At 50.3% G+C, this 142,429-nt stretch overlaps 1 protein-coding gene and 1 non-coding gene across 7 annotated transcripts; both read left to right on the top strand.

The window, feature by feature from the left end:
* The first annotated feature begins 29,821 nt into the window (after positions 1-29,821).
* RCOR1 (REST corepressor 1) lies at positions 29,822-140,924 on the top strand. Of its 6 annotated transcripts, XM_036306343.1 has the most exons (12): positions 29,827-30,303; positions 30,394-30,453; positions 90,216-90,299; positions 116,653-116,705; positions 118,124-118,285; positions 119,082-119,200; positions 123,792-123,870; positions 127,377-127,571; positions 132,860-132,937; positions 133,125-133,182; positions 133,647-133,876; positions 135,903-136,087. In XM_036306343.1, the coding sequence occupies exons 1-12, from the start codon at positions 30,027-30,029 to the stop codon at positions 135,942-135,944; spliced, it is 1,437 nt and encodes a 478-aa protein (XP_036162236.1). In that variant the 5' UTR covers positions 29,827-30,026; the 3' UTR covers positions 135,945-136,087. The 6 variants fall into 6 exon arrangements, 4 of the variants coding, with proteins under 4 accessions (XP_036162236.1, XP_036162237.1, XP_036162238.1 ...); XM_036306344.1 differs by lacking the exon at positions 30,394-30,453; XM_036306345.1 differs by lacking the exon at positions 90,216-90,299.
* LOC118655080 lies at positions 40,751-40,856 on the top strand. Its single transcript, XR_004967199.1, has one exon. It is a non-coding gene; the product is annotated as a U6 spliceosomal RNA (small nuclear RNA).
* Positions 140,925-142,429: the final 1,505 nt, after the last annotated feature.

The following is a 142,429-nucleotide window of genomic DNA, read 5'->3' as shown; positions in this document are numbered from 1 at the left end:
AGTAACTGTGACATTCCAACGATATGTTATCTACGTGCAAAAAGACAATGGGCTCAGTTAAGGTGAAAATTGAGCTTGTCAGGGAAGATATCTGCCGAGGACGTGACTGCCCACCATCACTGCTTTTAGTTAGTTTTAACTTCAGACCATCCTTGTGGTGACTTTAAGTCTTGGGGTTTGCAAGGCCGCCATGCAGGCCTTCCCCGAGCTGGTCAGGGCAGCCTGTGGCCCCTCTCTCCACACAGGGAACAGAAGTCACATGTCACACTTTCTGAAACTCGAAGTCATCCTGGAGTCCGCCCTGGCTCTCTCGCCTCTGCCACAGGGAGACCCTGGGCAGCTCCCTCAGCCTGGGTCCCAGAATGAAGCAGGCGCAGAGCAGAGCCGCAGGGACCTGCAGGCCTCACCTCCTGTGACTGAGACAGAGCCTGTGTGCCCCGGGGCGTGGGGCTGTGTGTGCCCCGGGGCGTGGGGCTGTGTGTGCCTGCGGCATATCCTAGGGCGTACCCTAGCAGAGCCCAGGGATGCGCCCACGGGAAGCTGGGTGGAGGGGGGAAGGTGTGGGTCAGCGGGGGACAGGCTCTGTGCTGGGTGGGAAATAGCGCTGAGAGGTCCTGGAGCCCTGGGAGAAGGAAGACAGCTGGGAGTTCCCTCTCGCTGCGAGCCACACAGATGTCCTACGGTCTCCCAGGTCAGCAGCCTGGACTGGGTCCTCTCTCAGGAGCTCACAGGCTGCACGCAAGGTGCCTGCGGGGACCCGCAGTCCCATTGGAGGGCGATGGGGCAGGTCCACTCCCAAGCGCACCGATGAGGCTGCTGAGGCTCGGCTCCTCGCTGTGCGGAACGGAGGACTTCCGTGTCTTGCTGACTGTTGACCAGAGGCTGCTCCCGGCTCCTGGGCACCAGGGGCGCCTCCTTGCCGCAGGGGCGTCCACACAGGCGCCCATCGGGGCAGCTTGCTTCTTCCCGCCAAGGAGGGAGCGGGACACGCCGCCGGCAAGATGGGCGCTGTGATCGCCATCTGCTGGCATGTTCCCTGCAGCGAGATCTGCTGGCGAGGGTGAGCCACAGGTCATGCCCGCTCCCGGGAGGGGCTACAGGAGGCTGCAGGGAGCACACCAGCTGGGGGATCTTTGGGAGCCATTCTTTATGGAGACATAGTTGACATCTAACATATTCGCTTCCGGTGTACAGCATCACGATTCGGTAGTTGTGTAATGTGTGAAATAACCACCACGGGCCTGGTTAATAGTAAACATCTCATAGTTACAATTTTCTTTTCCTTGTGATGATAGGAGCCATTCTATTATTATTATGAATTTGATAGAGAGATGAACTAAATGATGTTCTAACCCCATGTTGTTTCTTTATTGACTTTTTTTAGAGAGAGAAGAGAGCGAGAGACCATTTGTTGTTCCGCCCACCCTTGCATTCATGGGTTGATTCTTGCACGTGCCCTGACCGGGATGGAAACTTCAACCTGGGCACACCTGCAGGCTGCTCCAGCCGACTGCACACCGCCAGGAGGGAGCATTCCTGAAGCAGCCTAATCAAAGGTATTTACTAAAAGTGCCCGACCCGTGTGGCTCAGCAGTTGAGAGTCGACCCAGGAACCAATTGGTCGCTGGTTCGATTCCAGGGCAGGCCGCATGCATGGGTTTCGGGCTCCATCCCCGGTGGGGGCTGTGAAGGAGGCAGCCAATTGATGATGTTCCTCTTCATTGATGTTTCTCTCTCTATCCCTCTCCCTTCCTCTCTCTCTAAAGAAATCAATTAAAAATATATTTTAAAAAAGAAAAACTAAAAGTCAGACCATACGTCCATGGTTATAGCCCCTGGCTCAGCGGTAAACAATGTTCATGGAATCATGCTGATGAAACAGCGGAACATTGGCTTAACCAAACGTGTTGCACGCGGGTGAGGGCACGACGCGGTGACCGGATGGGGTGTGTTGCAGGGAAGGGTGAGCAGGCTAAACCCTCATGTTCCCTCAGCAGGAGTTTGGTAAATCAGCAGCTGCAGCCGCCAGCTCGCTGTCTGTAAACACGGAGATGAAACCCCACAGAGCTGAACAAGGTCCTCTCTCGGGAGGGCGAAGGCCTAATCATCATTTCAAGTCTGCGCGTCATGTGGGACCCTTTAAACCATTGCATTAATGGGTAAAAACACACATTAATTAATAGAGAAAAATAAGGGGATGAGAAAGGTCCTCAGGAGTGACAGGAAGCCCCCTGGGAGCCTGACTGTCAGGAGCTCCTCCCTGGGGGCGGGGCTGGAAGGGTGGGAATAGGTAACCGGAGCCTCCGCTGGGAGAAGACTGTAACCGCATGGGGACTGGGAAGCCATGGCTGCAGGATTGGGGAGCTCGAGGTGTGAGGGGAAGGGGACACCCCCTAGGCCCCCGCAGGATGGGCAGGGGCCGCAGGCCCAGCAGGAGGTGCCCCCAGCTCCGCCTGGGAAGGCCCTCTCCGTAGACATTTCCTGGGAGGACCCTGAAGGCTCCCCTCAGGTGTTTTCGTTTTTAACTCATTAGCCCGTGTACTTTGTATCTAAGCCCTGAAGGCTGCTGGCAACATCGGGAAGGCACCGGTGCCCTGGAAAAGCACCGCCCAGCAGTGACAACCAAGTGTGCTCCCAGTTCCTGTGTCAGGTCACCCAGGGATCCAGCCCCCCACCCCACCCCCGGCCACCTCACCCCTCTTCCAGGCCTCCGGGCCTCTGTGCGGGAGACCCTCATTTGTGCACGAGGCCCCGGGGTGGGGTGCAGGCGGGGTGCAGGATGTTGCTGTGCTAACCCAGCGGCAGATGGCACGCCTCCGCACACCCTGCCCAGCCTGCTTGGTGCCCCCCCCCCCCCCCCGCCCCTGCCCCGGGGGAGAAGCCTGCCCTGGGAGGCTGGGTCTGGCTGGGAACACTCCCCAGGCTGGAGTCCGGCCCAGCAGCGTGTGGCCTGCCTATGGAGGAGGGTTTGGTGAAAAGGACTGAGGGGAGAGGCATGGTGGGGAGGCGGGGGGAGGAAGGGATTTCTGGGGGTGCTTCAGCGCTGGCAACCACTGAGGGCACAGGGCCAGGTCTGCGGCTGCCCACGGCCACTGCTGGGCACTGGCTGCCACACGCCCAGCCCGAGAATAGCGGCTGGAGGGTGGTGCTCGCTTTACTTGCTCCCTGCGCATACGTTATTTTTTTAAATATGTTTTTATTGATATCAGAGAGGAAGGGAGAGGGAGAGAGAGAAACATCAATGATGAGAGAGAATCACTGATCGGCTGCCCCTGCACACCCCACACTGGGGATCCAGCCCCCAACCCAGGCCTGTGCCCTGAGCGGGAATTGAACCCTGACCTCCTGGTTCATGGGCCGACCCTCAACCCTGAGCCCCTGAGGCTGGGCTCCCTGCGCTTACTTTAAAGCGACCCTGGCAACTTGCTGACCTCTCTGGGCCTCCGTTTCCTCACCAGTGAAGTGGGATGACAACACGCCCCTGGCAGGAGGCCTCGCAGGGCTGGGAACTGACCCGGGAGGGCGTGTGGCTGAGCTTCGGTCTGAGCTGCCCGCTCCTGTGGCTCCATCCGCTCCTGTGGCTCCATCCCCTCCTGTGGCTCCATCCGCTCCTGTGGCTCCATCCCCTCCTGTGGCTCCATCCGCTCCTGTGGCTCCATCCCCTCCTGTGGCTCCATCCGCTCCTGTGGCTCCATCCGCTCCTGTGGCTCCATCCCCTCCTGTGGCTCCATCCGCTCCTGTGGCTCCATCCCCTCCTGTGGCTCCATCCGCTCCTGTGGCAGGACTGGCACACCGGCCTCCAAGCCTCACTTTCCTTCACCAGACAATGGGCGTGGCGGCCCCTCCTCGAAGGGTCCTGATTGTCAACGAATGTCCTGCCGATTCCACCCCGGAGCCCGAGCCCCCAGCCCCGAGCCCGTGTAGCCCCGGGAAGGGCCAGACCAAGTTGCCCCTCTCTTCTTCCTAAGGATGCTTCGGCCACCCCCCACTTGCTGTTCTATCGGGGACCCCAATGTTGGCACAGGTGTATTTCCAGAAACAAAGAGCGTCCCGGCCGGGGCCCTGGGGGTGTCTGGCTTCTGCCTGGAGCGCCTCCCCCTGCTCCCCCAGGGGCCCCAGAAGGAGAGGAGTTTGACCATGGGGACAGGGTCCTGGGGGAAGGGCTGTTGAGTAATGCGGGTCCCTGGCCCGAGAGAGAGGGTGAGAATCAGAGAGATCGTGGGGCCTGGGAGCAGTGACAGCAGTCACCCACCCGGGGACCTTTAGGGGGTCCCACCACCCCGTCCCAGGTCCCAGGGGAAAGGCGGCGTTTGTTTCTAGGCACCCCCCCCCCCCCCCCTGGCTCCTACCCTTGCCCAGAGCAAGGCCTGATGTTCTAATCCGGAGCCCACGTGCCCTGGAGCGGACACGGGTGCCGGCCCGGAGGCGCCCTGAGCTGTCCTTGCGGCAGCAGGACGGGTCTAGGCTGTGGGCGTGGTGCACACAGATCCAGTTACGGAAACGCAACGCGGAGCGCGGCTTCCCCTTACAGGGCGCGAGGCTTCCTCTCCCCTCACTGCTCCCCAGTGCTGGGGGCTTCGTCCACCGGGCCCCAGATGGAAACCACGCAGTGAGCCACCCACTGGAGGAGGATAAACAGATGTGATATTCCGTGAAAAGGAAAATGAGCGAATTACTGACTACCCCCTCCCCCAGGGCGGCTTCACGGGCACCACCCTGAGCGAGTCCCCCTCCTGCAGGAACATGCCGAGCGGTGGCATGCCTCTGAAATCCTGGAACAGGCAGAGTTGTTCTGTGGTGGCAGGAAGCGGGTGGGTGGGTGCCTGGGCCCGGGTGGGTGGGGGAGGGCGCCCCGAACATGGGGGGACGGGTTGGTCTCCATGTGACTGAGGCCTACATTGGCCTGAACTAGAGAACTAGACACTTTATTTATTTATTTTTTTATATATTTTATTGATTTTTTACAGAGAGGAAGGGAGAGGGATAGAGAGTTAGAAACATCGATGAGAGACAAACATCGATCAGCTGCCTCCTGCACATCCCCCACCGGGGATGTGCCCACAACCCAGGTACATGCCCTTGACCGGAATCGAACCTGGGACCCCTCAGTCCGCAGGCCGACGCTCTATCCACTGAGCCACACCGGCTTCGCGAGAACTAGACACTTTAAACGGGTGCACTGCCCTATGTGACAATGTTGCATAAAGGAAACTAAATACTGTTTTTTCTATAGATTCACGTCATGACCCATAAGGCATCTGTGCAGAGGGGCAGGGAACATGGATGTGACTGAGGGCCCCCCCTAAGGCATCTGTGCAGAGGGGCAGGGAACATGGATGTGACTGAGGGCCCCCCCTAAGGCATCTGTGCAGAGGGGCAGGGAACATGGATGTGACTGAGGGCCCCCCCTAAGGCATCTGTGCAGAGGGGCAGGGAACATGGATGTGACTGAGGGCCCCCCCTAAGGCATCTGTGCAGAGGGGCAGGGAACATGGATGTGACTGAGGGCCCCCCCCTTAGGCATCTGTGCAGAGGGGCAGGGAGCATGGATGTGACTGAGGGCCCCCCCTAAGGCATCTGTGCAGAGGGGCAGGGAACATGGATGTGACTGAGGGCCCCCCCCCTAAGGCATCTGTGCAGAGGGGCAGGGAGCATGGATGTGACTGAGGGCCCCCCCTAAGGCATCTGTGCAGAGGGGCAGGGAGCATGGATGTGACTGAGGGCCCCCCCCTAAGGCATCTGTGCAGAGGGGCAGGGAACATGGATGTGACTGAGGGCCCCCCCTAAGGCATCTGTGCAGAGGGGCAGGGAGCATGGATGTGACTGAGGCCCCCCCCGCCGGCTGGAGTGGTGGAGAAAGAGCAGAGACGTTGACCCAGAGAGGGAGGAGAGGCCCGTGTGGGCGGGGCCTGGCGCCCGCAGTCGCGTGTAGCGTCACCCCTCCGTGCCGGGCCTGCCTCTGCAGTGGGCCTCTGTTCCTTTTCTGTGATTAGCCCCTAGTTCTGACACATGGATTTTTTTTTAAGTTAGAGTACATTTTATTTATTTGTTTGTTTGTTTGTTTATTTTTAATATTTTTTTATTGATTTCACAGAAAAGGGAGAGACATAGAAACATGAATGATGAGAGAGACTCATGGCTACCTCCTGAACGCCCTACACAAGGGACGGAGCCCACGACCCAGGCATGTGCCCTGACCAGGAATCGAACCGTGACCTGGTTCATAGGTCGATGCTCAACCACTGAGCCACACCAGCTGGGCTAAACGACATTTCACTTATTTGTTCTTATAGTCAGTATTTTTTATTAGTTTCAGGTGAGCCAGCATGGTGGTTAGACAAGCATTTACTTTACCAAGTGTCCCCCTGATTGTTCTAGGACCCACCTGGCCATGCATAGTTTTTACAATACTAGAGGCCCGGTACATGAATTTGTGCACAGGTGGGGTTCCTCAGCCTGGCCGGCGATCGGGGCCGATCAGGGGGCCAGCTTGCTGGGGGAGGGGCCATGGGGGGGTGGCCCCAGCATCAAGCTAATTAACGGCCGATTCCATGAGGAATCGGGCTCCCTCCTCCCTCCTGTCTGGGTCCGGGGTGCGGGTGAACCGGATTTGGGCCTCTCCGGGCCCCAGCAGCAGTGTCTGGGTCAGTGCGTGTCACAGGTACCGGCCAGGACACGGGGAGAGCCCCCTGCTGACGGAGAGCCTGCTGGTCGCCCCTGCTGTCCTGGCTCCCCAGGTCCGGCCGGGCTTCTCTCCCCCAGAGGCCCCTCTCCAGAATAATAACAGCAATGGTTGCAACCGCGCTCTGCACTGCCCTAAGTTTCGGCACCTAGTAACTCATTCAGTTCCCAACAGAAGGTTCCATACAGTCAGCCCACCGACACGAGGACACCCAGGACAGAGTGAGGACTTCCCAGCAGAGAGCCCACACATGGCAACCCCGAATTCACACCTAGACTCTGACCCTACGCCATGCTCCACCCACAGGACTATCCACCTCCTACCGTCAACTTGCCACCCAGCCAATGAGCATCTTTTTATGTATTTATTTTTATTGACTTCAGAGAGGAAGGAAGAGGGAGAGAGAATCATTGATTGGCTGCCTCCTGCATGTTTCCTACTGGGGATTGAGCCCACAACCCAGGCATGTGCCCTGACCAGAATCAAACCTGGGACCTTTCAGTTCGCAGGCTGACGCTCTATCCACTGAGCCACACTGGCTAGAGCCCAATGAACATCTTGATGTTCACCGCACTCTGCCACCGCACTCTGCCTGGAACCCTCCCTTGGTTAGACATACCACGTGACCCATCAAGCCCACTTCTAGAATGCACCCAGAGAACTGAAAGCAGTGACGGAACAGTTGTTTGCATGCCTGTGTGGATTGTAGCATTATTAACAACTAGAGGCCCAGTGCACGAAATCCGTCCACAGGTGTGGTCCCTAGGCCTGGCAGGCGATTAATGAGTGAGCGTCTGGCGTGGAAGGGCAGGTCCCAGCTGACCTCTGACATGAGCCCCCTCCACCTGAGTCATGGCACCTGAGTCCCCACAAGGAGATGTGGTGAGCATGGCCGGACACTGCGGGCCGGGGCGCAGTGTGGGCCTCTGGGCCGCCCAGCGGTGCTGCACAGAAGCCGGGCAGGCAGCACACTCTCTCCCAGCTGGCCTTGCAGACCGGCTCCTGTTTCAACCCCTGGGGAGTCTGACTGGCCCCTGTGGTCCTGGCAGCTGCAGCCCAGCACACCCAGAAGATGCTTTGTGGGTGCGGGCCAGGCACCTGAGCGTGGGGTTCCCCAGCACACGAGCCCTGGCACCCTGAGGAAGGGTAGCAGGGGGAGTGAGAGCGAGCTCAGGGGACAGCCCGCCTTCTCACTGCACCTCTGTCCCCGTCACCCCCGCCCCCAGGTAGCCAGTGAGAGGTGGCAGTGTCTCCCCGATGCCCGCCATGTTCCGCACTCCCCCCTGGTGGTCAGCACACGTCATAGCGAGCGGTCGAACTCCTGGTGGAACCACCCAAGGGGACAATTTGCATATTAGGCTTTTATTAGATAGGATACCCAAAAGGCGGAAACACCCGTGTCCACTGACAGCTCAGTGAATAAGCATCAGGTCCACACAGGGGAGTATGTTCAGCCTTACAAAGGAAGGAGGTCCTGACAGATGTGCCCACTTGGATGAGGCTTGCGGACAGCATGCTCAGTGAAGTAAGCTGGTCACAAAAGGGCAAACACTGTAGGATCCTTCTGGCATGAGGGACCCGGGAGAGTCAAACTCTTAGAGGCAGAAAGCAGAACATGGCTGCCAGGGGCTGGGGCCCGAGGCGAGCGGAGGCAGTGAGGCAGCGTCAATGGGACAGAGCTACAGTTTTGCAACATGAAGGGAGTTCGCTGGATGGATGGTGGTGAGGGTTACACAACAGTGTGTGTTACTTAATGCCACCGAACTACACTTGAAGTGGCAAATTTTATGTACATTGTTGCTACACAACAAACCCTGCCTTGGCCGCATTGCCCCCACCGCAGGCCCAGCTACATAATTTCTGAGGCCCCTTGTTCAAAAATTAACAACTTTAGCCCGGCCGGCCGTGCGGCTCAGTGGATGAGCACCGACCTATGAGCCAGGAGGTCGCGGTTCCATCCCCCGTCAGGGCACAGGCCCGGGTGGTGGGCTCGATCCCCAGGGTGGGGTGTGCAGGAGGCACCCGATCCATGGCACTGTCGTCATTGACGTTTCTCTCTCTCCCTCTTCCTTCCTCTCTGAAATCAATTTAAAAAAATATATATGACATTTCAAAAAACTAAAACTAAAAACTTCAAGATGCAACAGCACGGCAGGAAGCCCAAGGGTCTGCCGGGCAGCCAAGCAGCAGCGCGTCGGTCCGGCCCGGCCCGGGGCTCTCTGGGCTCCCGGGAAGGTCGCGCCTCGGGCAGGGCCAGGCTTCCGGCCTCGGGCTCGTCCTGTCCTCCGCTCGGTCCCGCAGCTTCCTGTCTTCCAGGTCCCAGGGCTCCCCTTCCATCCGATGGGGTCGGCGCCGCCGCTCAGCTGGGCGGGAGCTGGGTGACTCCTCGGACCCCAAGGCACCACGTTTGATTCGGAACAAGGAGAGTCGCTGCCAAGTCCTGGCCCTTCGCGCACCACGTGGACTCGCAGCGTGTGACACGCAGGACAGCAAGGCCAGGGCACGGGGACCCGCGGGCCGCCCTCACCTCCCGGGAAAGTCAGGGTCTGCGCCTCCGGCGCTCGCAGGCTGTCCCGGCACCGCGCGCCCATTTGCCTGCGGAGCAGACAGGCCCGGCCTGCGGGGCGGGCGTCCTCGGGGACAGCAGCCAGGCCGGGCCGGTCCCGCTCCCAGGCCCCGCGCCGTGTGGCTGGACCCGCGTGGCCTCCCGCAGGCACGTCCCTCCCGCGCGCTGGGGCGGCGCCGAGGCCGCTTCCCACCGCCCCCGCCCCGCCCGCCCCGCCCGCCCCGCCCCGGGCTCCCTCTACCCGCGCGGAGGAGAAATCCCGCCGGCGGCCGGAGGAGGCGGCGCGGCCGGGAGCCGCCGGGAGCCGTAGTCATGGCGACGGCGGGAGACAAAGAACAGGCGGCGCCGCGCAGGGGCGGGAGGCGGCGCGGGCGGGAGGAGCCTGGCCTTCGGGTGGCCCTGGCCTCGTCTCGCGCTCTCTGGGCCTCAGGGTCCCTATCTGGACAACGTGGGCAGGGGCCCAGCTGCCCCTCTGGGTTCTCGCTGGACCTCCTCGTAGGGGTCTGGGGCGTGCGCTGACTTCTGGGGGCCCAGGCTCTCCCCTCCATCACAGAGGCGGAGACTCGGGCCTGGGTGTGGGGTGGGGAGTCCCCTGGCACCTGCTGAGGCCCAGGGCAGCTCCTCCCAGCTGAGGGCCAGACTGCGGGGCAGGGGAATGGCGCGGTGATCCCCGCTCCTGGCCTGGCGCTCCCAGCACCTGCCACAGCCCAAGGGCCCGCAGGACCAGGCCGAGCCCAAGCCACTCCACCGCCCCGACACTGTGCCCTCCTGTGGGGTGGCAAGGCCCTGCCCCTTGGCGGCTAAGGCTGCTCCCCCTCCTCCTCCTTCCTTTTCTCCTTCCTTTTCTCCTCCTCCTCCTCCTCCTCCTCTTCTTTTTTTTTATTTTTGCTGCAAACAGCTTTATTGTTTCCATTTGGTCCAATGCATGGGAGTGGGCTCCAGGGTGGTGAAAAGAAAGGCTAGGGGTTTCGGGGAGAGGCTCAGGCAAAGCGAGACACCAGGGGACGCAGAGGGGCCCCTGGAAGCCGCTGGGCTCCAGAGGCTCCTAGTGGTGCTGGCGTGGGGGCGGGGGAGCCTCCCACACCCCGCCCAGCCCTGCCGCCAGCCTGCGGAGGTGAGTCAGGCGCCGCCCATCTTCGTGATGAGCCTCACCTGCTCATCTGGGAAATGGCTCTCCAGGAAGTCGGAGCTGAGGGTCTGCAGGTCCACAAGGGCCTGGCCCAGGTTCCTCCCCAGGACCCTGGCGGCTTCCATGGCGCCTTGAGTTTTACCCACTCGTGTTGGGAGGTTCAGCAGGTCCTGGGAGGATGCCCCCCCCCCCCCCCCCGCGCTGGTTTTGCATCTTTAAGAGATGCTGGGCCTCTCCTGCTTCTCCGCCAACTCGCAGAGAGGCCAGCGCCCTCCAGAGCCTCATGGTTGTGGTCGAAACAGAAGCCCAGAGAGAGGCAGGTGTGGCGGCCGCAGAGGCAGGGGGGGTAACTCTGAGGAATTGGGGAGCTCATGGCTGCTCACAGGAGTTAAGGTAGGAAACCGGTGTTGGCTGGTCTCGGAGGCTGAGGATGGCTGAGGTGGCTCCGAGGGTGGCGACTGGAAAGAGGCTGGAGGGACATCGGGCTGGAAGAAGGGGCATCCCGGGTCTGTTCCGTCGTCAGACACGGTTGAAGCAGGAAATAGATCCAGGGGACTGCAAAGGCCATTCCCCCCGTTGGTCTGCAGTCACAGGCTGGGCCTCAGTTTCCCCACCTGTAAAAGGGGATGAGTGGAGGTTCAGACTCCAGCCTCCCTGGCCCTGGGCTCTCCCAGGCCTGTTCCATACTGTCAGCTGGTCTGGCCCCCTGGCCCCTGAGGAGTGTCTGCTGTAGCGGGTGGGCTCTCAGGCCCAGCCCCGTGGGCGAGACACTAAGCCAGGGGCCATGAGGGTTGGGCCTGGTCCCCCTCCCTGCCCACAGAACCCTCAGACCCAGGATCAAGCAGGGCAGGTCCGGTCAGCAGGTGCCCCAGTACCTGTGGGACCTGGGCTCCCTGCCCTCACCTGACCTCTGGGTTGATCTCAGATCCTCCTGGTGGCCAGCTGTGGGGTTCTGACCAGTGAGGATGGAGGTTCCTCACGGTCAGGGCAGAATGAAGAGTCACTCCAGGTGGGGGGTCGGGGGGAGGCTCCAAGAGGCCCAGCCCTCAGGAGTCATTCCTCCAGGTCTCACCTGGAAGCCGGGCCTGGCCGGCGCAGCACGTGGTGCAGATAACGCCAGTCAGACAGCCAGTCGTCCTGCCCTGCGCCCATGCCCCCTCCCCGCTGTCCTTGGGCCCCCTGGCTCCTGGCCCCTGGGCCTCCGCCCCTTTTTCTTCCCCACCCCGGCCCTGAGCCCTGCTTTGAGTGTCTGAGGAGCTATTCGGGATGCCAGGGGACCCATGGACCCCGGGGCAGGAGGCTTGGGGGGGCGTTGGTGGCAGCACTGGCAGGGGTCAGCCAGCCAATCAACAAGCTGTGGGGTGAGTGTGGGGAGGCGAGGAAGCCACATGGACGGGGGTAGGCAGGGCCTGCCGTGTCCTCCAGCCACCTCCTTCCTGGTTCAGAGGCCTCGGCCCATGCTCTTGGAGACAGGAATTCCCTTCCCCTCGGGGGCAGCCCCGGGCCCCACACCTGCCCCGAAGGCCGACCTCCCTGCACTGCTCAGGCTAAATCCCTGGTGCTTTGGTCCCAGCTGCCAAGCGGACAGGCTCACACTGTGGGCCTGCCCGCCCGCCCCACTCCCACCGTGATGGAGGCAGCAGCCAGGCCGCCTGGGCCCTGCTGGTCGGGTGGGCTCTGTGGTGCAGCAGGCCCTCCAGCTGAGCCTGGACACTCGGCCACGATAAATAAGAAGGAGCAGGAGCGTCCTTCAGGCAGGGCACGGCCTGGCAAAGTGCCTGGACCTGCTGGCAGCAGAGGGAGATGGGCCTGCTTGAAACAGACTTCCACTGGGGACAGGCAGGGCTGAGCTGCAGGACTGGGCCACCAGGGGGCAGTGGCAGGAGTGGCAGAGGGTCTCCGGCAGCCCCTCCCCCCTGCTGGGCCAGGCAGCCCCGGGATTGGTTCCTAGGGGTCAAATGAATACGCTGGGTTTCCTTAGGTATAATCTGTGATTCTCGTACCCCTCCGTATTCCACAAGGAATAAGCAGTGACCTACAGGAGGTGAGAAACTACCAGCTCATAACAGCAGTAATAGATAGCATTGAACAGTCAAGAACGGGCAAGACATGCATTTGGGGCGATGGATCGTGGGGCTCCAGGGCATTGGTGGTTGGTAATTGGGCATCAAATACACCTATGAGTTTCCTGGCAGGCAAGGCAAAAAGGAGATGAGAATGGGCCATTGGAACCTCACTATCTGGTCAAAGTGAGCCTGTCAGGCAGTTAGGACGGCAATTCTATTTGGGGATTCAGCTGTCCCCTGCACAGTAGCTGTCAGGCAGTCTCTGTAGGAAGCCACAGCTGTGCCCCAGGGTGGGGCAGGTGGGGTAGAGGGGGCAGCCTGTGCATGCACTCAGAGCTCTCCAGACCTCAGGATCCAGGGTCCAGGGCCCGGGATCCCACAGTCAGAGTCCCCATTCCACATTCCAGGGTGGGCTCTGCAGCTGCTGACTCTGAGGTCTGGGCAAGCCACTTCTTCTTCCTGAGTTACGTCATCAGGATGGGCCACGGAACGTGACAGTACCATACAACCCAGCAACCCGGAATCTTCTCTTCTCTTAAAGATTTTTTAAAATTGATTTTTAGAGAGAGAGGAAGGGAGAGGGAGAGAGAAAAACATCGATGTGAGAGTGTAACATCACAACCCCTTACTGGGGAATTGAACCCGCAACCCAGTAATGTGCCCTTGACCGGGAATCAAACCAGCAACCCCCCGCCCCCCATGCATGGGATGATATCCAAACCACTGAGCAACACTGGCCAGGGCCAGAATCTTTTTTTTTTTTAAATATATTTTATTGATTTTTACAGAGAGGAAGGGAGAGGGATAGAGAGTTATAAACATCGATGAGAGAGAAACATCGATCAGCTGCCTCCTGCACACCCCCCACTGGGGATGTGCCCGCAACCAAGGTACATGCCCTTGACCGGAATCGAACCTGGGACCCTTCAGTCCGCAGGCCGACACTCTATCCGCTGAGCCAAACTGGTTAGGGCCAGAATCTTTTTTTTTTTTTAATATATTTTTATTGATGTCAGAGAGGAAGGGAAAGGGAGAGAGAGAAACATCAGTGATGAGAGAGAATCACTGATTGGCTGTCTCCTGCACGCCCCCTACTGGGGGGTTGAACCCGCAACCCAGTTATGTGCCCTTGACCGGAATCGAACCCGGGACCCTTCAGCCTGCAGGTTGATACTCTATCCACTGAGCCAAACCGGCTAAGGGCTAGAATCTTTTTTTAATTGCCTACAGATACTTAAAATTTTTTTAATTGATTTTAGATAGAGGAAGGGAGAGAGAAACATTGATTTGTTGTTCCACATATTAATGCATTCATTGGTAGACCCTTGTATGTGCCCTGACCAGGGGTCAAAATCAAACCTGCAATTTTGGCATATCAGGTCAACACTCTAACCAAATGAGGTAATCAACCAGGGCTTTGTATTCTGATTTTTTATAAACAGACTAGAGGCCTGGTGCACCAAATTCATGTGCTGGAGGGGGGGGGTCCCTCAGGCCGGCCAGTGCCCTCTCACAGTTCAGGAGACCCGTGATCCATCACCCCAAAGAGGTAGGCCCTGCCCACCCAACCAGGGCTCTGTGATGGATCGCTCACAGGGGGAGGCTCCGCCCACCCGCCGGTTGGTGGCCTGGGTCTCCCACTGTGGGGCGATCGTGGGGTGATGGCAGCCCTCCTGACCAATCGCATTGCAGCCTGGCTGGCCTGGCGCCAGTGCGTGTCATAGTGTGGTCCGGAAGGTTGTCCAGACAGACGTTCTGTTGTTCAGTTGTTCAGTCGATTTGCATATTATGCTTTTATTATCATAGATTTATTTCCCCAGCTAGAGTATGAACTTCTGGAGGGTGGGGACCTTGACCACCCAAAATCTGACCTTCAGGTCCAGGGAAGAGCGACCTGGCATCGAGTAAGGAAGGAAATGGGACAAGGTAGGAGGCGCTCTGCTGGGGTCCAGCCCCAGCGGGTCCAGGGGTCCCCAAAGGTATGGACGGAGTCGGCGAAGAAGTAATTAAACAGAGACAGCGTTCAGTTGATCAGTAGCCTAGCCAGGATCTCTAGCCAAGTTCTGGTCAGGATCTCCAGCGAAGTTCTGGTTAGGATCTCCAGCCAGGTTCTGTGTCCATGTTCTCTTGCTAGGTTCTCCAGCCAGGTTCTGTAGCCATGTTCCCTCACTAGGTTCTCCAGCCAGGTTCTGTCCAGGTTCTCCAGCCAGGTTCAGTCACCAGGTTCTAGTCAGGTTCTCTTGCCATGTTCTATCCAGGTTCTGTAGCCAGGTTCTGTCTCTAGGTTCTTCAGCCAGGTTCTCTCGCTAGGTTCTGTCTCTAGGTTCTGTTGCCAGTTTCTGTCCAGGATCTTTTGCCATGTTCTCTCCAGCGAAGTTCTTCTGTCTCTAGGTTCTGTGTAGGTTCTGTCTTCTAAGTTCTGTCTTGTTACATCTGTATTTATACCAGTTGATTCCAATCCTATCAATCTCTATTCCAAAGGTTAGGGCGTTTCTTACCTCCATTCCAGGGAGTAAAGATTATGTAGCTTAAGCATGATTGTTCATAGTTAAAGTGATTAATTACCCACCTGGCACTTAGTTAAGAGGTTTTATTCCCTCCCTAACTTCAGGGGAAAATCCCTACCTGGGGAAACAACCTTTCTCAGAGAGGTGACCTTGGTTAAAACACATAGTGCCAAGAAGGTGAGCAAACATATTAAGAACAGTATGCCATATATGCCAGGTCCCTTGAAACAGCAAGCATGGACCAGCTCCCGGCAGCGCTCCACTGGGGATCCCGGCCTGTGCCAGGTGGGGAGGGTGAGTCTGGAATGCTGGAAAGACCTGCAGACCAGGGTGAGAAGACACATGCAGCTGTTTGAGAGTGATGCTAGGGAAGGTGGGCCTGCTGCAGTTCAGTAATAGGGAACCATGGCAGGTTCTTGAGTAGAGGAGTGGCTTCATGGAATTGATGTTTGGAGCGTGGTCCCTTGGGGTGACCTTGCTCTGTCCTGGTCAGGTCCAGCACCCCGGGCTGCTCTCTGCTACCTGAGCCTGGCGGAGGCTGTGAATGGGCTTGTGTCCACCAGCTTCTGACTGAGAGTAGAGAACCTTCCTGGCTTTCGAGCCCCACCTCGGTGCCCCTCAGACACTCGGAGGTGTCCGGGTGAGAGTCCTGACCCAGAAGTCAGAGGCCCGGGTTCGAGTTCTGGTTCTGCTCATCTAACTTCCTGTGGGGTCTTGAACATGTCACTTCCCTTCACAGGACCTCAATTTCCACATCTATCAAATGGGAACTATAAAACTGAAACCAATATAATATTGAATGTCAACTGTAACTGAAAAAATTAAAAGTTTTTAAATAAAAATTAGATACATAAAAGTTTTAAAATGGGATCAATGACCCCTGTGTTGGCGGCCTCTGGGGGTTGCTCTGAGGGTCAAATAAAGCTGGTCTCAAAGCCACTGTGACCAACAGAGGGCTGCCCTGGAGGGGTGGTGGCCGAGCCACCCACCGCCTCGCGGGCTGATCACCAAGGGAGTGCGGGGCCGGGAGGGGAGGGTGCAGGCCCTTGGAGGGCTCACCGAGGTACGGAATCCTGTCGCCCTATCCCCGCACCTAGCACCACGTGGGCACTCGGGTGTCTGGAGCGGAGGTGGAGAATGGAGGCCTGGAAGTGGTCTGAATTGAGGTGGCTCAGGCTCTGAGATTGTTCTGGAAAACCACATGAACCCACAGCAGCCCCAGCACATCCTGTGTCCCTGCCCCCACCTCCCCACCCAGGGACTGTGCCGGATGGGTGACCTCGGGACCCGAATCTGAGCCCAAAGACCCTCGTTTTACAAATGGGGAAACTGAGGCCAGAGAGGTCAGGGACGGCTCGGGGCTCTCGGGCGGCCAGAGGCGAAGCCGGGCCTGGTGCCCGCCCTCTCCCCCGGGTCCACCCAGACACTCCCGGGCAGTGGCTGGAGGGTCTGGGCCACTGTGGCGCTCCCCCCCACCCCCCACAAGAGACACAGATGCCAGGACATGTGGGGAGCTGGTGCCGCTAATGATCACTTCATCTTTGGCGGCTCACCCAGCCTGGGGCCCTGGAGAGTGTCTTTGTCAAAGTATTTTTGAATATTTGCCCTCTCAGCAAGAAGATGCTGTGAGAACACTCTGTCCCCCTAGGATGGGTACTAATAACAAGAAGGCCGGAGCTGGGAGGGCGGTGCTTTGGGGAGAGGCCCGCAAGACAGCCTGGTCCACTGGCCACAGCCGCACCCCCTGCCCTTCTGGGACACCACCCCACAACGGCCGATTTATTTCTCAGCTGCTCAGGGAAGGCCGCTGTGAGCCACATTCCGCTCTGGGCCTGGAGAAAGAGCAGTGAGCAGAACAGACAGGAGGCCCGGCCGGTGTGGCTCAGTGGTTGAGCATCGACCTATGAACTAGGAGGTCATGGCTCGATTCCCGGTCAGGGCACAGGCCCGGGTTGTGGGCTTGGTCCCCAGTGTGGAGCATGCAGGAGGCAGCTGGTCAATGATTCTCTCATCATTGATGTTTCTATCTATCCCTCCCTCTCTGAAATCAATAAAAGTATAAAAAAAAAGCAGACATGAGGGCCTGCCCTTGGGGGGCTGTGGTCTAGGTGGAGCCAATGGCACACAGCAGTGAGATGGCACACAGCAGTGAGGGGCACACAGCAGTGAGATGGCACACAGCAGTGAGGGGCACACAGCAGTGAGATGGCACACAGCAGTGAGGGGCACACAGCAGTGAGATGGCACACAGCAGTGAGGGGCACACAGCAGTGAGATGGCACACAGCAGTGAGATGGCACACAGCAGTGAGGGGCACACAGCAGTGAGATGGCACACAGCAGTGAGGGGCACACAGCAGTGAGATGGCACACAGCAGTGAGGGGCACACAGCAGTGAGATGGCACACAGCAGTGAGGGGCACACAGCAGTGAGATGGCACACAGCAGTGAGGGGCACACAGCAGTGAGATGGCACACAGCAGTGAGGGCACACAGCAGTGAGATGGCACACAGCAGTGAGGGGCACACAGCAGTGAGATGGCACACAGCAGTGAGGGGCACACAGCAGTGAGATGGCACACAGCAGTGAGGGCACACAGCAGTGAGATGGCACACAGCAGTGAGGGGCACACAGCAGTGAGATGGCACACAGCAGTGGGGCACACAGCAGTGAGATGGCACACAGCAGTGAGGGGCACACAGCAGTGAGGGGCACACAGCAGTGAGAGGGCACACAGCAGTGAGGGGCACACAGCAGTGAGATGGCACACAGCAGTGAGGGGCACACAGCAGTGAGGGGCACACAGCAGTGAGGAGGGGCACACAGCAGTGAGGGGCACACAGCAGTGAGATGGCACACAGCAGTGAGGGCACACAGCAGTGAGGGGCACACAGCAGTGAGATGGCACACAGCAGTGAGGGGCACACAGCAGTGAGATGGCACACAGCAGTGAGGGGCACACAGCAGTGAGATGGCACACAGCAGTGAGGGGCACACAGCAGTGAGGGGCACACAGCAGTGAGTGAGGGGCACACAGAGTGAGGGGCACACAGCAGTGGGGCACGCAGCAGTGAGGGGCACACAGCAGTGAGGCGCACGCAGCAGTGAGATGCTGGCTAGTGGTGAGCAAGGACAGTGGGCAGGGAGGCTCCTGGGTGGTGAGAGCTGAGTCAGGACCTGAAGGCGGTGAGTGGTGAGACCGGGGATTCCTGGGGAAGCGCATTCTTGGCACTCAGAGCAGCAGGTGCCAGGCCCTGAGGTCTGGGCTGGGTCTGTTCCAGGACCAGCAGGAGGGCCACGGGGTAGAGCTGGTGGTGACATGGAGAAGGCAAGATGACGGAGCAGGGTCTGAGGTCCTGCCTGCTGTGTGGCCTTGCAGGCCACAGGAAGGACGAGTGCGGGGGGTGGGGCTGTGTCTAGACACAGGATCACCCTGCAGCTCCTTCGCTGGCCCCTCTGGTCCTGCAGGTGGGCCCTGGTGTTGGATCTGAGGGCTGGCTCCAGCTTCGGTCCCTCAGCTCCGTGCGTGTGTGTGTGTGTGTGTGTGTGTGTGTAAACACATATAACTTACAATTGATCGTTTTACCCTTTGAGATGCCCAGGTCAGTGGCAGCACAGACGTGCACGCAGCTGGCCACCGTCTGGACTATCTAGTTCAGTGATGGCGAACCTATGACACGCGTGTCAGAGGTGACACGCAAACTCATTTTTTTGGTTGACTTTTCTGTGTTAAATGGCATTTAAATATATAAAATAAATATCAAAAATATAAGTCTTTGTTTTACTATGGTTGCAAATATCAAAAAATTTCTATATGTGACACGGCACCAGAGTTAAGTTAGGGTTTTTCAAAATGCTGACACGCCGAGCTCAGAAGGTTCGCCATCCCTGCTCTAGTTGCTGCTGTCCCTCCCACCCCGGGCTGTCAGCGCCCATGGGCCTCTCGCTGTGGAGGCCGGCCTGCACGTGCCTTCCAGGTCCCCTGCTTACAGCTCACTCCTCTCGGGGCGGCCCCCCTGCAGCTCTGTGCCCGGAGAGGCAGAGCCCCCTGAGGTTGTTGTGAGGAGGAAATGCACCCAAAGTAGGGAGTTTCCTTGTCCCAGGCTGAGGGGCAGGGGCGGTGAGTGTGGGGCAGGGCGAGTCAGCGTCCGATTCTCGGCTCCTGGGACTGTGGCTGTCCGTCCGTCTGTCCTTCTGGCGTCTCTGTCCCTGTGTTTTCACTTGCGGGGCTCCGGGCAGGACCGAAGGTCAATGAGTGGGCTCCCCCATCTTTCCTGTCCTTCTGAGAGTTTCTGTGACTTGGAAGTGGCCCGGGGGACGAGCCCAGCCTCCTTGGAGGGCAGGCAGCGGCAGCCCCGGCCCAGCCCTGCGATCCCTCCCCGGCTGCTAGTGTTGGGCACTGAAAGGCCCCACACACACCTAGAAGGATGCCGCCCTGCCCTCGCGGTCCACCCAGCCAGAACCCCAAGCCCTCCTGAGGCCGGCGGTGTGCTAGGCCAGGGGGGCGATGCAGCAAGTCAGATGCCTGCGAAGGGTGGAGGGAGGGAGGCCGCTGGGCCAGTGGAGGCCACTGGGATGGTGGAGGCTGAAGAGGCCTGGGCCGTGGTGGTTCCGCATGGGCCGTGGTGCCTTCCCCAGACCCACCTTCTCCCTCCCCACATCCCCCTCCCTAGTCACTGCAAGGAGGATGCAGACTTCTCCCCTCCAGGACAGGCTCCCTTGGGGGAGGGGGGCGGGGGGGGGGCGGCACAGGATTGACCAAGACAGGCCCTGCGCCAGGCCAGGGTGGAGCCTGTGAGGGCAGAGATGAGAACAAAGGGAGCCCTAACTGTCACTGAGATAAGGGGGGTGCGGCCTGGAGGCCTGGCACCGGAGGGGGGAGGCCCCTGAGGCGGTGCCCAGGAGGTGAGGGAGGTGAGGCAGAGGCAGAGTGGAGACCAAGGAGGGAGGTGGGCCTGGGGGGAGGGGCTGTGCATTTTCTCCTCTGAGCCCACCGTCTAAGGAGCTGTCTGTGAGGAGGGGATGGAGCTTGGCCGGGGACAGGGACAGGGACACCCAGGGCGTGCTGTGCTGTGCTGTCCTCCCTGGTGAGGCGGGCACCTCTGGTGGCCGGTCCCCGGACTGAATGTTGACAGGCCAGCGGGACCCCAGTACCAAGTCCGCAGCGGTGAGCAAGGCCCCTGCTGGCCGGGGACTCCAAACACACCTGGCCACACACGGGGCCTCGTGGAGCCCATTTCCCAGTGGGAGGACAAGGCAGCCCCACCAGGTCTTTCCAGCTGTGACTGATGCCAGAAGGAGGTCATGGGGACCTGGGCTGGGAAGTCAGAGGGGCTCCTGGAGGAGGAGAACTGTGAGCTGAGACATGCAGACGGACGAGTGGGCACAATTCCAGCCGATGGCCTGGTGGGAGCAGCATGCCCTGAGTAACCCCAGCAAGGAAAAAAGTCCCCCAAACAAGGGGGTCTTGAGCCAGACCCGGAGCTGGAGGACCGCTGACCTTCAACCCGGAGGCCTCCCTCCGCCACCTCTCAGGGCTGGGGCCGCTCAGTCCGCCCACTGCCTGTGGCCCCCCGAGGGAGTCGCCCTGGGAAGCCTAGTTACCCAGGCCTGCGGCCAGCTCCCCAGTCCTGCTGGGGAAGCTTCTCAGATAAAAAGTAAAACATTCCTGAAGGTATTTAGATAAAAATGGGGGAACTGCCCGGCCAGAGTGGCTCAGGGGCTGAGCGTCAACTTATGAACCAGGAGGCCACGGTTCGATTTCCGGTCAGGGCACGTGCCCGGGTTGTGGGCTCGATCCCCAGTGTGGGGCGTGCAGGAGGCAGCCGGTCAATGATTTTCTTACCACTGATGCTTCTGTCTCTCTCCCCCTCTCCCTTCCTCTCTGAAATCAATAAAAATATAGTTTAAGAACAAAACAAACAAACAAAAAAAAGAGGGCAGAAAAGGACCTGGGCCAGATGCTCCCCCCAAGTCCTACCTTGATGACAGCCCCCAGCGGGGCCTCCATCTCTCATCTGTGAAGTGAACCTGTTTAAACTGTGCAAGTCAATGGATTTGGTGCATCCATCCCCACAATCAATTCAGGCGACGTTTCGCTTCAGAAAGAAGCCCTCCGCGCATTAGCAGCCATTGCCCAGTTCCCTCCTCTCCTGGCCCCCGGCCACCAGCAATCTACTTCCTGTCTCAGCACATGTGTCCATTCCAGACGTTTCATATACATGAGATAATGGAACATGAAGTCTTTTGTGAGTGGCTTCTTTCATTTAACATAACTTTTTCAAGATTCATTCATGTTACTCCAATAAATTAAATTAAAAAAATAAAATAGGGTCTTGAAATATAATAGGTGAGCTAATTATAGGGTCAACCCCATACACCAGATTTCAGGTTCAATCGCCAGTCAGGGCACGTACCAATGAATGGAACAACAAATCAATGTTTCTCTTGCTCTCTCTCTAAAAATAAATCAGTAAGTAAAATATTGTTAAAACATATTTTAAAAATCAACCAATGAATGAATAAATAAGTGGAACAACAAATCAATGTTCTCTCTCTCTTGTATTTATTTATAACTAAATAAAAAAATTGCCTAAGTTAAAACAAAAAAAGACTCACCCATTATTGTAGCATGTGACAGTATTTCATTCCTTTTTATGGCTGAATAATATTCCATTGGAGACTACATTTTATGTTTAATTTTTTTTTTTTGCTTTTAGTATTTCTTTATTTTTTAATATATATTTTTATTGATTTGAGAGAGGGAGAGGGAAAGAGATAGATAGAAACACCAATGATGAGAGAGAATCACTGATCAGCTGCCTCCTGCAGGCCCCACACTGGCATGAATCCTGAATGGAATCGTGATCTCCTGGCTCATAGGTGGACACTCAACCACTGAGCCACACTGGCCGGGCTTTGTTTTATTTTCATATTTGTTTTTCAGAGAGTCCATTTTGTTCATCCACTCATCAGTTAAAGGATATTAAGTTGTTTCTACTTTTTGGTTATTGTGAATAACACTGCTGTGAACATATATACAAGTTTTTGTGTGGACATATGTTTTCAATTCTTTTGGTTATGTACCTAAGGGTGGAATGGTTGGGTCATATGAGAGCTCCATGCTGTATTTATTTTTTAGTTAATCCTCACCCGAGGGTATTTTTTCCATTTATTTTTAGAGGGAGTGGAAGGGAAGGAGGAGGAGGGAGAAACATTGATGTGGGAGAGACACATTGATTGGTTGCCCCCCACACGCACCCAGACCAGGGCCAGGGATTGACCCTACAACACAGGTACCTCCCTTGACTGGGAATTGAACCCAAGACCCTCAGTGGGCAGGACAAGGGACGCTCTAACCACTGAGAACACTGGCCAGGGCTTGTTTATTTTTAAATTGATTTTAGGGAAAGAGAGAAACATCAATTTTTTGTTCAGCTTACTTATGTGCCCGTTGTTTTTTTTTTGTATGTGCCCTGACCAGGGACGGAACTGCAACCTTGAAGAATCAGGATGATGCTCTAACCCATTGACTACCCGGCCAGGGCGGTAGCTCCATGTTGAACTCTCGGAGGAGCGGGAGACCGTCCCACAGCAGCCGCGCCCTTTCCAGTCCCACCAGCAGGCGTGAGGGCCCAGCTCCGCCACGTCCTCTCCGACGATCGGCCTCTGCAGTGGAGCTCATTGTACTTTTGGTTCTTTTCCCCGAGGAGCATCTTTTCACGGGCTTATTGGCCATTTGTATGTCTTTTTTGGAAAAATGTCTTTTCAGATACTTTATCCATTTTAAAACTGGGTTATTCATCTTTTTATTACTGAGTAGTGAGTTCTTTATATACTCTGGATAAAGTCCCTTACCAGGCATGAGTCGCCAATATTGTTGCCCATTGTATGGACTGTTTTTACTTACTTTTTTTCTTTTTTTTTTTTTTTCCAGGAAAAACCCTTTATTTGCAGATGTACTAGTACAGTAACTCAGGGGAGTGAGTTTCCCAAAGCCCGAGTGATGAATATGGAGCAAGAGTTCCTTTTATCGCCCTAGTTTCTTTGTTTCCTAACTTCTGGGCTTTTTACTTACTTTCTTTTTTTTTTTTTTTTTTTTAAATATAGTTTATTGATCTCCCACAGAAAGGGAGAGAGACAGAGAGCTAGAAACATCAGTGAGAGAGAAACATCGATCAGCCGCCTCCTGCACATCCCCCACTGGGGATGCGCCCGCAACCCAGGTACATGCCCCCGACCGGAACCGAACCCGGGACCCTCCAGTCCGCAGGCCGACGCTCCATCCACTGAGCCAAACCGGTCTCGGCTTTTTTTTTTTTTTTTAATATATTTTATTGATTTTTTACAGAGAGGAAGGGAGAGAGATAGAGAGTTAGAAACATCGATGAGAGAGAAACATCGATCAGCTGCCTCCTGCACATCTCCTACTGGGGATATGCCCGCAACCCAGGTACATGCCCTTGACCGGAATCGAACCTGGGACCCTTCAGTCCGCAGGCCGATGCTCTATCCACTGAGCCAAACCGGTTTCGGCTACTTTCTTTTTTTGTTGTTAATCCTCACCCAAGGATATTTTTTCTGTTGATTTTTAGAGAGTGGAAGGGAGGGAGGGAGGGAGAGAGAGAGAGAGAGAGAGAGAGATGTGAGAGAGACACATCCTTTGGTTGCCTCCTACATGGGGACTGGGGATCAAACCTGTAACCCAGGTACATGCCCTTGACTGGGAATGAAAACTTTGAGGGTGTGGGGTGACGCTCTAACCACTAAGCAACCCTGACCAGGGCTGTTTTTACTTTCTGGATGGTATCATTTGAAACACAAAAGATTTTAATTTTGATGAAGTCCAATCTACCGTGTATAGCTTTTGTTCCTTATGCCTTGGAACTGTGTTTAAGAAGCCTTTGCCTAACTCAAGGTCATGAAGATTTCCCCGTGTTTTCTCCTAAGAGTTTTATACTTTTAGCTCTTATGGTTGGGTTAGGGTCTATTTTGAGTTATTTGTTAACACCTTAAGTAACAAGATCTGGCCGTGGGTCTAATGCCTCCTGTGATTTTGGAGATGCGTGTACACTGCTCTGTGATCCCTCCAACAACTGTGATGTGCTGAGACAGTATCATGGCTTGTGTGGGCGGCCGTGTTGCAGCCATTGTTGATACCGTGTCCATTTACAATGGAAGAAGATGCTGGGTTCCGGTTACAGGTTCATTTAAATGAAACTGTAATTAACCTCCCAGGTCCATGGTCCCTCCAAATTCGGTCCACAGACTTCAGGTTAAGAACTCCTGGGGATGCCTGGCTGGTGTGGCTCAGCGGTTGAGTGTCAACCTATGAACCAGGAGGGCATGGTTCGATTCCCGGTCAGGACACATGCCTGGGTTATGGGCTCGATCCCCAGTGTGGGGCTGCGCCGATCCATGATTCTCTCTCATCATTGTGTTTCTATCTCTCTCCCTCTCCCTTCCTCTCTGAAATCAATGAAAACATATTTTTTAAAAAAACAAAACAAAAAAAGGAACTCCTGGGGTGGCAAAAATTCCTGCCCAAAGTCTCTATTTCTGATTTGTGTTTTGGGGGTTTGAAACTTCCGAGACTGGCTTCAGGGATGGGTTCCTGGTACCCCCAGCCCAGCCCACCACGCTTGTCTGGCTCCAGCTGGCGGGAAGTTGTTCCTTACTTAGAAGAATTTTCTAAGCCATCCAACAATACTAACACTAAAACGAAAACATCGGCCCCGACCAGTGTTTCTAAGTGGTTAGAGCACCAGCCCTCACACCAAAGGGTCAAGGGTTTGATTCCTGGTCAAGGACACACACCTGGGTTTCAGGTTTGATCCCTGGCTCCAGTTGGGGCATGTGCGGGAGACAACCAGTCGATGTCTCTCTCTCCCACCGATGCTTTTTTCTCTCTCTCTCCTTCCCCCCTTCTCCCACAGCTTCCACCCTCCCACTCTTTAAAAAGCAATGGAAAAATGTCCTCTGGTGAGGATTAACAACAAGAATTCCCTGGCCAGGTAGCTCAGTTGGTTAGAGCATCGTCCCGATACGCCAAGGTTGTGGGCACATACCAAAACCAACCAATGATGCCTACGTAAGTAGAGCAACAAATTGATGTTTCCCTCTCTGTCCCCAAAAAGAAAAATATCAATAAAATAAAAAATAACACTAAAGATATCTGAACAAGCTGCATAATGAACCACTCTGAACGCTACGTGTACAATCAGGCATTGGGGCAGCTTCTCCCCCGGCCTCCCAGCCCCGAGGGGTGCAGGGAGCCGGGCTGCACCCTCTGTGGCTGAGGCCTGCCCTCTCCACTCGCCCGCTGCTGGGTGAGGCAGCCTGTTTCCTGACGCAGGGCGTGGGGGCCGGGCACAGCTGTTCATCTGCTGGGATGCTCGGGCGGATTCACGAGCTGAGAGCAGACCCGGGCAGCTTCACCCGGAAGACAGCTGTGGCCGCCAAGCCTTCCTCGGGGAGGGAAGATGCTGTAGCCTCTGCGTGGGTCCCGGTTCTGCACCGGGCGGATGTCTGATCGCTTGTATCGTTCTGGGCTCTCTGAGGGTAACAGAAACTCAAGTTGCTCACTTCAAAGGCCAGGCTTTCAGGCCTGGTTACAGGGTGGGGGCACTGGGGAGCGTTCAGAGATCCTATCAGGACTCGGCCCTCCTGGCCTCAGGCTGGCGAGGTGGGCTGGGCTCCCTGGAGCAGGCCTGCTCTGCAGGGCCCTGCACTTGCCCCAGGGCCTGCGGCAGCGCCTCCTGCCTCCTGCACCGACTGCCCGCCAGCCCGCAGGGCCCTGCCCCAGGCTCTCAACCTTCCCAGTCCTTGGGTCCTGATTTCAGGAAGAAGCTTCCCTGAAAACTCCAGAAAAAGGTCCTGAAGGGGCTTTTATTGGTCTGGCCAGGTCACGTGCCCACGTCTGAGTCAATCGCTGCCGCCAGAGGCCTGGGGCACATGCTGGGATGGGGCAGGCCAGGCCAACCACCTGGTCCTGGAGGAGGGGCTTCCTCTAGGCCAGCGGTTCTCAACCTGTGGGTCACGACCCCTGAACACACGTCCTGCATATCAGATATTTACATGACGATTCATAACAGCAGCAACATTACAGTTATGAAGTAGCAACGAAAATAATTTTATGGTTGGGGGTCACCACTACATGAGGAGCTATATTAAAGGGCCCCGGCATCAGGGAGGTGGAGAACCACTGCTGTAGGCAGATGCTGGGCTGGAAGGCCCCAGGCCCTCGCCCCCCCTTATTTGACCTCTTGGTCAGGCCTCCCTTATCCCTGGAGCCCTCCCCTCCGCGGGATGGGCTTCTGCTCTGGGCACCCACAGCAGCCTGACATTAATTTCCTATCATTCATTTCTCAACAAATATTTAACAGGTGCTAGGCACAGAGCAGGGGGTCCAGGAGGAACCCCAGCAATCACAGGGTGGAAGAGGGGGTGGAGGCAGCAAAGGGAGATGAGGGGTGCTCTGTGCGGTGGGAGAACGAGGCCCTGAGAAGCCAGGGGATTTCTGGGAGGAATGTGGGCTCAGCTGGATTGGGCAGCAGGGAGGGTGTGGGTGACCTCACAAGAGTTGAGAGCGGGGTGAGGAGAGGCTGGGAAGGTAGGGAGTGGAGAAGGCAGGTATAGACGCATTTTCTAAAAAAGTATTGTTGAAAGTTACATGTCCCCCATTGCCCCCCATCAAGCCCCTCCAGCCCACCCTGCCCCCGGCCCTCACCACCCCACTGTCTGTGTCCATGGGCCATGCATATGTGCACACAAGGCCTTTGGTTGATCACCTCCCACCCACCCACCCTCCCCACCTTCCCTCTGAGATTCCGAACTCTGTTCCCTCCGTCCATGTCTCTGGGTCCACTCCGTTCATCAGTTTATTTTGTTACTTAGATTCCACATACGAGTGAGATCATGTGACACTTGTCTTTCTGACTTATTTCACTTAGCGTGATACTCTCCGGGCCCTCCATGCTGTCCCAAAGGTAAGAGATCCTTTTTTACTGCTGCATAGTATTCCACGGTTAGACACACCTTTGGCGTTTTCTGTGTGGGGAGTAGAGAAATGGGAGGAGGCAGGAGGACATGCAGAAGCAAGGGAGAATTTCCCTCACTTTTTTTTAAAAAATATATTTTATTGATTTTTTACAGAGAGAAGGGAGAGAGATAGAGTTAGAAACATCGATGAGAGAGAAACATCGATCAGCTGCCTCCTGCACATCCCCCACTGGGGAAGTGCCCACAACCCAGGTACATGCCCTTGACTGGAATCGAACCTGGGACCCTTCAGTCCGCAGGCCGACGCTCTATCCACTGAGCCAAACCGGTTACGGCCCCTCACTTTTTTTTGAAAATACTGACCAGGTGGACGGAGGCTGATCGCCCAGGGGAGCATAAAGGGGAGGGCAACAGGGGGAGTGTTTCTGTGATCAAGATTAGGGTAGGAGAGCCCATGGGGCAGGTGGGTGCCTGGCAGGGAGAAGTGTCGGTTTGGGGACTGGAAGGTGAGAGGGATACTATGTGATGGCTTCAGTTTTTCTCACTGAAGAGGGAGGTGAGGTCCGGGGCTGGGTGTGAGGGCAGAAGGGGCTGTGAGGGGTGGACGGAGGGGGAGAAGGTGTGAAATCTTAGGCTCAGAGAGTGGCAGTGTCACTGAAAAACATGGTGAGCTGCTGACTATGACAGCTTGAAGTTTATCACAAACACAATCAGAAAGGTTGTGTGTTCCCCACCCCCACCCACCCAGGCAATAGGCGGGGCAGGAGCCGTTGGAGGGCTTCCCAGGGGGGAAGGAATGAGGAGCTGGGAGGTGAACTGTAGACATCCGCCAGGCCAGGAAGTATGTACTATTACCCGATTCCGATTCATTGATGGGGAAGCTGAGAGGTTCAAGGCCAATGTAGTATCCAAGTGGCCTTGGGAATCAGACAGACTAATACAGGGTCTGTTAGGTGTTAATAAGTATTTGTTGAGAAATGTGAATGGTGGGACAGCCCAGTGATGCACCCACAGTCTAATCCAGACGCCAAGCAGCCCCAAGCTTGGAGTTGGTGGGTGGGGCTGGTGACTTCCTACCCTGACTCAGGGTTACCTTTGTGGCCTTGTAGGCCAATCTTTTCAGAGTTTAGTGGTAGAACTTCACAGAAACCTACTGAGCATCATGCTCTTAACCCCATTTCTCAAGCCGTGCTCACTTCCAGATAAGTCAGCCCTGAGCCAGGCAGCCCAGCCCCTGGGGAATGCCACCTCCGTGCCTCTCCCTTGGCTTTGCTGTCTACGCCCACCCAGGCCAGCTGGCAGGGAGTGTGCCAGGGACTCACCCTGGCACTGCCTGGGGCTCTCCAGGGAGAGGGCTCCCCCTGGAAGGGCAGACCAGGGCCAGGGACTCTGCACTAGATGGGGCAGGGGTCTTCCTGGGGAAGGGAGGGCTCCCAGCCCTTTATCTCAAAAGCCATTGAAGCAGAAACGAACGCGGCCACTTCACTGACGTTAATAATCATGGTTCATGCTGCAAAAAACAGAGAAGCGCACACTCACAGTATTTATTTGGGCTGTAAAACCATAAAACTCCAGATTTCTCCCTGTGGCTATTTATAACCTGAGCTGGTGTAAACTGTCCCCATATTAAGCTCAGGTTTGAAGTAACTTAAAAGAGAAATAAGCCGTCGCTGCATCTAAAAAATTCAATTATAGACCTTCTCTCGCTTGCTAATTATGGACGAACAGCCCGTGGGTGGGGGTGGGGGTGACACCGACCATGCGGCTCTAAAGTCGCCCGGCCGGCCGGCCGCCGGGGGTCAGTCTCCGGGGCAGGGACGTCCAGGGCGGGGTCGTGCTCGCCCCCCGCGGGGGCCCGGGGTGGAGGGGAGACAGGCCGGCAGCAGATCCGGAAAAGTGGCTCTGGCCCGGGAGGAAGTTGACCCTCCCCGAGCCAGGGCTGGGGATGAAAATAGCTTCTTCCTCTTTACCCATCCGGGCCCCCAGCCCTGTCTCAGGTCCCCTCCCCATTTCTGCAAGTGCGCCCTCCCCGCGGCAGGTCGGGCCCTGCGCGGGTCTCTAAGCGGCGTCGGGACCGCGGGGACCCTCCCGTCCCGCCGCGGCGGGCGCCCCGCAACTCGGGCAATTACGGTGACTTCCCACCTCCCCCTCCGGGGAGCAGGACGCACCCCGCGCGCTGCCGCACCGCCGCCTTCCCCTCTGGAGACGGTCACCTGGGAACCCCGCCCTCTGCACCAGGGCTGCCCAGGTCCTGCTGCACCCCCGAGTCCCTGGGGGAAAGTGGGGGCGCAATTAGTTTCTTTCAATTAGTTTCCTCTTTGTATAGACCCATTCAAACTGTGACATGTACTCCTCCGCGCGAGGGGGAAAGTAGTCCCGACCTGCCATTCAATTTCTGTTCTCGTGTCGCCCATATTTTACTTTTTGAAGCCGATGGGACCCTCGGAGGGGCCCCTCGGGGGCTGTGGGGGCCGAGGCCGCCGGGGGTGCGCGCAGGGGAGGGGGTGGGCACCCCGGCAGCGGGAGGGGGCGGGGAGGCAGCCAACTCCTCGCTGTGCCGGGAGAGAAGGATCATGGGGCGTAGAGAGATTGCAAACCTCAAAACCACGTACAGCGGGCGATACGCGTCAACCGAACCTGACCAACGGAAGCCCGAGCCCCGCCCCTCCTCCCGCCCCGCTCCTGGGATAGACGGGTGCGCCGAGCCAACCGCGAGGCTGCTCACCGTCCAAATCCCACGAGAGCCAATGGGAGCGCGCGGGGGCGGAGCCGCCCCGCATCGGGTTGGGCTGCGCGCGGCTTCCCCTCGCGGCCAGGCCCCGCCCCTCCCCTCCCTCCCGCCCGCTGCTCCCGGAGTAGTTGGAGCCAGTGAAGTGCGGGCGGTGATGAGAGCGAAAGTTGCGCTCGGCTCGGCGCTGGGGGCTTGAAGCGGCCCCGCGCTCCGCCCGCCTGGGCCGCCCCCAGCCCCCGCCGCGCCCGCCCGGCCCCGCGCCCGCCGAACCCCCCGTCCCGTTCCGGCGCCCCCTCCTCAGGAGCCGGGGTCCCCGTCACTCTCGCGCGGCCCGGGCCCCCGCTGATGCCGACCATGGTGGAGAAGGGCCCCGAGGTGTCAGGGAAGCGGAGAGGGAGGAACAACGCGGCCAGCGCCGCCGCCTCGACCGCCCCCGCCTCGGCCGCCTCGGCCGCCGCAGTCTCCGCCGCCGCCGCCGCCGCCGCCGCCTCCTCGGCCGCCTCGGCCGCCGCCCCCAATAATGGGCAGAATAAAAGTTTGGCGGCGGCGGCGCCCAATGGCAACAGCAGCAGCAACTCCTGGGAGGAAGGCAGCTCGGGCTCGTCCAGCGACGAGGAGCACGGTAGGTGCCGCCGCCCCGCGCCCGCGCCCGCGCCCGCGCCCGCCCCGCGCCGCCCCGCGCCCGCTCACCCGGTGCTCTGCTTCCCCGCAGGTGGCGGCGGCATGCGGGTGGGACCCCAGTACCAGGCGGCCGTGCCCGACTTCGACCCCGGTGAGTAGCGCCCGGGCCGGCCGGGAGCCCGAGGGGGCGGGGAGCCCTTGGACAACTTTCTTTTTGTGTGTGCGCCCTGCCGTCCGCGGGGGGAACAGCAGGCGCGACGGGGCGGGGAGCCCGCCCGGCGTGGGTGCCCGGCCGCCCCCCGCGTGTCCCCGAGGCCCGAGGCCGCCCGGTCGGACAGCCCTGGCCTGGGGGCCCCCGGCCGTGCCGGGTCCCGACGGGCTGCGCCTCGGCCGGCGGGAGGGTGGCCGTGCCGGAGAGTTAGCATCCCTCCGGCCGGACCCGGACCCGGACCCGGCGCCCCGGCGCCCCGGCGCGTGCTGCCCGCGGCCTCTCCTGCGGCGGTCGCCCCGCGCCCCCGAGAGGCCCCTGCCGCAGTCCCGGGACCTGTCGGCCGGTGTGCGCCCCCGCCCCCATCCTTTCTGGAAAGGGAGGGGCTGTGGGAGACTAGGACCTGCCAGGACTCGAGCCTGACCTGCGATTTGCACCCGAGAAACCCCGCACCCCAGGCCCGAGCACTCCCTTCGCGCGGCTGCTCCGCGGGAGCCACTGTAGTGGTTCCAGGAAAACCCCACCAGACAAAGGAATGGAGGGTTTTAACGCAGGAGGCTCTGGCCGCTCCGAGCGAGGCCGGCCTCGAACTGTTTGAAAGGACGCGCTGCTGTCACCGCTCCCTCCCTCCCCAGGGAAGCCCGGGGCCCCCGGGAGCCCCGAGCGGAGGGTCGCCGTGTCGGCCGCCCGCCGGCTTCCCGGCGGCTTCCCGGAGGAGATGGGCGCCCGCAGGCTTTTCCTGGGGACCAGGCTGCCGAGAATTGCGCGGGTGTCGCCCTTGAAAACGGCCGCCGCTCCTGGGCGGCGATTGAGGTGCTCAACTCGGGGTGCCCTCTGAAGTGGGGACGCGCGGGGGTCCCTGAGCGCGCTGCTGGGGGCCGGGAAATGGGTGACCTTCCCCACACGCGCCCACATGTGGGTCCCTGGGTGCGAGCCTCCTGGGTGCAGGGAGTCCGGCCGGGCGTGCACTCCTTTAAACTCCGGCTGGCGCTTCGGTCCTTCCCCTCCCCCACGCCTGCCTTTTTTGGTCGCTTCTCGGGACGCGAGTGACGGGGGCCGGGGGCCTGGGCACGCCTCCCCTCCGCGCGGCCGCCAGGGGAAGCCTCTGCTTCTGGGTGACAGCTGACCCGACCTGCATCTTGTAGGTCAAGTCCATCTTTGTTTTCATACGCGGAGCGGGAAGCTCGGCTGTTAGCGAGTTGGTCAGTGTGGGGTGCACTCTGGCCCTAAGTTTGGAAGCTCTATTTAAAATGTTTGATGTGACTGAGGCAGGGGCCGCCGTGATGGCCTCCGCAGGGATCCGATCGCTGACATCCTCCCGGTGCTGGTGTCCAGCTCTGCGTTGCCAGGAGCCTAACCTTAGAGTGTGCTCTCCTGTGAAACAGCGAGTGGAATAGGACTGTGTTGAGCTGTCCTCGCGTCAGAGTGCCCGAGACCCGCCACCCAAGAAGGAAAACATTGTAGACCTTCTGCCAGGTCGCCTACGGCCACGGGGTTGGGTCTTGGGAGGAACATGTCCAGGTTTCCTGTGCTCTGTGTGTGTTTTAATCTAGAAAGGCATCGAACTGGTATGAAATAAAGTCAAACCCTGCTGTGCCAGTCTGAGCAGTGGGACACAGTCCTACCTAGTGCTGAGAATTGTGGGACTTTACTGTTTCCTGGTGAGTTTTTTTAGGTGTGTTCTCCTATAATTTAAAGTCTAAGGGAGAGATGACTTCCATTTTGGAATAGACTTAAGACAGGCGCCCCCCCCCCCCCCCCACACACACAAGTGAGGAATAGTGTGGATTGAGATTGTGACTGTTACTATCTTCTCTTTCTCCCTGCCTATTCTTTTTTTTTTTTTTTAATGTTTTTACTTATTTTTAGAGAGAGAGGAAGGGAGAGGGAGAAACCTCAGTGAGTAACATGGATGGGCTGCCTCCTCACACACACACACTGGGGATGGAGCCTGCAACCCAGGCCTGTGCCCTGAAGGGGAATCCAACCCGTGACCTATTGGTGCCCTCAGCCACTGAGTCACAGGCAGGCCCTGCCTGAGTTTTGAATGCATTTCTCTCTTTCTCTCTGTCAGAACCTGAGCAGGTAGGTGAATGCGAAACTCACCAGAAAGCCTTTTCCTCCTGTGGTAGAATGTGTGAGTGGAAGAAGTTGATTTCATTTTTTGAAGTCAGACTTTATTTTTCCACAGCCTCGCAACTTGACTGTGTTTAGCTTTAAAAGCAAATGGTTGAAACCAGGACCACCTGTTATTCCCTAGTATTCCAAGGAAGATCATTTCTGTCACCCCTTGTAAGTAGTGAATGAAGTAGCCCTGGCATGCGGATTCAGCTCTTCTGATCTAATCAAGACCTAGACTAAATCAGTGGATTATGGCATAACCTGTAAGCATCTATGTTTACAACGACAGAAAAAGTTTTCTCAGTTCGACATAAAAACAAAACAGAATGCAGTCCTATACCTTTTTTTTGACATTGACTTTAAAAAAAAACTTTATTGTTTAAAGTATTACATATAGTATTACATATGTTTCTTTTCCCCCCCATTGACCTCTCCCCGGCCACCCCCACCCCCAAGCACATGCCCTCACTTCCCCTAGTGTCTGTGTCCATTGGTAATGCTTATATGCAGGCATATAAGTCCTTTGGTTGATCCCCCCCCCCCCCCCCCCCCCCCCCCCCCCCGCCTTCCCTCTGAGGTTTGACAGTCTGTTTGATGCTTCTCTGTCTTTGGATCTATTTTTGCTCAGTTTATGTTGTTCATTATGTACCTTTAACTTAGGCTTTCTTCTGGCGTGGTGTCTAGGCCTCCTTTCCCTTCCCAGTGCCCTAGCATGTGCTGATTTGTCGTTTCTGCTAGTTTAGTAATCATAGAGTCGGTAAGGGAGGCCTGCTTCCTCTACCCCGCCCGTGGTTAGTTATCTCCTCCTGGCAAAGCAGGGTTTGTTTTGACGCGAGTAGTGTTTTCTGTACAAAAATGTGCATGTTCCCAATGAGCGTGCAGAGGGGGAAGGAGCTCGGAGCCCGTGCATAGTGGGTCATGTCTTTACTCCTCTCTGTTTGTTGTCTTCTCGCTGGCGGAGCGCAGGGACAGGGCTTTCAGGTTGACTCAAGCTGTGTTTCTGAAGCATGTGTTACTGTCACCTTCTACCTGAGTTGGTTTTCAGTATCACAGTTCACTAATAGTAAAATTAAGACTCTTGCCGAAGAGGAAGTGTTAATGGTAAATGTTTTTGTGGTAGTGGGCTTTTAAACATGCAACCCATATTTGGAACATTGAACCCAATAGATTTAATCAGATTTGAAAATTGTGGTTGTATTGGCTCAACTATCACGTCAGAGTTGACTGGTATTAAAAAATGTATTACACTTTACTGTGGAATAATCTTACTGAATAGGGCATCTTGATCTGCTTTTCATTTCTTTTTATTGGTGGTTCTATGTACCTCTTTGAGCACATTATTTTCTATGCTTTAGTTTCATTGTAAAAATCAGTTTTATAGATATCCTAAAATTCATAAGTTACGGTGAATGGTTTGTGAGTCAGTCTTCACCAGCTGAGAAGTAGGGTGGTGATGAATCCTGCGAGCGGTCACGTCATTGAGTGGTGTGGCAGGGAGACCCGGAGCTGGTCGTGGGGAGAGTGGGTGCCCTGCCTCTGTGATTAAGAAGGTGATAGCAGGTAGAGTTGGTCATTTTGTTCGCAGAAGCCTCAGTTTCCTGGTTCATGGATGAATCAGGTCCTTTCGTCACTAACACTCTGTGGCTATGTCAGGTATAGTCACCTTTAATTTCACGTTTATTTCATAAGCAGCATAGAGCTGACTGAGCTCGGACGCTGAGAGTTGTGAAACCCGCTCCGATCTGCCCAGTGCCTCTTGCCACCTGTGTGATACTTCATTTTTTGTTGTTATTGTTGCTGTTGTTAATCCTCACCCGAGGATATGTTTTCCATTGGTAATTAAGGAGACTGGAAAGGAGGAAGGGATGGGTAGAGAGAGAGAGAGAGAAACTTAGATGTTAGAGATAGAGACACACATCCATTGGTTGCCTCCGGCACACACCCTGACTGGGGCTGACGATCGAACCTGTAATCTTTATGTGCCCTTGACCAGGTATCAGAAATCGAACCCATGAACCTTTGGTATTCTGCCAACGCTCTAACCCAGCAGTGGGCAAACTACGGCCCGCGGGCCGGATCCGGCCTGTTTGAAATGAATAAAACTAAAAAATAAAAGACCGTACCCTTTTATGTAATGATGTTTACTTTGAATTTATATTAGTTCACACAAACACTCCATCCATGCTTTTGTTCCGGCCCTCTGGTCCAGTTTAAGAACCCATTGTGGCCCTTGAGTCAAAAAGTTTGCCCACCCCTGCTCTAACCACTGAGCCCCACCAGACAGGGCCATTTGTTGATTCTTGTATGTGACCTGACAGGATCAAACTGCAATCTTGGCATATTGGGACAGTGCCCTAACCAACTGAGCTCCTGGGCCAGGGCTTCTCCCCGCCCCCCCCCTTTTTTTTTTAAATTTCAGATCAAGTTTCTAGACCAGTGGTTCTCAACCTTCCTAATGCCCCGACCCTTTAATACAGTTCCTCATGTTGTGACCCAACCATAAAATTATTTTCATTGCTACTTCATAACTGCAATTTTGCTACTGTTATGAATCGTAATGTAAATATCTGATATGCAGGATGTATTTTCATTATTACAAATTGAACATAATTAAAGCACAGTGATTAATCACAAAAACAATACGTGATTATATATATGTTTTCCGATGGTCTTAGGCGACCCATGTGAAAGGGTCATTTGACCCCCAAAGGGGTCACGACCCACAGGTTGAGAACCGCTGTTCTAGATGAAAAAAAGAAACCTTGAATCCATCCCTGGGTCAGGGGAAGTACACATTAGGTAGGCTGTGAGCTAGGGAGTTTTTTCTTTAAACTTGTCTTTGAGAGTTAATGCTTTCGAGGCACGTTCTATAACAACCTTCTCCTCCACGGGTGATGACTGTGATTAGAAGGTTAGCTGGGCCCAACCGGTGTGGTTCAGAGGTTGGCCGTGGATCTAGGAACCAAGAGGTCACCAGTTCAATTCCTGGTTAGGGCACATGCCTGGGTTGTGGGTTGAGCAGGAGGTAGCCGATAAGTGATTCTCTCTCATCATTGATGCTTCTGTCTCTCTCTCCCTCTCCCTTCCTCTCTAAAATCAATAAAAATACCCTATATAATAAAAGGCTGATATGCAAATTGTCCATTCCACCAGCGGGTGGGGCCAGCCAGCCAGCCGTCCTCGGACCCTCCCCCGGTTGTGCACAAATTTGTGCACCGGGACTCTAGTATTTAATAATAAAGAAATAAAAGCAATGTTAAGGGTCATTTGTACTGAAGAAATTTAGGCTTACTCTTACTCATTTTCTAAGAAATAAGGTTTCTCTTTTGTTCCCTAATTCTAATGGAAAACAATGATGCTTGCTATGGAGTGTGTAATACATTAGTGTTTATATTCAAAACAGAGAAATCATGTCTGTCCTTCTGTTTCTCTCTAAAATAAATTAAAAACAAACCAAAACAATAGAGAACTTGAAATCACTTTCTGGTGAGAGCTACTCTAGCAGCACAGTAAAAGTCTGAGGAAGGTAGGGATTATGAATCGAATGCTGACTTCATGATTTGGACTGACTTAATTCTTGCAGCGCTAAATAGCAATTGTGGAAAATATTGTGATCCTAGAAATGATAGGGAGGGGCAAAATTGCAATATATCAATTTTGTTTTGTGTTCTAGAAGCTAAATCTCTGGTTGACTTTTATGCATAATATTTTAAAGTTGGTGTAAGGTGGCAAGTGTTTTGCTAAAATGTTTGAGAGAAATAAATATTTTTAAAATAACATAAAATAACATTAAAGTTATTAAAACCCTAAAACTACTTTTTCAAATTAGTCAATTTCTTTAAATGTGTGGATCTTAATAAAAATTGCACGCCAGACCCAACTCTGAAATTTCTCGATTCCTCTCCTCAAAGTATTGAGAGAGAAAATTATAATGTCCATATAATCCAACCTTCTTGAGCTCTAGACATGGAAAATGAGACCTAGAGGGATAAAGTGACTTGTATGTCTATCTTTCAGTATCTAAGTATTAAAAATATTTCAAGGGAGACTTGAGGCCATGATGAGGGCAAACTTTAATCTTTCATTGCTAGATGTTTCAGAGCCTTGGTACTGGGAGCAGTAATTGGGAACAATAATATGTGTTCATAAATTTATTTATTTACTTATTGGTTCATTCTTACCCAGGGATTTTTTTCCATTGATTTTTAGAGCAAGTGGGAGGGAGGGAGGAAGGGGGGAGAGAGAGACAGAGAGTGAAACATCGATGTGAGAGAGGCACATTGATGCAGGCAGCAGCTGACCAATGATTCTCTCACATCATTATGTTTCTATCTTTCCCTATCCCATCCTCTCTGAAATCCATAAAAAAATATTTAAAAAAAATATATTTTATTGATTTTTTTACAGAAAGGAAGGGAGAGGGATAGAGAGTTAGAAACATCGATGAGAGAGAAACATCGATCAGCTGCCTCCGGCACACCCCCTACTGGGGATGTGCCCGAAACCAAGGTACATGCTGTTAACCAGAATCGAACCCGGGACCCCCCAGTATGCAGGCCGAGGCTCTATCCAATGAGCCAAACCGGTTAGGACCATAAAAAAATATTTAAAAAATGTTCAAATAGAACAGAAAATAACACATACAGTTCTGTGGCCACCAATGTGATGAAACACTTACTATTTGGCCATATTTGCTTCAAGTGCAGCTGAAGCTGATTCCTTCACTCTCTCCTTCCTGCTTTGAAGGTGATTGATGTTATTCCTGTGATCATTCGTTTGTATCCTCTGAGAAGCAGATGACAAAAAAGAATTATATGAACAAGAGATTCACAAGTGTAAATGCTGTGGAGGGTAAAGAGTAGAGGAAGTCGGTGAGGAGGTCAGAGTCTTCAGAATGGATGTAGGTGTGATATGTATTTATGTTACCTCTAACCTATTTGTTTTTCCTTAAAGTTGTTACGTCTTTTAAGTTTCTCAAATGTGGGTTGTATGTTCACGGGGACATTCTGTAAATAGAATAATAATGCTTTTTGAAACTAGAATACCAAGGTTTGTTTTAAGTTTTTTGTTTTTTTATCCTCACCCAAGGATATGTTTTTATTGATTTTAGAGAGAGAGGAAGGCAGAGAGAGAAACATAGATGTGAGAGAGAAACATCGATTGACTGCCTCCCATGCCCCATCAGGATTGAACCTGTAACCCGGGTATGTGCCCTGCCCGGTAATTGAACCGGCAACCTTTCGTATATGGGATGACACTCAGCCAACTGAGCCAGCCAGGTCCCAAGCTTTTTTTGTTGTTAATTCTCACTCGAGAATATTTTTTCCTTTTTTTAGAGGGAGTGGAAGTGAGGGGGGTGGAGGGGGAAAGAGAGAAGAAGAGAGAAGGGGAGAGACACATTGACTGGTTGCTTCCCTCATGCATACCACCTGGGGCTGGGGATTGAGCCTGCAACCCATGTACATGCCCTTGATCTGTAATCGAATCCTCGACCCTTCGGTTCCTGGGGTGATGCTCTAACCACTGAACCACTCCAGCTAAGGCTCACATTTTATGTGTTTTTTTTAAAAATATATTTTTATTGATTTCAGAGAGGAAGGAAGAGGGAGAGAGAGATAGAAACATCAATGATGAGAGAGAATCATTTACCGGCTGCCTCCTACAAGCCCCCCACTGTGGATCCACAACCCGGGCATGTGCCCTTGACCTGAATCGAACCTGGGACCTTTCAGTTCACAGGCCGACACTATCCACTGAGCCAAACCGGCTAGGGCACATTTTATGTTTTTATATAGCCACTGATCATTTCAGTATTTGTGATGCAGTGCTCAGTCTGATCTACCCCACTCATTGAAATCTGATAATTTTAGCCTAGAATTTTCCAAAGGAGGATAGTATTTAAAAAATTAATTAACTATTCTTTAAAAAGTAAATTATTTAAAAATTATTACTTCTAATTAATGTACTTCTGCGAAAAGTGTAATTTAATGGAAATGTTTCGTTCTTGGACTGCCTTGGACCTCCATCTTGCTGCAGTGTAGTAAAATGAGTATTTGTGTGTTTGAATGTGTATGTATTTCCTGTTGAAGTATTTCTTATAGAAATTTCTGTTATTTTCTAGTCATTTTCAGCTAGATGCCTTTTTATTTTTGAACATCTGGCGCTTTTTATATGCCATATATTGATGCTCTAGACTGAGTCAGAGTTTTATGTATCAACTGGTGGACTATGGTTTTGAGCCTTGCTTGGTGTTCTGCTTGCTTAGCAACAGGTCCGTTTCCATGGCGTTGCCGTTTTTTGCACACCACTGTCAGCAGAGCTGAGAGGTAAGGGGTGGGGATGCAGGCCCCTTACCCTGCTAAAGCAGGTGTAAACTAGAATAGCTGAGCTTTTATTTAGTCTAGCCTGTTGAGTTTCTAGATAATTTTTAAAGTAAGAGTCTTATTGATGTAAAAAATTTTAAAATGACACTTTTCTGCCTTATTAAGAGCAAGTGGCAGTGGCAAAGGGAAGTGTAGGTTCTACAGACTTTAATGCAGTTGAGACGGAGCTAACAATGATTAATTCAACATTCTAAAAGCATGCTGTTCCTACCTCTGTTGGACACATTTGTTGGTTGACTGTTTAATTGTGAAGGGAAAAAAAAGCAGTTTAAGAACGTGTATGAAATTGGAACTATACCCTGGAAAAGCAAGACGCGATGTAATTGTTTTACAGTTTTTAGCTTTTCAGGAACATAATTACCCTTAATACATGTCTGTTGCCTTGCTTTTTAAAAAAATATTATTGATTTCAGAGAGAGAAAGGGAGAGGGAGAGAGGAACAAAAACATCAGCGAGAAGAGAGAAGCATTGACTGGCTCCCCCCCCCCCCCCCCCCCCCCCGGGCATGTGCCCTGACCTGGAATTGAACCTCAGCCTCCTGGTTCATAGGTAGCTGCTCAGTCCCTGAGCCATGCTGGCCAGGCAACATATTCCAGTTTTGTACGTGTTTTTAGGAACTCATGTGAGGAAATGGTGGACTGCGTATACTGCTGGTGATTTAAGAACACAGATTTTCCTGTTACAGGATACTAGAGGCCCGGTGCACAAAACTCATGCACCCTCTCCAGTCTGGGACCCCTCGGGGGATCAGGCCTAAACCAGCAGTCGGACATCCCTCTCACAATCCGGGACTGCTGGCTCCCAACCGCTTGCCTGCCTGATTGCCCCTAACTGCTTTTGCCTGCCAGCCTGATCACCCCCTAACCACTCCCCTGCCAGCCTGATCGATGCCTAACTGCTCCCCTGCTGGCACAGTTGCCCCCAACTGCCCTCCCCTGCTGGCCCAATCGCCCCCAACTGCCCTACCCTGCTAGCCCGGTCTCCTCCAACTGCCCTCCCCTGCCAGCCTGGTCACCCCCAACTGCCCTCCCCTGCCGGCCTGGTTGCCCCTAACTGCCCTCCCCTGCCAGCCTTGCAGGGCTGGTCCCCCACAACTGTCCTCCCCTGCAGGCCTGGTCTTGCATTACTTTTCTGACTATCTCCTTCACTTCTTTCAAATCTTTGCTCAGATGTTACCTTCTCGAGGATTATCTTGATACCTACCTATCCATCTCTAAGTATACAACTTAACAATCTAGCTACATACTGTATGATTCCAGCTATATGACATTCTGAAAAAGGCAAAACTATGTGGGCAGTGAAAAGATCAGTGGTTGCCAGGGTTTAGAGTAGGAGGGAGGGATGTATGGGTGGAGCACAGAGGAATTTCAGGGCAGTGAAAATACTCTGTATGATGGATGGATGCTATAGTGATGGGATACATGGCATTATTTATTTGTCCAAACCCATAGCATGTACAACACCAAAAGTGAATGCTACTGTATGCTGTAGGCTTTGTGTGATTATGATGTATCAGTGTAGGTTCCTCATTTGTGGGAAATGTTGCATTCTGGTGAGGGGTGTTGGTAATGAGTGAGACTGTCCATGTCTGGGGGCAGAGGATATATGGGAAATCTTTCTGCCTTACTCGATTTTGCTATAAACCTGAAATTGCTCTAAAAAATAAAGTCTTATATAAAAATGAACATTAACAAAAAATCTAAGCACAAACATCACAGTTAAATAAAAGTAATATTGTGCTCGCTTTGGCAGCATGTACATTAAAATTGGAATGGTGCAGAGAAGATTAGCATGGCCCCTGGCAAGGATGACATGCATATTCGTGAAGCGCTCCATAAAATAAAGTTAATATTTATCCCCTAGCCCAGTGGTCGGCAAACTCATTAGTCAGCAGAGCCAAATAGCAACAGTACAACGATTGAAATTTCTTTTGAGAGCCAAATTTTTTAAACTTAAACTATATAGGTAGGTACATTGTTATTAACTTAATTAGGGGACCCCTAAGCTGGCCTTTGCTAAAAACGTCCTCAATCTGATTGAGGTACGTTTGCTGAGGTCGACCCCTTCCACCTCTCCCATCCACACTCGTCTTGCACACTTGTTCCGTCCATCTCCTTCCGTTCATCCTCTCTCTGTGTCCACCCCCCACTTCTTCTAATACCACTTCTTCAAAATAGACTTGCCCAGGCCGAAAACCGACTTCTGCGCATGGGCCACGAAGTTTCAATTGCACTGTACGTGTGTGCCCGCACGTGGTATTTTGTGGAAGAGCCACACTCAAGGGGCCAAAGAGCCGCATGTGGCTCGCGAGCCACGGTTTGCCGACCTCTGCCCTAGTGTAATTAATACTCCAGTGAACTTTTTTTTAATTTAAAAAAATGTTTTAAATATATTTATATTGATGTAAGAGAGAGGAAGGGAGAGGCAGAGAGAAACATCAGTGATGAGAGAGAATCATGGATTGGCTGCCTCCGGCACACCCCTTACTCAGGAACGAGCCCGCAAACTGGGCATGTGCCCCGACCGGTATCGAATGTGACCTCCCGGTTCATAGGTTGATGCTTAACCACTGAACTATGCTGGCCAGGCTCCAGTCTGCTATTTTTAAATAGTCGGTTTGTTTAGATCAGGATTCAAACATGATTCATATGTTGCATTAAAAGAAAGCTTTGTTGAGGTATAATTGACATTCAATAGACTGTCATATTTAAAGTTTATAGTTTGACTAGAGGCCCAATGCATGAAATTCGTGCAAGAGTAGGCCTTCCTTCCCCCAGCTGCCGGCACAAGCTTCTCTCTGGCCGCCGGCAGGCACCCAGGACCCAGGCTTCCCTCATAGCCCCGGCTTTGTCCGGAAGGTCATCAGGAAGGACATCTGGTCTAATTAGCATATTATACTTTTATTGTTATAGAAGATTAGTTTTGACACCTGTGAAATTATCACTATAAAATACTGAATATATCCATCACTCCCAAAAGTTTTCTCGTGTCCTCTTGTAATTCCTCCTATATGCTCCTCCCAAGCAGCCACTGATCTATCTGCTTCCTCTCGCTATAGATTAGTTTGCGTTGTCTCTAGAGCTTTATATAAATGGAATCTTAAATTATGTACTACTTGTCTGGCTTCTTTCATTTAGTATAGTTATTTTGAGACTCCCTTCACTGTACATGTATCAATTGATTTTCCCTTTTTGTTGCTGAGCAGAGTGTTACAATGTATGGGTACACCAGAATTTTTTTTATTCATTTACCTCTTGTTGGATATTAGGGTTATTTCTATTGTCTGGTTACAACAAATAAAGCTGCTATGAATATCTCTGTACAATCTGCGTGACCATACATTTCCTTTTCTCTTGAGTAAATACTCAGGAATGGAATCATATAGTAGTTGTATGCTTAATTTTTTAAGAAGCTATAAACTCCCAAATTGTACATTCCTACTAGCAGCATATAAGAATTCCAGGACACTCCCGGGGTAGGTATGTGAGGGGGACAGCTGAGAAATTTGTTGGTTCCTTCCCACTTCTTGTCGCTTAAGGGTCAAAGGTGCCCACAGTCTTAACTTTTCTGTGCTTTGGGGTTTGTCACTTGGCCTCTCTAGGCAGCTGCTGGAGAAGCAGCTGAATTTGAGCATTGGAGCTGCTGTGGCTTCTGCCATAGTGGGCACAAGGAAGGCCACCAGAGCCCAGCCTTCTCCCCTGGGGGAGCCCGAGACAGCTGGTGGCACAGGAGAGGAGGCACATGTGGTGGGCTGGGCTTATGATCATGCGGGCTCGTGAGCTTTTGCTAGGCCTTGGGGGGCTGCTCCAGCTGGGCAGCAGAGCAGCAGGCAAGTTGAGTGGATCTGGGGGAGGTGCATGGACTGCATCTGTTACAGCCTGTTAATCCAGCCTTTGCTTAGTCTTTGCCTCGACTGGCGTGTGTACAGCTGACTGTGGCTGGAGAAACCATGCTGACTGTGAAGTGGTGATCACCAAAGTCAGGCAGCCCATCTACCACATTCTGTTTCACTGCTGCACTTATTCACCTTGACAGCATTTAAATATCTCACTTAAACCTTCAGTTCTTCTCTCCACATCCTTTATTTCACTGGGGGACATGGCAGCAATTGGGAGGAAACTTCCACAGGCTCCCGCTGCCATCCACGCCCCCTTCCCACCTCCGCGCCCCCTTCCCACCTCTGCGCCCCCTCCACTTCTGTGCCTAATCCTCTGCCTGATCTCCTGTAGCTGTTTATGCTTCCAGCTGAGGCCGACTCTGCATGCGCATTAGACCCTGTTGCCTTCTGTCTACTCGAAGATATCACTCTTTCACCCTTTATTTGTCTCATTGAACTTTTCTTCTCTGTTGTATTCTCAACACCATACAAATAGGCTGTTATTTCTCCCTTGTTTTAAAAATCCCTCTTGGTAACTGTCTATATCCTGCTTTCTATTTCTTTTCTCTCTTGAACACATGCCCCTCAGGCTTTCCCCCTGCTTCTCCGGAATCTTTCATAAGGTCACCAGTGACCTCCATATTGCTAAACCAGTGGTCAGCTGGAAGTCCTCACCTTACTCGACCTATTTACCCCAAGAGACCCAGTAAGTCACTCCTCCTGAGAACTGGCTAGACACAGTTCTCCAGGGGAACAGAACTGATATACATCCATATACACATAACACACACATACATGTGCATATATTATAGGAGGTTTGGCTCATGTGATTGGAGGCTGAGCAGTCCCAAGACGTGCAGGCAGTAAGCTGGAGATGCCAAGAGGTGATGGTGTGATGCTAGTCCAGTCATGGGCAAACTACGGCCCGCGGGCTGGATCTGGCCCGTTTGAAATGAATAAAACTAAAAAAAAAAAAAAAAGACCATACCCTTTTATGTAATGATGTTTACTTTCAATTTATATTAGTTCACACAAACACTCCATCCATGCTTTTGTTCCAGCCCTCCGGTCCAGTTTAAGAACCCATTGTGGCCCTCGAGTCAAAAAGTTTGCCCACCCCTGTGCTAGTCCATGGCCAAAGGCCCGTGGACTAGGAGGTGCCCTGTTCCAGCCGATTGGATGGGGGCCACCCACATGATGGGGGGCAATTTATTTTACTCGGTCTCCCAATTCAAATGTTAATCTCACCCAGAAACATCGCACAGAAGCACTCAGGGTATTTGACCGGATCTCGGCACACTGTCACGCTGTGTGACTTGGTCATGTTGACGCATACCATCACAAAGCCCTGTCTTCCTGTGACATCTCGAACAAAATGCATTTCATTCAGCAAGATCTGGTCCCTGTGACCCCTGACCTCAGCTCCAGCCGCCTCCCCGTTTCCACTCGCGTCACAGGGATCTGCTTGCTGGTCTTGACCAGGGAGATGCCCTTTTCTGCCTGCAGTGCTTGTTCTGTGCTCCTCTCCTTACACCGGCTCACCGTCTGTCTTCTCTCCCTCGGCGGTGAAATGTCACGTGCACAGTGAGGATTTTTAGGGTCAATCTATCTAAAAATTTCAGCTGCATCCCTGGTGTTCCTGTTCCTTTCCTCACTTCATTTTTTTTCTCACTGACTCTTATCATTAGCCAACATACTTCCTTATTGATCTTGTTTAACTTCTCCAGCTAGAAGGTAAGCTCTGTGAGGTGAGGGCTTTTAATTTTGTTGCCTTTTATACCCCAGCTTCCAGAATAGTGCCTGGTGACAATGTGTCTCTCAGTAACAACTTTCTGATTGTTTAAAAACATGGACAGGAACTCTTCCCATGGAGTTTATAAACTATAGGTTTCTAGCCTGCAATTCTCATCAGTGAATACCTTTATTGGCTTACAGATGCCTGTTATATGTTTTTTATAGATAGGCGTTTTATAGTTCTGAAGGTGCCTTGTCAGCCACCTCACCTCCTTTCCTTCTGGCTCCGTGTGTGTGTGTGTGTGTGTATGTATGTATATGTACCTGCTCTGTGCTGAAGAGCTTTACAAAGATGATCTTATTTAATCCTCATAACAATCCTACAACACAAGAGGCATCATCCCCATTGTACAAACTGTGAAACTGAGATTTAGAGAGCTTAAACAACTTGTCTGAGGTCTCAGTTGGTAAGTGGCAGAACCCAACTTGGGATAACTTGATCTTGATCCTATACTCTTGACTATTTTTACCTGATATGCCACCTAGCTATAGAGAGGTCATCTGTTTTGTGTCATGCAGGAACGTAGGAGTTTTGGGCAGGCTGTTTAACCCCATATAATAGTGTTAAATACTTAAAGCGGCTGCCTAGCATATCCTCAATACAAAGCAACCTCTCAAAGTGAGGAATCCTGTTTAAAATCAGTGCAAAAATAACTAAACCACAAGTCTTGCTCAGCGGTAGCCTCCGCATGTCTTCCTAGGTCAGACCTGGTAGGTGCCTGCGGCGGACCGAGGCCCGTTCTTTGTCCAGAAGGTTAGAGAGTGTGGGGATGGCCACTGCAGAGGACTTGCCCTTTGTGACAAGTTCTCCACCAACCCCACCACCTCTGAGCTCTCCCATGAAGTTACAGGAGCCCTTTCGCTCACAGAGGAAAGTGTAGCAAAGCACTTGGGTTTCATGTCTTAAAATGACAACTGTTATTCCATGTTTCTTGTTCAGCTGGAGAGCCATTCCGCTGGGCTTTCTGTGAGTCATTGGCTGTGGTCTGGAGGTGTCATCTGGGGGCTGCACTGAGATGCTGGGCAGCTGGGCCTGTTTCTCCCCCTGTAGCCTCAGGGCCTAGTCTCTTCCGGTGGGAGCGGTCTCCACTGGGGAGTTAGAGTCCTCACACAGTGGCTCAGGGCTCCCCAAAGCAAGCATTCCAAGCAGGAGGAAGCAGGATTGCTAGTCCTTTCACAGTGTAGGCCCAGAACTGGCACATTATCTCTCTGACATTTCCTTGGTTAACATGAGTCACAGCCCAGCCCAGATTTGTTGCGAGTTGACTACAGGGTGTGGGAGTGAGTTCATTGGTAGTAGGCTAGTCCAGACTACTTTTAAGAGGGAACAGGGGCCTATTACACATTATGCCGGGTGGACAGGGGTACACTGGAACTCCCCAGGACTAAGCTGGACGGAGGGTCATGGTCATCACTCTCATACTTGTGCTGGAGGAAGCGAGAGATGGGTGTTACTTTGATTCCCAGTGTGAAAATATGACTGTGTTAAGCATTGTTCCCAGGTTGTAAATTGAACATGACTTCTGTACACAACCCAACAACTCTGAGTGCTCGCCAGCTCGGGAGGGGTTACTGAACAGTGGGGGAAAACTGGCTTTGAGCCTATGAGATGAATTTGTTGTTGGTCTCCAGTGGGCAGTTTTCCTGAGGTGCTTTTCTAGGTTGATTTGGAATCTGTGCCATTTTCACCTACTTGATGGTAACTCGGAGCCTAATCTCCTAAGATGCAGCTCCATTCTGCAGTTCAAAGGTGCCTCCAGCTCGCAAGTTCCCTTCAGCCTGTGGAAAGCAGGCACGGGTCCCCGCAGGCAGGCACAGAGCTGGAACGGCTGTCACAGCAGGTGGGATCTGGACCAGGCGGGATCCAGAACACTTTATAGGGTAAAGTGTTTTTTACTCTATACTTTGAAGGAAAGTTAGTTTGTAATCCAAAGTGGAATTTGTTCTCAGTAGAATATTAAATCTTGAAAAATTGACTGTAAAAGAAAACGGTGGGGGTAGGCTAGAAGAGGCCAGGCGGGGGAAGGAGGGGACATATGTAACACTTTCAACAATAAACATTAAGAAAGGAAAACTAAAGTCACGCATGCTGCTTTTCTACCGAAGGAAAGGTGGATTTCTGAGCCATGACCCTGAAGATCCCATTTTGATGTGAGGTGCCTCCAGCTGTCTCCCTCATACGTGTACTGCACGTGATTGTGCTTCAGGCACCAGGACGAAGGCCCATGGGTCCCCCACAAGCTTTTCAAGGGGTGATGAGGTGCCGTGGAGGGGCTGCCCGTTGAAGGGCTCTATCTTGCCCGGTTGGCGAGGGGAGGTGTCAGTGGAAATTCTTGGCGTGAATGCAGTGTACTAGCCTCTTGATTAATCCTGACTAGAGAAAACGAAACAGCTCTCTACACCAGGTGTCTGCAGGTTTGAATCGCTGCGAGATCTCTCTTGGGCTGAACAAGTTGCTAGTGTGAGTGTGGTCTGCTGCAGCCCATGCTCTGTCACCCAGGGGCAGGGTGATCTCAGGGAGTATAGACCAAACATTCCGCACAGGTCTGACACCGCCACGGGTGCTTTATATTACACTACAGTCCCTCGGCCTGGCCTGCAGGATGGGCCGAAACTGGCTCTCCAACATCCCCCAAGGGGTCCCAGATTTCGAGAAGGTGCAGGCCAGGCTGAGGGACCCCACCAGTGCACGATTGGGGCTGGGGAGGGACGGGGGAGGTTGGCCAGCTGGGGAGGGACAGCCGGAGGGCTCCAGGGTGTGTCCGGCCTGTCTTTCCCAGGCCTGATCTGCTGGACCCCAGAAGCAAGCTAACCTACCAGTTGACTGTTTGCCCCCTGGTGGTCAGTGCATGTCATAGCAAGTGGTTGAGTGGCCTTGGCATATCATTAGCATATTATGCTTTGATTGGTTGAATGGATGACTGGACAGTTAGCATATTAGCCTTTCATTATATAGGATAGGATTTTAAGTGGAGCAGCAGCCTGACATTGGTTACCTTTGTAGGGAGGAAGGCTACCTTCATAGATGGCCGTTTATCTACTTCTAGGGAAGGGGAGGGGCTTCATTGCCCCCTGGTAAATCAGGATGACTGTTGGACTTTCTCTACTTTTTTTTTTTAAATTAAATCTTTACTGTTCACAGATTAAATCTTGAATCACAGATTATTACAGTTGTTCCTCTTTTTCCCCCCCATAGCTCCCCTCCACCCAGTTCCCACACCACCTTCTTTCCCTTACTCCTGCCACTGTCCTCATCCATAGGTGTATGATTTTTGTCCAGTCTCTTCCCGCACCCTCCACACCCCTTCCCCCCTGAGAATTGTCAGACCACTCCCTTTCTATGTCCCTGATTCTATTATATTCACCAGTTTATTCTGTTCATCAAATTATCTTCTTAAAGGATACCTTTCAGAATTTCATATAATACTGGTTTGGTGGTGATGAACTCCTTTAGCTTTTTCTTATCTGTGAAGCTCTTTATCTGACCTTCAATTCTGAATGATAGCTTTGCTGGGTAAAGTAATCTTGGTTGTAGGTTCTTGCTATTCATCATTTTGAATATTTCTTGCCAGTCTCTTCTGGCCTGCATGGTTTCTGTTGAGAAATCAGCTGACAGTCATATGGGTACTCCCTTGTAGGTAACTAACTGTTTTTCTCTTGCTGCTTTTAAGACTCTCTCCTTGTCTTTTGCTCTTGGCATTTTAATTATGATGTGTCTTGGTGTGGTCCTCTTTGGATTCCTTTTGTTTGGGGTTCTCTGCGCATCCTGGACTTGTAAGTCTATTTCTTTCACCAGGTAGGGGAAGTTTTCTGTCATTATTTCTTCAAATAGGTTTTCAATATCTTGCTCTCTCTCTTCTTCTGGCACCCCTATAATTCTGATGTTGGTATACTTGAAGTTGTCCCAGAGGCTCCTTACACTATCTTCATATTTTTGGATTCTTTTTCCTTTTTGTTTTTCCGGTTGGGTGCTTTTTGCTTCTTCTTATTTCAAATCTTTGACTTGATTCTTGGGATCCTCTAGTCTGCTGTTGGGTCTCTGTATAATATTTTTTATTTCAGTCAGTGTATGCTTAATTTCTAGTTGGTCCTTTTTCATATCCTCGAGGGTCTCACTAAATTTATCGGCGGTTTCTAGAAAATTCTTGAAAAATCTGTTAAGTGTGGTTTTGAACTCTATATCCAGTAGTTTGCTTTCCTCCATTTCTGTCATTTGTGACCTGTTTCTTTGTCTCCGCATTTTGGCTGCTTCCCTGTGTTGGTAGAGTGGCTTTGTGTGCTAGGTGTCCTATAGGGCCCAGTGGCTCAGCCTCCCCAGTGACTGAGGTGGACACTCTTGGTACATCCCTTTGTGGGCTCTACCAAGGCTTAACTACAACAAGACTGATTTGTTGTAGTTAAGCCTTGATTGTTGTAGGTATCACTGGGAGGAATTGACCTCCAGGCCAATTGGCTGTGAGAATCAGCTGTGGTTATGGTGGGAGAACTTCTGTGCTGGAGACACCCTTATGGGGCAAGACTTGCTTCAGTGGGGCTTTGGTGCTCACTGAGCCTGCCCTCTGGGTGTGTCCCTTATGGATCTGAGGGGTTGTAATCTGGATGGTCCACTCTGACCACTGGGTACACTGGCTCTTGGATCTCTAAGGAAGTGCTAATTTAGCTTCTGCCTGAGGCTACCCAGCAAGGGCTACGGAGAGATCTGCAGATTCCTTTTCTTTGTTTGGGGTTTGGAGGTGCCTAGATGAGGCCCAGCTGTGAAGCAATGCAAGCTGCTGTGGGACCTTGGGCCTTCTTTTTGGACGTTCTGGGTCTCTCTGACCCAGCTGCAGTTTGTTAGGTAATTTTAGATTGCAAAGGGCCAGGGCATTCATATGCAAAAGCCTCTGTGCACAGCTTGGGTGGGGCGGGGTCTCAGGGAATCAACAGGGTGGAGCAAACAGCTATGGCTGATCCTCAGTCCTGCCGTAAGTGGACCCGGGTCTCACTGTTCCGCGGCAATCGCTGCACGCACCTCTGAGAGAAAGCCGCCCTCGAGTTCTGCCCGATGCCAGACAGTATGAGTTTGGGTCCCCAGAGACTCGCCCGGAACTGGCGTTCAGAGCCGTCGGGAGCTTGTGTCTCCCTCCCGATTGAAAAAGACAGCCGTGTCCTCAGTTGCCAGCCCTTTCCGCGTGCGCCTCCGTACCTTTGCACTTTACTTCCGCACCTCCTCTGAGTCTCAGTGTGCTTTTCTCTTTCCTTGTAGTTGTAGAATTTCCACTCAGCCAGCCTTCCTGTGGTTCTGGATGATGTCCGTTTTGTCTTTTAGTTGTTTTTTTGAAGTGGTTGTGCGAGGCAGCAATTTCTAGTGTTTACCTATGCCGCCATCTTGGTTTTCTCCCTCAGGCTTTCTCTACTTTTGTTGAACAGCTCATATATGTGAGATTCAGGGAAAATGTTAGCAAGTTTGTTTACTTTTAAGATGACTTTGGCCCTAGCTGATTTGGCTCAGTGGATAGAGCGTTGGCCTGCAGACCAAGGGTCCTGGGTTCAATTCCGGTCGGGGGGCACGAACCTTGGTTGCAGGCTCCTCCCTGGCCAGGGCCCTGGTCAGGGCATGTGCAGGAGGTGACCAATCAATGTGTTTCTCTCACTCACATTGATGTTTCTCTCTGTCTTTCCCTCTCTCTTCCATTCTCTCTAAAAGATCAATGGAAAAATATTCTCGGGTGAGGATTAAAACAAAAAAGATGACTTTGGCATTGATTATGCTAATTTTTTAAGTTATTAAATAATCACATAGGGAGAGGCTCATGTATAGGTCACCTTTTTCAGAGAGGGAGAGAGAGATAGAAACATTAATGATGAGAGAGAATCATTGATCTGCTACCTCCTGCATGCCCCTACTGGGGATTGGGCCTGAAACCCAGGCATGTGTCCTTCAGCGGAATTGAACTGGGGACCCTTCTGTCTGCAGGCCAACCCTTTATCCACTGAGCCATACCAGCTAGCCCAGTGGTCGGTAAACTGCAGCCCCTTGAGTGTGGCTCTTCCATGAAATACCACGTGCGGGCACGCACGTACAGTGAGATTGAAACTTCGTGGCCACACTCACGGGGCCAAAGAGCCGCATGTGGCTCACGAGCTGCAGTTTGCCGACCACTGGGCTAGGGCTATAGGTCGCCTTTTGTATGTATTCACTAGAGGCCCGGCACACAAAATTTGTGCATGGGGTGCTGGGGGGGTTCCCTCACCCCGGCCTGCACCCTCTCCCAATCTGGGACCCCTCAGGGGATGTCCGACTGCTGGTTTAGGCTGGATCCTGCAGGGATCCGGGACTGCTGGCTCCTAACCGCTGGCCTATCTGCCTGCCTGCCCGATCGCCCCTAACCACCTCTGCCTCGGCCTCTGCCGCTGCGGCTTCATCTGGAAGAATGTCTGGAAGGTTGTTTGGCTGTCCGGCCTAATTAGCATATTACGATTTATTATTATAGATTATAGCAGTCTTGTGAAGAACACTGGCATTTTACACACGAGGGGACTAAGCCTGACTTGCCCAGTATTACATGTGGTATAAACAGTAATTATCAAAGCTTGGATTGGACCTCAGGCTTGCTGACTTAAAACTCTCCTGGTTCTCTCCACTCCCCATTTTGGGAACTGGTACAAAGGGCCTTCCCAACTGCACCACATATTCCTTATCTTCCACTAAGTGCAAAAGTTTAACCTCCCTGGAGAAAGGGTTCGATCTGGCTGCATTGCCTTCATATTGTTTGTACGCCTATTTCTTAACATACTGAATGTTGGGCTTTTCAACCTAGGACTTATGAACCTTCTGAAGTTGTGTGCAAAATGTTGTATGTGAATTTTTGTAGGAAATATCAGGATCATTAGCTTTCATAAAATTGTCAATCACTTCTGACTTAAAAGAAAAACCAATCTCAAGAACCACTGCTTTATGCCATTAATAGTTTTCTAACAGTATTATTAAGGGAGTAAATACACATAAGGTACTCAGAGAACAGTGCCTGACATTGTTCTGATATTCGTTTTCTCTTTGCATGGTCTTCAACATTTTTAAATTGGATGTTTATTCATGGAATAGATTACAGACATACCAACTCCTTACCATTAGCAAAGTTGGTTTAAATTTTTTTTTCTGCCCGGCCAGCATGGCTCAGAGGTTGAGTGTTGACCTATGAACCAGGAGGTCCCAGTTGAATCCCGGTCAGGGCACATGACTGGGTTGTGGCCTTGATCCCTAGTAGGGGGTGTGCAGGAGGCAGCAGATCCATGTTTCTCTCTCATCATTGATGTTTCTATCCCTCTCTCATTCTCCCTCTCTAAAATCAATAAAAAAATTTTTTCCCCCCCTCATAAGTAATTTGAGGTGAATTTCCATGTTTATAATACTCTCCTATATTGGGGATTATTTCCAGAGTCCCCAAAGGGAAATTACTGGGTCTTATGCATGAACATATTTTTAATATACATATTTTTATTGACTTCAGAGAGGAAGGGAGAGAGATAGAAACGTCAATGATGAATCATTAATTGGCTGCCTCCTGCACGCCCCCAACTGGGGGGTGTCTAGCCTGAAACCCGGGCATGTGCCCTTGGCCAGAATTGAACCTGGAACCCTTTAGTCCGCAGGCCGACACTATCCACTGAGCCTCACCGGGTAGGGCATGTATGAACATTTTGAAAATCTTTAGATCTGTTGCCAGATTGTTTTCCAGAAGACATGTCCAGGTTATCCAGCAGTTCAGTGCTGTACACTGTTTTGCTGTATGCTCCAGCTTCCCCTCGACAGGTAGCTAATTTAATAAGCAAAAGGTTGCCGTATTTAATGAGTATTTTTCCCGTTTCCACAGAGGTAGAAAATTTTGTGTGTTGTGTTATGAAATGTCTTTATGTCCTTCCCCCATTGAATAGGGTTTTTATGGTTTCTTATCAGTTAGAGGTATTAACACTTGGTCATGTTACACATATGAATTCTCAAGATCACTTGCCTTTTTTTTTTTTTCTAATATATTTTATTGATTTTTTACAGAGAGGAAGGGAGAGGGATAGAGAGTCAGAAACATCGATGAGAGAGAAACATCGACCAGCTGCCTCCTGCACACCTCCTACTGGGGATGTGCCCGCAACCCATGTACATGCCCTTGACCGGAATTGAACCTGGGACCTTTCAGTCCGCAGGCCGACGCTCTATCCACTGAGCCAAACCGATTTCGGCAAGATCACTTGCCTTTTATTTTTTACTTATTTATTTATTTTAAAACTAGAGGCCCAGTGCACGGATTCGTGCACCTGTGGGTCCCTCAGCCTGACCTGCGGGGATCAGGCCAAAACCAGTTGTCCTGCATCCCCTGAGGGGTCCTAGATTTCGAGAGGGTGCAGGCCAGGCCGAGGGACCCCACCGGTGCACAATCAGGGCTGGGGAGGGACTGCAGGAGGGCTCCAGGGCATGTCTGGCTGTCTCGCTCAGTCCCAATCAGCCGGACCCCAGCAGCAAGCTAACCTACTGGTCAGAGCATCTGTCCCCTGGTGGTCAGAGTGCATCATAGCGACTGGTCGAGTTGTCAAATGAACAGTTGGACACTTAGCATATTAGGCTTTTATTATATAGGATATATTTTTATTGATTTCAGAGACAAAGGAAGAAGAAGGAGATGGAAACATCAATGATGAGAGAATTATTGATCAGCTGCCTCCTGCACGCCCTCTACTTGGGATTGAGCCCATAACCCAGGCACGTGCCCTTGACGGGAATTGAACCTGGGATCCTTCAGTCCGTAGGCCTGCATTCTGTCCACTGAGTCAAACCAGCTAGGGCTAGATCGCTTGCCTTCTAAATTGTTCAGTTACTTTTTTTTTTAATCTTTAATTTCTTTATTTGTTAAGGTATTACAAGTGTGTCCTCATCCCCCCCCAATTGACCCCCAACCTCCCCACCCCCCACTCATGCTTTCATCCCCCTGTTGTCCATGTCCATTGGTTTGGCTTATATGCATGCATGCAAGTCCTTTAGTTGATCTCTTCCCCTTACCCCCACCCTCCCCTACTTTCCCTCTGGAGATTAATAGTCTGATCGCTGTTTCTCTGTCTTTGGAACTGTCCCTGTTCATCAGTCTATGTTGTTCTCTATATTCCACAAATGAGTGAGATCATGTGGTGTTTATCTTTCTCTGACTGGCTTATTTCACTTAGCATAATGCTCTCCAGTTCCATCCACGCTGTTGCAAATGGCACTTTTTTTTTGTTTATCCTCAACCAAGAATATTTTCCCATTGATTTTTAAAGAGAGTGGGTGGGAGGGAGGGAGGAGGAAGAGAGAGAGAGAGAAAAACATTGACTCGTTGCCTCCTGCATGTGCCCCAACCCAGGACAGGGTTCAAACTTGCAACCCAGGCCCCCCGGCTGGTGTGGCTCAGTGGTTGAACATCGACCTATGAACCAGGAGGTCACGGTTCAGATTCCCATCAGGTCACATGCCTGGGTTTCGGGCTTGATTCCCAGTGGGGCAGGGATTGGGGTGGGGGTGGGAGTCGGGGAGTACAGGAGGCAGCTGATCCATGATTCATTCTCTCTCTCCCCTTCCCTTCCACTCTGAAATAAAAAAAAATACATTGAAAACAAACAAACAAAACAAAAGCCTGCATCCCAGGTACGTGCCCTTGACCGGAGATCAAACCAGCAACCCTTGGTATGCAGGCTGACACTCTAACCACGGGGCGACACCAGCCTGGACTAGTTACAACTCTTTGTAGTCAAGCCTCTGGTTTCTTCATGGGCTTCTGTTGTTTCTAATTTCTAAGTCTTTCTTCCCTGTCCCATTTCTTTAAATTTTTCTCATGGAAATTTAAAAGTTTTCTCCCATATATTTTTTCTAAAGTCTCCTGATAAAAGAAAATATTGAAGCTATATATATTTATTAGAATATTATACATATGTAGAAATGAGTTAAAGGCAGCTCTATTTCTTCATCATGATTTCATACAGTGTTGGTATGGATTTAACCATAATTTTACCCTACTGATGGACATTTTCTTGTTTCTGATGTTCTGTATTACTACTAATACTGCATGATTGTCTTTCTGCATATAATCATCTGCCCACTAGGGTTAATTTTTCTGTAGAGTAGATTCCTAGCAATGGAGGAATTGGATAAAAATTTATTTATTTATTTATTTAAAATATATTTTTATTGATTTTTTTACAGAGAAGAAGGGAGAGAGATAGAGAGCCAGAAACATCGATGAGAGAGAAACATCGATCAGCTGCCTCCTGCACATCTCCTACTGGGGATGTGCCCGCAACCCAGGTACATGCCCCTGACCGGAATCGAACCTGGGACCTTTCAGTCCGCAGGCCGAGGCCCTATCCACTGAGCCAAACCGGTTTCGGCTGGATAAAAATTTAGATAAAAAATGACCAAATTACCTCTGCAGAAGTTATTTTTCATTCTATGTGGATTTTGAAAGTGTCCTTATTTTATGAGTAATTATCAGTCCTTTTAACTAATGAACTTAAGCATCTATTCATATATTTATGAACCATTGTTCTTTCTTTCTGTATACGGACTATTTGTGACCTTTGTTTACTTTACTTATTAATTTATAACAACTCTTTGTATATTAAAGTAGCCCTTTGATGAAAATTTTGTAAATGTTTTAATTTTGATGATATATGGGTTATTTGGCTCTTCAAAAGTTTTAAATTTTATGTAGACAGATTTATCATTTTATTTATGACTTCTGGGATTGTTACTCTATAGTTTATGCCCTTATTTTGTGCTGTTAGAAGTTTTACAATTTAGGAAAAAGTTGAACAAAGGAAGAATGCCCTTAAATTACAATGAGGGGATGTTTATTTTCTCTTGTCACAGTGTATCAAAATTTACTGTTAAAAGATAGTTCTTATAGTGTTTACACTCTGGAAATAAATATCCACATTAAAAATAATTGTCTTTCCCACACTTTGGGTTATATACTTCTTTTACTTCAGATGTCAGTGGTTTAAAGTATTGGTTTGCCCTGACTGGTTTGGCTCAGTGGATAGAGTCGGCCTGCGGACTCAAGGGTCCCAGGTTCGATTCTGGTCAAGGGCATGTACCTTGGTTGCGTGCACATCCCCAGTGGGGAGTGTGCAGGAGGCAGCTGATCGATGTTTCTCTCTCATCGATGTTTCTAGCTCTCTGTCCCTCTCCCTTCCTCTCTGTTAAAAATCAATAATAATAGATGGCGGCATAGGTTAACGCTGGAGTTTGCTGCTTTGAACAACTACTTCAAAAGTGAAACCAAAAAACGGAAGGGACATCACCCAGAACCACAGGAACGCTGCCTGAGTGGAAGTCCTACAACTAGGAGGAAAGAGAAACGCATACGGACACTCAGAGGAGGCGCAGTGCTGAAGTCAAATTCTGAGGTGCGGAGTGCGCGGTTGGCGTTTTCAATCGGGAGGGAGTCGCAGTCTCTGAGCTCCAGATACAGGCGAGTCTTTAGGGACCCAGACTCAAACGGGAGAAGCGGGACTGTCTGGCTTCGGTCAGAGCGAGTGCAGCTTTCTCTCTGAGCTTTGCAGCGGGTGCTGGGACTCAGAGAGGCAGAGCCCCTGGGGACAGGACTGAGAGCCGCCATAACTGCTCTCTCCGGCCCACCCTGTTGATCCTGTGCGACCCGCCCCGCCCAAGCCCTGCACACAGGCATTTGCCGGATAGCCTCAGGCAAACGCCAGATTAGCACCTCCCTAGAGGACAGAAGTTCTCTCACTGCTGACACAGCTGATTCTCATAGCCACTTGGCCTGGAGGTCAAACCCTCCCTGGAATTAGCTACAACAATCAAGATTTAACTATAAGACTGTGAACAAAGACCACTAGGGGGTGCACCAAGGAAGCATAACAAAATGCGGAGACAAAGAAACAGGACAAAATTGTCAATGGAAGATATAGAGTTCAGAACCACACTTTTAAGGTCTCTCAAGAACTGTTTAGAAGCCGCCGATAAACTTAATGAGATCTACAAGAAAACTAATAAGACCCTCGATCTTATATTGGGGAACCAACTAGAAATTAAGCATACACGGACTGAAATAACGAATATTATACAGACTCCTGACAGCAGACCAGAGGAGCGCAAGAATCAAGTCAATGATTTGAAATGCGAGGAAGCAAAAAACACCCAACCGGAAAAGCAAAATGAAAAAAGAATCCAAAAATGCGAGGATAGTGTAAGGAGCCTCTGGGACAGCTTCAAGCGTACCAACATCAGAATTATAGGGGTGCCAGAAGATGAGAGAGAGCAAGATATTGAAAACCTATTTGAAGAAATAATGACAGAAAACTTCCCCCACCTGGTGAAAGAAATGGACTTACAGGTCCAAGAAGCGCGGAGAACCCCAAACAAAAGGAATCCAAAGAGGACCACACCAAGACACATCATAATTAAAATGCCAAGAGCAAAAGATAAAGAGAGAATCTTAAAAACAGCAAGAGAAAGAAACTCAGTTACCTACAAGGGAATACCCATACGACTGTCAGCTGATTTCTCAACAGAAACTTTGCAGGCCAGAAGGGAGTGGCAAGAAATATTCAAAGTGATGAATACCAAGAACCTACAACCAAGATTACTTTATCCAGCAAAGCTATCATTCAGAATTGAAGGTCAGATAAAGAGCTTCACAGATAAGGAAAAGCTAAAGGAGTTCATCACCACCAAACCAGGATTATATGAAATGCTGAAAGGTATCCTTTAAGAAGGGGAAGAGGAAGAAAAAGATAAAGATACAAATTATGAACAACAAATATGCATCTATCAACAAGTGAATCTAAGAATCAAGTGAATAAATAATCTGATGAACAGAATGAACTGGTGATTATAATAGAATCAGGGACATAGAAAGGGAATGGACTGACTATTCTTGAGGGGGAAAGGGGTGTGGGAGATGCGGGAAGAGACTGGACAAAAATCGTGCACCTATGGATGAGGACAGTGGGTGGGGAGTGAGGGCGGATGGTGGGGCGGGAACTGGGATGAGGGGAGTTATGGGGGGAAAAAAAAGAGGAACAAATGTAATAATCTGAACAATAAAGATTTAATTAAAAAAAAATCAATAATATACACACACACACACACACACACACACACACACACACATATATATTTTAAAGTGTTGGTTTAAAAAACCAATAAAAATTTTTAACTTTATCTGGATTACAGATTTAAAATATAGAATGGGTTTCTACCTTCTGTTCAAGCCAATTTGACACATTTTCTACATCAGAAAGAACTGTGTATCAGTTTTGGGAATAGCACACATACAAATAGCCCAGGGTCATTATTAACTCGGACTCAGAGTTTGTTGCTGAAGCCTTATTAATATTTGTTTTTATGCCGGAACCGGTTTGGCTCAGTGGATAGAGCGTCGGCCTGCGGACTGAAAGGGTCCCTGGTTCGATTCTGGTCAAGGGCATGTACCTGGGTTGCGGACACGTCCCCAGTGGGGGATGTACAGGAGGCAGCTGATCGATGTTTCTAACTCTCTATCTCTCCCTCCTCTCTGTGAAAATCAATAAAATATATTTTTTAAAAAAATTTGTTTTTAGAAACATTGAGTGGGGATAGGTTTAAAGGCAGAGATTCTTTTCTTTTTTATTAAAAAAATGTAATTTCTTGATGAGAAAGAGAGAGAGAGCGAGAGATAAACATCAATTTGTTCCACTTATTTATGCAGTAATTCTTGTATGTGCCCTGACCAGGGATCGAACTCACAATCTTTGTGTATCAGGATGATGCTCTAACCAACTGAGCTATCCAGCCAGGGCTAAGGGTGGAGATTCTAATGGAAGGCTGTTTGGGACTTACAGGTGGATTTAATAGGAAGAGCTACTACACATTGATCTTTCCTTTACAGTATGGTTTTCTATCCAAGTTTTTTTTTTTAAATTTTTTAAAAATTGATTTCAGAGAGGAAGGGAGAGGGAGAGAGAAATGGAAACATCGATAAGATAGGATCATCAATTGGCTGCCTCCTGGGAACTGAGTCTGCAACCCAGGCATGTGCCCTGACCAGGAATCAAACCACTGACCTTCTGGTTCCTGGGTCGATGCTCAGCCACTGAGCCAGGCCCGGCTGGGCTCTTTCCAAGTTTTGAATTTGATTCTTTTGGGATTATTTTTTTGATTTTTACAGCGTGCCACTGTACTGTTCATGACTGTATCCATGGGAACATAAGTAGGATGACATGACTTTATAACTTGTTGCTAAGGCAGATCTAGCTCAGAATGTAAATTTTCTCATTAAAAAGTGTTTGGATGTTTTACCTTTTCTGGGGGAAGGTAACAAAATAGTAGTTTGGAATTATAACTGTGAAATTGTGTAAACCCTTTATAGTGGGAAGGACTGGCCATGGTTTTAATTAATTGAGTGTTTGACATAGAAGAGAATTCGTTGACATGACTGATGCGCGCTATAAGCCTGGCCTCTTGGGCTTAGAAGGTCAGTATTCAAATGTGCATGGACTAGATGGGGACACTTGAGCGCCCGAGAGTGCCTGCCAGATTCCCCAGTGGCAACAGGCATTGCAGGGCGCTCTCTATGCTTCTGAATGACAGCTTATCCAGGGAAGCATCATGGAGATGCAGGTACTTGTCTCTTATTTAGATTGAAATTCTAACTTTCTTTTTTTAAAAAAATAAATATTTTTACTGATTTTAGAGAGGAAGGGAGAGGGAGAGAGAGATAGAAACATCAATGATGAGAGAGAATCATTAATCGGCCGCCTCCTTCACGCCCCACACTGGGGATCTGGGGATCGAGCCCACAACCCAAGCATGTGCCCTGACAGGAATCGAACCTGGGACCCTTCAGTCCGCAGGCTGGTGCTCTATCCCCTGAGTCAAACCAGCTAGGGTGAAATTCTAACTTTCTTAATTAAAAATGTTTAATAGGTAATGTATCATTGGTATAAAACAACTAAATTTCAAAAACGTAGAGCAGGGGTCCTCAAACTACGGCCCGTGGGCCACATGCAAATACAAATATTGTATTTGTTCCCATTTTGTTTTTTTACTTCAAAATAAGATATGTGCAGTGTGCATAGGAATTTGTTCATAGTTTTTTTTTTAAACTATAGTCCGGCCCTCCAATGGTCCGAGGGACAGTGAACTGGTCCCCTGTTTAAAAAGTTTGAGGACCCCTGACGTAGAGTGAAATGTAATTGGTCTCTTACTGTGTCCTCCAAGTCACACAGTTACCCAGAGGCTACCTTGTCAGATTATAATTCAAAGAATTATTTGAGTAGTTATTTAATAATAATAGATAATATTTATGCATTTTTATGTGTTAGCCACTGTGATCAGTGCATTATAGGGCAACCCCAGGAAGCAACTGAAAAGGAACCCGAGACATAGAGAAGTTAAATAACTTGCACAGGGTTTAATGTTCTTGCCAACTAGATTGTATGCTCCAAAAAAAAGCGTGGGCCATGTTTTATTTCTGCTTTCTCCCCTGTATGTAATGTAGTTCCTGTGGGTTTGGATAGTGTGTCCAATGTAGTATGAAGGCTGGTTTTACCAAGGTGGCTGTGTCCTCATTATTAGCTTTGAACTGTGTAGCGGTGGCTCAGACTTCTTGGTAGAGAAGCTATGGTATGTGAGTACCGCTGGATCTGCGTTTTTATCAAGGGAACCTTATGTTTCTGAATATCATTCGCGAGAACCTCCCTTGTGATTGTGGCTAAAACAGATTAATGTCATTGTGACTCCATTCCTTTTGGGCGTGTTTAGTTTTTACCCCTTTTCTTCCACTCCTGCCCCCACTGCATATCGGCCCAGTGTCCTTTCAGTGTCTTGATCTAAGAGAAGGAAGAAGTAGGAATGCAGGAATCAAACGAAGGAATAAACTCCTTTGTTAAGTTAAATGCCAATATTAACAAGTGTCTGTGATCTTGAAAACCTATGTTTAGTATAATTTTGTATGTAGTGTCTCCAGTTTCTTACCTTTGAATCATAGAAAATTAAGATTTTAGAGCTGGGTAGGATTATTGAGGTTATTTGGCAAGAGGAAAATGTGAGATAGTTCAGGTCCACAGATAATTGTTGAATTATTTTCTTTGTTAAGTGGGGATAATATTTCTCTCACAAGGTTGATATGAGGATTAAGACATCATCTTTATAAAATTCTTGATCTGATGACTTGATGGTAATACTGGTAGTTATATTTGCGTAGCACTTAGTGTGTGCTAGCGTAGGATGGGCAGAAAAGTATTCTGTGACATTGTAGGAGGGATTGGAGTATGGGAGAATGGAGTCAGGACGGCCATTTGAAAGATTTTATAGTATTCTAAACTTGATCGTGAAGGCTGAACTGAGCATTAGAAATGGAAAAGGGATGAAATTTGAGAGGATGTAAACAAACCATATAGGAAGGGAAGTGAAAAGATTGGGTTTTGGTGTCTGGAGTAATGGGCTCCTGTAAACAGAAGAGCAGTCTGAAGATGTCACTGATGTTTTGGAAACTGAGAAAATAGGTTAAGGTAAAATAGTAATTACCATGGAGGAACCGAGAAAGCTGAAACCAGAGGGTAGAGTGATGCCAGTCAGAAGCAAGCGGATTGCAGCTGCAGGACCTCAGGAAGGCCAGGAAGGGGAGGACAGGCCTCTTCCAGGCTTAGGTGTGGAGGGCTGACCCGGAGGGCTGACCGGAAGTCTATAGGAAGTCCTTCGATCTTTAGATTCTGCCTTTACTTTCAACAACCTAGCAACTGCCCCTTTCCTGTTCCATCAGAGAATGTTTTCTCTTAGTAGAGTTTTCTCTTAGTAGATTTGAAGGGGGAAGGATGGATGGGACTGTGCATGAGAGGATGGGAAGATGCATCGATTAAGTGTAAGTTTGCATATTGAATGGTGAGAATCTCAGAACATCCCAGAATTCTTGCAGTCTGGCTTATATCCTCTAGGCCGGCGGTTGCCAACCTTTCGGACCTCAGGGACCACCAGTTGGCGACCGCTGCTCTAGGCTACAGATTAGATTTCTTTGGGAGAAATCTCGCCCAGATGTAAAGGTCTATCTATATACATCCTCTGGCATTTGTCACCCTGTATTCCAGTTAATGTTGCATTACTGCTGCCATTACTATTGCCTCAATAAATTATCGCTCGCGGCTTCTGGTGGGTCAGGATTTAGGAAGGGCTTAGCTGGGCAGTTCTGGCTGGCTTGGTTTCTCTTTATTTCATTTTATTATTTTCGGGGGCGGGGGGGAGGGGTGTTTCTCTTTAGGCTGTGGTCACATAGTGGCTGGAGCCAAAACAGTAGGAATGCTGAAGCAGCTTGGGCTGACCAAAATCCTTATTCGTGTGTAGCGCCTTTTATGATGTAGCCTCAGGAGTCACACAGCGTCATTTTTGCCATAGTCAAAAGTCTGTTCAGGCTCAAGGGGAGGTTAGCATAGACTCCTTCTCTTGATAGAAGTTGAATCAAAGTCAGATTGTAAGGAGAACGTGTAGGATGATGTTCTGGCCATCTTTGGAACACATGATTAAGCACAATTTACCCTTTCATTGTAATGCATTCCTACTTCAGGCAAATTATATTTATGTACCTTCTCCCAATGCTCCCACTCTCACCCCATTATTACAGTTGCTCTAAGTTAAGGATCTTGTCATCTAAATCCAGTTGTGACTCGATGGAGCTCCTCACGTGTGGTTCTAGACCTGAACACATGTGAATTCAAGAGATAAGTAGTCTGACACTCCTTCCAACTAAAAATGGTGGGGCAGGCTTAAAGAATGGCTATAGACACATCTGTTCACAAAAGAAGAAGACAGGCACAACAGTCACTGGTCCATAGCTTTTTTTGAAATTCAGCCAGGCACAAGTTGCTAGTTCATTGATTAGGACTTAGTTCTTTTGCTTGGGAGTGATTCTCCAAGGTGTTTGGCTCTACCTTCTGAGAGTTTTGTTTTGACTTCTGAGTTATCCTTTTCCATAAGTAATGGCTAGGTTTGTTTTTAAAGGTGTTAAAATACATATAACACAAATTTTTTCACCTTAACTTTTTAAAAAAATTTCTTTATTGATTAAGATATTACATATATGTGTCCTCATCTCCCCATTAACCCCCAACCCCCCCTCCTTAACCTTTTTTTGGTTGTTAATCCTTACCTGAGGATATCATTGTTTTTTGTTTTTTTTTAGAGAGAGTAGAAAGGAGGGAGGGGGGGGGGGAGAGAGAGAGAGAGAGAGAGAGAGAGAGAGAGAGAGAGAGAGAGAGAGAGAAACATTGTTGTGAGAGAGACATATCAACTGTCTGCCTCCTGCATGGACCCAATCAGGGATGGGGATTGAACCTGCAACCCAGGTACATGCCCTTGACTGGGAATCAATCCTGCAACCCCCCGGTGTGGGGCCCATGCTCTACCCACTGGGTAACAACGCAGGCCAGGGCCCATCTTGACCATTCTTAAGTGTAAAGTATTAAATATATGGTATTAAATATATTTATAATGTTGTGCAACCATCATGCAAAATCTACCTCCAGAACTCTTTTCATCACGTAAAACTGAAACTCTTTACCCATTAAACACCATTAACACAAACCCCATTTTCCCCTCCCCAGCCGTTGGTTATCACCATTCTACTTTAGTTCTCTATGATTTTGACTGTTCTAAATTCCTCATATAAGTAGAATCATACAGTATTTGTGTTTTTGTGGTTGGTTCGTTGTGCTTAGCATAATATCTTCAAGGTTCATCTATATTGTAGCCCATGTCAGAATATCGTTCCTTTTTAAGGTTGAATAATATTCCATTATATGACTCTACACTCTATTTTGCTTCTCTGTTCTTCTGTGGGAGGACACTTGGGGTTACTTCCATGTTTTAACCATTGTGAATATCGTTGCTCTGAACATAGGTATACAAAATACCTCTTCAGGACCCTGTTTTCAGTGCTTTGGGGTACATACTTGGAAATGCAATTGCTGGATCATATGGTAATTCTATTTAAAAAGTTTTAAGGCATTGCCATACTATTTTCCACAGTGCCTGTGCCATTTTACATGCCACCAACATTGTACAAGGGTTCCAATTTCTTCACATCCTCAACAATGTATCTTCATCCTTCCTCTTCCCCTCTCTTACCCCTCCCTTCCTTTCTTTTTTTAAAATATATTTTTTAAAATTGTATTTTTATTGATTTTAGAGAGGAAGGGAGAGGGAGAGAGAGTTAGAAACATCAATGATGAGAGAGAATCATTGATCGGCTGCCTCCTGCATGCCTCCTACTGGGGTTCAAGCCCACAACCCGAGCATGTGCCCTTGACCGGAATCGAACCCAGGACCCTTCAGTCTGCAGGCCAATGTCTATCCACTGAGCAAAACTGTCCAGGGCCTTCCTTTCTTTTTTAATAGTATTCATCCTAATGGGTGTAAAGTAAGATCTCATTGTGGTTTCGGTTTGCATTTCCCTAATGACTAGTGAAGTTGAGCTTCTTTTTATGTGCTGCTTAACCATTTGTGTACAGACATACCTTAGAACCCTGGTTCGCTTGCAGACCACTGCAGCAAAAGGGAATTTTGCATTAAAACAAATTGTAATCTTTTTGCCGGTGGGAGAGTCTTGCCATTAATGTGTTTAAAAAACATAACATCTGAAGTGCAATACAGTGAAGCACAATAAAACGAAGAAGACCTGTATCTTCTTTGGGGAAATGTCTATTGAAGTCCTTTGCCCATTTTTTTTTTTTTTTTTGAAGTTGTTGAGTTTTTGGAGTGCTCTGTATATTTTGGATATTAATCCCATATGAGATCTATGGTATGGAAATAATTTTCTCCAAAAAATGGCTGTTTTTTATAGCTGACTAGTTTTCTTAGCCTGCTTCACACATAATATTTGGGGAGGAACAACTTAATTTTGTACTGTTTTTTACCTTTCAGTCTAAACTGGAACAGTTCCTTTATAATTCTTGTGGGTTCTCTGTGCCAATTTATAATCCAATCTATTAAACAAAAGCCATACTTACACATCTCTTTGTGGTAAGTCCTTCGCTTCCGTGGCTTCCGTGGCCCCTGTGTGCGTCTGCTGTGGACAGCCGCTGTGACAGTGTTGGAGCGCTGCTGTTTGCATGGAGAGGGTCTTTAGAGGTGGCCCCTAAGGTCTCTAGAAGGACCTGGGTCTGTTTGAAATGCCAATTTGAAACTGTCTTGGATCTTTTTGACTTTTTAATAAAGTTACCCAATCATAACCTGGACTTAATCCCCCCCCCCCCCCCCCCCCCGCCTCGCCAGCCATTTCTTATTTTGAAAATTGTTTTGCCCTCAGGACAGGCTGAGGATGAGAAATACCCCTTTTTAACCCAGCAAATCCTGACCCCTTTATTTAAAATTTTTTTAAAAAAAAATCCTTACCCGAGGATATTTTCCCATTGATTTTTATTTCTTTTTTATTTAAATGTTTTTATTGATTTCAGAGAAGAAGGGAGAGGGAGAGGGAGAGGGAGAGATGGAAACATCAATGATAAGAGAGAATCATGGATCGGCTGCCTCCTACACATCCCCCACTGGGGATCGATCCTGCACCCTGGGCATGTGCCCTGACCGAGAACCGAACCGTGACCTCCTGGTTCATAGGTTGATGCTCAACCGTGGAGCCACACTGGCCGGGCTTTTCCATTGATTTTTTTTTTTTGAAAGGGAAAGACAGAGAGAAATATCGGTGTGAGAGAAACACACCGATTGGTTGCCTCCTGCATGAGCCCTGACCAGCATCCGGGCTGGGGAGGAGCCTGCAACCAAGGTACATGCCTTTGACCAGAATTGAACCCCTTCGGTCCGCAGGCCGACACTCTATCCACTGAGCCAAACCAGGCCTGACCCCATTTTTAACAGCCTGTGCTCCCCAGCTCTCCTCTCCTTTTATCCGAGGCCGTGTGAAGACACCGCTGGTGCTCAGTATCTGCCTGGAAGTCTCCTGGGATAGGTCATGTAGTCTGTTGGGCACATTTCCTGTTTCCGTTTTACTGCAGCCACATTTCCAACACCTCGTACCAGGGGTCCCTTTTCTCCAACCTACAGCTATCGTTTTCTTACTTCCGCTGCTGATAGTCCCTTGTTGAGGCCCTTCAAGTCTTCAGAGCCTCTGCCAGGCCAGTTGCCACCTGCTACCTGTCCCAAAGCCAGTCCACATGGTCTAGGTTTTTGTTGCAGCAGCTTCTCCCTTACAGGTGCCCAAATCTGCCCCACTTGATCTTCCTGCCTAAAAAAATGACACCCCCCACCCCCCAAGTTAAGTGACTTAATAGAATTCATGGTTTCCATGGGTCAGGGGTTTGGGAGAGCTGGGCTGGGTGATTCTGGCTCAGGTCACTTCTGTGGCTGCAGTCAGGTGGTGGAGCTGGAAAAGTAGTAGTGGGCACAGGGCAGAGGAGGCAGTGTGCCCACCGGTCTTCTCCCTACGTGTGGTCTGGGCCCCTCCAGGGGTCCCTGTGTGCACTAGTGTGTGCTGCTGCTTCAGGGCGCTCGCTCAAGTTGCCTGCACGTGCTCACTGCCTAGATGTCACAAGCTAGATGTCACAAGTCTGTGTCCCAAGAGAGTCAGGCAGCACGTTTCTTCTCTTTACGACTTACTCTCAGAAGTCATAGCACATCATTCCTGCTGAAGTCACAGACTCGCTCAGGTTCAAGGGGGAGGAAACATAGACCTCCTCTTTTGAAGGCAAGAGTTCAGTTGGTCACACTGTGAGGAGATCCTGCGAGGAGGTAGGTATGTGGTCAGCTTTAGAAAATACAGTCTCATGGCTCTTAGTGAAACAGATGCCTGTCTGGTCCCTGCAGGCAAGCCTTGCTGCTTTTCTCAATAAGCCCGCCTGCGCACGAAATGAAAACCTACTTTTTAGTTAGTCCTTTCTTCTAGCTGTGACTGAACAGTCAAGGACCATCATCATCAGGAAGAAAGCCTCCAAGTCTGACACAAACAGATAAAAGAGAAACCAATGAAGAAACAGGAAACGCAAGCAAGTTGCAGAAGAAAAGTTCAACTTCAGAAACAAAAGGCTTACAGAGCTGAAAGGCATGTTGAATTCATGACACGAAAACAGGACGGCACAAAGCTGGGATCCATTCAGAGACCAGGAAAGAAGCCCGGGAAATAGGATGGCAGGGAGGTTTTCAATAGGAAGCTGAGGAGATCTTCCAAAAAGCAGTAGGCAGGCGGACAGAGGAAAAAGAGGACGGACAGTGTCGGAGCCTCGATCGGATCCTTGATTGAGAAATATTGTTTGAGGTGGGAAGAGGAAATGTGGACGTGGGCTGCATAGAAAGTGGAAGTGAATTAATGTTAATTAATCACATGCAGTAGTGGCATTGTGGTCCTGTAGGAGAATGTCCCTAGGAGGTGCACACTGAAGGAGTTAAGTATTGTGTGTGCATTTTTCAGATGGTGTGTGGGTGTGTGTGTGCGGGGGGAGGGAATTAATTGGAATTAAAGCAATTACGGCATAATGTAATAGAAAAACAAAACAGAAAGGAATATGTCCGAGGTAATGGGTCAGTTCAGGAGAGCCAACATCTGCATTACTAGGTGTCCTCCAGAGAGAGAGAAAAAAGGAGACTGAGAGGGAACAGTGATTACATTACCATTTAAACATTTCCCAGAAGTGAAGGTCACAAATCTCCAGGTTAAACAGACCCACCACGTGCCCAGCACAATGAATAAAAGGAAAAAAGAAGTCTGTGCGTCCCAGTATTTCACAAGAGAGAACAGAGGGTCTCCCAACCTTCCAGGGGACAAATGAAGCCACAACAGTGGCCTGAGGGCCTGAACCCTCGGGACGAGGTGGCAGTGGAGTGGCGCCCAGGCTCTAGCAGGACCTCCATCGGGGAGTCCACGCCAAGCGGGACAGAGGCTTTCCAGACGGAAGGCCGTTTCTTCTGTTAAAGGGGGAGGGGCTCCTTTGCCCTCTTTCTATACCGTGTACCCTTTTGGGGACCATTTGAGAATAAGTTTTTGTTTCCTCAGTGCCTGCCACGATTCTCCACTGTAGAATTATTTAAAAAGTATTTTGTGTTTATTAATGTATAATAAATATTTTGTGAGGAAGCAGTTTGTGGCTTCTAAATTCTCTGTCATTTATTCACTCCTTTACTTTATCACTGTGGACTCACGGTTTTCCCCTTACTCAGTTATAATTCATAACTATCATTAACTGATGCTCAGATGATGCCATGTTTGGCCAGTGGGAGCCCCTGTAAGCTGGCTCCCGTGTCATTTTGACAGACCCCTACCATTCTTCCAGCACTTGCTTGCTGGCACATGGAAACATTCCATGTCCATCTTGTAGCATCCCTGCCCCGAGCTTGAGCCAGGGCTTCCTTAAGGAACACTGACTCTCCTAGTGGGTGAAGAGTATCGTAGACCAAGACCTGGCATTAGCTGTGCTCAGGGCTGCAGGCATCATTGCTTCTAGGCCTGGGAGAACTAGGAACCAGACGTGTGTGTACAGTCTACACATCTGATACCTGTTCCTAAGCCTGTGCGGGTATGTGTGTCAGAAACCATGACCATCCAGGGCCACCATTTCTGGTCCAGCTCATAGGATTCCTTCTGGCCTCACTTTCCTTTTTCCTCACTCTCCTTTGACAGTGAGGGTCCTGGTTCCCATTATCTTCGATATAGTCGCCTGTTTGCTCTATCTTGAAAGCTTAGCTCAGACACGGGACCCAGAGCCAGGCAATGGAATTCAAGAAGGAGCTAAGGAGAAGGGCCTCCCTGGAGGGATGGCAGAGAGAAATCTTGGGATAGTAGCTGTGCAAGCAGCAACCAACCAGCCCAGATTGGCCAGGGGACAGGGCTCCAGAGGGACGCCCTCGAGAAATAAACAGCTGGCAGGTAAGCCTGATGTGTTGAGATTTATACTTTTAGTGGAAGATTGGGAGTAAATTAGTGTTAGGTTTGCAGAGAATTAAGCAAGAAAAAAGGACAATTATTAGTTCTAGCTAAAACAGGGTGCACAAAATAAGCCTGTAATAATGAGTGCAATGGGACTCAGCTAGGAATGGTATTTATGCTGCCACAAACAATAAATACGTTGGCTCAATCAAAATATGCTAAGCATGTTGTGGGAAAATTGGAGGAAGGGCGAGAAAGCCAGACCCTCTTCTATATAAGGTAGTGAGTAGATAGCATTGAAACTGGAGAGAAAATTCAATAGCAACATTAGCATGTTGTTTAGAAACACCCAAAACAGCTAATAGGGTTGCAAGCGATTCCACTGTGGGATGAAGGACACTGAACTTTAGGAGAAATTGAGGGAATTAGCCAAGAAAAAAGTAGACAAGGGCCTTAGGGGGTGGTGGCCAGTGTGGTACCACTTGTGGCTGTTGGTTGTGCTTTTTGGTTTCTGGCAACTTTTGAAGTCAGGGGAATTCCCCACCTTATTAGTCCTACAGCCAACATGCTTTCCCACCCTTCCTTGTAGTTAGCCATAGACATGTGGCTTTTGCTCCACGAACCAGGGCAAAGCGAGAGGGGCCGGACGCGCCCTGGAGCCCTCCGCGTCCCTCCCCGGCCCCGATCGTGCACCAGTGGGGTCCCTCGGCCTGGGATGCACCCTCTTGCAATCCAGGAGAGAGACGGTTTCGGCCTGATCCCGCAGACCAGGCCGAGGGACCCCACTGGTGCACAAATTCGTGCACCGGGCCTCTAGGCCTATCTAATAATAGACAAACATGGCAATTAACTGTACCTCCGACGTGCTTCCCATTGGCTAATCAGGGCGATATGCAAATTAACTGCCAGCCAAGATGGCGGCCGGCAGCCAGGCAGTTGAAACGAACAGGAGGCTTGCTTGCTCCAGTGATGGAGAAAGCCAAGGTTCCCCGCCTGCCGCTGCCGGCCTCTGAGCTGCACTCTAAGAAACAATGTTGCAATTATAGAAGCTAAACAAACCCCAGAAACCTGCTTTCAGCCAGCCAGGCCTCAGAGCTAGAGCTGCAACAGTGTTTTAATTATAGAAGCCAAACAAACCCAGATACGTGCTTTCAGCACCCGAGGTCTCAGAGCTGGAGCTGAGCCTCAGAGCTAAAGCTGGCTCTCAGCTCCAGTGACAGCCATAGAAGGCAAATAAATCCCAGAATAAAAAAAAAAAAAAAAAAAAAGGAGAGATTGGGAGCTTCAGTCACCTGCCAGCCTGAAAACGGCCCTCAGCCCCTCACCCAGACTGGCCAGGCACCCCAGTGGGGACCCCCACCCTGAAGGGTGTGTGACCAGCTGCAAACAGCCATCATCCCCTCATCCAGGCTGGCCAGGCACCCAAGCGGGACCCCCACCCTGATCCGGGACACCCTTCAGGGCAAACCAGCCGGCCCCCACCTGTGCACCAGGCCTCTATCCTATATAGTAAAAGTGTAATATGCAAACTGACCCTAACAGCAGAAGGACTGGGAATGACTGGTCACTATGACACACACTACCAGCGGGCAGACGCTCAATGTAGGAGCTGCCCTCTGGTGGTCAGGGCGCTCTCACATGGGAGGAACTCTGCTCAGCCACAAGCCAGGCTGATGGCTGCCAGTACAGCGGTGGTGGTGGGAGCCTCTCCTGCCTCCTCAGCAGCGCTAAGGATGTCCGACTGCAGTTTAGGCCTGCTCCCCGCTGGCAAGTGGACATCCCCCGAGGGCTGCCGGGCTGCCAGAGGGATGTCTGATTGCCATCTTAGGCCCAATCCCCCGGGGAGCGGGCCTAAGCCAGCAGGTGGTCATCCCCTGAGAGGTCCCAGACTGCGAGAGGGCACAGGCCGGGCTGAGGCTCTCCCCCCCCCCCCGCCCCCCCCTCCCGCAGTGCACAAATTTTTGTGCACCAGGCCTCTAGTATATATATAAAGAATGACAGCAGGGAAGACCCTGAGTCTTGGGTGTCCACTTACCTGGACAGGAGATGGGATGCTGAGAGTGAATTAGAGGCATGCTCTCCCCTATTCTGTCTTTTCTGACAGTGATCAGATTTCTTAAACCTTTGCCTAATTCTCGTGTCCTCAGACACAGTGTTTCCTATGGTGGGTGACACTGTTGCTGTTCTTCCTCACATTGAGCTGGCCTGTCTGCTTGTGAGCCTGACAGTCCCTCCAACATTGTTCCACCCACCACATCTGTATTTAAGTATCTTCTTGTGTCCTTTCATTGAGACCCTAATTGGGTGAAAATTCTCCAAACTGCATTTCTTTCGAGCATACTGTTTTACCATCTAGACCAGCCGTGGGCAAACTACGGCCCACGGGCCGGATCTGGCCTGTTTGAAATGAATAAAACTAAAAAAAAAAAAGACTGTACCCTTTTATGTAATGATGTTTACTTTGAATTTATATTAGTTCACACAAACACTCCATCCATGCTTTTGTTCCGGCCCTCCGGTCCAGTTTAAGAACCCATTGTGGCCCTCGAGTCAAAAAGTTTGCCCACCCCTCATCTAGACTCAGCCCCAGCCGAGACTTTCTGTGTGATACACGTTTTCCCCTCTACCTGAGAGCAGAGCGTCTTTGGAAACCTTCCGTAAGGTGAACCGGCCTAAGTGAAGACCCAGGTGCCTAATGCACGCTCAGGAGCCTGCGTGCTACAAGACAAGTGCTAGATGTGATGTTCACTTTTCACCTTTTTTCCTAAAAGTAGAAACCTTTTGGATTTCTTTCAGTCAGTGAAAACAGGTACTAATGTAGGTCTTTCACAAATGGCGTACAGTGAATGTTCAACAAACGGGGACGCCTGTAATAAAATCACCTGCTTTTAACATTTTCTGTCTGCCAGTTGACAAAAATATTACTATTGATAAATAATGAACGAACGTAGGATGTATAACTACCCATAACATGGGAAGGCTATGTGACTGTATGATTTCAGGGGCATGTGGAAGAGAAGCTCTTTGAAAATAGCATTCACTGAGCTTTATTATGTTATTCCATGTTCTTCAAAGGCACACGTGCATTACATGTTCATACTGTCAGGTAAAGTGTGGGCTCCGTTTTGTGATGGGCACTTGGGTAAACTGTAGAGCAGGTAAAGACAAGGTCTAGTTCTCATCTGAGTGAGCCGTTGAGTAATGCCTATGGTGGCTGTGGGGGTCTGACACCCCACCCCCCTCTCTGTGATGCAGGGGCCTAGGGAGAAGGGTGTATGTTTAAACCACAGTGTCCCTGGCAGAGGACGGCAATCAAGATTGATCTGTGTGGTGAGGACTCGGTGGTCTTCGCCATACTTCTTTCCCCGTGATTGGCTTTTCAAAATTGTATTGATTATTTGGATGAAATACAAAGTTAAAAGATGCAAAAGGCTGTGTGCAATGAGAAGGAGACATTTCCTGTATACCCCCCTCCTGGAGACAGCATTTTACTAGTTTTTCTGTACTTGTTCTGGCACTGGCTTCCCAAGGAGCGCCTCACTCTGTACTTTAGAATGGCGGGCAGCGGAGGGACTCTCCTCCAACACGTTTCCCCTTGAAGCTCATTGGCATTCCTTCTTCTCAGCATCTTTCTGGTGGGGAGTGTCATAATTTGCTTTTTGTTTTATCATGATATTTTTCTATGTTTTTATGGTCTTTTCAGTTTTTTTTTTTTTTAAATCCTCACCTGAGAATATGCTTATTGATTTTAGAGAGAGGAAAAGGGAGAGAAAGACAGACAGACACATATATTGGTTGCCTTTCAACCTGACTGGGGATGGAACCCGCAACCTTTTGGTGCATGGAACAGTGACCCTATAACTAACTGAACCACACCAGCCTGGACTGGTCTTTCAGTTTTTATAGAAGTACTAGAGGCCTGTTGCATGAGATTTGTGCACTGGGTGGGTGGGAGGGGGTTGGTCCCTCAGCCCAGCCTGCACCCTCTCACAGTCCAGGACCGCTTGGGGGATGTCCACCTGCCAGCTTACTATGACTAAGCCGGCAGTCAGACATCCCTCTTGCAGTCTGGGGCTCTCACAGTCCGGGACCCCTCACTCCTTACTGCCCGCCTGCAGCAGAGGAGGGAGAGGCTCCTGCCACTGCCGCTGTGCTCACCTGCCGCTTCTGGCTGAGTGGCACTCCCCCTGTGGGGCAGCTCTTGCGTTGAGCGTCTGCCCCCTGGTGGTCAGTGCACGTCATAGCGACCAGTTGTTCCGCCGTTCAGTTGATTTGCATATTACGCTTTTATTATATAGGATGATTACAAGTTAAGTGCCTGGCACATAATAGATGAACAATAAATATTTCCTTTTATCTTGTCCCTTCTCTCCCTCTCATTAGTAGTATATAAAAAATAAAAAAGATGAAAAAGCCCTAACCGGTTTGGCTCAGTGGATAGAGTGTCAGCCTGTGGACTCAAGGGTCCCAGGTTCGATTCCGGTCAAGGGCATGTACTTTGGTTGCGGGCACATCCCCAGTAGGGAGTGTGCAGGAGGCAGCTGATCAATCTTTTGCTCTCATCGATGTTTCTAACTCTCTATCCCTCTTTCTTCCTCTCTGTAAAAAAATCAATAAAATATATTTTTAAAAAATGATGAAAAAAATTGCTAACCAGATTTCAAAATTAAGCTTGTGTAAGTTGTAATGTTTTGTAGCAAACCCATTCATTTAAGTAGAAATTAGTTATTTTCATTATTTGAATTCATTTTGCTCAGATATTAAAAAAACATTCCTCTAGGCTTGTTTTTTCTTTTATATAATTTCACTAGGTCGACTAAGTAAACCCAAACACATACAGGGTATAGAGACCCGTGGAAAAGGTTTCTGAAGATATTTTTACAAAATGTTCCTCTTACAGTATAGGTGCTGATGTGTGTGCTGAGTGTCCACACTTAGGGTTTCCCTCCTGGGTTGTTCTCACGCGAGTCCTAGGTGACTTCATACGCTCGTGTCTAAAGCATACGGGCATATTGACTTTTTGTTAGGTGCCTTAAAACCCAAGTATTTTACCCTAATCTAAAACTGATTTACTCCACTTGGAGCTAATTTATATTAACCTTTCTAGTGAGGTGGTTTTCACTTCAGAAGAAGATTGCTATAACACAGAGGTAGTGTGAGAATTTATTAGTTAATGGCTTTGAAGATGAAAAGAACTTTATAATTGGTATGTAATTAGACTATAATCACCCTGAAACCTATCTGGAGTATAAACAAAACTTTCACTCTCATCCATTCTTTTTAAAATCCTCACCCGAAGATATTTTTGTTGATTTTAGAGAGGGAGGGGGGGAGAGAGGAGAGAGAGAGAGAGAGAGAGAGAGAGAGAGAGAGAAAGAGAAAGATTGATGTGAGAGAGAAACATCAATCTGTTCCCTCCTGCATTTGCCTTATCTGGAGATTCAATCCACAACGCGACCCAGGTATGTGCCCTGACCGGGGATCAAACACACTACCCTTTGGTGTATAGCAAGCATGTCAAACTCGCGGCCTGTGGGCCACATGTGGCCCACAAGGAATATTTTTGTGGCCAGCCAATATAATGGTATGTAAGAAATGTTTTTTTAAAATATATTTTATTGATTTTTTACAGAGAGGAAGGGAGAGGGAGAGAGAGTCAGAAACATAGATGAGAGAGAAACATCGATAAGCTGCCTCCCGCACGCCCCCCCCCCACTGGGGATGTGCCCGCAACCAAGGTACATGCCCTTGACCGGAATCAAACCTGGGACCCTTGAGTCTGCAGGCCGATGCTCTATCCACTGAGCCAAACCAGTCAGGGCTGTAAGAAATGTTTTAATAAAATTTTGTAACTTAATTTTTACAATATCCTGTTATACATAATCTATATAATAAAAGCCTAGACGACCAGAACGACCAGTTACTATGATGCACACTGACCACCAGGGGGCAGACGTAAAACGCAGGAGCTGCCCCCTGGTGGTTAGTGTGCTCCCACAGGGAGAGCACTGCTCAGCCAGAAGCCAGGCTCACGGCTGGCAAGTGCAGAGGAGGTGGTGGGAGCCTCTCCTGCCTCCGCAGCAGTGCTAAGGAACAGTGAGCTGGTGGGTGGTAAGGAGCGAGGGGTCCTGGACTGGGGGAGTGGGCCTAAGCCAGCAGACAGACATACCCCGAGGGCTCCCAGACTGCGAGAGGGCGCAGGCTGGGCTGAGAGGGGAACCCCCCCCCAGGGCATGAATTTCGTGCACCGGGCCTCTAGTTATTGATAACGAACTACAACGTTCACTAATGACTGATTACTATAATTATGTTGCATTCATTTTTCTTACGCGCCTTCCGTGCAGGCGCACCATTTCTCTCCACTAATACTAACAGCGAATATTTTAGCAGCTGATGGCCACATCATTAGTCTTGTACTGACTTGTTTGGTGTGTGCAACAGGAAATATTTCGCTTTTGGTGAACAAGAAAAATAGGTTTATTTGCATTATGCTTATTAATTTGTGCAGTTATTCGGTGTCTGGTAAGTTAATGTTCAAGAAAAAATATTAACTTTTATTAAAATGTTCTATTTTTTTATGTTAACAATTACTCATTTATTTCAGCCCTTTGTATTCAGCATGTCTCTGTTGAAATAAACCTGTTTCTATGAAAATGGAAGCTTTTGTTTCTTTTGCAGCCCATGTAAACTTAAACTTTGTTTATTTGGCTGTGTTAGCCTTTGAGTTTGACATGCTTGGTGTACAGGATGACGCTCCTGCTGACTGAGCCACAGCAGCCAGGGCTATCTATCTATCTATCTATCTATTTAATCATTTATTTATTTTAAATATATTTTCATTGATTTCAGAGAGGAAGGAAGAGGGAGAGAGAGATAGAAACATCCATGAGGAGAGAGAATCATGGATCAGCTGCAAGTCCCCCACTGGGGATCAAGCCCACAACCCAGGCATGTGCCCTTGATCAGAATCAAACCTGGGACCTTTCAGTTCGCAGGCCGATGCTCTATCCACTGAGCCAAACCGGCTAGGGCATATTTATTTATTTTTAAAAATATATTTATTGTTGAGGAAGAGGAAGAGGGAGAGGAACATCGATTTGCTGTTCCTCTTACATATGTATTCACTGGTTGATTCTTGTATGTGCCCTGACCGGGGAACAAATCCACAACCTTGGGAATCGGGACGAAGCTCTAACCAACTAAGCTCCCAGCCAGGGCACATGAATTCTTTCACATTAGTGTTTTGTGTTTCTTTGGATAAATTCCCAGAAGTGGAATCATTGTATCATAAGGCAGTTCCTTTTTTAATTTTTTGAGGAAACTTCATACTGTTGTCCATAGTGGCCGCACCAATCTGCATTCTCACTAACAGTGCACGAGGGTTCCCTTTTCTCCACATCCTCCCAAAACTTGTTTGTTGATTTGTTGATGTTAGCCATTCTCACAGGCATGAGGCTGTATCTCCTTGTGGTTTTAATGTGCATGTCTCTGATTAGTGACATTGAGCATCTTTTCATATGTCTGTTGGCCATCTGTATGTCCTCTTTGGAGAAGTGTCTGTTCAGGTCCTTTGCCCATTTTTTAATTGGATTGCTTGTTTTTTTTGGTGTTGTGTTTTATAAGTTCTTTATAAATTTTGGATATTAACCCCTTACCGGATGTATCATTGATGAATATGTTCTCCCATTCAGTAGGCTGTCTTTTCATGTTGTTGATGGTTTCCTGTGCTGGGCAAAAACTTTTTAGTTTGATATGGTCCCATCTGTTTATTTTTTCTTTTGTTGCCCTTGCCCAAGGTGCTGTATCAGAAAAAATATTGCTACAAGAAATGTCTGAGATTTTACTGCCTATGTTTTCTTGTAGAATTGTTATGGTTTCAAGTCTAACATTTAAGTCTTCAATTCATTTTGAGTTTATTCTTTTTTTTTAATTAAATCTTTATTGTTCAGATTACATTTGTTCCTCTTTCCCCCCCCCATAACTCCCCTCCTCTCACTTCCCGCCCCACCCTCCGCCCTCACTCCCCACCCACTGTCCTCATCCATAGGTGCTCGATTTTTGTCCAGTCTCTTCCCGCCTCTCCCACACCCCTTTCCCCCCCAAGAATGGTCAGTCCATTCCCTTTCTATGTCCCTGATTCTATTATAATCACCAGTTCATTCTGTTCATCAGATTATTTATTCACTTGATTCTTAGATTCATTTGTTGATAGATGCATATTTGTTGTTCATAATTTGTATCTTTACCTTTTTCTTCCTCTTCCTCTTCTTAAAGGATACCTTTCAGCATTTCATATAATACTGGTTTGGTGGTGATGAACTCCTTTAGCTTTTCCTTATCTGTGAAGCTCTTTATCTGACCTTCAATTCTGAATGATAGCTTTGCTGGATAAAGTAATCTTGGTTGTAGGTTCTTGGTATTCATCACTTTGAATATTTCTTGCCACTCCCTTCTGGCCTGCAAAGTTTCTGTTGAGAAATCAGCTGACAGTCGTATGGGTATTCCCTTGTAGGTAACTGAGTTTCTTTCTCTTGCTGTTTTTAAGATTTTCTCTTTATCTTTTGCTCTTGGCATTTTAATTATGATGTGTCTTGGTGTGGTCCTCTTTGGATTCCGTTTGTTTGGGGTTCTCCGCGCTTCTTGGACCTGTAAGTCCATTTCTTTCACCAGGTAGGGGAAGTTTTCTGTCATTATTTCTTCAAATAGGTTTTCAATATCTTGCTCTCTCTCTTCTTCTGGCACCCCTATAATTCTGATGTTGGTACGCTTGAAGCTGTCCCAGAGGCTCCTTACACTATCCTCGCATTTTTGGATTCTTTTTTCATTTTGCTTTTCCGGTTGGGTGTTTTTTGCTTCCTCGCATTTCAAATCATTGACTTGATTCTTGCGCTCCTCTGGTCTGCTGTCGGGAGTCTGTATAATCATTATTTCAGTCCGTGTATGCTTAATTTCTAGTTGGTTCCCCAATATAACATCGAGGGTCTCATTAGTTTTCTTGTAGATCTCATTAAGTTTATCGGCGGCTTCGAAACAGTTCTTGAGAGACCTTAAAAGTGTGGTTCTGAACTCTATATCTTCCATTGACAATTTTGTCCTGTTTCTTTGTCTCCGCATTTTGTTATGCTTCCTTGGTGCACCCCCTAGTGGTCTTTGTTCGCAGTCTTATAGTTAAACCCTGATTGTTGTAGCTAATACCAGGGAGGGTTTGACCTCCAGGCCAAGTGGCTATGAGAATCAGCTGTGTCAGCAGTGAGAGAACTTCTGTCCTCTAGGGAGGTGCTAATCTAGCCTTTGCCTGAGGCTCTCCGGCAAATGCCTCTGTGCAGGGTTTGGGCAGGGCGGGTCGCACAGGATCAACAGGGTGGGCTGGAGAGAGCAGTTATGGCGGCTCTCAGTCCTGTCCCCAGGGGCTCTGCCTCTCTGAGTCCCAGCACCCGCTGCAAAGCTCGGAGAGAAAGCTGCACTTGCTCTGACCGAAGCTAGACAGTCCCGCTTCTCCCGTTTGAGTCTGGGTCCCTAAAGACTCGCCTGTATCTGGAGCTCAGAGTCTGCGACTCCCTCCCGATTGAAAACGCCAACCACGCCCTCCGCCGCCAGCCCGCTCCGCGCACTCCGCACCTCAGAATTTGACTTCAGCACTGCGCCTCCTCTGAGTGTCCGTATGCGTTTCTCTTTCCTCCTAGTTGTAGGACTTCCACTCAGCCAGCGTTCCTGTGGTTCTGGATGATGTCCGTTCGGTCTTTTAGTTTCACTTTTGAAGTAGTTGTTCAAGGCAGCAAACTCCAGCGTTAACCTATGCCGCCATCTTGGTTCTCTCTCCTTGAGTTTATTCTTGTGTAAGGTGTAAGTAGATAGTGTCATTTCATTGTTTTGCATGTATCTGTCCAATTTTCCCAACATAATTTGTAAAATAGACTACCTTTACCCCATTGTATGTTTTCTGTCTCCTTTGTCAAATATATTAATTGACCATAAAGGCATGGATTTATTTCTGGGCTCTCTATCCTTTTTTATTGATCTGTGTGTCTGTTTTTATGCTGGTACCATGCTGTTTTAATTACTATAGCCTTGTAATATAGTTTGATATCAGGTAGTGTGAATCCTCCAACTTTGTTCTCTTTTCTCAAGATTGCTGTGGCTATTCAGGGTCTTTTTGTGGTTCCATATAAATTTGTGGAATATTTGGTCTAGTTCTGTGAAATATGCCATTGGTATCTTGATAGGAATTGTATTGAATCTATAGGTTGTATAGCTCTATGAATTTGATGTACATATGATATTTATTGTGATTTGTAAGTGATTTACTTAACAGACAGGAAAATTTGCACAGATACTTTTGCATAGGTTACTCGTTGGGTAAAAATAAGTTCCTTTTTATATCTTGTATTATAAAATTAGCTTTTCAGTCTGTTTTAAATTAAGAAAAAAAGAGCTGTGCCTCTTTTGTGACTAGTATTAAGAAGGTGATAGCCTTTGGCTTTCCGCCATTGTTAAAGTGTGATATTATCAGGGCAGTATGCTAATGAGAGGCTGTATGAGAATTTTCGTCCTCAAGTATAATATTAAAGGTGGTTGTTTCCTTAATCTGATAGGAGTTGTATAAATTGTAGTCTTATAAATTGGTTCAGATTTGTTATTAAAATAAAGCAGTCAGTAAAACTGTGCATGTGATATTGCCAGCTCTTCTGGGCATGAAGTTTATTTTTGTGTTGATCTTACTATTTGAAATAGAATAGTAATGGCTGGAGCTTCAGGCTCATGTATGACAGAAGATCATTGCCTGCAGGAATTAAATGGTACCCCCAAAAGTCTATTATTAATTGTTTGCATGCCATCGTATAGCAAGAAGAGAGGAATCTCCTAGTTCGTATTTTATTTATTTTATTTTTTAAATTTTGTTTTACTGCTTAAAGTATTACAGAGTATTACATATGTCTCCTTTTTTTTCCTCCTTGACCTTCCCCTGGCCTCTCCTACCCCCCAGTGTCTTGTGTCCATTGGCTATGCTTATATGCATGCATACAAGTCCTTTGGTTGATCTCCTAGTTCAGTGGTTGGCAAACTGCGGTTTGTGAGCCACATGCGGCTCTTTGGCCCCTTGAGTGTGGCTCTTCCACAAAATACCATGTGCGGGCGCGCACGTACAGTGCGATTGAAACTTCGTGGCCCATGCACAGAAGTCGGTATTTTGTGGAACAGCACACTCAAGGGGCTGACCACTGTCCTATCTTGTATTTTAAACCACAATGGAAAGTCTCATTCTTAATCTGATTCTGTGCTCTCTGGAACTTGGGAACAAAGTTCTTCTCCGTTGCTCTGGGTCCCTCAGGGTGTTGTCACAGTGAGAAAGGATCAGACTGCTAGCAGGGCTTTTTTTTAGACTGTGTGGGACCAGGAGTATCCAAACTTTTTCAGAAGAGAAAAGCACTTGGTAAGCGAGATTGTGGAGGTAGGAATCTAATAAAATTCTCACAAATCTGGATTCGTTATGGAAAAATCAGTAATAATTTTAAAAATCTGATCCTTTGTGCTATTTTTTATTCCACCGAAAGAATGAATATTCATTTATTCGTCTTTCATCAAACCATGTCAGTGGCTTTATATCTCAGCATCCTCTCACCTCATAGACATCAGAGGGAAGAAATAGTTCCTCATTCAGAAGAATTTAGTCACCAGCACAATCATGGATTACGTGTTTAGCTTTGGGAAAAGCCCAGGGCGGCGGGTGCTTGTTAGAGGGAGCACAGGAGAAGAGGGGTGCGTCTGCAGGCGGGGTGGGTGGCTCAGGAACCAGGATTTAGTGCGCGAGCGGTGGGTACATGTATCGGGATCCTTTTCACTGGACGTGAGTCGTGACATTGGGCGATTCTGTAGTCGCAGTGCTTCTCTGTGATCTCCTCTGTTTCACTTTATGTGTTTGGAGGACCAAACGTACAATAGATTGACTCCGTAAGAAGCCGTAGGCATGACCTCAGGACCCACGCGGGGCTGGGAGCTGACTTCGCTGCATGTGACCCACACGTTGCTTCCCACATCACTGGAAGGACTTGCACAGCTTCTTTGTATGTGTGCGTAGCTTCTTTCTTTTCTTTTTTGTTAAATTTTCACTCAAGGATATGCTTTTATTGATTTTAGAGACATAAGGCGGGGAGAGAGAGAAACAGTGATGTGAGAAATACCAACTGATTGCCTCCCTTACTCGCCCTGACCAGGGATCGCACTCACAGCCTAGTTGTGCCCTGACTGGGAATCAAACCTGCAACCTTTCTGGGACAGCACTTCAGTCAGCTGAGCCCCCGCCAGGGCAGTGCGTGCAGTGCCCGCTGTAGAGCCGCACCAGACGTTTTAAATGTCTCCTGTCGGACATTTGAACTGTCCGCTGTTCATGGCCATTTCAGCAGTACTTGATGAGCAACTTTGTAGGTGAGTCTTTGCACAGCTCCCTGACTATTTGTTTTAGGGTACATCGCTAGCGGCGTTGGTAAACATTGCCAAACTGCCTTCCGGAAAGCCTCAGCTCACTGACAGCACGCTGGGCACTGTCCGCGTGTTTGGTGGCTCCTTTTCTGCGCCCTTTCTAACATCTTGCTCTGCCAGACTGTGGGAAGAAGTCCGTGTTCTCTTTTTTCTAGCTCACCTCTTAGGAGGAGACTCTCATAACCTGAGGTGTGTTAAAGTGCTGCTCTCAGCTGGCCGTTGAGCCATTGGAGCCTTCCCTGGGCCATGGAGAATGTGCACCCTTGTGGGGGTGGCGCCTCACCGCTGTCCGCCTGTGGCTGAGGGGCTCTTCTCAGAGCCATGGTGGTGAACACCCATATAGGCAGACCTCGCTTCATTGCGCTTCGCAGACTGCGATTTTTACACCTTGATGCTGAGACTCTCCACCAGAAAACAGTTTACGCCTTGCTGCAGGCTGAGAGGTTGCTTAGCATGTCTTAGCCGGAAAGTTTAATTCCGGTGTGTACGTTGTTTCAGCATCACGCTGCTGCACACTTAATGATTTCAGTACAGTACAGACATAACTTGTAGGCACTGGGGGGCCACGGCGCTCCTGTGGCTCCCTTGCTGGTACATTAGCTCTGTAGGGACGGCCTGGGACCCGAGCCCAGTGTCTCTGAGGTCTGCCTGTGTGGTTTGCCCGTCTGATCACTGTGCTTTGGTGACAGTCCTAGTAGAACAGTGTTGAGAAGAATAGAGGGACCCAGGATGTGAAGCATCCGCCATGAAATCGATTGGCCTCTGGAGGGTCTTGCCCCTCCTTGTTTTACTCTAAGGACTGCACATGGTGATGCTGCATTGGTGCTAAATGATGAGCTGGTTAGACAGTAACATGGAAGGAAAGTATTTCCCTAGAGACGACTGATTCTGATCCAGACACCTGTAGGTGAGGGAGAATGAGAGAAAAGAAAATGTTTTCTGTTGGAGGAACCTGAGCGCACAACTCCCGTTTCCAGTGTAGACAGAGCTCGCTTGGTAGTATCGGGTTAGGTCAGGATCTGATTCCTTCTCGGAGAATTAGGAAAGGCACGCAGATCAGGCCTGGATGGACTTAGGTTACTGGACAGGGATGCAGCCCGTTCTCAGGGAGCTTCGCCCAGGGCTGTCCGCGTGGACTAGAGTGAGCACGTGTGTTTGAAGTGGCCGCCTGCAGGTAGTTTATGCCGCAGAGGGCAGGGGGCTGGCTTGCAGGGGGCAGGCAGTGAGGGGAGGGCTGCGCTCTAGAGGGCAGAGTTGCAGGAGTTGTCCAACCTATTTGTTTCTCACGCTTGTCCGTCTGGACAGTTGCAGTGAAAGAAAGGGAATAGGACAGTATGCTGCTCCCTTTCTAGGACTTTCTATTAATTGGGTACCTGACTTGTTACGTTGTGCATACTAATTTATTCAGCTTTGCCCGGCCAGCATGGCTCAGTGTTTGATCGGCGACCTATGAACCGGGAGGCCACGGATTGATTTATTCCTGTTCAGGGCACATGCCCGGGTTGCAGGCTTGATCCCCAGGGTGGGGCGTGCAGGAGGCAGCCGATCAATGGTTGTCATCATTGATGTTTCTGTCTCTCTCTCTTTCTTAAAATCAATAAAAATATATTTTATACAAATTTATTCAGCTTTTATGAAGCACTATAATGTGCCCGACAGTAAAGATAACAGAGGTCTCAAGAAGCTCAGCCTAACAAGGGAGACAGAAGAGAATGATTGCTGTTATCATGGTTATTAAGTATGTACCAGGCACGTAATATGTGCCGTTTGTAATCCTCACAGAAACCTGGGTGCACAAGCAGGCGCTATCCCCCCATTTTCCAGCAGGGGTTGGTGAAGCTGAGTTCATCGTCACTCAGTGACAGAGTGGCTGAGAGGGGTTCCGACTCGCCTGGGTGTAGTCTGAGAGGTGGACTCAGATCCCAGGCAATGCTGGGCTCTAGCACAAGTCACTTCACCCCTCTTGTAAACAAAGTAGAACATCTTATCTCACAGGGTTATTTTGTGTATTACAATGAGATCTTACTGATCCCAAAGCCACTAATAATAATTACAGTAGATTCCCCCTTATCCACAGGTTCACTGTGGTCCAAAAATATTAAATGAAAAAATACCAAAAATCAACAATGAATACGTTTTAAATTGCATGCCATTCTCAGTAGTGTGATGAATCCTGCTCTGTCCTGCCCGGGACATGAATCACACCTGTGTCCCGCGTATCCACGCTATATATGCTCCCAGCTGGTTAGTCACTTAGTCGCCGCCTCAGTGACCAGATTGATTATCAGAGAGAGGGACACACACACACACACACACACACACACACACAAACACACACAGGGTACACGTTCATGTAACTTTTTATGACAGTGTATTGCTACAATTGTTCTATTTTATTATTATTCTTGTCAATTTCTTACTGCCCCTAATTTACAAATTAAACTTTTTTTTTTTTTTTTGCATTTCAATCACTTTATTGAAATGTATATCCCTTAGCACTAAAATATAATGGTAGTTGGTTAGGTTACCTCTGCAAACTCAGAATTAACATGGGTGTAATTAAAATATTGAAATGTTTGTCATAGGTATGTAAGTATAGGAAAAAACAGTATATAGAGGTTTCGGTACCTTGCGCAGTTTCAGGCATCCACTAGGGGTCTTGGAACGAGTCCCCGTGAATAAGGGGGACTCCAGTACTGCCAGTACTGAGTCTTCCTTTCAATGGCATTGTTCTTTCCACAATAGCAGGTGTCTGTGCAAACCATTAATGATGCGTCTACGCCAGGGGTGGGCAAACTTTTTGATTCAAGGGCCACAATGCGTTCTTAAACTGGACCGGAGGGCCGGAACAAAAGCATGGATGGAGTGTTTGTGTGAACTAATATAAATTCAAAGTAAACATCATTACATAAAAGGGTACGGTCTTTTTTTTTTTTTAGTTTTATTCATTTCAAACAGGCCGGATCCGGCCCGCGGGCCATAGTTTACGCACGGCTGGTCTAAGCTGTGAGAGAGGGTGGTCCTCAGTGGTACTGAGGAGGGTGCATTGTAACCTGGACTGTGAGAGTCAGAGCAGACTTTCCAAAGATTGTGCTCTTTGGGCTGTCCTGAAAAATCAGTAGGAGTTGGCTGGTGGGAAAAGATAGGAAGGGATATTGCAGTGAGAAAGAGGTGTAAGGGGAAAGATGTGAGAAAAAAATGTGGAATTACCATGTGGGGATAGGTGAATCCTGAGAATGGGACATGGGATAGACCCGTAGCCTGGTCACATTGTGTAGGGCCTTGGATTCAAAGTAAACTTTTTATTTTAAAACTAGTGGCCTGGTGCACATATTCGTGCACATTTAAAGGAAAATAATTAGAAGAAATCTATATATACTAGTATTTAAGACTCTAATATGTAAATAGACTGAACAGCAGAACAACTGAACAACCAAGCAACTGGTCGCTATGATGTGTGCTGACCACCAGGGGACGTGTGCAGAACATGGTGGGCATCAACAGCAGGTGGCAGAGCGCGGAACATGGCGGGCGTTGGCCGCGGCAGGATGATAGCACATGTGAGCAAGGGCGCCAGACCAAGGTGGGATGCCAGTCACTGTCATCGGGGCGAGCCTCTGGTGGTTACTGCAAATTGTTTGCTCCCGTACATTGCGGTCCCACCAGGAGCTCGCACCTGCTGCCGGCGCCAGAGCTGCCACTCGCACCTGCTTCTGGAGCCTGGCACCAGCCCTGGTTGCTTGACGCTCTCAGCAGGTGCGAGCAGCGGCTGCCGACCCCATCACCCCTCAGGGCTTCTCCACCTCTCCCTGCTCCTGAGATGATCAGGGTCGGCAGCTGCCTCTTGCACCCACTGCTGGCGACGGCCCCACTTGCACCTGCTGCCGGCTCTGAAGCCGCTACTCGCACCCACTGCTGGCGCTGGCCCTGCTTGTACCCGCAGCCGGCACTGGATCTGCTGCTCATATTCACTGCCAGTGCCTGGCGCCAGTCCCGATCACTTGGCGCCATCAGTGGGTGCGAGCGGCGGCTGCCGGCCCCAATCACCCCTGAGGGCTTCTCCACCTTCCCCTGCTCCTGAGGGATGATCAGCCACTTCCAGCCACTGATGGCATTGGCCCCAATCACTCTGGGCCGGCACCGTCAGGGCGTGGGAGCAGCAGTAGCAGGAGCAGTGCTGCTGGCACACAGGACCAGGGGCTGCAGCGGGAGGGGCCGGGTGGGGGCGCAGAGGATGGGCTGAGACCCACCCCTGTGCCCACTGCAGCCTCATGGCCCACAATTCCTTTCAAGGTGCAGGAATTCATGCACTGGGCCCCTAGTATTTTAATATTGCTATTTCCCACTTCTCTGTAATGGATGCTGGTCACCGTCTGCGGGGCGATTGGGCTCCTGGCCTGCTCCCTCAGTGCCTGGGAGCTGGGCGGCAGCCCTGCTGCCCCTGGTTGCTGTGTGCAGGGCAGTTGGTGGGGCGATCAGGCCCCACTCGCACCTGCCTTGGCATGGTTCCGCCCACTCACCTGCTCCATCATCCCGCTACGGTCCCGCTCTCTTCAGAGCCCATCGGGGCCAGCAGTGCCTCCACTGCCGCCCTCTGCCAGCGCCGCGTCGCTGATGTTCTGCATGTTCCATGCTGTCCCCTGATGGTTAGTGCACTCATAGCGAGCGGTCGAACTCCGGGTCGAGGGGACAATTTGCGTATTAGGCTTTTATTATATTGGATAGTTTTAGACTTACAGAAGTTACAAAGATAGTACAGAGAATTCCCATACAACCCACACCGTGTTCCCCTGTGATTAATGTCTTACATTAGTATGGTACATTTGTTAGTTGATGAACCAATATTGGTTCAGTGTTATTACCTGGAACCATACTTTATTCAGATTTCCTTAGTGTTTCCTTGATGTCCTTTTTCTGTCCCAGGATCCCATCCACGATTCACATTACATGTGGCTGTCATGTCTCATCAGGCAACTCTTGGCTGTGACAGTTCCTGACAACCTCCCTTGTTTTTGATGACTCAGCGGTTTTGAGGAGTATGAGTCACGGTTTTTGTAAAATGTTCCTCAGTTGGGACCTGATGCTTTCTGATTATTAGACTGAGGGTTTGGGGAGGGAGACCTCAGAGTGCAGTGATGCCCTTCTCATCACCCTCGGGGCAGGTGCTGTTGCCGTGGGGCAGTCACGGTCAGTGTAGGCTGGCACCACAGTTTTTGTTGGGTCTCCTCACCCCACCCACTCAAGTTCACATCTAAAGTTCATCTTTCAGCTTTAGAACAGTTCAGCTATGATCCTACTACCCAGAGCTACATGTTGTTAGTTATTGTCCAGAACTTTAGTTTTGTTCTTTTTCAAAACTCCTTAAATTGGACATGTGTTTTTTAAAAAAATAAATATTTTTATTGATTTCAGGGAGGAAGGGAAAGGGAGAGAAAGAGATAGAAACATCAATGATGAAAGAGAATTATTGATTGGCTGCCTCTTGCATGCCCCACACTGAGGATCGAGCCACAACCTGGGCATGTGCCCTGCCTGGGATTCAAATTGTGATCTCCTGGTTCATAGGTTAACACCTGGTTCATGTGCGCCCCACTGGCCGGGCTGGATGTGATTTTATTTTTTATAGGTAGTGCTTACAAAATCTTGTTTACTTACTTTCATTTTTCTTTTTGAGTATCAACCTTCCTTTCAGGATGTTTTTCCTGAGCATGTTCTTTAGTGCACGTAAAGTCTCCATAAGTGTCCATGTGAAATGTCCCATGTTGCCCATGTTTCTGCACGTTTTGCAGGGTACATGCTAAGATTTCCTCTCAGTCGATAAAGATAGTATTCCACTATCTCTGGCTTCTATTGCTGGTGATTTGTCTTTTATTTGGAGGTGATATTTTTCTCTCAGGCTTTAAAAATTTATATCACCCTTTACTCTAAAGGCCTTTAATATATCTATATCTATCTATCTATCTATCTATCTATCTATCTATCTATCTATCTATCTATCTATATCAATCATATATATATGATTGCATGGAAGTTCCAGTTCCCCCACAGTATCGCTACACCTTAGTGTTGTCAGACTTTTTTATTTTAATTTGCAATCCAAATGAAAAATTTTTTAAAAATATATTTTATTGATTTTTTACAGAGAAGAAGGGAGAGGGACAGAGAGTTAGAAACATCAATGAGAGAGAGCGATCAGCTGCCTCCTGCACACCCCCCACTGGGGATGTGCCCGCAGTCAAGGTACATGCCCTTGACCGGAATCGAACCTGGGACCCTTGAGTCCGAAGGCCGACGCTCTATCCGCTGAGCCAAACCGGTTCAGCTCAAATGAAAATTTTAAATAATTTTCAACTACAGTTGACGTACACTATTATATTACTTTTGGGTATATATACAACCTTTATATAACTTACAAAGTGATCACCCCAATAAGTCTAGTACCCACCTGACACCATCCTATCTAATAAAAGAGAAACATGGTAATTAGCGTACCCATTGGCTAATCAGGGCGATATGCAAATTAACTGCCAGCCAAGATGGCGGCGAGTAGCCAGGCTGCTTAAAGCGAACATGAGGCTTACTTGCTTCAGTGACGGAGGACTCCAACGTTCCCCGCCTGCCGCTGCAGGCCTCTGAGCTGCAACTCTAAGCAACTATGTTACAAATATAGCAGCTAAACAAAACCCCAGAAACCTGCTTTAGTCCGCCGGGCTTCAGCCAGCAGGATCGCAACATTGTTTCAAATACAGAAGGTAAACAAAGGCCAGAAACCTGCTTTTAGCAGCGGAGGCCTAAGAGCTGGAGCCAAGCCTCAAAGCTAAAGCTGGCCCAGAATAAAAAAAAAAGAAAAAGAAAAAAAGGAGCAGTTGGGAGCTTCAGTCACCCGCCAGCTGCAAACAGCCATCATCCCTTCACCCAGACTGGCCAGGCACCCCAGTGGGGACCCCCACCCTGAAGGGTGTGTGACCAGCTGCAAACAGCCATCATCCCCTCACCCAGGCTGGCCAGGCACCCCAGTGGGGACCCCCACCCTGATCCAGGACACCCTTCAGGGCAAACCAGCCGGCCCCACCCGTGCACCAAGCCTCTATCCTATATAGTAAAAGGGTAATATGCCTCCCAGCACCTGGATCAGCGGAGACGCGAGGCCTCCCGGCACCGGGATCAGTGTGACAGGGGGCAGCGCCCAAACACCCTGATCGCCCTGCAGCTCTGTGTGTGATGGGCGGGGCCACAACCTCCCTATCCGCCCTGCTCTGTTCATGACAGGGGAAGGCGTCCCAACCCCCTGATCAGCCCTGCTCTGTGCCTGATAGGGGGGAGCTCCCCAATCCTCTGATCGCCCTGCGGCTCTGTGTGTGACAGGGTGCGGCGCCCCAACCCCCACCCCACGGGCCCTGCTCTGTGTGTGATGGGGTAGAGCCATAACCTCCCCATCGGTCCTGCCCTGAGTGTGACAGTGGCGGCGCCCAACCCCCTAATCCGCCCTGCTCTGTGTGTGACAGGGGGTGGTGCCCCAACTCCCCTATCGGCCCTACTCTGTGAGTGACAGGGTGGAGCTCCTCAACCACCCGATTGGCCCTGCTCTGTGAGTGACAGGGGGCGGCGCCCCAACTCCCCAATCGGCCCTGCTCTGAGCCTGACCAGGGGCTGCACCTAGGGATTGGGCCTGCCCTCTGCCATCCGGGAGCAGGCCTAAGCCAGCAGGTCGTTATCTCCCGAGGGGTCCCAGACTGCGAGAGGGCACAGGCCGTGCTGAGGGACCCCCTCTCCCCCCCGAGTGCACAAATTTTTGTCCACCGGGCCTCTAGTCTATAATAATAAAAGGGTAATATGCTCCAGACATCCTTCCGGACAAAGCCGGGGCCGGAGCAAAGCCGCCTGGGTCCCGGGTGCCTGCTGGTGGCCAGGAGCGAAGCCCGGGCCCTGGATCCCAGAGGAAAGCCGGTGCCCGCAGCTCGGGGAAGGAGGCCTACTCTTGCACAAATTTTCGTGCGTCGGACCTCTAGTAGTTATTATAATATGTTAGACTATATTCCCTGTGCTCTACTTTACCTCCCTGTGACTGTTTTTATAACTGGCAATTTGTACTTCTTAATCTCTTCCCATTTTTCACACTCCCAAACCCCCTTCCATGTTGCAATCATCAAAATGGTCTCTGTATCTATGAGTTCGTTTCTTTTTTTTTCCTCAAATATATTTTACTAATTTTTTACAGAGAGGAAGGGAGAGGGATAGTTAGAAACATCGATGAGAGAGAAGCATCGATCAGCTGCCTCCTGCACACCCCCTACTGGGGATGTGCCTACAACCAAGGTACACGCCCTTGACTGGAATCAAACCTGGGACCCTTCAGTCCCCAACGCGACTCTCTATCCAGTGAGCCAAACCGGCTAGGGCTATGAGTTTGTTTCTTTATTTTCTTTTGTAGATGCCACATATGAGCACCATCATATGGTATTTCTCTTTCTCTGTCTGACTTATTTCATTCATAATACACTCTGGGTCTATTTCTGTTGTTACAAATGGCAAGATTTCCTTCTTTCTTATGGTACCTGTAAACCTGTGGGCCTATTGTTTTGTATCACAGATTTTTAAGAATTTGAATGTACTTCAGAAGTTTCCTTTCAAGTTAAATCTTTTTAATAAGTGATTCTTTAATAAAATTTTTGAAGGAATCTTTGGATTCCTGCTGTCAAGCCACCCAAAAGTTACGCTGGCAGAGAAGGGTGAGGGTATGCTAAGCACACTGAAAGGATTCGTGTTTTAAGAGGATCTTGGACCAGCTCCCCTTTTGGATGTCCCACGTCTGAAAACAGCATCCTTGTACAGCGCTTTAAGCCGTGGGCGCCGAGGCAGTCTGAGTTCATTTCTGACTACGTCCTTCCAGCTGAGTGACCTGTTTAGTTTCTTTACCTAACAGTATGAGATAAAAATGACACCTCCTTGTTAAATAAGTAATAACGTAAGAAAAGACTTAGAAATGTTTCCGGGGACTTCAGAGCCTGCTCCACGCCCCCATCACCCTGTGGTGGTGGTGAGTATGCAGGCTCCATTGGCGGATTTCAGTCCAGGGTGGGTGATGGCATCAGGGCCTGAGCTTAGAAGATCAGAGCCTGTTGTTGATCATTGCTTCACATGTCTGTTAAATTACAATAAGCATTCTCTCTTTTTATTTCTACCAAGCCAAATTAGCAAGACGCAGTCAAGAACGAGACAATCTTGGCATGCTGGTCTGGTCGCCTAATCAGAATCTATCAGAAGCAAAACGTAAGTTTTAAAGCACCTTTATTTTTCACCATCTTTCTTAATGCAAAGTTTTAAATAAGTTTTGTAGCTGAAAGTCCCTACATATATGACAGTTCTCTTACATTTTTAAAATAATTTCAAGAGTTTGAAAGTATATATCTTTACTGTGGCCTGTCATGATGATTGAAAGATTTCTAACCTGTGGTTTCACAATCTGCTTTTTTCAAAATGCTGTACAAGCTAATACTGAAGTAACGAGGAGGAAAGGCCTAGAGGGGAGGGAACATCATAATGCAATGTGTACCTCCGTCAGCTGGGAGCTTACAGGGTTATAAAGATGAAGAGTTGAACAGGTTTCTAATTTGAAAGATTACAAAGGTCAAATGTGAGATTTTGGAACGGGCATCGTAATACAAGACTTAAGCCTAGCTAGAAGTAAAACTTTGGAATTGGCTGCTTATTTCATGTGTTTAAAATCTGACTAGGATGAATATTCTGGGCTACTTTGGATTTGTGTTGGAGCGGGGGCAGGTAGGGACCTAAAGCTATTAGTAATATTAGTTGTATTTTCAGAGTTTGCTTTTTCAAATTTTTTGTCCCTTTTGCTCAAATGATACCATTCAAAAATAATTTTATATCTGATATATTACCGTACCTTTGCCATTTTCAAAGATTTTATTTTCTTCATAACTTAAAAGAGAGAAGAAAAACTAAATTTCCACCCTAGTTGGTTTGGCTCAGGGGATAGGGCGTCAGCCTGTGGACTGAAGGGTACTTGGTTCGATTCCTGATCAGGGCACATGCCTGGGTTGCAGGCTTGAGCCCCAGTAGGGGGCATGCAGGAGGCAGCCATTCAGTGATTCTCTCTCATCAATGATATTTCTATCTCTCTTTCCTTCTCCCTTCCTTTCTGAAATAAATAAAAAAAATATATTAAAACAAAAAGAAAAACTAAATTTCCTTTGAGAATTTTTTAGTGGGGGTCTGGATGGAATTAATCGGAACTTGGAAATCACATGCAAAATTTTTCTGGAGAAATGGCATTGGATTTTCAAAAGGGTCTTTGACCAATAAAAAAGGCTAATAGTCAATTTTATAAAACAGGACAGGGCTTTAAAAAGCAATCAGTGGTGAATGCTCATCAGAAAACTGTTAAGCTGTGAGCAGAGGCTGGACTCTTAGGCTTTGACGAGGGTTTCCCACATTATATTCTGCATCATTAAATTGTGTGAACACAGTACTGCCATGCAGTGTGACGATGCTGCATGTTAAATGCCCCCCTCTTGTACTCAGGATCTGTGTTAGCATGTAAGATGCAAAGAGCTCTTATGGTAAAGACACATGTTTAATTTTGGTCAAGAAGGATCCTTTTTGGTATAATATCCTCCCTGGAACATGGGAAACTGAAACTGCTCTTACTAATGTTAAATTTAGCAATAATAATCTATAATAATAAAAGTATAATATGCTAATTACACTGGACAGCCAAACAACCTTTTGGATGTCCTTCCAGATGAAGCCATGGTGGTGGGGGCCAAGGCAGAGGCAGTTAGGGGCGATCAGGCAGGCAGGCAGAGTGGTTAGCGGCGATCAGTCAGGCAGGCAGGCGAGTGGTTAGGAGCCAGTGGTTCCTGATTGTGAGAGAGTGTAGGCCGGGCTGACAGACAGCCCCCCCCTGCCCTGCATGAATTTCGTGCAGTGGGCATCTAGTCAGTCAGTCTCTCCCTCCCTCTCTCTCTCTCTAAATATATATATATATATACAGGAGGCCCGGTGCACAAAAATTTGTGCACCCGGGGGGGAAGGGGGGGTCCCTCAGCCCGGCCTGTGCCCTCTCGCAGTCTGGGACTCCTCAGGAGATAACGACCTGCTGGCTTAGGCCTGCTCCCGGATGGCAGAGGGCAGGCCCAATCCCTAGGTGCAGCCCCTGGTCAGGCTCAGAGCAGGGCCGATTGGGGAGTTGGGGCGCCGCCCCCTGTCACTCACAGAGCAGGGCCAATCGGGTGGTTGAGGAGCTCCCCCCTGTCATTCACAGAGTAGGGCCGATAGGGGAGTTGGGGCACTGCCCTCTATCACCTACAGAGCAGGGCCAATCAGGTGGTTGGGGTGCCGCCACTGTCACACTCAGGGCAGGACCGATGGGGAGGTTATGGCTCTACCCCATCACACACAGAGCAGGGCCAGTGGGGTGGGGGTTGGGGCGCCGCACCCTGTCACACACAGAGCCGCAGGGCGATCAGGGGGTTGGGGAGCTCCCCCTATCAGGCACAGAGCAGGGCTGATCAGGGGGTTGGGACGCCTTCCCCTGTCATGAACAGAGCAGGGCGGATAGGGAGGTTGTGGCCCCGCCCCCTGTCACACACAGAGCTGCAGGGCGATCAGGGTGTTTGGGCGCTGCCCCCTGTCACACTGATCCCGGTGCCGGGAGGCCTCTCGGCTCCACTGATCCAGGTGCTGGGAGGCATATTACCCTTTTACTATATAGGATAGAGGCTTGGTGCACGGGTGGGGCTGGCTGGTTTGCCCTGAAGAGTGTCCTGGATCAGGGTGGGGGTCCCCACTGGGGTGCCTGGCCAGTCTGGGTGAGGGGCTGAGGGCTGTTTTCAGGCTGGCGGGTGACTGAAGCTCCCAACCGCTCCTTTTTTTCTTTTTCTTTTTTTTAATTCTGGGCCAGCTTTAGCTTTGAGGCTTGGCTCCAGCTCTTAGGCCTCCGCTGCTGAAAGCAGGTTTCTGGCCTTTGTTTACCTTCTGTATTTGAAACAATGTTGCGATCCTGCTGGCTGAAGCCCGGTGGACTAAAGCAGGTTTCTGGGGTTTTGTTTAGCTGCTATATTTGTAACATAGTTGCTTAGAGTTGCAGCTCAGAGGCCTGCAGCGGCAGGCGGGAACGTTGGAGTCCTCCGTCACTGAAGCAAGTAAGCCTCATGTTCGCTTTAAGCTGCCTGGCTGCTGGCTGCCATCTCGGCTGGCAGTTAATTTGCATATCTTGCTGATTAGCCAATGGGAAGGGTAGCGGTTGTACGCTAATTACCATGTTTCTCTTTTATTAGATATGATATATATGCCTAAGTGACTGGTTGTTATGACATGCGCTGACCACCAGGGGGCAGATGTTTAACGCAGGAGCTGCCCCCAACCTGTAGGCGCCCTGATCGCCAATGGGGCCTGCCGGCCAACCTCCTGGTCCCTCCCCCCGGCTGGCAAGTCCCAATCGCCCGATTGGAACCGGGCCCTGGGCTGTGACAGGGAACCAGGGGGTGGGTGGAGGCAGATGCGGGCGGGGAGGCGGGGAACTGCGCAGTGGCAGCACATTTACGGGCGACGGAAGGAGGAGGCAGAGAGGCAGGGAACCTGATCGGCCCTGTTCGCCAGCCAGGCCTAGGGACCCCCCTGTGTAGGAATTTCGTGCACTGGGCTTCTAGTCTCAGTATAATCTGCTTGTAAGAGTCCCTGGATTTTGCCTTTATCAGATTGCTGCTTGATGGGTTTATAATGGAGAACAGAGAAGCAGAAAGTGTGTTGGCATTCCTGATGCCTTCACTGTTGGGAGGACCTAAAGTACTCCCTCTCTTTTTGAGCACTTGTAGTAACTTACAAAAGCACCCGGTTCCATTTTTGAACATGTTCTTTCTACCAGAGAGCTTGAAAAGCTGCTGTCTGAGTGCTCTGTTTTCTTGAACTCTGCTGACTAACCTGCTCCCTAACATCTCTGAGATGTTGTTTCCTACCACGTTGGCCATCCCACTGCAAGTTAAACCCTAAGGGTTATTAGATAGTTTGATTTTCGGGTCTCTTTTTATCTCCGTTGCCTTCCTGGATATATTGTATTTGATGACAGTGCCCATCTTTTTCTTTTTACACATATATTTATTGATTTCAGAGAGGAAGGGAGGCATGCCCCCCACTGGAGATTGAGCCCCCAACCCAGGCATGTACCCTTGACTGGAATGGAACCTGGGACCCTTCAGTCCACAGGCTGACGCTCTATCCACTGAACAAAACCAGCCAGGGTGACATTGCCCATCTTAAATTACGCTGCCCAGAACTGAATATTAAGAATAGTTGGGGGGCGCGGGGAGAAGTGGGCTCCCAATCCGGTTTCAGATGGTTTTCCCACTGCCCCCCATTGTGGGTCCCAGCAGCTTGGGCAGCTGGGGTGGCTGGAGAAGTGGCAGCAGCCAGTCATTCCAGGTTCTCAAAGGTCCTAGGCAGCCTCAGTTCTCAGGCCCTCAGCTGCATGCCACCCCCATGGTGCCCAAGAGGAAGGTCAGCTCCCCCTATAGGCAGCAAAGGAGGAGGTCAGCAAGGCTGTCAGCCAAACCTGCTCCTGCAAAAAAAAAAAAAAAAAAAAAAAAAGGGAATGAAGCCAAAAAAGGTGGCAGGAAAGGATGAATCTGCAGACAAAAAAGTGCATACGGAAGGGAAAGAGGAGCAAAGGGAAACCAGGCCAAGTGGCTGACCAGGACCCTAAAGATCTGCCTACGGAAAACGGAGAAACTGAAGAGGAGGAGAGGCCAGTGTCGGGCGAAGCAGGAGAGAAAGAAGCCAAGTCTGATTAATACCACAAACCATGTCTTCTCTGTAGGCCCTGTCGCCCTTCTTGCACAATCCAGAGGAAGATTGTTGTTGTTGATCCTCACCCGAGCACATTTTTTTCACTGATTTTCAGGGAGAGTGGAAGAGAGAGGGAAGGACAGAGAGAAACATCAATGGGAGAGAAACACACCGATTGGTTGTCTCCTGCATGCCCCCAAACAGATCCTGGGCTGGGGAGGAGCCTGCAACCAAGGTACATGCCTTTGACCGGAATTGAACCCGAGACCCTTTGGTCCGAAGGGCAACGCTTCATCCACTGAGCCAAACCGTCCAGGGCTAGAGGAAGATTTTTTTATCAACTATTTTACAAATGCAAGTTTTTTTAGTAGCTGTAGAAACATCTTTAAGAAGGAGGAAATTGTACCTCATCCCAATTTTTAAAGTGTAAATGCTTTTTTTTAAAGAGTGAAATAATTTTCTGGTTGTTAATTTTTTGGTACAATCAGAAAATAGTGGGATATTGAATATGTGAGGTTTTGTCTTGAGTGTCAGCCAAACATTACGTAGATGGGGGTAGTTCTTATATCCTATCATACAAGGCATACTAAGGCAATTTGGAGACAGTCATGCATATCTCTTGAATATTTTAAATTACTTGCATTCCATGTTTTTGGCAGAATTGTTTCGTAAAGAAAACCACTCCTTCATCTTGACTCTCCCTGTCAGAATCTTGGGCACTAACAGATGGTAGACGGGGAGCCTGTCCAGCTTTGCTGGTTCCACCCCTTGGTTCGTGTTCTAAACGCATCTCGAGAGTTGAGTTCACAAGCTCCAGTCCTCTCTGTATTTCAGCCACGATCCTGTTATTACAGCTCACGGCTGTCAGTGCCTCCTGCTGCAGGTTCCCTGTCGGCATCTTTGGAGCCAGCATTTGATTTTAATATTATCTTATGCAGAAGAAAATACAGAATATGAAAAGTTAATAGATTTTAAAACAATGGTATTGGCTACAGTGAAATTTAGCTTTAACATAAGCCCTTTCTGTAATGGTTAAAACTTTAAAAACCAATTTAAAAGTATTATTTGTATATTTTGTTGAAAGTTCAGAAGACACAGAAAAGAATAAAGAAACCATTCACTCATTATTTCATTATCCAGAGATAATTGTTAAACATCTTGGGGTGTTTTTGTAACCCCTATCCCTCTCTGTGCATCCTATCTAATAAAGAGGGGATATGCTAATTGACCCTCATGCCGTCGCAAAGATGGCGGCACCCACAGCCAATAAGGAGGGAATATGCTAATTGACTGCCACACCCTCAAAGATGGTGGCGCCCAGTCCCCTCAGCCCCCCAGCTGCCCAGGGCCGGCACGAGGTGCAGGTAACCAGGGCCAGTCTAGCTTGCGCTGCCAGCAGTGGCAGCAGCAGAGGTGTGGTGGGGCGTCACCTTCCCCTGATCGATGGGTCACCTCCTGCCCCTTAGGGCTCCCGGACTATGAGAGGGGGCAGGCCATGCTGAGGGACCACCCCCCCCCAGTGCATGAATTTTCATGTACCGGGCCTCTAGTATTTGTATAAGTGAGGTGATGGCATGTCTGTCCATGTAGGTGTATACAGTGAGCCTTCACTTAACATCATCAATAGGTTCTTGGCAACTGCGACTTTAAGCGAAAAACAGAGTATAACAAAACCAGTTGTACCCCAGGATAGTTGATAGAACAAGAGTTAAGTTATTGTACCAAACTTCTAAATGAAGACCCAAAACATTCCTTTTAAAAAATATATATATTTTTTTGCCCCAATCGGTTTGGCTCAGTGGATAGAGCATCAGCCTGTGGACTGAAAGGTCCCAGGTTTGATTCCAGTCAAGGGCATGTACCTTGGTTGAAAACACATCCCCAGTAGGGAGTGTGCAGGAGGCAGCTGATCGATGTTTCTCTCTCATCGATGTTTCTAACTCTTATCCCTCTCTCTCTCTGTAAAAAAATCAATAAAATATATTAAATATATGTGTGTGTGTATATATATATATATATATATATATGCAATATATATATATATATATATATTGATTTCAGAGAGGAAGGGAAGGGAAAGAGAGATAGAAACATCAGTGACGAGAGAGAAGCATTGATTGGCTTCCTCCTGCATGCCCCCTGCTATGTGCCCTGACCGGAACAAACTGTGACCTCCTGGTTCATAGGTCGATGCTTAATCACTGAGGCATACTGGCCAGGCAAAACATTAATATTAGACATTGAAATAAATGTGAGTTACACAGACATCTAAGAATGATGAATAAAAACAAATTAGATAATGATTTTCCAACCCACTGATTCCAGTTCAGTGGCTGGACCCTCTCCTGGCTGCTCAGGGTGCAAGGTGGGACCACCCTAGACATCCTCCCATCTAAGGTGACCTCACAACCACTAACACATTCCCACTGGGACTGTGTAGACATGCCATTCACTTCCTGTGCATGGCCCTGGTCAGGAATCAATTATTGCCTGCCCCTCCCCCCCCATCAACGTTGTAACAAAATGATGTTATTCCAGGACCTGCTGTATGTGTGTGCACTGTCTTCTGAACACTGACTTCAGCATTTCCCATGTTGTGAATCTCTTGTACACATTTTTTAAAAATTGATTTCAGAGAGGAAGGGAGAGGGGTGGGGAGAGAAATATCAATGATGAGAATCATTGATCGGCTGCCTCTTGCACACCCCCCTACTGGGGATCGAGCCTACAACCTGGGCCTGTGCCCTTGACTAAAATCGAACCCGGGACCCTTCAGTCTGCAGGCTGACACTCTATCCACTGAGCCAAACCAGCTAGGGCTCTTGTACACATTTTAATCGCTGTGGGCTCTTCTATCATGGCATATCAGTGTACTTAATCATTCTTCTCTGGAATAGTTAGGTTGCTTCTAATTTGTTGCTTTTGTAAAAGAAGGCTGTAGCGAAAAACTGAACGATAGAGCTTTGTCCTCTTATTTCGTTTTATTTTTTGTGTTTTTAGTATTTGCTTAGGCTGTATCCCTAGGAATGGAATGTGGGTTGACGGGAATTTATTTATCTGCTAAAGTGTGAATGTGGTTCCTGTCAGCAGGTGCTGATTTGTGGAGCTTTGGGAATCATACTCCTTGATTAATAGTCTAATCATAGGCCTCAAGATGTGATTATAGTGTTAATGCAAACAGCACCAACAATTTCTCTGCCATCTGTCTTTTCCCCCGATATATAGGCAGAAAAGAAGTCTTTTTTATTTTGAAAGAATGTGAAAGCGTTGGTTGTCCATTGCTGGTTCTGATTCTGCGGGGAAATGGGGTAATTTGGAGCTTGCGTAGATTTCTAAACGAGGTCCCTGTGCAAGTCCTACATTTGTTTCTTCTCAAGTAGCTGCTGAAGTTCTGCCTCTTAGGGTTACTGCAAGTTCGCACAGTTACATGGTGGTCATAAAAGTAAATGCTATTGTAGTGATTTCAGGCAATACAGAACATGTAAAGTAGACAGGTAAAGCCCTCTTATAGTTACTATTTATAATAGACTAGAGGCCCGGTGCACAAAAATTTGTGCACTCGGGGGGAAGGGGGTCCCTCAGCTCGGCCTGTGCCCTCTCGCAGTCTGGGACCCCTTGGGAGATAACGACCTGCTGTCTTAGGTCTTCTCCCGGGTGGCAGAGGGCAGGCCCAATCCCTAGGTGCAGCCCCTGGTCAGACTCAGAGCAGGGCCGATTGGGGAGTTGGGGCGCTGCCCCCTGTCATGCACAGAGCAGGGCGATCCGGAGGTTGTGATGCCACCCTCAGTCAGGCTCAGGGTGGGCCGACTGGGGGGTTGGGGCACCGTCCCCTGTCACACTCAGGGCAGGGCCAATGGGGAGGTTATGGCTCTACCCCGTCACACACAGAGCAGGGCCCGTGGGGCAGGGGGGCGGGGGGGATTGTTGCGCCGCACCCTGTCACACACAGAGCCGCAGGGCGATCAGAGTGTTGGGGAGCTCCCCCCTATCAGGCACAGAGCAGGGCTGATCAGGGGGTTGGGGCACCTTCCCCTGTCACGAACAGAGCAGGGCGGATAGGGAGGTTGTGGCCCTGCCCCCTGTCACACACAGAGCCGCAGGGCGATCAGGGGGTTTGGGCGCTGCCCCCTGTCACACTGATCCCGGTGCCGGGAGGCCTCGCGGCTCCACTGATCCCGGTGCTGGGAGGCATATTACCCTTTTACTATATAGGGTAGAGGCTTGGTGCACGGGTGGGTGCCGGCTGGTTTGCCCTGAAGGGTGTCCTGGATCAGGGTGGGGGTCCCCACTGGGGTGCCTGGCCAGCCTGGGTGAGGGGGTGATGGCTGTTTGCAGCTGGTCACACACCCTTCAGGGTGGGGGTCCCCACTGGGGTGCCTGGCCAGTCTGGGTGAGGGGCTGAGGGCTGTTTTCAGGCTGGCGGGTGACTGAAGCTCCCAACCGCTCCTTTTTTTCTTTTTCTTTTTTTTAATTCTGGGCCAGCTTTAGCTTTGAGGCTTGGCTCCAGCTCTTAGGCCTCCGCTGCTGAAAGTAGGTTTCTGGCCTTTGCTTACAATGTTGCGATCCTGCTGGCTGAAGCCCGGTGGACTAAAGCAGGTTTCTGGGGTTTTGTTTAGCTGCTATATTTGTAACATAGTTGCTTAGAGTTGCAGCTCAGAGGCCTGCAGCAGCAGGTGGGGAACGTTGGAGTCCTCCGTCACTGAAGCAAGCAAGCCTCATGTTAGTTTCAAGCAGCCTGGCTGCCGGCCGCCATCTTGGCTGGCAGTTAATTTGCATATCTTGCTGATTAGCCAATGGGAAGGGTAGCGGTCGTACGCCAATTACCATGTTTCTCTTTTATTAGGTAGGATATGCTTTTGCTAATATTTTAAATCTTTTTATGACAAAATATGAGCTGTTCAGCAATTTGTTCTTATCATATATGTGGGACTTGGCAATTTGTTCTTATCAGTATATGTGGGACTTGGTTCTGTCTCAATAAATGCACCTAATTTTTAATAGGTATAGGTGTATCATAACTTAGTCTTTTATAATTTTTTTAAACAAAATTCCCTATTGGTGGATATTTGAAATCTTTTAGATCCTTTTTAAAACTCTTTTTAAAAAGCTGTACGGTAGTGAACATTCTTATTTCTTTAGGATAAATTCCTAGTTCTAGGACAAAGAGCAAATATATTATTCTTATATTTCTTCTTTTTTTAAAAAAATAGATTTAATTTTTAGAGCAGTTTTAGGTTCACAGTCAAATTGAGCATAAAGTAGAGATTTCCCACATACCCTGGTCCCCACACAGGCATAGCCTCCCCATGATGGGCGTCCCTCACCCGCGTGGCACATCACTTAAAGTCAATGACCTACACTCATAAATCATTATCACCAAAGGCTGTAGTGACATTAGGGTTCACTCTTGTGTTGTATATTCTATAAGGTTTTTGTTGTTGTTTTGAATTTTTATAAGAATTTAGTTGAGCCAAACTGACTGTATCATGGGGAGCAAGATCTCAAAGGCTGCCCTATAAGTTTTGACAAATGTACGCCAGGTACCCACCATTGTAGCTCCTGAGTCCTCTGTGCGCTGCCTCTGCAGGCCTCCCTGGCAGCCACTGCTCTTTTACTGTCTCCATCATTTTGCCTTTTCCAGAATTCCATACAGTTGGAATCATACAGTCTGTGTAACCTTTTTCAGATTGGCTGCTTTGACTTAGTAATAATGTACATTTGAGATTCTTCCATGTCTTTTTAGTTCGTGTTTATAGCGCATTTTCTTTTAGTGCTGTACAATATTCCACTGTCTGGATGTACCACAGCTTACCTATTCAAGGGCAAATATGAATAAAGCTGCTGTAAACATCTGTGTGCAGGTTTTTATGTGGACAAAAGTTTTGTGGACATAAGTTTTCAACTCTTTGGACAGATGCCTAGGAACAGGAGTGCTGGGCTGTCTGGTAAGAGTACATTTTGTTCTGTGAGAAGCTGCTAACTGTCCTCCGAAGGGGCTGCTCCATGCCTTCCCTGCTTCACGCCCTCACCAGCGGCTGACGTTAGTGTTTGGGCCACTCTAATAGGTGTGTGGCTTATTCTAAACTAGAAAAGAATGCATGCACACTTAAATATTCCACGTCTCCCAAGTTAGCTGCTGTTATGTTAAATTTCTGGGTGTCTGTTAATTTCTATGAACATATCTTGGTGTGTGTTTTTATGTCACATTAGAGGCCTGGTGCTTGAAAATTCATGCACTGGAGGGGGTGTCCCTCAGCCCGGTCTGCCCCCTCTCACAATCCAGGAGCTCTCAGGGGCGGGAGGCGACCCGGTGATCAGGGGAAGGTGACGCTCCATCACACCTCTGCTGCTGCCACTGCTGGCAGCGCAAGCTAGACCAGCCCTGGTTACCTGAGCCTCTGGTGGCCCTCGGCGGCTGGGGGGCTGAGGGGACTGGGGACTCTGGAGGCAGGCGCATGGCAAGGTCGGGCCTGCCTGGGGGCGGGCCTTGTCGCGCACTTGCCACCCTGGCAGGGCTGAGGGGACTGGGCGCTGCCATCTTGTGGCTGTGGGCACTGCCATCTTTGAAGGCGGGGCAGTTGATTAGCATATTCCCTCTTTATTGGCTGTGGCATGAGGGTCAATTAGCATACCCCCTCTATATTAGGTAGGATAATTTGGGTGTTTCATAGTTTTAAGCATTTCTGAACAGCGCTGCAGGGAATATCCTTGGAGTTCAAATGGTGCATGCATTTAAGTTTTATGGACTTTTCCACATTTTGTCTAAAGATGAGTGTGCCTATTTTCCAAAACCTCCCTAACACTGGGTAGATTATTTTCTCTAAAAAATAGTTTACAATTAAAATTGTAAACACAACATAAAATTGACCATCTTACCTATTTTTAAGTGTACTGTTCACTGTTGTTAAGTACATTCACATTATTGTGCAACCAGCTTCCAGAACTCCCTTCATCTTGCAAAACGGAAACTGTCCCCGAAAATAACAACTCTACGTCTGCCTCTCCCTCCAACCCCTAGGAACCACCTTTCCCCTTTGACTCAGTGAAATGGCTACTCCAGGTCCCTCATGTAAGTGGATTCATGCAGTACTTGTTTTTGTGTGACTGGCTTAGTTACTTAGCAAAATGTCCTCCAGGTTCACCCGCACTGTAACGTCTCCACGCCCTGCCTTCTTGTGGGTGAATGGTAGCCCGTTCTGTGGGAGACCACGCTTTGTCTCTCATTCATTCATCAACGGGCCCTTGGGTTGTCGTTACTTGTGGCCGCTGTGAATCGTGCAGCCGTGAACATGGGTGTGCAAACACCTCTTCAGACCCTGCTTTCAGCTCTCTTGGGCGTGCATCCAGGAGTGGGGTTGCTGGGTTTGCTAATGCTGGCTTTTTAATTTTCTGAGGGACCACCATGCTGGTTGCCACAGCGGCTGCTCCATGTTACACTCCTAACAGTGCACAAGGGTTCCAGTTCTCACATCCTGGTCAGCCCTTCCTTCCTGTTTTGTTTTGTTCTGTTTTGCTTTATAGTAGTCATCCTACTGGCTGTGAGATGCAGCTCATTGTGGGGCATATGAATTCCTTAAAACTTTGCTGAGCTGATAAGGGAAGGATTTTCATTAATTATTATGGAGGTTGAGCATCTTTGTATTTTGACTTTTTAATTTTTCTGTAAATAGCAGTCAACCTAAACTTATTTTTTGTTTTATTTGTTGTTGTTTTAAAAGTAATTTTTAGTTAAATTTATTAATCTTATCTGTGGCTTCTAGTGTACAGTAAATGTGTAAGAGCAGCCCCCGCAGTTTTATGGACGTGCACGCCTGTGTTTCTCCTGCCCCTCCTCGTGCACACCATTGTTACCTGGAACATTGAACTCTTGCCCTTCACTTACATTAAACTCATATGTACTTTGGTTTATGTCTGGACTCTGGATTTATTTTGTTGGTGTATTGGTTGATTTGGTACCGTTTTATTTTTCTCAGTGTTCCTGGCTCATGTCCTTATTCTTCTAGGTGAATCTTGGTGCATCAGGAGTGAGGGTGACAGGAAGCTTATATTCTAGTGGAGAAAGAGGGGAAAATGACTATGTAAACAAATTTCTTCTAGTCTAACTCTTGCTTTTCAGGTGTTGAAAACAGTTCAGTCTAATGCTTAAGGTTCCACAGCTAGTTAGTAGCCAAGTTTCAGCTAGACTCTGGTCTATAGCCTGTGTTACTACACACATCTGCCTTCCCATCCTGCTTCATTAAATAAACGGTAATTGAATACTGATAGCACACTAATTGCTTTGGGCCGTGTCTAAGATACAACCTTTGGGGACGCCTGGAAAATGGGCCTTATAGAGACATTTCATGTAGAGGAAATGTAACTAATTTCAAGCAACATAGAGGAGAACAATAGTTGTAAATAGCATAGTAAATGATTGTGGAAAATCACTGAAACACTGCCATGAGATTCAGGTGCCGTGGAGTGGAGGGAGGCTGAAGCCTGTGGTGGAATCGAGTTGCACAGTGAGAGGAACTAAAAGTGTCCGCGCGTTGAATGGACAGTTGATGCTCATGTTATTTTAGTGCCAACATCTCCTCTGTGCTTTCTGCTCTGATGCTCCCTGGGGACCCAGCAGGAAGTGCTCCGGTTTCCTGGGTAGCACGGAGGGAAGCGGTGGAAACTGTTGACATTTAAGTAAAATATTGAGGAATGAATGAGTTCGCTGGCTGGGCAAGGGACACCAGTGCATTCTAGACACAAGAAAGACTGGCATTTGCACAGACGTGCAGACGTGGGGAGGAAATGCACACTTCACTTTGGAGGCCAACCTGGCTCTGACACATGTTGCCCCTGGGGAATGAGAAGCAATGACACTGGAAAGGCAGGCAGACTTCTTACAGGGATGAGGATTTTTGAGGGATTTTAGTTAGGAGCAAAATAATTTACATTAGAAAGCTCTTGACAGCCTGTGGTTTAGAGCAGAGCTGGGGCCTGGGGGACGTGGGGGGCGTGGGGAGTGGCTGGAGTTGGGGACTGGGGAGCAGTGGGAGGACTGGAGGGCCTGGGATGGAGGCTTCCCTGTGAGTAAGCCATCGTGCACTTCCCGGTGAGAATCTGACGCTCTTACGAGGCCAGTGCTGTTCTGAGTGGCTGTGAAGGCAGCAGTGTCAGGAGTGGTTGAACTTGCTCAAAGGAGATGAGGCCATAGGAGTGTGGGGTAGGTGCTGGCCCCGGGGCCTTTAGCATGCCTTTAAGCAGGATCCTCCTGTCTGTTCATCAGCACTGTTCCATCCTTGATCCCACAGGGGGAGTGAGACACCTGCCAGGCACTTGGTGCTGCTCCCTCCTCCGGCCCTGATGTGATGTGTGCAGCTGCCCCTGCAGGGGTGCTCCTTCCTGCTCCTCCCCACCCATTCCAGGCTGCCCTCCCTCGGGGCCTCCCTGCTCCTCCCACATAATCTGCACCCTGGATGCCCACCCTGCTCTCCCCGCCCAATGGCTTTGGCAGTCTCCTCCCTCTGGGTGGCTGCTGGGCTGGGTGCAGTACCTGTACTTCCACCCCACGGAGACCTACCTGTGGTTTGCACTCTGTGTAGAGAAGCAATTGAGGGTTAACTAAACAAGGAATCTCAAAAGGTGTGTTTACTAGATAATCTTGTCTCTGAAATGTATTTAGAGTTAGGCCAGCTCTTAGTCACAGTCTGGTTCATTTTACTGTTTGAAGGAAAAACAAAAAAAGTTTACCAAAGCAAGTGTGGTCAAATCTAATAGAAAACTGTGGCCTGAGAGAATTCTTAGCAGGGAGCTGTAGAAGAGAGAACAGGACAGGAAAGGGAATATTGAACGTGATTTGTTATTGTTTGATTCTTTTGAAGGGAGGGTTGGAAAGGGCTGACTTGGTGCTGGAGGGGAGGCCTGCGTGTCAGCCACGCTCCCTGCTGGTGGTTTCCCGAAGAAGCGCCTCCACGACTCTGCTGCAGGGGCTGCTGGGAATCAGTGAGAGGGTCGTCCTCGTGGATTTACGCGTTATGTAGTTCATAGGTCGTGCCTAATGGGTGCTTTTGCACCCATTAGTTATTTAAGTGACCGATTGTATTTTGTTTTTATTTATGACAATGAGGAGAAACTGGTGCAACGGTGAGAAGCACCGGCCTCTTGAATAGGCAGGGACGGCACTCACGCGCTATGCCAGTCAGGCTGGCTCGGTGGTGGTTAACGCTGGCTGACTAGTAACTGTAGGGAAAGAAACTAACACATGTAACATGCTAGCCACGCCGAATTTAAAATTGGTCAAAAACCAAAGGCAAATTTGAGACTTTAAAATAAGTCTACTTTCTTGGGAGTGAGACCCGCCTGAGACCTGCAGTGTACACGGAAGTCATTCTATGTCAGCGCATGTCCTTCACACATTTCCAGGTGCACTGTGTGTGGAAGTTTCAGTTATGTAGTCAATGTAAATGCCTAAACTTTCACATGAACATGTGGTGAATGTCAGAGGTCTATTCAGAACATTCTAGTCCACTATAAATTCAAGCCAAAGACCTGGCCATTGGGCACCAGGCCCTGCATCGCCCGACCCGACCCAACCTGACTTCTGCCTCCTGGACCTCCCAGCATGCTCCCCGAGCAGGACTCCTCCCAGCCACTCCTTGCCATCCTGCAGCGGCGCTCTCCGAGGCCTCCTCTCACCCCACTAAAATGGCCAAGTGCTCGTTCTTTCCTTCCATCCATCACCCGGCCTAGCACTGCTGCGTCTCTCCTCCGGCGAGCGCAGCGGCGGGCCCTTTGCTCAGTTCTCCGTGAGCCCTCTGTGGGCATGTGGGAGACATACCGTGACCACCTGTGCAGTGAGCGAGCAGATGGTGGGGTGGCACTCCTGGATGGAGATGGTAATACAGGCTTTGGGGCTCTGCTTTGCACCTTGGGCCATTTAGGGACCATTCCTTTGCTCAGTAAATATTTGAGCGGCTGGTTGTGTCCGGCACTGGAGGAAGACAAGACCGAGCAGCCTAGCCCCGGCCAGTGCAGCTTTGTCTCAGTGGGAACTGCTGGGGTGATTGTGAGCTCACTGCCCCCAGGGAAATGGGACTTCACATTCTCACCTGTTCGTTCTGTGACTGGAGGATGCAGGGGTTGGGGCGGGATAAGCTAACTTTGGCCTTGGTTTTCATCTCTTTATGAATAAACTAGAGGCCTGGTGCACAAATTCATGCATGGGTGGTCCCTCTGGGTGGCCTGCAGGGATGGGGCCGAAACCCGCAGTCCAACGCCACCTGCAGCTCCTACCTGCTGCTCCCGCTCATCCCTGCCCCGATCTGATCGGGTGAAGCTCGTGCCATAGCAGCACTCACCAGCCATGAGCCCTGCATCTGGCGCCCTCCCAAGAGGAGTGGCTTGCAGGATTGGGCCAAAACCGGCTCTCTGACATCCCCCAAGAGGTCCTGGATTGCGAGAGGGTGCCGGCTAGGCCGAGGGACCCCATCGGTACTAGATCAGGGCCAGGGAGGGACCGCAGGAGGACTCCAGGGCATGTCTGGCCCTGTCTTGCCCAGTCCCCATCAGGGCCGATTGAGGCCAGCCAGCTGGGGAGGGACCGCAGGAGGGCTCCAGGGCATTTCAGACCCATCTCACTCAGTCCCTATCAGCCGGACCCCAGGAGCAAGCTAACCTAACCCTGGTGGTCAGTGCACGTCATAGTGAGCGGTTGAGCAGCCTTAGCATATCATTAGCATATTACGCTTTGATTGGTTGAACAGTCGACCGGTCACCGGATGACCGGACACTTAGCATATTAGGCTTTTATTATATAGGACTAGTGGCCGAGTGCAGGAAATTTCATGCACTCGAGGCAGGGGGAGGGTTCCCCAGCCTGGTCTGTGCCTTGTCACAGTGTGGAAGCCCCACAATCCATCGCCCCAAAGAGGTAGGCCCCGCCCACCCATCCGGGGCTCCTCGGGCTGCCCCAAAGAGGTAGGCTGGAGCCAGGGAGGCCTGCGGACCCCCAGGCTGGGCTGTGGCAGAGGCCTGCAGACCTCCATGCGCCTGTGGACCCCCAGGCCGGTGCAGGGGGGCAGGGACACGAGCCTCATGTCCCGGGCCCTGTTGCCGGGGTCAGGGATGCGAGCTCATGTCTCTGGGCCGGCGCAGGGGGCATTGTCCTGACCAGTTTGCATATTATCCTGTTATTAGGTAGATGGCTATCAAAGAGCTTGAAGCTTGTAATTAAAATGCTGTTTTAGCCTGTGAAAATTATTTGTATTATTTATTCTCTTTTAGCCAAAATGTGTAAAACTTACTAGCAAAACAGCTAAATGTACACACTGTGACGGAAGCCCTCATTATAATCAAGGGTTACTTTGCCCTTTAACCATATCAACGAGTCTTATCTTCATCCTTTTAAACTTACAATGTTGTTGTCGGGATTCATCCTCTCTTCTTGTGCACATTTGTTGCGTTTTGACCATGACGGCTGTCACTGCTGGAACATTCCTTGACCTGTGTCTTGATAGCCATCCTGAGCGGAGGTGTCAGCTCTAAGATGAGTGCCAGGTTGTTTCCCAAAGTGGCCGGACTGGTTTATGCTCCTCCCAGTGAGATGCAGGTGACATACCCGTGGTCTCTTCAGTATTGAGACTCTAAGACTGCTGCATGTTAGATGAGCCAGTGCTTATAACATCGTTTCTCATGCCAGGGAAGTTTGCTGCTTTTGTTAGGTATGATAATGGCATGTGGTTTTGTGAAAAAATAGGTTGGCCTTTTAAAATATATATATATATTTTTTATTGATTTCAGAGAGGAAGGGAGAGGGAGAGAGAGAAACATCAATGATGAGAGAGAATCATTGACCGGCTGCCTCCTGCACACCCCACACTAGGGATGGAGCCCTCAACCCGGGCATATGCCCTTGACCGGAATCGAACCCAGGACTCCAGTCTGCAGGCTGACGCTCTATCCACTGAGCCCAACCAGCTGGGGCTGTTGGCCTTTTTTAAAGGATGCATATTGATGAAGTACCTGGACTTACTTTAAAATTCTTCAGCATAGTCCTGGCCGGTTTGGCTCGGTGGGCTCGATCCTCAGTAGGGGCGTGCAGGAGGCAGCCGATCGATGATTCTTTCTCATCATTGATGCTTCTCTCTCTCTCTCTCTCTCTCTCTCTCTCTCTCTCTCTCTCTCTCTCTCTCTCCCCCTCTCCCTTCCTCTCTGAAATCAATAAAAGTATATTTAAAAATAAAAATATTAAAAGAGTTCTTCAGCATATAAAGCACACTTTGGCGCAGTTGGCCAGATTGGGGCACAGACAGATTGTTGTTTCCGTGTTAAATGTCCTGTCCTGTGGTTAAGAGGGTACATGTGCCTGCTGTTGGAAAACAGATGCCGAGCATTTAACACCAGTAACTGTATGCTGAGTATTTAAGGCGAGTACAGGGCCATAACATATGAGTCTCTCAAACGGTTCAGAAAAGAAATTACATATTCACATGAGCTTGTTTTTATTATGGAATAGCCTAGAATTCCTTCCCTTCAGCATGTGGGTACAGCACTGCTAACGTGTTGCTTTCACATTTGCCGCTAGGCGCGTGGCACTCTGCTTTTAAGCACATATGGATCATTTGTATAGAAGAGTTTTTCAACTTTAATTTTCCTGATTGAAATTAAACTGGACTTTGATCCCAAATATATTCCAGCATGTGGCTTGGTCTGCTTAACCGTGTCCCCATTCTTGGTCACTGAGACACTTTCATTTTCCTACCGTAAGCAACACGCGCGCGCGGAACTGACAGTGCCGTCCAGTAGAAACAAAAGTCCCCCCTTGATTCTGCAGGCCAGGCTTCCCAGGTAAGTGCGTTCATAGCTCTTTTTCTCTGCGTGTGTGGCAGTTGCAATGAATTGTTTGTGTGATTCATCAGCCAGGCGCTGAGCTCTACAAAAGCAGAGACTGTTTTCATCATGGCTGTATAAGCAACATTGGGCACACATAGTAGGGCTGAAAGACTGACTGAATCAGTGGAGAATAACTAAATGTAAACACACTAGTTGCTGTAAAACCTCTTCCTCTGCAGCCTGCTTTGAAAGCTCAGGTTTCTTTACGGCTGAAGAGCCCCATCCCCCTAAGACTGAAGCATTGAAAACAGTAGGATTTACCAGGGGAAAGGCGCCCCTCCCAACAGTATGCCCCTCTGTTCTCACCATGCCACCCGCAGCTCAGCTAAAGAAACGGGTCCACAGAGGGCAAGTGGCTTGTGTGAAGGCTGTGGTGGGCAGAACCGTGTGCTGGTCCCCAGGTGCTGGCCATAGCCTGGCTTCCCGTGGCTGCTGGCCTCTCCCTTAGGACCCACTTGCTGTGCGCGTATGGAGGATGGACCGCGTGAGGGAAGGCCAGCGCCTGCATCGGTGGGAGAGGTAGGGTCAAGGCAAATGCCCGGTGACGCAAGATTGTACACAAGCCATAGAAGTCCTGCGTGCGGGCGTTCAAAGCCGCCTCTGACCACCTCCTTTCCCCTGCTGGAGCCCTCAGCAGGAGGCGGCCTTGAAAGTGGTGCTTTTAAAAAGAGCCTCTTTGGTCACCGACAGGACATTTTTTTTGCTGAGATTCACAAATTCACAAGCCTCAAGCCACATTCTTGTGCTTATGGTTTTGCTGTTGTCATAGTCTTTTCAGCACCAAAACCTTAAAACATGTTGTGCTTGTTGAGAAGATGTTTATCACATGGAAATGGGGAATGTTATCAAACCCGTGCTCTTTACACATTACTGTTTGCTCTACCTCATTGATTCTCAAAACTGCCCGTCATTATCCCTGTGAGCATTAGAAAAACAGACCCAAACCACCTGCAGTGCACTGGGCTCTCTCTCCTAGAGCTAGATGTGTGTGTTTTCTGAAAATTCACCAAGCTGTGTCCTTCCATGTGCGCCTTTCTTATTACAGCACGGCATACTTCATAAAACTGCACATGCGCAAGGTGCATGGATACATCATGTATGTGCACACACCAAACACATAGGCGCGCATGTATGTAACATGTGTGCACCACAATGCATATATGCATGTGTGTGCATGCACACATGTATACACATATACAGCTATGCACACGAATATACACAGCAGGGTGGAGCCCAAGAGTGGGATTGGAAGAAGTGGGTGAGGTGGCTCAGAGGTCGGGGCTGGGAACTGGAGTTGGAGCAGAGTTCCAGCGGCGCGCCAGCCTCGGTGGGTTTCTCTTGCTAAACGAATGCTGGGGTTCTAAACTGCACCCTCGCCTGTAGCTGACGCTCACGAATACGTAGGAAGGAGTTATTCTGTAACACTTGCATTTGTATGTCTCTGCTCCTGCTGCCTCGGAGGGACTGCGCAGGAGACCTGGCCTCACGCTGGTGTTAGGGAGAGCTGTGCTGCAGCCTGCTGGTTCCCGACGGCGCCGAGGACGGACCAGGGTCAGGCTCTTCCCCAGGAGGCGCTCAGCTGTGTGGCTGAGGCCCCCCACGCCCCTCATGTAGGGGAATGTTGCCTTTAGTAAAGGGAGATGCAGACCTTGTTTGAGCATGGTTCCGTTCTTAGCTCATATTGTACAAAGCAAAACATATGAGAACAGACAATTATTTTGAGTCTGCAGTTGCCTGCAAAGGTCTGAGTCATGAGTAAGTTGACTTGATGTGAGAGACGCAAGGAGAGAGTGTGTCACTCGCTGACTTTACTCTTTAACGTTAAAACTCAAGAGATTACTCATACAGTGTTAGCCATGGAAGACACTTTTAAGGTCATAACTACTCCGCTCTCATACGGATAAGGAAAATGGTGCAGAGGCGGGGTGAACTTACCAGTCATGCGCGCAGATCCTGGATGGAGGGCGGTCGGGGGTGCAGAGCAGCAGCAGGTGCTGAGCTGCCTGCGGATGTGGGAAGCTGGGCAGGGCGCTCACAGTTCTCATTTCCACCTGATCCAGGTGTTTACGGACCAGGCTGGGTTGTGTCGTATTTACTGGGTTCAGAAGGGTGGGGGCGCTTTTTCTATAAAGTGGGATTTTAGCAAAGCTACATTAAGAAACAGCATTTTAACAGAGAAAGTGTATTTCATTGCTGACTAGGGAGCACAGGCTCATTGTATTAGACTCTGGCAGAGTCTTGTCTTGTGTCTTGTGTTCTCCTGTACCCCTGAATGGGGTGGGGGAGTGTCTCATTGAAATGATAACTGTAGTGATAGTTATGCCCACCAGGTGGCATCATTGCTTTCCTTACATGATTTAAGCGCCTTTGGATTCTGAGTTACAGTGATTGCTCATTTTGTGTTTTAATAATAAAAGGTGATGCCCTGATATTTATTATATTCTTGAAGAGAGACATTGATGCCATGCCTCCTTTTCTGTACCTAATGCTACTGCCAATGTTATAACGAGAAGCCATTTAAAAAGCTGCATTACAGCTCTGGTTTGTCCTCACCCACCTCACGGTGTCCGCTCCTGCTCTGCGTCGGATATACACAGGCACAAGGATTCCCACTCTGGGTTCCAGGGCCGGGCCGGGCGAGCTAGGGGACTGGCAGTTTTTGTCTGCATTCTTCCTTACATTTGCAGTTGAATGAGACTCTTACTAATGGTACTAAGGACATGTAGCCCTGAATTAAACACAAATATAGAAGCAAATGAGGCCTAGCACAAGGCTGCCAGGTGCCTGTGACCTCCCATTCTCACCTTTTCCTTCACCAGCCAGAGCTCTAGTTCCTTAACCCCGTTCACGCGGGACACACAGGCCGACTGGCCTGATCTGTTCTCTGCGCCGTGGAGGCGGTTCCTCCAGAGAGAGGGAGGCATGGACAGAGGTTCAGCGCCCAGGCCCCGAGTCAGACCCTGAGTTTCCAAATCCCCTGCCTTCTCTGGGCCTTTGGGAATGAGGTGGTAGCTGAAGTACTGGAGAGAATCAGAAAGAGAATCCTGTGCAGAGCTTAGCGCAATGGCTGGCACAGTGAATGACCAATGTCAGCTGCTGTCATCACTCAGGGTAACTGCCATCCCCTGATTATCATCGTCATGATCATTATTTCCTGATCACTCTGCATGCCCTTGCCATCTGCATCTGTGCTGTTATTTTGGAATCTGTATTCTCTTCCGTTACCTGTGTGTTGTTTCAAGCTACTGAAGGAAGTCAGTCAGTTAGTCAGTTCTGTAGTCTGTCCTGCTACTCAGTAGAGCGTTCTGTACGTAGTAACGGTAGCTCAGTATATGCTTGATGGGGCGTTCGTGAATTTTCTTTTTTTAAAATGTTATTTTTCAGTTACCGTTTACATTCACTATTGTTTTACATTAGTTTCAGGTGTACAGCGTAACGGTCAGACAATCGTACTTGACAAAGTGTCTCCTGATGTTTCCAGCCTGGCACCATACTAGTTATTACAATACTAGAGGCCCGGTGCACGAGATTGGTGCACGGGGAGGGTGGGGAGGGGAGGGTGTCCTGGCCTGCGCCCTCTTGCAGTCAGGGCCTCTCACAGTCCAGGACACCTCGCTCCTTACCACCCGCCTGCAGCGGAGGTGGGAGAGGCTCCCACCACCGCCTCTGCACTCGCCAGCCATGAGCCTGGTTTCTGGCTGAGCAGCGCTTCCCCCATGGGAGCGCACTGACCACCAGGGGGCAGCTTCTGCTTTGAGCATCTGTCCCCTGGTGGTCAGTGCATGTCATAGCGACTGGTCATTCTGCTGATGGGTCAACTTGCATATTAGCCTTTTATTATATAGGAGGATTACTGGCTGTATTGTAAATTTTCTTTCTTTTTTTTTTAAATTAAATCTTTATTGTTCAGATTATTACATTTGTTCCGCTTCCCCCCGCCCCCACAACTCCCCTCCACCCAGTTCCCACCCCACCCTCTGCCCATACTCCCCACCACTGTCCTCATTCATAGGTGCACAATTTTTGTCCAGTCTCTTCCCGCATCCCCCACACGCTTTCCCCCCCCAAGAATAGTCAGTTCATTCCCTTTCTATGCCCCTGATTCTATTATAATCACTGACTCATTCTGTTCATCAGATTATTTATTCACTTGATTTTTAGATTCACTTGTTGATAGATGTGTATATGTTGTTCATAATTTGTATCTTTACCTTTTTCTTCTTCTTCCTCTTCTTAAAGGGTACCTTTCAGCATTTCATGTAATACTGGTTTGGTGGTGATGAACTCCTTTAGCTTTTTCTTATGTGTGAAGCTTTTTATCTGACCTTCAATTCTGAATGATAGCTTTGCTGGATAAAGTAATCTTGGTTGTAGGTTCTTGGCATTCATCACTTTGAATATTTCTTGCCACTCCCTTCTGGCCTGCAAAGTTTCTGTTGAGAAGTCAGCTGACAGTCGTATGGGTACTCCCTTGTAGGTAACTGACTTTCTTTCTCTTGCTGCTTTTAAGATTCTCTCTTTATCTTTTGCTCTTGGCATTTTAATTATGATGTGTCTTGATGTGGTCCTCTTGGGATTCCTTTTGTTTGGGGTTCTCTGCGCTTCCTGGACTTGTAAGTCTATTTCTTTGACCAGGTAGGGGAAGTTTTCTGTCATTATTTCTTCAAATAGGTTTTCAATATCTTGCTCTCTCTCTTCTTCTGGCACCCCTATAATTTGGATGTTGGTATGCTTGAAGTTGTCCTAGCGGCTCCTTACACTATCTTCGTATTTTTGGATTCTTTGTTCATTTTGCTTTTCCGGTTGGGTGTTTTTTGCTTCTTCGTATTTCAAATCTTTGACTTGATTCTTGCGATCCTCTGGTCTGCTGTTGGGAGTCTGTATAATATTCTTTATTTCTGTCAGTGTATGCTTAATTTCTAGTTGGTCCTTTATCACAACATCAAGGGTCTCACTAGATTTCTTGAGGATCTCACTACATTTATCGGTGGTCTCACCAATCTTTTCGAGGGCCTTACTAAATTTATTGGCGGCTTCTAGACAGTTCTTGACACACCTTAAAAGTGTGGTTTTGAACTCTATATCCAGCAGTTTGCTTTCCTCCATTTCTGTCATTTGTGTCCTATTTCTTTGTCTCCGCATTTTTTATGCTTTCTTGGTGCACCCCTTTGTGAGCTTTGTGCACAGTCTTGTTGTAGTTAAGCCTTGATTGTTGTAGGTAACACTAGGGGGGGGGGGGGTTGACCTCCAGGCCAATTGGCTGTGAGAATCAGCTGTGTCAGCAGTGGGAGAACTTCTGTCCGGGATCTCTAGGGAGGTGCTAATCTAGCCTCTGCCTGAGGCTATCCAGCAAATGCCTTCGTGCAAGCCTTGGGTGGGGCGGGTCCCAGGGGATCAACAGGGCGGGCGGAGCGAGCAGTTATGGCTGCTCTCAGTCCTGCCTTCAGAGGCTCTGCTTCTCAGTGTCCCAGCAATTGCTGCAAGTACCTCGGAGAGAAAGCTGCCCTCGAGTTCCGACCGATGCCAGACAGTCCCCTTCTCCCATTTGAGTCTGGGTCCCCAGAGACTCGTCTGGAGCTGGAGCTCAGAGCCTGAGACTCCCTCCTGATTGAAACAGACAACTGCGCCTTGGTTTCTTGTAAATTTTCTTGATGAATCACACACATATGCACACTACCTTTAAGTGATGTTACCCCCAAAACATAACTCAGTCACCTGTGCTTTCTATAACATTAAGTACTTGTCAAAGCAAAGGATATGTACAGTCTGTGTAATTCCTTAAATGATCAGAGTGATGTATGTCTTATGCATCATCATTTAAGATTGGACCATTTTCCTCGGTGGTTTCCATGGGAATTTTCAAGTTTTAAAAACACTGCATTATGCAATGGCAGGCTGCTTCTGAAGCAGAGAGCACTTAGCTCTGAGCAGTTCTGCTTCTGACAGACAAGCTTGGGGTCAGCTAAGTCGCACAAGGCAAGTCTGCTGCTTCCTGCTCCCTGGGGCTCCCAGTACTGACCCCTGCGCCCTGGGGAGGACAGGACAGGGCAGGGCAGGGCGCTGGGTGCAAAGGCCCAGACCCCAGGACATGTCCTGGCGGCTCCTTAGCCTCATGGACTTCGCCCTGATCACACCTTCCTTGATGACCCCCTGCCTTAGGGCCTCACTCCCTTCCTGTTTCATATCTGGTCATCCTTTGTTTGTGAGTGGATTTTATTTTCTTAGGCTGAAAGCTTAGTTTTGCTTAAGGGAGTCGAGGGAGGCTTTGAAAATTCACACTTCATTTTCATTATGTCCTCCCAGCAGCTACTGGCATGTCAGGGAGGTGGGGAGTCAGAGAGGTGGGGAGTCAGGGAGGTGGGGAGTCAGGGTGCCAGAAACGGTGGTGGTCGCCATGGGCCTGATGAGTAGAGGAGGAGCTGAGGACAGGGCGGCTAGGAAGGCAAGGCCGGTCCGCAGCACTGCTTGTACAGACGCTCTTCATTCTGAATGTGCTGGGGAGGCCGGCGAGCTGCTAAGGGACGCGACCTCCACCTTACTCGCAGTGCTGAGTGTCCACCCCTGCCCAGGCCTCTTCTGTCAGCCAGAGCCGGCTCCACCTGTGCCTTCCTCCCCAGGGCTAACCCGGCCCCTGCCCTGCTGGGAAAGGAGCCCCCACACCCTGCATGCCACAGCTCCCAGCACCCACTCAGCAGCTGTTTGCTAATCTTTCTTGGACACTGGGGACAATGAAGAGAATGCACCAAGTGTGTTTTGCCGAGGGTGTCAGATAGAATTCTTTCACAAGGTAACTTCCACTCCTGCCCGCAGTGACTGTGACTGCGCCTGAGGCGTTGGGCTGGTAGGTTCTCTCCTTCCCTTCCTTAGAGGCGAGGCCCCGGGGAACGCTGGGCCCAGGGAGGCGGTGGTGTGGCAGTTGTGGCTCGCAGAGCTGGATGTAGGCAGAAAAGCGCCGTCCCTGCTGCGTGCTCACCAAGGCTGCACTCAGGTCATTTTGTTCAGCGGCGCCAACCGGTGGGCCATGGGCCACTGGTGGGCCGTGAGATCCGAAAGGTTGGCCGCTGGTTTAGTTCACTGAGTCTCCGGTGCCTGGAGTTTTCCTGCTGCGAGCGCAGTGACAGCCAGTCTGTGCGGACTTGGCTGTGAAGGAAGGAAGTGGATGCTCCGAGTTGCCGTAGCAGCGAGCTGCACCGTGCGTAGTTACGGTTTGTTACGCTGGCCTTTTCCCTCTGCCTGTGGAGAAACATTTTCTCTGGTGTTAGAGTGCACACTAAAAAAGTCTGAATTATTTTTTCAAAACTGATTTCATTTCTGCCGCAGCAGGAGCCAGGGCTGTGGCCTGACTGCGCAGTGCCAGGCCGCACGCTCACTGCAGCCGGGCGAGCGCAGCTCTTGGAGCCTGGCCCTCAGCCTCGAGTTGTCCTCTCGGGAAACTAACTGACCTTCTAGGACGGGGGTCAGCGGCCGTGGGGATGTCGCTGTTGCATACAGTTCTGCTTAGTGGTGTTTTTGAGCTTGTGTTATTTTTGTAATTTACGTAGAGAAGTCACACATGGATAATATAAGGAAGTGCTATAGATGAGTAGTGCCTGATTTTTCTGGAGAAAAGACTAGAAAATATAAGGTGGAAGCAGGTTCATCTTTGGGTCACTGGTTCACATCACTCATCTCTTAGGTTTTTTAAACTATAGCGATAGGTTGCTTGTTCTGTAGCCTTGGCTACTAAAAACAAACCCCAATTTAATGTTTTTTTATTTATAAATAATTATTTTTCAGGTACTAAAGAAATACTTGCTTATGGAAAATAAGTAGAACCAAGTTTAGAAAAGAGAGTCATAATTTTGCCATCCAGAGATAAGGGCTTTAATATTGAGTATATTTCAGCGAGTCCTGCGCGGCCTGTCCTGGGCGTGCAGCCGGAGCCTGCGGCCCTGTTCACGCCTGTCTTGTTTTTCAGTGGACGAGTACATCGCCATCGCCAAGGAGAAGCACGGCTACAACATGGAGCAGGTAACGACGTGTTTCTTTTGTTGTTAGAAATGGGCTTTGGAGCGAGCCAGTAGGTGTGGGGGGGGGGAGCGGCCGTGTCCCCTCAGCAGAGGGGCTCTGGCCCCCCGCACCGCCCGGGAGCCAGCGTGCGAGAAGCCCCGAGGTGGGTGGCAGTGGACGGTCGGTCCCACGGGGCCGCAGGGCAGAGGAGGCTGTGGTGCGGGACGCTGGGCACATGCTTTCTTACGTGACCATGTGAGCTGTCATTTTGTGGCTGTTGATGGTGTTTCCTGACTCAGGCTGCCACACTTAAACCTATCGTGTTTTAATGTTAATTGTTTTGAGTCACTTTCAGGTGTAAAATTTGGCTAAGGCTTTCATTTAAAAATTGTTCAAGGGCTGTTTTAAAAGTTTCTAATCACTGCTTTTAAAGTGAGCACGCTAAGCTGGGTTAGTGCTTTCCTGGCATCAATCTAGATTTTATAGCCTGTACGGTGCTAGCATTTTCCACTTACCCTAGTGACTGAAGATACCAGTGACTCCACTGGTATTAGAATTGCACTCTTGTTTACAGCCTTGGCCTTATTTGTAATTATTCTATCCTGGTAGAACTGTTAAAAAGGCAACTATAATAAGGTAGTTCCAGAATCTTTCAAAGCAAGAAATGTGTGCTTCTCCTGTTCTAACCCTGCTCATGAACTGCATGAGTTGCCCAGAAAGCTCATCCATTTTTTATTCTGTTTAGAGAGTGTAAACATGATTGGGTGATCGATTGCAAAATATCCTTGTATGGTTTTCAAGGATTCTGATCTTCAAAAGCATGATAGTCTTCGCTTCAGAGTTGTGATGCAGGACACTCCTCAGGGAAGTCCCGAGCTCCCTCTCCTGTTTCTCATGTATTCCTATTTCCCGGGGTTATTTTCCCCCAATCCTTAACTGAGGATATGTTTTTGTTGATTTGAGAGAGAGAGGGAGAGAGAAAAACATTGATGGGTGCCTCCCGTATGTACTCCAGCCCGCAACCTGGGTCTGTGTCCTAGGAATCAAACCTGTAACCTTGTGGTGCCAGGACGGCGCTGCAGCCGACTGAGCCCCCAGCGGGCTGTGCTTGCCCTTGGGCAGAGGAGTAACAGCAGGGCGTGCTCTGGGGAGGCAGCCTCGCCTTCCAGGTGCAGGGCCCAGGTGTGACCAGGCGCACAGGTGCCAGAGCCGCTTCCTGGCTCTGTAGCGAGGCAGGGCCTCCGAGTCCAACCTGAGCAGCACGGGGGTGGGCCTGCTGATCGCGGGCTCGTGGGGTGAAGAGTTAGTGACAGCAGGAGCGGCTCCACACGGCTGTTCATTGTCTGGGAGGGAAGGTGTGCACTCTTGCCAGCCTCGTCTCCATTTTAACGTGATGATCACATCTTTGGTCTAAAATCTCACTGATGCTATTTTTTTAGGCTCTTGGGATGCTCTTTTGGCACAAGCATAACATTGAGAAATCCTTGGCTGATTTGCCCAACTTTACCCCCTTCCCCGACGAGTGGACTGTGGAAGACAAAGTCTTGTTTGAGCAAGCCTTTAGTTTCCACGGGAAAACTTTCCATAGAATCCAACAGATGGTAAGTAGATGAGACCCGAGGGCCCCACCCACCACCACCCAAGCGCACCCGGGGGCAGGGGTATCTAGCACTGAGGCAGGAGGCCTCATTCCAGGAAAGCTCCCTTTAGGCTCCCCCTGGGACGGGGGTGGGGGGGGGGTGGGGGGGGGGAGCGGGGTCACGAGGCTGCAGATTACTGTAGGGAGCACTTCCTGGCACTTCCCAGCCTGAGGGCCGTGACACCCCCCTTGTTCGAGCCAGGAAGGTTAGGGAAGTCTAGGGAAGGTTAGGGAAGGCTAGGGAAGGCTAGGGAAGGTTAGGGAAGGCTAGGGAAGGCTAGGGAAGTCTAGGGAAGGCTAGGGAAGGCTAGGGAAGTCTAGGGAAGGTTAGGGAAGTCTAGGGAAGGTTAGGGAAGGCTAGGGAAGGCTAGGGAAGGCTCTTGTGGTTACTGAGGAGATGGCGCCAGGGGGTCTGCCTCCCAGGGAAGGGCTGCTTATCTCTCACACTCTAGAGTGCTGCTGGGTGGGCTCCTACTACGTTGCATTAGGGCTCAAATGAGCTTTTTTAAAGTTCCCCAAAAGTTATGTTAGAAACTTGAGGTGTGTGGAAACGGATTCATCTTAAACTGCCGTTTCGCTTACAGTCACACTTAGTCATTTGAAAATGTATGAAGAACCTTTCATGATTCTCCTTGTTGTGGAGGGGCTGTGACTTATGACATTTCTGAGGACGTGAGCGTGACCCTATAAGTGGGTCTAAGCACGTTTGATTCTGAAAGGTTAGTTTTAAATCTAAGTCAGCTCTTTCTTACATTTAGCTTCCTGACAAGTCGATAGCGAGTCTGGTGAAATTTTACTACTCGTGGAAGAAGACGAGGACTAAGACCAGTGTGATGGATCGCCACGCTCGCAAGCAGAAGCGAGAGCGGGAGGAAAGGTCAGTGGCGCCTGGGTGCTGTCCCCCCCGGGGGACCTTCGGAGTCGCTAGAACGCTGTGAGCTGGTGGACACACACGCGAGTCATGGCTGGGTTCCCCCAGGGCCTTCCTGCTGGAACCAGACTCACAACATGCTTCCCTCGCTGCTGACGCTGTGCTCACGCACCGTGGCATTTCCTGCAGCACTTTTCTCGCCACTCTCCTGCCAGGAAGCTTCCCCACACATTCTTTCATGCCCCTTAAGGGCGGCTTTTTTTTTAAAAAAATTGATTTTAGAAAGAGGGGATGGGGAATACCAATTGGTTGTTGCACTTATTTATACATTCATTGGTGGACTCTTGTATGTGCCCTGGCCAGGGATCGAACCCACAATCTTGGTGTATCAGGATGGCGACGCTCCAACCACCTGAGCCACTGGGCCTGCGCCAGGGCGTCTTCTTTAATAGCAGGGATCTGTTCTTTCCTGGGCGTAGTTTTTAAATCAACTTTTTTTGTTACTCCTCACCCGAGGATATTTGTCCATTGATTTTTAGAGAGAGTGAAAGGGAGAGGGGCTGAGAGAAACATCGATGTTGGTTGCCTCCTGCAGGCGCCCTGACCAGGGCCCAGGCCTGGGAGGAGCCTGCAATCAAGGTACGTGCCCTTGACTGGAATCGAACCCGGGACCCTTCACCCCACACTCTCTCCACGGAGCCACACCAGCCGGGCTCTGGGTGGAGCTTTACCTGCCGTGCTTGCACAGATGCACTTGGCATGTGCTTGTGCTCGGTGTGTTAGATGCCAGTGCTTCTTCCCTTTTGACTGTTTTGCACGCGTGAGTGAGAGAGAAGCATTTCATGGTTTCTTAGTGAACGCGAGTTTCACAGTGAGTTTAGTGAAAGGATGCGTCTTGTCCTCAGGTCCTCGGCCCCTGTAGGCACAGCGCAGGGGGAGTGGCCACGCGGGCGTAGGCACCACGTTCGGCTGGAAGGCCCTGGCCCCGGCCCCTCATCTGCAAAGGAAGGCGCTTCAGGGCCAGGCGCCAGCACACAGCACAGTGGTCTTTGGGTGAGGCTGGTGGTAATATAGGCGGCTTTTTTTTTTTTTTTTTTTCTAGGTACTTTCATAAATGTTATTTCATTTTTTTTTTAATATATTTTTATTGATTAAGATATTACATATGTGTCCTTGTCCCCACGTTACCCTCTACCCCCCACGCCCTCCACCCCCGCTCATGCCCTCACCCCCCCGTTGTCCATGTCCATTGGTTAGGCCTATATGCTTGCATATAAGTCCTTTGGTTGATCTTTCCCCCTTACCCCCACCCTCCCCCACCCTCCCCTACCTTCCCTCCAAGTCCCGACAGTCCAATCAATGCCTCTCCGTCTCTGGATCAGTCCTTGTTCATCAGCTTATGTTGTTCATTATATTCCACAAATGAGTGAGATCCTGTGGTATTTATCCGCTCTCAAGTTCCATCCATGCTGTGGCAAATGGTAAGAGTTCCTTTTTCTTCTTCCTCTTCTTAAAGAATACCTTTCAGCATTTCATATAATGCTGGTTTGGTGGTGATGAACTCCTTTAGCTTTTTCTTATCCGTGAAGCTCTTTATCTGACCTTCTATTCTGAATGATAGCTTTGCTGGATAAAGTAATCTTGGTTGCAGGTTCTTCCTATTCATCACTTTGAATATTTCTTGCCACTCTCTTCTGGCCTGCATGGTTTCTGTTGAGAAATCAGCTGACAGTCGTATGGGTACTCCCTTGTAGGTAACTGACTGTCTTTCTCTTGCTGCTTTTAAGATTCTCTCTTTATCTTTTGCTCTTGGCATTTTAATTATGATGTGTCTTGGTGTGGTCCTCCTTGGATTCCTTTTGTTTGGGGTTCTCTGCGCTTCCTGGACTTGTAAGTCCATTTCTTTCACCAGGTAGGGGAAGTTTTCTGTCATTATTTCTTCAAAAAGGTTTTCAATATCTTGCCCTCTCTCTCCTTCTGGTACCCCTATAATTCTGATGTTGGTACGCTTGAAGTTGTCCCAGAGGTTCCTTACACTATCTTCATATTTTTGGAATCTCTTTTCTTTTTTCTTTTTCGGTTGGGTATTTTTTGTTTCTTTGTATTTCAAATCTTTGACTTGATTCTTGGGATCCTCTTTTCTGCTGCTGGATCTCTGTAAATTATTCTTTATTTCAGTCAGTGTATGCTTAATTTCTAGTTGGTCCTTTTTCATGTCCTCCATGGTCTCCCTATACTTATTGAGGGATTCATTAAATTTATCGGCGGTTTCCATAAAATTCTTGAAAAACCTTATAACCGTGGCCTTAAACTCTATATCCAATCGTTTGCTTTCCTCCATTTCTGCCATTTGTGACCTGTTTCTTTGTCTCCGCATTTTGGTTGCTTCCCTGTGTTGATAGAGTGGCTTTGTGTGCTAGGTGTCCTGTAGGGCCCAGTAGCTCAGCCTCCCCAGTTACCTGAGGTGGACACTCTTGGTGCACCCCCTCGTGGGCTTTGTGCACAGTCTTGTTGTAGCTATGCCTTGGTTGTTGTAGGATCACTGGGAGGAATTGACCTCCAGGGCAATTGGCAGCGAGAATCAGCTGCCCTGATGATGCTCAGCTGTGTAGCAATGCAAGCCGCTGTGGGGCCTGGGCCTTCTCTTGGAAGCTCTGAGTCTATCTGGCCCGGCTGCGGTTAGGTAATTACAGGTTGCAAATGGCCGGGGCATTCATATGCAAAAGCCTCTGCCGCAGCCTGGGTGGGGCGGGGTCTCAAGGAATCAAAGGGCTGAGAAAGCAGCTATGGCGGAGCCTCAGCCCTGCCCTAAGGAGTCGCGAGTCCCAGTGTCCCGGCAACGGCTGCAAGCACCTCTGAGGGAAAGCCGCTCTCAAGCTCGCCCGCTGCCAGACAGTCCAGTATTTCCCCGTATGAGCCCTGGGTCCCCAGAGACTTCCCGGAACCGGATTTCAGAGCCGTCGGGAGCTTGTGTCTCCCTCCGGATTCAAAAAGACAGCCGCGTCCTCAGGTGCCAGACCCTTTCCGCGCGCGCGAGCCCCCGTACCTCTGCACGCCACCTCCGCAGCTCCTCCCGCTCGCAGTGTGCTTTTCTTTCCTTCTAGTTGTAGAATTTACACTCAGCCAGCCCTCCTGTAGTTCTGGATGATGTCCACCTTGTGTTTCTGATGCATTTATCGATTGTTGTGGGAAGCAGAAATTTCCCGGTGTTTATCTATGCCGCCATCTTAGTTTCTCCTATAGGCGGCTTTTTAAAATTACATTTTCCACATTTTGCGTAATACATTATTTTTGTAAACTAGTGGTAATTTGGCCCCATCTCAGAAGAGTATTATGATTTCAAATGAGAGAGAACAACACGTGGGAACGAGTTGAGAGCTGAGCTCTCCGGGAGAGCTCGCCCGCCCGGCTCCCGGGTGACATGTGCAACGCTGAGCATCGCCCGCGCTGACCTCAAGGCGCCTGCTGTGGCTTGGTCTCCAGCACACACAGGGGGCATGTCGGCGTCTGCTCAGCACTCCTCATGACAGAGAAAGGTGGCCAGCCTCCCTACCGAGTGTCTTCAGTGTGGCAGCAACTTTGCGTGGACATCGTTATTTCCGTGATATGTCAGGTCTCGTGCACTGAGTGTAAGGTCGGTTTATTACTGCAGACAGATGCAGTCTACCCTCTGAAAGCAGCATTAAATACCAAAACAGGATGGGACTTGTGCTGAGTGTGAAATGACGCCCCAGGTGGTATGTTGCTCCCACCTCCGCGGGCACGTCACTCCCCAGGATGCAGGCAGGAGGCGCCCGCCAGGGCAGGGGCCCGGCTTGTCTCTGCTGGGACCTGCTGTGGTGCCAGGGCGGGGACGGGGGCAGAGCACCCTCAGCCCAGGCTCTTTCTTTCCTTCACACTCTTTCCTCAGCCAGAACTTATGCCACCTTGGGCCATGGAGGATGGGGATAGAGAGGGGAGTGGGGTAAAGGGGGCGTGGTCTCTGGATGCAAGTGGGATGTGGCTGTTGGAAACCCGAGCTCTCTGGCCGCGCCATCTTGGCCTTAGTGGGCAGGCTGCTGGGCCTTGTCTTCTAGTTTCCTAGTGACCTTCCCGGCGAGCTCTTGTCCTCTTTACATAGCGGCTGCAGGGACGGCGCAGCCAGGGCCTCGGTGGGATGGACTGGCTCTAAGTCCCAGCTGCTCCCGCCCGCAGCCCGCCCTGTGCTCGCCGGGGCCGCGGGCGGCAGGCGGTCCCTGTGCAGAGGCACTGCATGCGTGAACATTCTTGGTTGTGCCTAACGGTCAGGTCCCAGTTCTCCACCAGATAATTATGGGGAAATAAAGTCAGTGTCTTAAATTTCGTATTTTCAGTTGAGAAAAAATACTTTATATAAAGCAACAGGGTTGTAGGCCCGTTTGGGAGTTAGAAACCCATTTTAATAGTTGATTTTAATCATTTAGACTGAAGGAACTGTGGGATTGGTATTTTATTTGAATTGTAAAAATGTTTTTATCTCAGAGTCTGAAAACATACTAATTTCATATCATATCAATGTATTTGTATATTAAGTAATTAATACCGAATAACCTTTCAGTCACTTTTTCTTGTCTTTCAGTGAGGATGAACTGGAAGAAGCAAATGGAAACAATCCCATTGACCTTGAGATTGATCAGAACAAGGAAAGCAAAAAGGAGGTATTTTCCCCGTTAGGCAAATAGATGTTCCTGCTCGTTCACAAGCAGACATCCCTTCCCCTCTCTTACTCTACGAAGGCAGTAATTGCTCTGTGGCACAGGGCGTCCTGATATGCATTTTGAGCAATAATAACCAGGCCTTAGCGAACTTAGCCTTGTGCTCGCCAGGAAGCATGAGTCAAGGCAGTCTTGAAGGAAAGATGGCAGTGACGAGTGACAGTGTGTCTGGCGGAGTCCTCGCTGCCACCAGCGCTTCAGAGAGGGGTGCTCCCGAGGCCAGGCCAGGGCGCGGCTCCCCTCGGCCCGTGGCTCCCCCGCGCTGTCACGCCCTCTCCTCACACTCCTCTCCTTCCTCAGAAGCAACAGCGCAGGTCACGAGCTGGGCCTCCCACGGTGAAGTGTAATCGTTCACATCGTGAAAGGCATATGCCGGAGGTTTTTAGTGCTTGGATTCAGGGGCCTGCCTCACAAAACCCCACCATTGTGGGCGCCTTTGGTAACCTGTACACTAAGAATAGGGGGGTGTTGGGAAGTTAGCCTTTTGAAATGGGGGTCGCAGTCTGGCATTGTTTTGTCCATTCATAACATTGACTAAAGCTCTGTGGGCCCTCCGAGGAAACCCCAGCTCCGCGGCTCTGGGGGAACCCCACAATCCAGCACTGCCTGCAGCAGGCCGGCCACGGGGCCCTCAGGCTGCGGTGCTGGCCCCACTGTGGGCAGGACCTTCACTGGCAATCACGGGAGTTGTTCTGAAGGCAGAGCCTGCAGTTTCTTAAACTGGAAGGTTCTCTGTCTCACAGGCTCTGAGGTCTGAACGCTGCTTCAGGCAGGAAAGTAGAAGGGTCTAGACAGGCCTAACCTTGACATGACACCAGTACCATGTGCTCCTTATGGACAAAGTATGAAATACAGCTAACCAAAAGGAGAAAATGAAACCACTTACACCATGGTCCCCATTCACACGTTCCTCTGTAAGGAGTGTGTGGGCTGGGCAGCTCAGTTGGTTAGAGTGTTGTCCCTGTCCACCAAGGCTGCAGATTTTATCCCTGCTTGGAGCACATACAGAAATCAACCAATGCATGCATAAATAAGTGGAACAATAAATCGATCGATCTCTCTCTCCCCCTCCCCCTCCCTTCCTCCCTCCCTCCTTCCTTCCCTCTCCCTTTCTCTCGCTCTCAAATAAAATTTAAAAAAATGTTTTTAAGTAGCCCTAGCTGGTTTGGCTCAGTGGATAGAGCATCGGCCTGTGGACTGAAGTGTCCTGGGTTCGAGTCCAGTCAAGGGCACAGGCCCAGGTTGCAGGCCTGGTCCCAGTAGGGGGCATGTAGGAGGCAGCCAATCAATCATTCTCTCTCATCATTGATGTTTCTCTCTCTCCCTCTCCCTTCCTCTCTGAAATCAATTCAAATATTTTTAAAATGTTTTTAAGTATATGCCTATATACTTAGTTCTGTGTAAATATTTATTTTAAAATATATAAATGGGATCTTTATCTACATATAAATTTTATAACCTTTCAAATTTACTCTGTTTATGTCAAATACATTTGTATACACAACTGTGCCGGGGCTGACCAGACCCTGAGCGACAGATGAATGATGACTCTAACACACGTTTCTGTGAAAGAGCGGCTAAGGCTCTACTTGGCTATTGCCGCCAAGTAGCCCTGTTCTTCTGCCGCCTTGGCTTTTATTGTCACAACAGCTTGAACTAAAATTAACCTCTAGATACAATCAGCAGGGCAGGCTGATTGAGAAAGCTCATGCTTCTACAAGGCCGGGTCTTAAAAGACTAAACAGAGATTCTAGCAAAACACCCCAGGGGATCGGACTTGCAGAGAAGTAAGGGCAGGGGCTGCCGCCTTCGGCCAAGTCCCCCCAGAGGCCCCGACCTTTCGGAGACTCCTCCTCATAGACATCCAGCCAGTCCTGTGCTTCCCCTCACAACTGTGTGTTAGTCCATCATACAGCGTGTCCATAATGGAGGAAATTAATCCTCGTGGGTTTTTACAGTTTTGCCCCTGCTTTTTGCTGTCATAAACAATGCTGATTTCATAACTAAGTATTAGTGCACTTAATTTTTCCCATTACAGTTAATTTCTGGATGTTGACAGTTGGGTCAAAGTGTTCTAGATATGTTTTTAAGGCTTCTTTGGTCTGGTTATATCACCAAATGGGGAACTAGTCATTCTTTCCCAATGGCACTCTGCCAGCAATTTACATGAGTCCAAATAACAAGATTGCTTTAGGGGTTAGTTCGGTTAAGACCGTCTAAGAAATCAGATCGGACTGGGAATGCATAGTGAGCTTTGTTTTGTCGCACTGTCTATTAGGTTCTTCAATGGAACATTTTAAAAGAAGAGAAAAGGTTGATTTTATATTAAATTCTGTAATTCTTATTTATATAGCTCAGTTTCTGAGTCAAAAAGAAAAATGCTTAAATCATAGTTTACACGCCTAAGTGTTATTAAAACAGACACGCTGCCCATCGGAGGTCTTTGCTGAACAGCATAGCGCTGTGGCGGCATCACGGGCCTCTGCTAGCGCTGCGGGACTCACTGCGGGGCCGCGGGCCTCTGCTAGCGCTGCGGGACTCACTGCGGGGCCGCGGGCCTCTGCTCCCGCTGCGGGACTCACTGCCGCTGCCAGTCTGCATGGCCTTCAGCTTGGTCTCACAATGTGAAGAGATTCTCAGTTTATCAGCAAAGACATACACTTCTTGCTCTTAAAAGGGTTAACAGGGAGACGTTGCCTTTCCTGGCCAAGGTTCCACTGCACTTCATTTCTGCAGGTTTTGGATTCAGAGAGAAAGCGCTTAAAAAATTAGCAGCAGCCGTGCAGTTCAATGACAGCTTATATTTTTTTGAAGGAGATTTTTAGGGCACAATTGCTCTAAAAGTTAAATGTCATTCCCCAAAAAAATGTGTAAAAAGTCAGTTTCATATTGAAGTTTGTATATTTTTAAACTTGTATAAAGATTTAAAGAATTTAAATGGATCTTTATACATATGCTGAACCAACCAACCTCCCTCCCTCCCCCCTCCCTCCCCCCTCCCTCCCCCCTCCCTCCCCCCTCCCTCCTCCCTCCCTCCCTCCCTCCCTCCCTCCCTCCCTCCCTCCCTCCCCTCTTCTCCCTCCTCCCCTCCCTCCCTCCCTGTGTACAGTGGGGCCTGTGCGGACAAGCAGCTCCTACCCTCTGTGGGCAGCGCAGCGCGCAGGTGCCCCCCGTCACTGCAGGGAGCTGAGGCGCTGCTGTCAGAGCCTCCGAGTGAGAGTGAGGGTGCAGCTGTGGGCAGGGAGCGGGTCCTCTGCCAGGCGTCCAGGCAGAGCCCAGCAGCCGAAGTCTCTGCCTGCCGCCCTGTTAGGACGGGAGGTGCGGGGACGATGCAGCCTGGTGCTTGTCATGGACTGTGTGGAGCCGTGGTGAGGAAATACACGTTTACTGTCCATTTGGCATTTTAAGGTTTTTGGTGTCACATACATCCAAATCTGTGTATTGTGCAGGTGCCCCCTGCTGAGACAGTCCCTCAGATCAAGAAAGAAAAGCATAGCACCCAAGCCAAGAACAGAGCCAAGAGGAAACCTCCGAAAGGGATGTTCCTCTCCCAAGAAGACGTGGAGGCCGTGTCTGCAAACGCCACCGCGGCCACCACGGTGCTGCGCCAGCTGGACATGGAGCTGGTCTCCATCAAGCGCCAGGTACCCGCCCGAACTGGGGAGCTGACGAGGCTTTGGGGGGGGGGGGTCACTGTTCACACGCGCGGGTGCTCTCCTCCCACACACCTCCAAAGGGCACTTGCCCTAAGGAGTTGGGCGGAAGATCTTAGTACTGGCTCACTGCCTTTTCTTGAATTCACTTTGAAGTCGATGTCAAGTGTGTGCATATAAATGCTTGTGTGTGTGTGTGCTCACTGACGTCCAGCTAACCTCTCTCTGGGCCAAGAAATGGCCGTTGCTTCTGAAGCCCCACTCGCGTCCCCTCCGATGACTGTCACCCCGAGCACAGCAGCGCCTGCTCCACTCGTGCCTCTTGCTCACCCCGCCTTCTCCAGCGCGCGGCCACGATTCTGACTTCAACACCACCAATGATTGCGATGCACTTTTGGATTTTATAGAAAAACTAGAGGCCTGGTGCACAAAAGTCGTGCACGGGGAGGGTCCCTAGGCATGGCCGGCGATCAGGGCCGATCGGGGCCTTCCTTCTTTCCACACTGCACTCTGGTGGTCAGCGCACGTCATAGGGAGCAATCGAACTCCCAAGGGGACAATTTGCATGTTAGGCTTTTCTATCTATAGATGACATGATGTGTTTTCTTGCATGTCTGGTTTTCATGTAACGTGAGAGCATCCATGTAGTATAGAGCCGTGGTTCTCATTCTTTCTCACTGCTGGGTAAATGTCTGGGTTCCCCGTTTGGGGCTATTACAAATAATCCTGATGTGAACATTCTTCTGTGTGACCCTTGCACTGTGCGTGTATCCTTGTGGAATTGCTGGGGTAGGGGCTACGCACAGAAAGCAGCAAGATGTGGGCTGCAGTGCAAGGTTCCCCCGGATCACCACTGGCGCGATGTGGGCTGCAGTGTGAGGTTCCCCTGATCACCACTGGTCCGATGTGGGCTGCAGTGTGAGGTTCCCCTGATCACCACTGGTGCGATGTGGGCTGCAGTGTAAGGTTCCCCCGGATCTCCACTGGCTCGATGTGGGCTGCAGTGTGAGGTTCCCCTGATCACCACTGGTCCGATGAGGGCTGCAGTGTGAGGTTCCCCTGATCACCACTGGTGCGATGTGGGCTGCAGTGTAAGGTTCCCCCGGATCTCCACTGGTGCGATGTGGGCTGCAGTGTGAGGTTCCCCTGATCACCACTGGTGCGATGTGGGCTGCAGTGTAAGGTTCCCCCGGATCTCCACTGGCGCGATGTGGGCTGCAGTGTGAGGTTCCCCTGGTCACCACTGGTGCGATGTGGGCTGCAGTGCGAGGTTCCCCCGGATCTCCACTGGTGCGATGTGGGCTGCAGTGCGAGGTTCCCCCGGATCTCCACTGGTGCGATGTGGGCTGCAGTGTAAGGTTCCCCCGATCACCACTGGTCCGATGTGGGCTGCAGTGTAAGGTTCCCCCGATCACCACTGGTCCGATGTGGGCTGCAGTGCGAGGTTCCCCCGGATCACCACTGGTGCGATATGGGCTGCAGTGCGAGATTCCCCCCGGATCACCACTGGTGCGATGTGGGCTGCAGTGCGAGGTTCCCCTGGATCACCACTGGTGCGATGTGGGCTGCAGTGCGAGGTTCCCCCGGATCACCACTGGTGCGATGTGGGCTGCAGTGCGAGGTTCCCCCGGATCACCACTGCCGAGATGTGGGCTGCAGTGCGAGATTCCCCCCGGATCACCACTGGTGCGATGTGGGCTGCAGTGCGAGGTTCCCCTGGATCGCCACTGGTGCGATGTGGGCTGCAGTGCGAGGTTCCCCCGGATCACCACTGGTGCGATGTGGGCTGCAGTGCGAGATTCCCCCCGGATCACCACTGCCGAGATGTGGGCTGTAGTTCTCCTCTGTGGGGAGTTGTCTTGTGCCTGAGCGAGTGCCGGCAGCGTCACTGGCCTTCACCCACCAGATGCTAGCAGTGCCCCGCACCAGCTGTGCCAACAGAAATGTCCCAAGGCATTGCGAACTGGCCCGGGAAGAGGGGGCACAAATCGTCCGTTTCTGTTTTAAGGCGTTTCACTCTCCTCATGGTATCTTTTGAGTCACAGAAATTCTTAACTTGAAGTCGCCCAGTTTCTCACTCTTGTCTTCTGTGGTTAGTGCTCTCTGAGTCTGTTAACAGCCTTCCTGAGGTAAGGAAGATATTCCGGCATGTGATCCTAGTGTTGTTTTGCCTTTTACATTTTAAAAATGTTATCATTTTATGTTATTTTTTTCAAACATCACCATTTATTCCCTCTATGCCTCATCCCTGCACTCATCCCCTTTCACCCCCTCAATCATCACACTGTTGTCCGTGCCCATGAGTTCTATTTTTTTTTCTTTTTTGCTCAGTCTCCCTCCCCAACCATTCACTCCCCCAGCTGTCAGCCTTCTTTCTCTCTCTGAGTCTGTTTTACTTACTAGTTCAGTTTGCGCTTTAAATTCCACGTATGAGTGAAATCATGTGGCACTTGTCTTTCTCTGACCAGCTTATTTCGCTTAGTGTAATGTTCTTCAGGTCCATCCATGCTGTCGCAAAGGGTAAAAAATTTCTTTAAAAAAAATTCTTTTTACAGCAGAGTAGTATCCCGTTGTGTACATGTTCCACTGCTTTTTTAGCCGCTCGCCTGCTGATGGACACTTGTTGCTTCCACATCTTGGCTGTTGTAAATGATGCTGCAGTGGACATAGAGATACATACATTCTTTTGAATTAGTGTTTTGGGTTTCTTTGGATAAATTCCCAGAAGAGGAATCACTGGGTCTTAAGGCAGTTGCATTTTTCAAAGTTCTTTATAAATTTTGGATATTAACTCCTTATCAGATATATCATTGGCAAATATGTTCTGCCATTCAGTGGGCTGTCTTTTCATGTTGTTGATGGTTTCCTGTGCTGTGCAAAAACTCTTTAGTTTGACGTGGTCTCATTTGTTTATTTTTTCTTTTTGTTTCTTTTTGTTGCCTTTGCCTAAGGAGATATATCAGAAAAAATATTGCTACGAGAAATGTCCGAGGTTTTACTGCCTATGTTTTCTTCTAGAATGTTTATGGTTTCAAGTCTGAGCTTTAAGTCTTTAACCCATGCCGGGTGCATCCCTGTGTGGGGTAGAAGGTGGGCTGCTTGCTTTTGTCTGCCTGTATCTGTCCAAGCCTCTTACAGTTTGGACGTCAGTCTGCCCGGAGGTTTTCCTGTGTGTGCTGCTCTGCGCAGGTCAGTGTGGCGTGCGGGTTCCTAGTGAACCGTGTGCTGCATGTTGAAAAGTTTGCTCTCCCCTGCTGCAGGGCAGGGGCCTTCGTTTTCCTTGCAGCTTCCGGTGGTCAGTGCGGGTTTCCTGTCCGCTCCTTGTCTGTCTGTCCTCCTTCACAGCAGGTACTGTCTGGAGGGAGAGTGTAAGTCAGGGGTCTGTAGTACAAGTCCTCCAGGATTGTCTTAGCCATTCACGGCCCTTTTCCATTTAAATTTAGAATCATCTTCTCAATTTCCAGAAAAATAATTCTGCTAGAGTCTTGATTGCGATTGTACTGAATTTATAGATCAAAGTAGAGAATTAACACCACCTGACCCATGAAATAGCCCGTGCTTACTGCGGCCTCTCGCTTCTCTGCTGTGTTGTTTTCAGTGTGTAGGTCTTATCTGCCCTTCGTTAGAGTCACTCCTAGATACTTAGCGCTGTTTTGATTTTCTTGTAAAGGACATTGTTTTTTAAATTAACCCTTTTCTGCCTCCTCACTCTTTCTTCCTCTCGCAAATCAATAAAAAGAAAAAAAATGTAACCCTTTTCACCATGGATGCTGGCATGAGAAGTAGCGTGTTTGTTGTCTGAATCTAATTTTGCCTGGGACATCGCAGCTGAACTTCACCTGCGTAGCCTAGTGTTGCCTTTTTTGCGCTTCCCCTTTCTGCCCCCCCTCCCGCCCCTCCTCTCTCTCTGTCCGGAATTCAAGATCAAGGCAGATGTCGGCTGAGGGTTTACTTTAGTTTTTGCTGCTTTGACTTGTTTGAAGGTCTAATAGGAGGTCGGCTCTCATTTTCGGGGGTGAGAAGAGTGGGGTCCGAGGCCCCCCTGCCTTGTGGTGCAGGAGGGAACGAGCCCAGGACAGCAGGCCCGGGGCCGAGGCATGGCTCCTGGCGTGCGGCTGACGCAGCTGCACTCTAATCTCAGGAGAACCACTCAGCCTCCCAGGCCTCTTTTCAGAGAGGAGGTCAGTCCACGCTGCCCACCTTCTGGGGTGCCAGCTGAGAGCCACCCACCTTCCGGGGTGCCAGCTGAGGGCCACTCACCTTCTGGGGCACCAGCTTAGGGCTGCCCCACCTTCCAGGGCGCCAGCCGAGGGCCACAGCTCGGGGCATTGGGAGCTCTGCTTGCATGGGAAGCGCTTGCCCCAATCAGGCTGTGGGCTCCCGGGTGCATCTGCCCTTCCTCTGCGGGACTCCCTGCGGCTGCACCCCTCTTCCGCAGCGCTGCTGGTGCTGTGGCGGGGTAGACAAGAGAAGAGCAGGGCTTTTTACCTTAAAGGTGGCTCCTCATTCACATGGTCGAAGAGAGCGGGCTTCGAGTTTGACTTGCTGAGGCGGAGACAGGTGTCTGCCGCCCACAGCCTCACGCTCCTGCCGGGCGTACCGGCCTCAGTGGCAGGTGATCTGGGGGCCCGTGTTTGGTTGTATGTCAGGGAACCATTCACCTGGAAATGACAGAAAACCTGACCAACAGCAGCTTAAACAATTAAGGAAATATTGTTTAAAAGGTGTTTTTATTGATTTCAGAGAGAGGAAGGGAGAGGGAGCGAGAACCCTCAGGACTGTTTATTAGCACTGCCTTCTCCGCACCAGTGACCATTTCTCTTTCTCCCACAAGCCATGGAGCCACCAGCACCGTCCAGGTTCTCTTTAGTGTCACTGACTCGTGCCTTGGACCCTTAACTGATGTCAGATCACTCTCCTGCCACTTTCTCCTGCGGGCACAGAGCCCAGAGCCCGCTGAGCAGAGCAGGGCCCCACTGTGCCCGCTGCCTGTGGACTAGCCCGCCACACCCTACTTCAGAGTTTTTTATTTTAAAACTAGAGGCCCAGTGCACGAAATTCGTACACAGGTAGGGTCCCTAGGCCTGGCCGGTGATCAGGGCTGATCTGTGGGGTGACCAGCAGGGCGATCGGGGGGGGGGGGGGGGGGCCGCTGGCACCCGCCGGGAGTGTCTGCCCCCTGGTGGTCAGTGTGTGTCATAGTGAACCGTCATTCTGATGTTTGGTCAATTTGCATATTAGGCTTTTATTACATAGGATAATAGTTTTTTCTCTCTTAGATTCAGAACATTAAACAGACCAACAGTGCTCTCAAAGAAAAACTCGACGGTGGAATTGAGCTGTACCGACTTCCTGAGGTAGGACTGTCAGCGTCATCACAGAGGCCACACCCTGTGCTCTGTCCCCAGTGCGCACCTCTCACCCTCTTGGGGAAAGATGTGATGGCTTCATAAGCCGAGCCGGCGTGAGCCTGGCCTGAGAAAGGGTGGGTGGCTCCTAAGGGTGGGTGGTGGGCGTGCTGACATGACGCGTTTGGGTGTCCAGGTCATTCAGAAGTGCAACGCGCGCTGGACCACAGAGGAGCAGCTGCTCGCTGTGCAAGGTATGGCTTCTTCTTCTAGAGACCTTTCAGGAGAGACTGGTGAGCTCCCCCACGCCCCATGCCCAGCGCACTGCTCGCGTGGAAGCAGACTCCGGGGGGCCACTTTCAGCCACATCACAAGATTAAAGCTAGAGTGGAGGTGTCAGTGGTACAGGTGTGAGAAGTTCATTTTAGCAGACTTAGTGTTGGGGTTTAAGGTCGGGGTGTTGTAGTCCTGGGGCCCTAGACGATGGGGGCGGAGTGTCCACACCCACAGTCAATGCTGGGTGGCCAGTGTTCATGGGGCGTCTGCTGGCAGGGTCGCCCTGGCCTCGGGTCAGCTGTCTGGGTGTGGCTAGGCCACCCCTCTGGTCTGGGACGGGTAGGCCCGGGGTGAAGCCTGTGGGTTTCCTCGTCTGGATGCAGGAAGGCCTCAGCGTGGGGTTCTCCTCGGTTCTCTGTGTTGAAACACGCGTTCTCTCCAGCCATCAGGAAGTACGGCCGGGACTTCCAGGCCATCTCAGATGTGATTGGGAACAAATCAGTGGTACAAGTGAAAAACTTTTTCGTAAATTATCGACGCCGCTTCAACATAGATGAAGTTTTACAAGAATGGGAGGCGGAGCATGGGAAGGAAGAGACCAATGGGCCCAGCGGCCAGAAGCCCGTCAAGTCCCCGGACAATGCTCTCAAGGTCCCCGAGGAGGAGGAGGAGGTGAGCCTCCCTTCCCGCCGGCCCCGCTGCTGACGTCCCCACGCACCAGGGCCAGGTTCCTGGTCTCAGCAGCCAGTAACTTGGCTTTAGCCTGTACAGGCATGATCTGTGTGTGGAGTTCATTCAGGTGTTTGTCCCTGGGTGTTCCTTCCATTTGAATCCCTGGACAAATTCCTCATTTGATCGTGGTTCCCGCCACAGACGATCCCACACCCCCAGCATGGGAAGAGCTCTGCGTGGAGCGGAGCGCAGCCCCGAGCGGTGCCGCCGCCTCACTGTGCGTCCTGCGCGGCCGTGGGGCGGGGCTCACTGCGTCCACGGGGGCAGCTCTGGAGCGGTTGGCGGGACGGCCAGGGTGGTGGTCAGGCAGTGATGGCCGGTCGTCGCCATCACTTCTCATTGGCGTTGTTCACTGCACCGGTCACTTCCCCATTGGCTGGGCTTTACCAGGAAAGTCACTTTCTCCTCAGAGCCTCCCACAGCCATGGGGATGCCGCGCTGCCTATTTCCTGCTGCTGTGCTCTCCTCTGAAAGCGGGGAGCAGCCGGAGACTCCCGCCCGAGGGGGGCGGTGTCTGGGCGTGTGGGCAGCACGTGCTGCCTGGCCCCTGGTTAGACTGAGAGGCCCTGTAGGAAGTGTGGCCGATGCGAGGGTCCCGGCCAGTCGTGCAGCCCTGGCTCACAGCAGCCTCCCAGCGGCGTGAAGGCATCTCCATCTGTGGCCGTGATTTCGTCCCCTGCCGGTTGCCCCGCGGCACACATTCACTTCCTGAGGTCCTGGACTCCACTCAGGAGGCTTCCTGGGGACAGGACATGCGCGTTTGCAAGAGAGAGAGCTTTCTTCCGTGCACTGGCCCTGCAGACTGAGAAGGTGGGGAAGCCCCGGGTCTGGGCTGCTGAGATCCAGGGTTCGCTGAGGAGCCAGCGGTGGGCCCGGGGCTGGGCGTGTCAGAAAGGGCAGGGCGAGCGCTGGAACGGCGGTGGGGCTCTGTGTCGCTCGGAGAAGGCTCGCCATGGACGCCCAGCCCTCCCGTGACCTGAGCGCCCTGAACGGGCGCACGTGCAGCTTCTGGATGCGTAGCCGTTGTTTCCTGGCAACAAGACACCATGAGGGGAGCAGGGCCTACAAGGGATCTTTAGGTTGGAGGTTTGGGGTGGGCATCCGGCTTGAAAACGGAGCGGAGAGTGGAGAAATGCCGGGCAGTGGTGGAAGCGGGTCCTGCCATCTTCAGGGTCGTAGGTGTCCTGTCCCAGCAGGAGCCTGGCAGCCTCCAGCCGCTACTCTCGCCGAGCACGCGCTCGCTGCCCTGGCCGGCTTCTGTTTGTCCTGTGTGGCGGGCTCCGTGCCTGCGTGTATCCTGCAAGGAGGCAGCTGGAAAGTGGCGGAGCCAGGCTCTGAGCCGGGCATCTGGCTGCAGGGGCCACGCTGTGCAGCCACCTCCCGGGCCCGCCCCAGGAGATCTGCTGTGCCCGCTGTGTACGGGGCAGCCAGCAGGTCCACCTCTCTCCTTGCAGGACGCCAGAACAAGCCATTTGCATAGTTTCCTGCTCTTTGTTCTTCTTTTATTTAAAAAAAAATATTTTTTTATTGATTTCAGAGAGGGAGAGGGAGAGAGGGATAGAAATATCAGTGATGAGAGGGAATCATCAACTGGCTGCCTCCTGCGCGCCCTTCACTGGGGATGGAGCCCGCAAGCTGGGCATGTGCCCTGACCGGGAATTGAACTGTGACCTCCTAGTTCCGTGGTCGGCAAACTGCGGCTCTCGAGCCACATGCGGCTCTTTGGCCCTTTGAGTGTGGCTCTTCCTAAGCCTTAGGAGTACGCTAATTAAGTTAATAACAATGTACTTACCTATATAGTTTAAGTTTAAAAAATTTGGCTCTCAAAAGAAATTTCAATCGTTGTACTGTTGATATTTGGCTCTGCTGACTAATGAGTTTGCCGACCACTGTCCTAATTCAAAGGTCAACACTCAGCCACTGAACCACGCCAGCCGGGCTGATTCTTTTGTTCTCCTTTCCTCAGGCTGCTTCTGTTCTTGACGTCAGATATGCATCTGCCTCCTGAGAAACGCAGGCAGCTTCCGCACGTGGTATGGGCGTCTGTGTTCCCGGACATCAGGTATGACAAGGCTTCGCCTAGCCATCTGCTCACATCTGTGGACAAGCAGCTATTACCAAAAACAGCAACACTTCCGGTCCTGTGCTACATCTGCCTTAATTCTTTGCTCGTTCCTCCATGTTGGCGCCACTTCCCGGAGAGCTCCGTGCATCTCGCTCGGTCTACGTGCTGGGATCTTGTGGCTGCACGGCGCCCTGGCCCTGGGGCCGCTTCCCCAGGCAGAGCTCCGGGCCCCCCATGGCAGCTCTCCCCATCCGTCCGCAGCTTCCGAGCAGGTGGCCGACTGGAAGGCACGCCTCTTCCTGCATGGCCTGGATCGCTCCTCTGTGCATCATGTCGTTCTCAGCAACTGGACCTGTTGGCCTTCTGGGGGGGGTCTCCGGTTCCGTTCGGAGGCCCCCACCTGAGATCATGTTTCTGATGTCACCGTGTGTGCAGACTGCACTGTCCCCTTCATCGTGCCAAACGCCCCGATTCGATCCTGTTCCCCGGAACAGGTGCAATGATGGCTGATGAATCTAGTTGGCGTTGACCCCTCCTTCTGCCTTCCGGCTGGTAGAAAGCTGGTTCGCAGCAGCTCTCTTTGGACACGTAGCTTAAAAGGAACGTGGACTCCATCCTCTGCCTTCAGCTCTCAGCATCGCAGCCCCGGGATGGATGCCGCCCTCTTTTCCCGGCTCCCCCCAACCAGCTCCAGGAAATTTGGTCCGTGCCCTGCACTGGTGCTTGTACACTTGGACTTGGTGCCTTCTCCTCGGGCCGCGCATTCTCAGTCCCGTTTCTGCTTCAGCGTCGTAGCTCTTTCACGTCCATTGCTTGCCAAAGATGACACCACCGGGTGTGAGAGCCGCCGCCGGCCTGAGGGGCAGGCAGTCCGCACGGGAACAGAGTAGCCGGGAGGGTTTCTAAAAGTGCACGTTGCTCCCCTCCTCCTGGGCAGCCTGGCTTCTCCCTGTCACTCCACACCCCTTGGTCCTCAGGCCCTGCCCTCTCCCACAGCGTAGCACAGAGCGAGGCGGGAGCAGGTGGCCGGTGCTGATGAGCCCACGGAGAGCACACAGCCGCAGTGGGTGCACTGCCTCTGGTTGGCCTGGGAGCCAGTGAAACTTCTAATGAGCGTCCTGAGGCTCCCAGCGTCGCTGCGTCGCTGCTGCCCTGCGCCCGGAGCTGCTGCCCTGCGCCCGGAGCTGCTGCGGGCTGGGGGAGCCTGGCGGCCGAGCCGCTGCAGGAGCTGCCTGTGGTCCTCCCGCCAGGTGAACACTTTCCTGCTTTCGATACCAAAAAAGAGAAGTGCGAGGCTTTAAGGCACGGAGGCAATTCTTAAGAATTTGAAATATGCAATTAAAATTGGATGTGTTTTGACGCAAGCACCTTGCCTTTTTTAAGTCAGCTGATTTTAGGAAGAGGGTCAGCTAGAATCATAGCTTGTTTGGAATTGGACCTTTTGTTTAAAGGAACCTGGACAAAGGTTGTTCGGAAGGGGCAGTAAGATGGGACTTTCTGAGCTCGCCGCCTCTGTCCCTGCACTGGGAATCCACGCAGGTGAGCGCAGTCGGGAGGCAGAGGGCAGTCCAGCCACGGTCCTGCCTGGGCAGGGAGCGAGATAACACTAGGAAGCACGCACGCTTGGTTTTCTCTGCATCGCAAGCCTGCTGTGTCATTGCAAGCGCAGGGGACCATGGGGAGGGGTCATACTTTTGCACATCGCAGTAAGGGACACAGCCTGGGCAGGGGCTTTAGGCTCCTTGCTGCTTCTCATGGTCTCCTTCCTCCCGGCCTCCTTCATTCCCGACCTCCTTCCTCCCTGGCCTCCTTCCTCCCTGGCCTCCTTCCTCCCTGGCCTCCCTCTTCCCGGCCTCCTTCCTCCCTGGCCTCCTTCCTCCCTGATCTCCTTCCTCCCGGCCTCCTTCCTCCCCGGCCTCGTTCCTTCCTGAGGCAGCAGGGGCCTCCTGCAGGGGCTCTCCCTCTGCCAGCAGGTTGTCCTCCCCTTGGCCCAGGCTGTGTTCCTTGGGAACTGGTCCCTGGCCGCAGGGAGCTCGGTGCCCGTCCTGCAGCGAGTCAGGGCCAGGTCTCGGCTTGCTCAGCACCACGTGCTCTTTGGTCTTCACCTGCTTCGGCGCCACCGCACTAGTCTTCCCGCGGCACCACCGCTGACATGGGCTCTGTCTCCGAGGAAAAGGGGCCCGTGGTTTCCATTGGCCAGAAGGAAGTGACGTCGTCTTGGCCTGGCTGCTTCCGCCCGTGTCACACCTAAGAGAGCACTGTGTGCTCAGCTGTTCTTACACTGTCTTTGCAATGATGTAAATGCAAGAAACCACTTGGCTGACAGCGAGTGACTGGTCTTACCGATGTGAAGACCCTTTTAAACATATCAAGACTTCGGTGCATCACAGGTGTGCGTGGGGTGGGAGGTCAGGGACCGTGTTCCCTCAGCTTTGTCTTAAAGAGTATCAATGTGAATGTCATAATTATATATTTTTGTGGAAGATTTCTCCTAAGTATAAGTTATTGTGCAAAATATAGTACCATTGAAACAAATGATAGTTTTAGTTTAGAAATCCTAAAAGATATAAATTGTATTACATATGCATTAAAAGTTTGTTTTATTTAATTTTATGTAGCTGTGTAAAGTGTTAGGTAAAGTTTTTCTCACTTCTCCATTGAAACACCTTGTTACTTGAATGTCGTGCTGGCTGGTTTGAAACAGTGATCAGTTCCGTAATGTAGCTCTTACCCAGGGAGCCGCCGCCTCCGGGACTGGTGAGTGCGGCCAGGAGCCGAGGTCGGGCGGCACCGCTGAGCAGGCTCGCTGTGTGTGCCACCCAGACGCCAGTCCCGTGAAATGCTTTGATAGTTTTTAACCTGTAAGACCCTTTGATGCTCACAAACCTCTAATCAGAACATGAGTATGAAAACACAATTGGTTTACAACTTGACTCTGCAGGACAAAGTAAGCAGTTTCCTGCGTGTATAAAGTTTCCTCAACTATCACGCGCCTGTAAGTGTGCTCATTGTCACTTTAAATTCCTACTCCCCCCTATTTTTGTCTTTCTGAATATCAGATGTACTGTTGGTATAACCGTGCACCAAAAATAAGCCACCAGTGCGTCCCACTGGCCGGACCTGCCGGGGCACAGGAGGTGGAGCCGCCGTCCTCTTGCTGAACCCTAGGACCCAGGATTCAAGCTTTTGTTCTGTTTTTATGCATTATTTTATTTATATTCATATCTGAATCCCAAATTTATAAAATAGCTCTAAACCTGTATTCCACAACTAAACATGACACTTTAAGTTATTACCGTTACGCCATCGATGAGTTCGTTTTCAAGCCACCGAACCGTGTGCCAGAGGGTCTTTCCTCTGCTTTGCAGGTAACGGCATTGCCACCAACTGTGTTCTTCATGGTTTGGGCCCTTTGGCCAAAAAGGCGTATAGGTCTTGTTTCAGGTTCATTGTAGGATGATGGAGAGCAGCGATTTCAGTGGTGGTTCCATCGTCCGCCTCGGGAGTCCTGAAGCCTTCTTGTCCTTTTACCGGCTCCATATGGAGCGTAGCACCACCCTCGGCCCAGCGAAGCGGCCTGCCCAGAGCAGAGAGCGCCCTTGGCTGCTTCACGAGCTTCCCTCCCCACCAGCCAGACCCGTCCCGCCGGGCTCTGCTCTTGTTTCCCGATGAGAAGGGGCTGGGGCGCCTTCCTCGGTGGTGGAGCCTCATTGGACCCCATCAGCCGCTCACGCGCCCTTCACACGCGGACTTGGCTTTTATCGTCATGAGCCGAAAGGTTGGTCTTTAAAACCCCTAATAGTTCCCTTATCTTACCCAAAAAATTTCAAAATATGCAACAATATAAAATTCCAGTTTTTCATCCCTGGAATAAATGTAATTACAGATGCCTCGCACTGTTCTGGGAATAATGCCCATGCCTCTGGGCCATGACGTTTTCCCTCCGCTGTTGTCTTCCCAGAGGATGTCTGTCCACGCAAACACGGTTCCCTCATTCCCCTCCAGGACACGCTTCACCGCCCTCGGCGCAGCCCGGTCCGGAGACGCGCTGGACTGGAAGGCCCGGGCCAGTGCACACGGCTGGGCGCCATCAGGACCGCGTCTTCTGACACTTGGGGGTGAACCGCTCAGTCCTGGAGGAAGCAGGTGGTGGCAGCGGGTCCAGGGCCTCAAGGCTGAGAGTGATCCGCGCTGGCTCCCCCGCACCGGCCTGGGCAGACTGCAGGGCCCAGGGGTTCTGGAGGTTGGGAAGGTGGTTCCCTCCTTCCTCGGAGAGGGCAGAGCCCCCACTTCTCCCCACCCCACCGTCTGCTTGCCGGCTGCCCCACCCCTACCCCCACCCCCAGGCACTCCTAAAGCCCAGACTCCGGCTTTTAATCATGTGCAGCTTTGCCTCAAGCCGAGGCCTGCGAGGCCCAGCAGCGGGCACCCCTGCGCCTGCGCCCGCCTTTCCTCACCAGCTGAAGCACAGCCGCCTGCTCAGCGGATGCCCCGTCGGTGCTCCCAGCCACCGGTGTGCACAGGCCCCTCCCGGAGCCGACAGCCCGCACAGGCCCAGCTCGGCCGAGTGCTTTGTAAGTTGCTAAAAACTTCAGGATTTTAAAAGATGTGCAAGGCTAAGTTTGACACGATCGTCGAATTGCTGTATATCTTTTCAAGTGATGAAGCCCGCCTGGGGATTTTAAAGAAAAGAAGCTGCACTCTGCTGTGTGAGGAATATTTGACTGTCTCCGCCTGTTTTCTGTCTCAGTACTCATGATTATGGTGACTGTTCATAGCATGATCATTGCTTAGCCGTCGGAGGATAACATTTGTTAGTGGAGATCGGGAAAATTTATTTGTGCGATTCTGCAGAGTTCATTTTTCTATTCCCAATATTTGCTGAAGTTAAATAAAAATTTTCAAGCCATTGATGTAATAAAATATGAAACAACAATTTTCTGCACCCCCTCCATCAGAGCAGTACCCCCCCCCCCGCCCGCCCCCCCCCCCCCCGCCTTGGCCCTGGGGTGCTGAGTGTGTACACGCGCCCTGTGGGGCCGGGAGGGCTCTGTGTTGCCTCTAGCTCAGCTCTCCCTGAACCACCACCTTTTCGAGCGCAGTGACCTCAGGGTTGGGGTCACACTGAGGTGCCGGGCCGGACAGCTGGCAAGGACTGAGGGCTCCATGCTGAAGGGAGGGGTGTTAGCCTGTCGGCGGCATCTTCCCTTTCCGCCGTGACCAGGCTTCCTCGCCTGGACGCTGGACTGTGGCCCAAAGAGGCCTCTGGTGGCCCAGAGCGGACGGCTCGGCCCAGCGCCTCGGGTGACGGGAGGGCCCTGCGGCAGCACCCCCAGCCCCCGTCTCGGTCCCCTTCTCAGATGAGTGTAGGTTTGGTCAGATAACTAGTCAAAACCTGACTCCCGTCCTTGTTGCCCTAACGGCATTGAACATACACATCGGGTCCCTCTGTGCGCGCAGTGGGAGGTCTGGGACGGGTCCCTCTTTGTGTGTGTGCAGTGGGGGGCCTGGGACGGGTCCCTCTGTGTGTGCGCGCAGTGGGGGGCCTGGGACGGGTCCCTCTGTGTGTGCGCTCAGTGGGGGGTCTGGGACGGGTCCCTCTTTGTGTGTGTGCAGTGGGGGGCCTGGGACGAGTCCCTCTGCGTACAGTGGGGGGCCTGGGACGGGTCCCTCTGTGTGTGTGTGCAGTGGGGGGTCTGGGACGGGTCCCTCTGTGTGTGCGCCATGAGGGGCCTGGGACGGGTCCCTCTGTGTGCGCGCAGTGGGGGGCCTGGGACGGGTCCCTCTGTGTGCGCGCAGTGGGGGGCCTGGGACGGGTCCCTCTGTGTGTGCGCCATGAGGGGCCTGGGACGGGTCCCTCTGTGTGCGCGCAGTGGGGAGCCTGGGATAGGGGGGGCGCTCCAGCCTCCTGTGCGGAGTGTCCCTGGGCGCCTGCCAGGGCTGCTGAGGCCACAGGAAAGAAAAGGACCGGGGTCCAGGGCTCAGAGGCCATGTGGCCTAGGGAGGTGACGTGACAGATAAGAGGGAGCCCTGCGCTTTCCTGTGGGGGGTGGGGGTGGGGGGAGAGGGGCCTGGCCTTTGCTGACCTCAGGCGGGGCTGGAGGAGCCAAGTCACGGGTCCCCAGATGAACGGCCTGTGGAGAGCGCAGCCCAGCCCCGTCCTGCAGACTCGAGGGAAGGACGCTTGTGGACACGGCAGCTCACCCGAGCGATCGGCCTTGCAGCCTCAGGCAGGTGTCACGCCTCTCATGTGGGGCCCAGGACTGAGCCCCTTCCCACGCAACTCTGCAGGGCTCGCCAGGCCACAGCGGAGGCCAAACCAACCGCGCAGGGCCTATCCACTGACCCATGGGTCCTGGTCCTGCTCCTGCGCCCTGGGGTGACTCTAGAGCCACAGTAGCCAAAGCCTCCCCCCAACAGGCTGCGCT

This window comes from Myotis myotis, unplaced genomic scaffold, assembly GCF_014108235.1.
Source record: "Myotis myotis isolate mMyoMyo1 unplaced genomic scaffold, mMyoMyo1.p scaffold_m19_p_41, whole genome shotgun sequence".
Classification (NCBI taxonomy): Eukaryota; Metazoa; Chordata; class Mammalia; order Chiroptera; family Vespertilionidae; genus Myotis; species Myotis myotis.
The sequence above is the reverse complement of the archived record's forward strand: the minus strand, read 5'-3'. Positions and strand labels throughout refer to the sequence as shown.

Coding starts and splice junctions, on each gene's coding strand:
- RCOR1 (XM_036306343.1), top strand. CDS start 30,027: ATGCCGACCATGGTGGAGAAGGGCCCCGAGGTGTCAGGGAAGCGGAGA. Junction 90,300..116,652: donor GAATCTATCAGAAGCAAAAC/GTAAGTTTTAAA, acceptor CTTGTTTTTCAG/TGGACGAGTACATCGCCATC. Junction 133,877..135,902: donor TCCCCGAGGAGGAGGAGGAG/GTGAGCCTCCCT, acceptor TCCTTTCCTCAG/GCTGCTTCTGTTCTTGACGT.